The sequence below is a fragment of the Dendrobates tinctorius genome, unplaced genomic scaffold (assembly GCF_039654945.1).
Source record: "Dendrobates tinctorius isolate UK_male_01 unplaced genomic scaffold, ASM3965494v1 ptg000151l, whole genome shotgun sequence".
NCBI lineage: Eukaryota > Metazoa > Chordata > Amphibia > Anura > Dendrobatidae > Dendrobates > Dendrobates tinctorius.
The window spans coordinates 26,999,132-27,143,310 of NW_027361818.1; the positions used below are offsets into that span (position 1 = coordinate 26,999,132).

Sequence of the window (144,179 nt, forward strand, 5' to 3'; positions counted from 1 at the left end):
TCAGATATCAGTGGGCCTCACACAATCCAAAAGTGTCCAGTGTCCAAAAGTGTGTGCAGAGATTCAAATTCTCCCTTATCCTCTAGTCACTTTTGGTCACAGCTGTGCCATCGAGCCTGTCACATAGCGCTCAGATATCAGTGGGCCTCACACAATCCAAAAGTGTCCATCCAGTGTCCAAAAGTGTGTGCAGAGATTCAAAATCTCCCTTATTGTCTAGTCACTTTGGTTACAGCTGTGCCATCGAGCCTGTCACATAGCGCTCAGATATCAGTGGGCCTCACACAATCCAAAAGTGTCCAGTGTCCACAAATGTCTGCAGAAATTCAAAATCTCCCCTGTCCTATAGACACCTTGTGCCTTGTTTTACATTACTATATAGTTTTGTTGGATTTTGTCTACATTTCTACCAAAAATGAGGAAGGCTGGTGGAAGAGGCCGTGGAATTGGGCGGGGGTTGGCAGCTGGTAATGATGGTGTTGGTGGTGGATCTGATGGTAGTGGCAAGAGCAAAATAGGACCGAATGCAGGAGGTGCTGACCCTGCGTCATCGTCTGGCTACATAAGGCCTCGAACGCTTAGTTTTCTAGGAGTTGGCAAACCGCTTTTAAAGCCAGAGCATCAGGAAAAAGTTTTGTCTTACATTGCTGACTCAGCCTCCAGCTCTATCGCCTCCTCTTCTTCAGTTGTAAAAAGTAAAAGCACTGAGTCGTCATTGGAGGCTCATGTTCATGAACCACACCTTTCCTTGTGTCCTTCACCCCAACCAAGATTGAAGGATGACGCAGGCCATACTACTGAGCTGTTTTCACATACCATGCCTGGATTATCAAGTGAAATGGTGAATTACCCAGGCCAAGATGAATCTGACATGGAGTGCACTGATGCACAGCCGCTGATGGATGATTCTGCTGGTACATTCACTCAGAGCACTACATTGTCCTCGCAGCGTACAGAGCCAGATTCTGACCCTGATGAGACTCAGGTGCCCCTTCCCGCACACTATACCACCATACACGGTGACACAGAGGAAGGTGCACATGACATAGAAGAGGAGGTGATGGATGACCCAGTTGTTGACCCAGATTGGCATCCATTGGGGGAAGAGGGTGCTGCTTCCAATAGCTCAGATGAGGAGCATCCACAGCAGACATCGACATCGCAACAGCTGTTATCTGGCAGGCCCGGAGCACTCCAAAGACAGGTTCCAAACATCAAAAGAGTTGCTGGACAGCTTGTCCAGAGGGTCAAAAGATCACAGCGTGCTAGGTCACAAAATGTCTGCCAAAGTAGGAAGAGTGCAGTGTGGCACTTTTTTGAACAAAATCCTCATGATCAGGCCAAGGTTATCTGTAAGAAGTGCGCAAAGACCTTTAGCCGAGGGAAAAATCTGAAAAATTTGAATACCAGTTGCATGCTTAGACATTTAACCAGCATGCACTTGCAAGCGTGGACACAACACCAAACCTCAAGTGCCACATGTGCAATTGATCACAACGAAGGTAGTCAGCAACGCTACATTGTTTCCCCCACTGTAAGCCCACCGTTTAGCACAGCAGCAAATGTTGAGGTGTCATTGCAAGACCACAGCAGTCAGGGAATCCCACTGTTATATCAACGAAAGACTGATTCTAGGCCATCAGAAAGAACACCAACTCCATCACCATCATCAACCCTCTCTCAGTCCGCCCTGTCCACCGCTACTTCCACCATATGCAGCTCTCAAGTCCAGCTCACCCTCCCAGACACTATGAGTAGGTCAAGAAAGTACTCAGTCTCTCATCCGCGTACACTGGGTTTGAACGCCCACATTGCCAAACTAATCTCGTTTGATATGATGCCCTTTCGGTTGGTGGAAAGCACAGCTTTCCGCGAACTCATGGCCTATGCAGTACCACGCTATGACCTACCCAGTCGCCACTTCTTCTCTCGCAAAGCCATCCCAGCCCTCCACCATCATGTGAAAGACCGCATTGTCCATGCACTCAAGCAGTCAGTGAGCGGAAAGGTGCACCTCACAACTGATGCATGGTCCAGTCGGCATGGCCAGGGCCGTTACGTGTCCATCACTGCGCACTGGGTTAATGTGGTGGATGCAGGGTCCACAGGGGACAGCGGTGGTGGGACAGTGCTGCCTAGACCACGGTATAGGAAACAGTTGGCTGTAGGCGTTCGGCCCTCCTCCTCCTCCTCCTCCAGAAGCGAAAGCTCGTCCACAGAGCGCAGTCGTACGAGCACACCATCTGCAGCTGCCACTGTTGCACACGATGTGTCCCCCTATCGAGCAGCTAGTGGAAAGCGTCAGCAGGCTGTGTTGCAGATGATGTGTTTGGCGACAGACACACCGCCGAGGTGCTGGCCGAGTAATTGAAGCGACAAACTGAGTCATGGCTGGGCAGTGTACATCTTGAGGCAGGCAAGGTAGTTAGTGATAACGGCCGTAATTTTGTGGCAGCCATAGCCCTTTCAAAACTCAGCCACATACCTTGCTTGGCTCACACCTTGAACCTGGTGGTGCAGTGCTTCCTCAAAAATTATCCGGAGTTAACAGCCCTGCTCCAGAAGGTGCGAAGTCTGTGCGCGCACATCCGCCGGTCGCCTGTACACTCCGTTCGTATGCAGAAGCTGCAGCGATTGCTCCACCTTCCCAACCACCACCTCATTATCGACATTGCAACAAGGTGGAACTCCACCCTGCACATGGTGGAGCGGCTGTGCGAGCAGAGGCAGGCCATAATGCATTTGTGGGAGGATACACGGCCAAGCACTTTGAGAGCAGACATGGAGTTGACAGGTGTGCAGTGGTCGAAGCTGAAAGACCTTTGTAAAGTCCTTCAGTGTTTTGAGGAATGCACACGGCTGGTAAGCGCAGACGACGCCATCCTAAGCATGAGCATCCCACGTATGCGTCTGCTCATGCAAACTTTGACGCACCTTAAGGAGCAGGCGTCTGCAGCCAATGTTGATGAGGAGGAAGAGGAGGAGGGAATCCTTGATGACATTCAGCCATTGTCTGCTCAGGGACCTCTCCTGGACGAGGTGGAGGAAGAAGAGGAGGAGGAGGATGATGATGGGGATGATTACTTAGGGGAGGAGGATGCATCTCGTGGGGCAAGTGAAAATGTTGGCGTGGCAAGGTCTGGTACAGGGTTTGTGCGTGACTGGAGGGATGTGGATTTGCCAGAAAGTGCCCCTCCACCCAGCACTCGCAGTGCATCATTGACATCGGGAACATTGGCCCACATGTCAGATTATGCCTTGCGGATCCTAAAAAGGGACCCCCGCATTGCCAAAATGATGAACAATGACGACTACTGGTTGGCCAGCATCCTGGATCCACGCTATAAAGGCAAATTACAAAACATCATGCCACAGGAGAACCTTGACCTAATATTGGCTAATAAACAAGCAACTCTGGTAAATCGGTTGCTTGAGGCATTCCCAGCACACAGCAGCGGTGATGGTTCTCACACGAGCCGTACGGGCCGGGGGCAGCTTGGCAGAGGTGTTCGTAGTGCACACAGCAGAAGTGGCGTTGGAGACAGGGGTTTCATGACAATGTTGTGGACTGATTTTTCAAATACCGCTCACACAACTGGTAATACTGCATCGATGGAAAGTGACAGGAGACAGCAGTTGTCAACTATGGTTACAAACTACTTTTCCTCCCATATCGATGTTCTCCCACACAAGTCATTCCCCTTTGACTATTGGGCCGCTAAACTGGACACCTGGCCTGAATTGGCCCAATATGCCTTACAGGAGCTCGCTTGCCCAGCTGCAAGTGTGCTATCGGAAAGAGTCTTCAGTGAAGCTGGATCAATCCTGACAGAAAAAAGGACCCGTCTGTCAACCCAAAATGTGGATGATCTAACCTTCATTAAAATGAACCACGCATGGGTTTCCAAGGATTTTGTCCCACCTTCCCCTGATGACACATAGGGTGACAGAAAAATGGCTTGCTTTGGTCCACCTCTTCCTGGTACTTCAGCTATTTCGCCTTTTGCATCAGCTGAATGTCCAACATCAACACATGCCACTTTCTAAAACTCCCTAACTGTGCTGCCTCCCCCCCATGGCTGGGGTCACCACCTAGCGCACGACACCGTGCGAGTGCCGTTGCCCTGGACAGGTGGGTAGGCCGACTCTTGGGCGCGGGCACTGGCACAGGGTCCCTCATAGTGCAATCAAGTGTCTCTGACGGTGGTGGTGCACACCCGCCGTCAGACACACCGCTGTACTATGAGGGGCCCAGTGCCAGTACCGACGCCCACGAGTGGGCCCCCCTTGCTTGGGCAGGGCCCCAGCATTTGCAATCTTTACCTCTCCCTGCTCCTCCGCTGTGTAATCTGGGCCGTCAAATCCATACTGTGCCTGACACCGTCTGAGCCTGCCTCCTGATGTATAGACATATATTTTGAATGTGTACGCTATCCATACATGTTATCCGGGGATACGGTACCCTTTCTAACCTTTGTGCAATCACGTGCAATCCATACTGGGCCTAACACCGTCTGAGCCTGCCTCCTGAGACATATATTTTGAATGTGTACGCTATCCATACATGTTATCCGGGGATACGGTACCCTTTCTAACCTTTGTGCAATCACGTGCAATCCATACTGGGCCTAACACCGTCTGAGCCTGCCTCCTGAGACATATATTTTGAATGTGTACGCTATCCATACATGTTATCTGGGGATACGGTACCCTTTCTAACCTTTGTGCAATCACGTGCAATCCATACTGGGCCTAACACCGTCTGAGCCTGCCTCCTGAGACATATATTTTGAATGTGTACGCTATCCATACATGTTATCTGGGGATACGGTACCCTTTCTAACCTTTGTGCAATCACATGCAATCCATACTGGGCCTAACACAGTCTGAGCCTGCCTCCTGAGACATATATTTTGAATGTGTACGCTATCCATACATGTTATCTGGGGATACGGTACCCTTTCTAACCTTTGTGCAATCACGTGCAATCCATACTGGGCCTAACACCGTCTGAGCCTGCCTCCTGAGACATATATTTTGAATGTGTACGCTATCCATACATGTTATCTGGGGATACGGTACCCTTTCTAACCTTTGTGCAATCACGTGCAATCCATACTGGGCCTAACACCGTCTGAGCCTGCCTCCTGAGACATATATTTTGAATGTGTACGCTATCCATACATGTTATCCGGGGATACGGTACCCTTTCTAACCTTTGTGCAATCACGTGCAATCCATACTGGGCCTAACACCGTCTGAGCCTGCCTCCTGAGACATATATTTTGAATGTGTACGCTATCCATACATGTTATCTGGGGATACGGTACCCTTTCTAACCTTTGTGCAATCACGTGCAATCCATACTGGGCCTAACACCGTCTGAGCCTGCCTCCTGAGACATATATTTTGAATGTGTACGCTATCCATACATGTTATCTGGGGATACGGTACCCTTTCTAACCTTCGTGCAATCACGTGCAATCCATACTGGGCCTAACACCGTCTGAGCCTGCCTCCTGATGTATAGACATATATTTTGAATGTGTACACTATCCATACATGTTATCTGGGGATACGGTACCCTTTCTCACCTTTGTGCAATCACGTGCAATCCATACTGGGCCTAACACTGTCTGAGAATGATAGATGGGGCGCACCATACACTGGAACATTCCAAAGGTGGACATCAGACACTGGAGCAGCATTTACAGGGCCCATTATACACTAGAGCATTAGAAATGGGGCCCATTATGTTTGGAGCATTATTTGGGCCCATAAGACAGTAGAGCTTCATCCATGGGGACCAACATATACTGTAGCATTGTGGAGCTCATCATATACTGTTTCAAACATTATATGGGACCAATGATTCTGTATGGAGAAATAGATGGGCCTCGTCATGAGATGTAAAAAGTGAGGTATTTTTCATTGTACTATACCGCTATTTCTCTGCCGTATCGGAGCATGATGAGTTGTGGTATGTGTTAAAGGGGCGCTCTTTCGCCCAGGGCACATGAAAACCTGGAGCCAGCCCTCCCCCCCCACAGTCTGTAGCCAAATAACCCCCATTTTTCAGTGCGTAACTTGTATTATGAATTTAATTAAGGTTGACAAGCTTAAGTAATAAGAATTGATGCTTTTGGCATTCAAATGGGCACTGTAGGTGTGTTTCCTGTCCTCCTCTCACTGCCGACTTTTATTCCCCATTGACTTACATTGGGTTTCGTGTATCGGGACGACCCCGACTTTTCCCTATAATCGGACGATCTTGCTCGACCCGACTTTTAGAAAAGTCGGGTTTCACGAAACGAAACGTGACCCTAAAAAACCAAAAGTCGCTCAACTCTAGTTGAAAGCAAAGCTTTCCGTGAGCTCATGGCCTAAGCAGTACCACGCTATGACCTACCAAGTCGGCACTTCTTTTCACTTAAAGCCATCCCAGCCCTCCACGTGCATGTGAAAGACCGCATTGTCCATGCACTCAAGCAATCAGTGAGTGGAAATGTGCACCTTACAACAGATGCATGGTCCAGTAGGCATGGCCAGGGCTGTTACGTGTCCATCACTGTGCACTGGGTTAATGTGGTGGATGCAGGGTACACAGGAGACAGCGGCGGTGGGACAATGCTGCCTAGCCCACGGTATAGGAAACAGTTGGCTGTAGGTGTTCAACCCTCCTCCTCCTCCAGAATTGAAAGTTCGTCCACAGAGCGCAGTCGCACGAGAACTCCATGCGCAGCTGCCATTGTTGCACACGAGGTGTCCCACTATCGAACAGCTAGTGGTAAGCGTCCACAGGCTGTGTTGAAGATGATGTGTTTGGGCGACAACAGACACATCGCGGAGGTACTGGCCGACTACTTACAGCGACAAACTGAGTCATGGCTGGACAGTCTACATCTTGAGGCAGGCATGGTAGTTAGTAATAACGGCCGGAATTTTGTGGCAGCCATAGCCCTTTCAAAACTCAGACACATACCTTGCTTGGCTCACACCTTGAACCTGGTGGTGCAGTGCTTCCTCAATAATTATCCGGAGTTAACACCCCTGATCCATAAAGTGCGAAGACTGTGCTCGCACATCCGCCGGTCGCCCATACACTCCAGTCATATGCAGAAGCTGCAGCGATTGCTCCACCTTCCCAAGCACCACCTAATTATCGACGTTGCAACAAGGTGGAACTCCACCCTGCACATGGTTCAGAGGCTGTGCGAACAGATGCAGGCTGTAATTCATTTGTGGGAGAATACATGGGCAGGCAGTTTGCAGGCAGACATGGAGTTGTCTGGTGTGCAGTGGTCGAAGCTGAAAGACCTCTGTAAAGTCCTTCAGTGTTTTGAGGAATGCACATGGTTGGTAAGCGCAAACGACGCCATTATAAGCATGAACATCCCACTTATGCATCTGATTATGCAAACTTTGATGCACATTAAGGTGCGGCATCTGCAGCCGAGGAGGAAGAGGAGGAGGGAAGCCTTGATGACAGTCAGCCATTGTCTGCTCAGGGAAGTCTCGTGGATGAGTTCGGAGGAAGAAGAGGAAGAGGAGGAGGAGGATAATGGGGATGATTATTTTGGGGAGGAGGATGCTTCTCAGGGGGCAAGAAAAAATGTTGGCGTGGCAAGGTCAGGTACAGGGCTTGTGCGTGACTGGAGGGATGTGGATTTGCCAGAAAGTGCTCCTCCACACAGCAATCGCAGTGCATCATTGACACCTGGAACATTGGCCCACATGTCTGATTATGCCTTTCAGATCCTAAAAAGGGACTCCCGCATTGCCAAAATGATGAACGATGATGACTACTGGTTGGCCAGCATCCTGGATCCACGCTATATAGGCAAATTCCAAAACATCATGCCACAGGAGAGCCTAGAGCTAATATTGGCTAACAAACAAGCATCTCTGGTAAACCGTTTGTTTGAGGCATTCCCAGCACACAGCGGAGGTGAAGTTTTTCCAACAAGCCGTAGGTGGCAACATGAAAGAGGTGTTTGTGGTGCACACAGTCGAAGTGGGGTTGGACACAGGGGTTTCATGACCATGTTGTGGACTGATTTTTCAAGTACCGCTCACACGACTGGTAATACTTCATCGATCGAAAGTGACAGGAGACAGCAGTTGTCAACTATGGTAACAAACTACTTCTCCTCCCATATCGATGTTCTCCCTCACCGGTCATTCCCCTTTAACTATTGGGCCAGTAAACTTGACACCTGGCCTGAATTGGCACAATAATGCCTTACAGGAGCTCGCTTGCCCTGTTGCTAGTGTGTTATCTGAATGAGTCTTCAGTGCTGCTGGATCAATCCTAACAGAAAAAGGACCCGTCTGTTGACCCAAAATGTGGATGATCTAACCTTCATTAAAATGAACCATGCATGGTTTCAAAGGATTTTGTCCCACCTTCCCCTGCTGACACTAGGTTGCCAGAAAAATGGCTTACTTTTGTCCTCCTCTTCTGTGGACTTCTCCAATTACTCCATTTGCAGCTGCTGAATGTCCAACATCCACATATGCCAATTTTTCCACATCCCTAACTGGGCTGCCTCCCCCCACAAGGTCGGGGTCACCACCTGGCGCACGCACCCGTGCAAGTGCCGTTGCCCTGGACAGGTGGATGGGCACACTCTTGGGCAACGGCACTGGCACAAGGTCCCTCATAGTAGAATCAAGTGTCTCTGATGGTGGGGGTGCACACCCACCGTCAGACACACCGGCGTACTATGAGGGGCCCTGTGTCAGTGCCGTCGCCAATGAGTGGGCCCCCCCTGCTTGCTCAGGATCACAGCACTTGCAAAGTTGAAATACCTCTCCCTGATCCACCGCCGTGACGTCTTCCGCGTTTCCTGACAGTGACATTCTGGTCAGAGAGCGCGATGACATCACGTATGTACGCCCTCTGCCTAAACAGTCCAAGTGCAGTGAGATGGAAGATGGGGACGATGAGGAGTCCAGACTAGTACAGGGATTCCCTAGCGAGGAGACTTATTTAATTGTTTTCAATGTCGGGACAGCTATTTTTGGGGAGCACTATACTCTGGAGAATGATATATGGGGCCCACAATACACTAGAGCATTCGAAAGGTGGACATCAGACACTGGAGCAGCATTTACAGGGCCCATTATGCACTGGAGCATTAGAAATAACACAGTGGAGCTTCATCCATGGGGACCAACATATGCTGTAGCATTATGTGGAGCTCATCATATACTGTTTCAAACATTATATAGGACCAATGATTCTGTATGGAGAAATATATGGGCCTCATTACTCTGTATGGCGCACTATGCGGTGCCCATAATACTGTATGGAGTAATATACTGTCCGTTTTGATGCCAGTTGCAAAAGGAAGGGGGAGAAGTAGTGATGCTGAGGGTAATGGACGCTGTCCCGGCCAGAGACAGACGTCCTGTCTGCAGTGCGACCGCCCTGGCTGGTGAGCAGTGAAGGCGCCGCACACAGACTGTAGCCGGCAAGGTGCAAAGGACCTTGCGTAACGTCACGATCACTGGCTATGGAAAGCGAGGAAGCTCAAAAAAACCATCCAATGCGAATCTGCCGATTCTGAAACGCGTTGGATAGTTTTTTGAGCTTCCTCGCTTTCCATAGCCAGTCACGTGAGTAATCACGTGACCGTGACGTCACGCAAGGTCCTTTGCAATTTGCCGGCTACAGTCTGCGTGCGGCCCCTTCACCGCTCACCAGCCAGGGCAGTCGCACTGCAGACAGGACGTCTGTCTCCGGCCGGGACAGCGTCCATTACCCTCAGCATCACTACTTCTCCCCCTTCCTTTTGCAACTGGCATCTACATCCATGGATTATCTACAGGACATCGCCTTCTTTTGACTATACCTCCTCCTCCACAGGACCTGTGCTGGAAAGCACTCCATCATATCTGCATTTAAGCTGTAAATTTCAAGGTAATTTGTTACAATTTTTTGGACTGATTTTGTACCTATTTTAGAGGGAATTTTCTATACACCACGTATGCATTTAGATGTGCTTTCATTTTTGGACGTTTGATCTTTTTATGTCAATTAGCCAAGGGGGCGGATCTTGAATGTTCCCTTGCCTTGTTCTGAGCTCCTCTTTTCTTCCTCCCTTTCTCCCCTGGTGGAGTTCATTATATATACAGATCCTATTCTAAGCGCAAATATTAAATATTCTACATTTTTATTTTTCATTGTACTGTACCGCTATTTCTCTGCCATATCAGAGGATCATGAATTGTGGTGTGTGTTAAAGGAGCCCAGTGACACTCTTTGGCCCTGGGCCACGAAAACCTGGAGCCAGCCCTACCCCCCCAACTTTAGCCAAATAACCCCCAGTTTTCAATGCCTAACTATAAAGTAAATTAAGGTTGACAAGCTTAAGTAATAAGAATTGATGTTTTTGGAAATAAAATGGGCACTGTAGGTGTGTTTCCTGTCCTCCACTCACTGCCGACTTTTCTTCCCCATTGATTTGCATTGGGTTTCGTGTTTCATTCGGCCTTCGACTTTTCGTGATAATCGGCCGATTTCGTTCGACCCAACTTTTGAGAAAGTCGGGTTTCATGAAACCCGACTCGACCTGAAAAAAGGCAAAGTCGCTCATCTCTAGACAATACTATTAAGTTTGTTTCTTTCATGGATTGTGTACGGCTGTATTGATGTCCTACCATTCATAGCTGCCCAAGGGAGCTTCTGAGAGCAACAGTCAGGAGTGGATATGGAGCATTGCAGCAGATCATTTGCATGTTCCTCCTATTGGAGGTATGTATCTCTGGATGGGGACTTGACAAGGGGTTTTTGCCATTTGAGATGAGGAGTTGTGGTGTAATGGAAGGTTGTTCTGACCTGGACAAATCGGAAGCTGGAACCAATCTACTTTAAACACTTCACGCCGCAGCCCATTTTCGTCTTTGCGTTACTGTTTTTCACTACCCTTCTTCTCTGAGCAATATCTTTTTTTTTTTTAGTCAATATGGCCATGTCAGGTCTTGTGTTTTGCAGGACAAGTTGTACTTTTTAAAGACACCATTGGTTTTACCATATCATGTACTCAGAAACAGGGAAAAAAAAACTTCAAATGCAGCAAAAATGCAAAAAAGTGCAGGTCCACAATTTTTTTTTATTTTTTTTTTACTGTGTTCACCAAATGCTAAAACTGTCCTGCCATTATGATTCTCCAGGTCATTACAAGTTCATAAACACCAAACATGTCTAGGTTCTTTTTTATTTAAGTGGTGAAAAAAAAATCCAAACTTTGTTAAAAAAAAAAATAAAAAATTGTGATATTTTCGTAGCGTCTACATTTTTCATGATCTTGGGTAGGCTGACGGCTCATTTTTTGTACGCCGATATTTTGCTGCAGATACAATGGTTTCATGGCCCATTATTGCATTTTAATTTAATGTTGCGGCAACAAAAAAAAAATGTAATTCTGGCATTTTGACTTTTTTTCTCGCTACGCCATTTAGTGATCAGGTTAATCCTTTTTTTTTTATAGACTGAGCGAATCTGAATGCGGCGATACCAAATGCTGTATATACTCGTGTATAAACCAATATTTTCAGTAAATTTTTTTATGCTGAAAATGCCCCCCCCTCGGCTTATACACGAGTTATTGTCCTAGGGGTTGGCGGGAAGGCGGAGCTGCAGGAACCAGCAGCTGTCACATCAGACTCACCCACTCCTCGCACGATCGCTGCAAGTCCTTCCTGCATCTCTCTGTTGTCCCAGCCAGGCAGCTTCTTCCTGTGTTCAGCGGTCACGTGGTACCGCTCACTAAAGTAATGAATATGCATGTGTCTCCACTCCCATAGGCTTGGAGCGCATATTCATTACTTTAATGAGCGGTACCACGTGACCGCTGAACGAAGGAAGAAGCTGCCTGGCTTGGACAACAGAGAGATGCAGGAAGGACTAGCAGGGACTGTGCCAGGAGTGGGTGAGTATGACAGAGGGACGGGGAGAGGATGGGGGGAGCCAAGCTGAACCATGCATACAACAGTGGGAAGAAAAGAAAAAGGACGCTGCAGCAATATGTAATTAATCAATAATATACAACAAAATGTAGTTTAATAAGTAACCGATGTGTTCCTTTTAAAATTGGATGGCAGACCATCAGGTATCAATAAAGAAGAAAAACTAACTCGTCATGTAAGAGAAAAGCCAGGATTGATGAATATGTGTATATAAAGAGCTTAATAAAAACTAAAATATGTATAATAAAATAAGCCTTTATTATGAATTTTGGCCAGACAACAAACAACATCAATTGAAAAAATAATATATAAAAACATATAAAAATATTATTTGTAAAAAAAAAACGCACAATATATTAATAATCTAGTATCATACTTATGATAATTAAACCACTGTACAAAAGATTGTACAAATTGAGCATATATAATAATCCCCAAGTAAAGCAGCAAAAAACATAAATATACGAGTGCAAAAAAATGGTGAAGTGATCAAAAAATAAAATAATGAAATTATCAGATGCAAATCACTACACCAAAAAATGTGAAAAATATAATAATCATAAATAAAGTGTAAAAGAATGTGTATGTATAACACATGTGTATGTGAAAGATTCAATAAACACTGTGAAAAAATGTATATATATATAATAATAATAATAATATAATAATAAAAACTAAAGTGAAATCACTCAAAATTGTGAAAAAATGGCTGCTAAAAAAATGAGGCAAAAAATAATAAATACTAAGCTCACATAGGAAATACTAAAGCATGAAATTGTGATAGCGCTGCATTGGATTACAAAGCAAGCAATAAAAATACACTATATGGAAAATATCCTTTAAATAAAGATGCACTTGTATAGTTAATAACCAATGTGCACCATATAATCGCTATGTAAAAAGCCACTAGAAAGGTGCCATATAGAGCGCTATGTAGCAAAATTGGGCCAAAACCAGGGATAAAACTACCCGCATACTATATAATGATATGTAAATCACATGGGCCACATTGAGCACAGAAATACCATGTGTAGCGCTGTGCAATGAACAAGATGTCTAGTGCTTATACAGCAAGAAAAGCATGCAACATAATACAGCGTGGTACATTACCTAGTAAGCCAGAAGAAAAGACAGTGGGAAAAGCGGATTGTCAAATAATGCACCCCAACGCGCGTTTCGGAAAAGCTCCTTCATCAGGGGGATAGTACTGACTGAGTTAGAAGGTCTATTTATAGCGCACAAATTCCGGTGCATAAAGCAGAACGGCGCGTGCGTTGTCACCGTCAACCCGAGACATACAAGGCTAATGGACGTCATGCAATTAATCACCGCACAGCAGTGCATGTTAACAAGTGCATAGAGACGCCAATGCCTTGAGGTCTGCCAGGACATCAGACAGCGACGCGCACAGCTATATACAAAACCTGAATGTATGATTGAACCTATATATCCCATATATGGCATATGTATAATTTATGCAAAGAATAATATCAAATTGCTGTGTGACATATAACAAAATATATCTTTATGTGTACATGCATCCCATATATGGCATATTACTGATGGAATATATGTATAATCAATATATTGACTATATAACATGGTATATAAATACCGCTCACAGCAAAATGGTAATAAGCTGTGTATATCCAATAATACATAAAAAAATACACATAAAAACTTTTTGACATCATATATATAGCAGAATAGTAATAAACTGTATATAGACAATAATGCATAGAAACTTTGTAACATCACATATATAGAAGGACATCATTTGTAATATGATAAAATAAAGACCAGACAATCAACACCATAAATATATGCACAAATACATACATTTTAAATAGACATGTATATAAGAATGAATAATGATAATAAAAAATATAATATATAAGTAATAAAATATAGTACCAATATTTATACAATGTAATGAACAGACATATAATATATGCTTCTTGTCCAGTGTATGGAGAAAATGCCTTTATTATTTTTTGCCCCATTTTTTTTAGCAGCCATTTTTACACAATTTTGAGTGATCTCACTTTAGTTTTTATTATTATATTATTATTATTATTATTATTATTATATATATACATTTTTTCACAGTGTTTATTGAATCTTTCACATACACATGTGTTATACATACACATTCTTTTACACTTTATTTATGATTATTATATTTTTCACATTTTTTGGTGTAGTGATTTGCATCTGATAATTTCATTATTTTATTTTTTGATCACTTCACCATTTTTTTGCACTCGTATATTTATGTTTTTTGCTGCTTTACTTGGGGATTATTATATATGCTCAATTTGTACAATCTTTTGTACAGTGGTTTAATTATCATAAGAATGATACTAGATTATTAATATATTGTGCATTTTTTTGACAAATAATATTTTTTTATATATTATTTTTTCAATTGATGTTGTTGTTTGTTGTCTGGACAAAATTCATAATAAAGGCTTATTTTATCATACATATTTTGGTTTTTATTAAGCTCTTTATATACACATATTCATCAATCCTGGCTTTTCTCTTACATCACGGATTAGTTTTTCTTCTTTATACAACAGTGGGAGGACGGAGCAGCCATGCATACAAAAGTGGGAGGATGAAAGAGCCATCCATACAACCGGAGGAGAACAGACGAGCCATGTATACAGCAGGGGGAGTATGGAGAAGCCATGCATAAAGCAGGGGAGAACGGAGGAGTCATGCATAAAGCAGGGGAGTATGGAGAAGCCATGCATACAGCAGGGGGAGTATGGTGAAGCCATGCATAAAGCAGGGGGAGCCACACATAGCAGGATTGTTATGAGGGGACAATGCATACCAGACTTATACTCGAGTCAATAAGCTTACCCAGTTTTCCATGGCAAAAATATGTGCCTCGGCTTATATTCAGGTCGGCTTATATTCGAGTATATAAGGTATGTGCATGTGCATTAACCACAAAAGACATCTGCAGGAGACTTCTAGTTGCTATCCCAACCCATTGGTGATCTGTGATCATGTGAAAGAGGTAACCGATGGGCGGATTTCTGGCGTGATTGCCGGAAGCGCATGTTAAATGCCACTGTGAGAGTTTGACAGCCGCATTTATTGGGTTAATATCCGTGGGTGGATCAAGATTCCACCCGCAGCTGTTCCAGGCACTTGTCAGCTGTTCAAAATAGCTGATATGTGCTGGTAAAGATGTGGGCTCTGCGCCAGAGCCCATATCAAAGGGGGAGACATGACATGCACAGTACTAGTATGGCACATGTGGTGAAGGGGTTATAAATCTTTAACCCCTTTCTGACATCCGACGTACTATCCCGTCCATGGGACCCAGGCCCCTATGCCCATGGACGGGATAGTACGTCTACCGCGATCAGCGGCGCCCACGTGGTGAGCGCCACTGATCGCGGCCGGGTGTCAGCTGATTATCACAGCTGACACCCGGCACTATGTGTCAGGGGCGGTCACCGACCGCCTCCGACACGTTAACCCCTTGCACACCGCGATCAAACACGATCGCGGTGTACCGGGGGTTAAAGGGAAGCATCGGCAGGGAGGGGGCTCCCTCCGTGCTTCCCTGAGCCCCCCACGGCAGCGCAATGTGCAGCGCTGCTGCGGGGGGCTCCTTTCCTGCAAAGCGCAGGCATGAGGAAGCCTTCTGCACTGCGATCTGTCACAGGACAGTGATGTCCCACCTGGGACTATTTAATAAAGTTAAAAAAAATAAAAAAAAGTGTAAAAATAAATTTAAAAAAATCGCCAAATAAATTTGAAAAAAAAAATATTCCCCCAAATAAATCCATTTTTTGGAAATAAAAAAAAAAAAACAATAAAAGTACACATATTAGGTATCGCCGCGTCCGTAACGACCCGCCCTATAAAACTATCCCATTAGTTAACCCCTTAAAAAATAAAAATAAAAAACGAAGCAAAAAATAATGATTTATTATCATACCGCCAAACAAAAAGTGTAATAACGCGCGATCAAAAAAACGCATATAAATATCCATGGTACCGCTGAAAACGTCATCTTGTCCCGCAAAAAACGAGCCACCACACAGCATCATCAGCGAAAAAATAAAAAAGTTATAGCTCGCAGAATAAAGCGATGCAAAAATAATTATTTTTTATATAAAATAGTTTTCATTGCATAAAACCGACAAAACATAAAAAAACGACCTAAATGAGGTATCGCTGTAACCGTACTGACCCAAAAAATAAAAACGCTTTATCAATTTCACCGCACTCGGAACGGTGTAAACGCACCCCCCCAAAAGAAATTCATGAAACGCTGGTTTTTGTTCATTCTGCGTCCCAAAAATCGGAATAAAAAGCGATCAAAAAGTGTAACGTGCCCGAAAATGGTACCAATAAAAACGTCAACTCGTCCCGCAAAAAATAAGACCTCACATGACTCGGTGGGTCAAAATACGGAAAAATTATAGCTCTCAATATGTGGTGATGCAAAAACTATTTTTACAATAAAAAGCGTATTTTAGCGTGCGAGAGCTGCCAAATATAAAAACCGCCATAAATAGTAAATCAAACCCCCCGTTATCACCCCCTTAGTTAGGGAAAAATAATCAAATAAAAAAATGTATTTATTTCCATTTTTCCATTAGGGTTAGGGTTAGGGCTAGGGCTAGGGTTAGGGTTAGGGTTAGGGCTAGGGTTAGGGCTAGGGTTAGGGTTAGGGCTTGGGTTAGGGTTAGGGCTAAGGTTAGGGTTAGGGCTGAGATTAGGGTTAGGGGTGTGTTGGGGTTCGGGTTGGAGTTAGAATTGGGGGTTTCCACTGTTTGGGCACATCAGGGGCTCTCCAAATGCAACATGGCGTCTGATCTCAATTCCAGCCAATTCTGAGTTGAAAAAGTCAAATGGTGCTCCTTCCCTTCCAAGCTCTGCCATGCGCCCAAACAGTGTTTTACCCCCACATGTAGGGTATCAGCCTACTCAAGACAAATTGCAAAACGATTTTTGGGGTCCAATTTCTCCTGTTACGCTTAGGAAAATAAAAAAATTGGGGGCAAAAATATCCTTTTTGTGGAAAAAATGATTTTTTTATTTTCACGTCCGAGCGTTATAAGCTTCTGTGAAGCACTTGGGGGTTCAAAGTGCTCACCACACATCTAGATAAGTTCCGTGGGGGGTCTAGTGTCCAAAATGGGGTCACTTGTGGGGAGTTTCAATAGTTTAGGTACATCAGGGGCTCTCCAAACGCACATGACACCCGCAGACCATTCCATCAATGTCTGCATTCCAAAACGTCACTACTTCCCTTCCGAGCCCTGACGTGTGTCCATACAGTAGTTTTCTCCCACATATGGGGTGTCAGCGTACTCATGACAAATTGGACAACAACTTTTGGGGTCCAATTTCTCCTGTTACCCTTGGGAAAATGAAAAAATTGGGGACTAATTGATCATGTTTGTGGAAAAAATACGATTTTTTTATTTTCATGCCCTGGCATTATAAACTTCTGTGAAGCCTTTGGGGGTTCAAAGTGTTCACCACACATCTATATAAGTTCCTTAGGGGGTCTAGTTTTCAAAATGGGGTCATTTGTGGGGGGTTTCCACTGTTTAGGTACATTGGGGGCTCTCCAAAGGCAACATGACACCCGCAGACCATTCCATCAAAGTCTGCATTCCAAAACATCACTACTTCCCTTCCGAGCCCTTACGTGTGCCCATACAGTAGTTTTCTCCCACATATGGGGTGTCAGCATACTCAGGACAAATTGGAAAACAACTTTTGTGGTTCAATTTCTCCTGTTACCCTTGGGAAAATAAAAAAATTGGGGACTAATTGATCATGTTTGTGGAAAAAATACGATTTTTTTATTTTCATGCCCTGGCATTATAAACTTCTGTGAAGCCTTTGGGGGTTCAAAGTGCTCACCACACATCTAGATAAGTTCCTTAGGGGGTCTCGTTTCCAAAATGGGGTCATTTGTGGGGGGTTTCCACTGTTTAGGTACATTAGGGGCTCTCCAAAGGCAACATGACACCCGCAGACCATTCCATCAAAGTCTGCATTCCAAAACGTCACTACTTCCCTTCCGAGCCCCGACGTGTGCCCATACAGTAGTTTTCTCCCACATATGGGGTATCAGCATACTCAAGACAAATTGGACAATAACTTTTGGGGTCCAATTTCTCCTGGTACCCTTGGGAAAATAAAAAAATGGTGAGTAAAAGATCATGTTTGTGGAAAAAATACAAATTTTTTATTTTCACGCCCAGGCGTTATAAACGTCTGTGAAGCACTGGGGGGTTCAAAGTGCTCACCACACATCTAGATAAGTTCCTTGGGGGGTCTAGTTTACAAAATGGTGTCATTTGTGGGGGGTTTCCACTGTTTAGGTACATCAGGGGTTTTCCAATCGCGACATGGTGTACGATCTCAATTCCAGCCAAAAACGTCAAATGGCGCTGCTTCCCTTCCGAGCTCTGCCATGCGCCCAAATAGTGGTTTACCCCCACATGTAGGGTATCAGCATACTCAGGACAAATTGCACAATAACTTTTAGGGTCCTGTTACCCTTGGAAAAATAAGAATTGAGGGTGAAAAGATCATTTTTGTGGAAAAAATATGATTTTTAATTGTACGGCTTTATGTTATAAACTTCTGTGAAGCCCTTGGGGGTTCAAAGTTCTCACCACACATCTAGATAAGTTCCTTAGGGGGTCTAGTTTCCAAAATGGTGTCATTTGTGGAGGGTTTCCACTGTTTTGGTACATCAGGGGTTTTCCAATCGCGACATGGTGTCCGATCTCAATTCCAGCCAAAAACGTCAAATGGCCCTGCTTCCCTTCCGAGCTCTGCCATGCGCCCAAATAGTGGTTTACCCCCACATGTGGGGTATCAGCGTACTCAGGACAAATTGCACAATAACTTTTAGGGTCCTGTTACCCTTGGGAAAATAAGAATTGAGGGTGAAAAGATCATTTTTGTGGAAAAAATATGATTTTTTAATTGTTTGGCTGTATGTTATAAACTTCTGTGAAGCCCTTGGGGGTTCAAAGTTCTCACCACACATCTAGATAAGTTCCTTAGGGGGTCTAGTTTCCAAAATGGTGTCATTTGTGGGGGGTTTCCACTGTTTTGATACATCAGGGGTTTTCCAATCGCGACATGATGTCCGATCTCAATTCCAGCCAAAAACGTCAAATGGCGCTGCTTCCCTTCCGAGCTCTGCCATGCGCCCAAATAGTGTTTTACCCCCACATGTGGGGTATCAGCGTACTCAGGACAAATTGCACAATAACTTTTAGGGTCCTGCTACCCTTGGGAAAATAAAAATTGGGGTGAAAAGATCATTTTTGTGGAAAAAATATGATTTTTTAATTGTACCGCTGTACGTTATAAACTTCTGTAAAGCCCTTGTGGGTTCAAAGTTCTCACCACATATCTAGATAAGTTCCTTGGGGGGTCTAGTTTCCAAAATGGGGTCACTTGTAGGGGGTTTCCACTGTTTAGGTACATCAGGGACTCTCCAAACGTGACATGGCGTCCGATCTGAATTCCAGCCAATTTTGCATTGAAAAAGTCAAACGGCGCTCCTTCCATTCTGAGCTCTGCCATGCGCCGAAACAGTCGTTCCCCCCCACATATAAGGTATCAGCGTACTCAGGACAAATTGTACAATAACTTTTGCAGTCCAATTTCTCCTGTTACCCTTGGTAAAATAAAAAAAATTGAACCTGAAGTATTTTTTTGGTGAAAAAAAGTTAGATGTTCATTTTTTTTTAAATATTCAAAAAAATTCCTGTGACGCACCTAAAGGGTTAATAAACTTCTTGAATGTGGTTTTGAGCACCTTAAGGGGTGCAGTTTTTAGAATGGTGTCACTTTTGGGTATTTTCTATCATATAGACCCCTCAAAGTGGCTTCAAATGTGATGTGGTCCTAAAAATAAATTGGTGTTGTAAAAATGAGAAATCACTGGAAAAATTTTAACCCTTATAACTTCCTAACATAAAAAAAATTTTGGTTACAAAATTGTGCTGATGTAAAGTAAACATGTGGGAAATGTTAGTTATCAAGTTTTTTGTGTGCAATATCTCTGTGATTTAAGGGAATAAAAATTCAAAGTTGGAAAATTGCAAAATATTTAAAATTTTCGCCAAGTTTCCGTTTTTCTCACAAATAAACGCAAGTTATTTGAATGAAATTTTACCACTAACATGAAGTACAATATGTCACGAGAAAACAATGTCAGAATCACCGTGATCCATGGAAGCGTTTCAGAGTTATGACCTCATAAAGGTACAGTGGTCAGAATTGTAAAAATTGTCCCGGTCATGAACGTGCAAACCACCCTTGGGGGTGAAGGGGTTAATTGGTAATTTACCAGGCTGCATGCTTTAGAATGGCTTTCCTAATGTCTTGGTTTCTGAGACTGTACACAATGGGATTGATAAAAGGAGTAAACACGGTATATAGCAGTGATAGGATCTTACTCATCGTGAGCGTTCGGCCTTTTGTTGGGAAGACATAAACACTAAACATAGTCCAGTAAAATGTAGAGACCACAATGAGGTGGGAGCTACAGGTGGAGAAGGCTTTCTGTCTGCTACCACTAGATTTAATCTTTAAGACTGCTGACACAATAAAACTATAAGACAATACAATGATAATAGTTGGAATCATTAAGATCGGAATGCCCATAACATAAATCTCCAAGTGAACAATGAAGGTGTCAGAGCAGGAAAGTTCTAGTAAGGGAAGAGTGTCACAGAATAAATGGTCAATGATATTTGGACCACAAAAGTTTATTTTTGATATTTTTATAATGAAAATAAAACCAATAGAAAATCCAGACGTCCAACATGTAATTGATAATTTGACACAATGTGCTATAGTCATGATGGTGGAGTAACGGAGAGGATTACAGATGGCCACGTATCGGTCATAAGACATCATTGCTAGAAGGAAACATTCAAACCCTTCTAGGGCACATAAAAAATACAACTGGGTGATGCAGTGAATAAAAGATATGGATCCTCCATTATTGAGTAGAATTTGGAGCAAAATAGGGACAATATTTGTAATCACCAGAATGTCACTGATGGACAGTTGTGAGATGAAGAAGTACATTGGAGAATTAAGTTTTTTTGTCGTGGACACCAGGGTGATGATCAGGGGATTTCCGTATATTGTCCCACAAAAAATCACCAGGAGAAAACAGAACAATGAAATTTGTAAATTTTGTCTGTTTTGAAATCCTAAAAGAATAAACTCCGCGACAACGGTCCCATTGATCTCCTACATACAAAGTAAATTTTAGTTATATTGTAGTAAACTGTAACCAGCAACATATACAGTAATAGCGTGATGGTTACAAGATTCCTGCCCTAGATATGTCAAAAGTAAAAGAAAAGTCAAAGATGCTATAGGATTTTTACAGGATGAAAATGATGAAATGGTAAGACAGGATATTGAGAAGGCCAAACTTTTAAATTCCTATTTTGCATCTGTTTTCTCTCAGAAAGGAAATGTAACATCAACTGTTCTTCACTGTCCTATTAAGGGAATAGAATAATCCAGGATATCTATAAACAGAAAGATAGTGAGGAAACACTTAGCTAACCTAAATGAATTCAAGTCTCCAGGTCCAGATGAATTACACCCCAGAGTACTGAAGGAGATAGCAGAAGAAATTTTTTAACCCCTCTCCATAATCTTTGAAAATTCTTGGAGAACAGAAGTCCCAGGAGACTGGAGAAGAGCAAATGATGTTCCTATCTTCAAAAAGGGGAAGAAGGTGGACCCAGGAAACTATAGGCCAGTGAGTCTGACTTCTATACCAGGAAAGATCTTTGAACAAATTATTAAACAACATGTATGTCAGTACCTGGATAAGAATGAAGTGATTAAACAGTCAGCATGGGTTTGTAACTAATAAGTCATGTCAGACTAACTTAATTTCCTTCTATGACGGAATCACTGATTGGGTGGATCAAGGAAATGCAGTAGATATAGTATATCTTGACTTCAGCAAAGCATTTGACAATGTATTTCATACAATCCTTATTGAAAAAATGACTAAGTGTGGAATGGACAAGGCAACTGTTAGGTGGATTCATAACTGGCTTAGTGATCGGACCCAAAGAGTGGTCGTAAATTGCTGCACATCCAGTTGGAAGAATGTCTCAAGTGGGGTACCACAGGGCTCTGTCCTGGGCCCTGTATTGTTCAACATCTTTATCAACGATTTAGATAAAGGAATTGAGGGTAAACTGATTAAATTTGCTGATGACACAAAGCTGGGAGGGATAGCTAATACTAGAGAAGAGAGAGAGAGGATTCAAAAAGATATAAGTAAACTGGAGCAGTGGGCAGCAACTAACAGAATGGTCTTTAACAGGGAAAAATGCAAAGTACTACATCTGGGCAATAAACATGAAAAAAGCATATACAGAATGGGAGGAACAGGGCTAAGCAACAGCACATGTGAAAAAGACTTGGGTATACTAATAGATCACAGACTGAATATGAGTCAACAGTATGATGCAGCAGCAAAAAAGGCAAATGCAATTCTAAGATGTATTAACAGAAGCATACAGTCTAGATCACGTGAAGTCATTATTTCCCTCTACTCCTCTTTGGTCAGACCTCATCTGGAATACTGTGTCCAGTTTTGGGCAACACATTTTAAAAAAGACATCAACAAACTGGAGCAAGTTCAGAAAAGAGTGACCAGAATGGTGACCCTGTCTTATGAGGAAAGGTTGCAGGATTTGGGAATGTTTAGTCTGCAAAAGAGAAGACTGAGAGGAGACTTAATAGCTGTCTACAAATATCTAAAGGGCTGTCACATTGTAGAAGGATCATCTTTATTCTCATTTGCACAAGGAAAGACTAGAAGCAATGGGATGAAACTGAATGGGAGGAGACACAGATTAGATATTAGAAAAAACTTTTTGACAGTTAGAGTGATCAATGAGTGGAACAGGCGGCCACGAGAGGTGGTGAGTTCTCCTTCAATGGAAGTCTTCAAACAGAGGCTGGATAGACATCTGACTTGGATGATTTAGCGAATCCTGCTTTGAGCAGGGGGTTGGACCAGATGGCCCAGTAGGTCCCTTCCAACTCTACGATTCTATGATTCTATGATAGTTAAAAAAAGGTGACACAATCCCTTGTTATCGGTGAAACAAAGAAATGGGACAAGCTCCATAGTCTGTCTATTCAGTCCATCACTGGAGATTTAAAAGAGCAGAGCTCAGCAAAGCACTGCAGGACCTTCATGGTATCAATTAGGGGAGAGAGTTTCTAATAACCAGACGTCCATCAATCAAAACTGACTCTGTGACAGCTTTTTATATATCGCATAGAAATATTGACAATTATCTAAAATACAGTGATAAGGTTGGAAAAATTGATTCTAAGCTAAATGAATCTATTCAAATTTCCCAGTTTCCCAATCTGAATTTTCAGCAATTGATTTGTATAAATCCAGCAAGTTTGTGGCCAGTCAGCTATGGTAATGGTTACTAAATATGGACTGGCACGGTGTTGAAAATACAGCAGCAAAGCAAATTCACCAAGCCCATCACCTGTCTCTGCTGAAGAAGCTTCCTGGTGGTCTTCAGCTGACATGATCACACAATTGCTCCACTCATGTGCCCTTTTCCTTCATCACCGCTGCTTTTTTTCCACCAGCTAGGTCTCGACAACTGCTCTGATGTTATGACCCAGTGACATCATGACATGGACCAGTCCATAGTATTGCAGAGGCCAGACGTGCTGGAGAAGAGGGAAGGGGATATGGGCAATGGAGCAGGAACTCGAAGTACAGATCAAGTAGGGAGCTATGATGGCAGTGAGCTGTGGTGGCAGAGACAGGTGAGGGGCAAGATGGGCATAATGGGCTTTTTTGGGGCGAGAGGGAGCTAACCCTTTTCATCCATCATTTTGTCCCACTTTGGGGTTGGGAAACTTCAGGGCTTCCTAAAGATGTTGGAGCCCATTTTAATTGCATTGAATTCATTTGATGCAAATTGAATTTCTTGGCTGAATTTCTGAGAATTTTCCGAATTTGAAGTTTGGCAGATTTACTTATCTAGATCAATTTATCCTCCATGCTCAATAATGAACTCCATCCTTTGGAAGGTCAAATTCCAAATTAGACAATAGTAATACTTTTCCCTGTGTTTAAGGTGATAATTTGGAGGTATCATAAGCCGACTCCATTAGGTTTTATTACAGATATTTACTGCCAATACTTACATCAACTGTTTCTTTATTATTCATGATATAAATTTTCAAATTCATGGATTATTATTGACAAGACTCAGTTCTTTTGTAATAAGAAGAATTTCCCCAGGGTCAATAGAAAAATCATAGTGCATAGTCACCAAGAACATGAATATGAGCCTTAATGGCTGTAAGTCTGGATATTTATATATGAAATAGAAGGCTCGGCACCTGGAGACACAAATCATGGGGGACATTTCCGTTGTCCCACAAGTCGCCTTCATTTCAGACAATTGTCATAAAAATAAATCATTAATAACTGTTTTTAGTTTATTCAAATCTAAAGATTGTGATTAAAATGTGTCAGTGTTTAGTGGAGTTCAAGGAATATTATTAATATAAGTGGATATTTTAGATAAAAAAAGAAAAAACATCTTTCCAATGCAGTAACCATTTAAATTTGTTCTATTTTTCATGTATGGCCCCTTTTGTCTTTTATTTCTTATAGCTCATAGCCATTGGGACCAGCTGTTAGAATCTGTTCAGTTTGTGACTATCCGCCATTTTCTTGTAGTGTTCTGGCTGCTGGTGTTTTTCCTCTGGTGCTGGGTTTGTCTTGGGTCAGGTGATTGTATCATTCTTTATTAACCTGCACCTGCCTCCCAGTCCTTGGTGGACAACAGTGTTAATCCGCTTGAAGTCTGGCTTGGAGCCTTGCTTTGCCTTCTGTGTGTGTAATTAGTGCCGTGCTGGGACCTCTGGTTCTGCTAGTCTTTGTTTCTGTATTCCGTTGGTTTCTGCAGCCTTCTCTTCATTTTCTATTAGGAGGTGACCCATTTTTGTGCCCAGTCCTTAGATCTTTCAGGGACCCCCCCTTCCCCCTAGCTATAGGTCTTCACTTGAGATTAACCTAGGATCGTCGGTGGGTCTATTCACAAGGAATGGGTCGCCCACTCCATCGTAGAATCTAGTCATAGTGCAGGGTTCCTTACACTTGCCAGTCCTACTCTAACATGAAAACCTCAAAAAGAGGAAAAAATCCTCCAAAAAATTCAGATACAAACCAGACAGGCCTAAATGCATCTGCACTAATCCAGGGTGCAGCGGACCCAAGTAAAATGGCAGCTGCACAGGTGCATAGGCCGTGTGGTGCACCAGTGCAGAAGAAATAATCCGCATGTGGCAGTGTTCACACAGGTATTGGTTGATATTAAGGCCTTAATACGGAAGCTGGCAAACTGCGTCAAAGTTCCTTACACTTGCCAGTCCTACTCTAACATGAAAACCTCAAAGGGGAAAAAATGCTCCAAAAAATTCAGATAAAACCAGACAGGCCTAAATACATCTGCAATAATCCAGGGTGCAGCGGACCCAAGTAAAATGGCAGCTGCACAGGTGCATAAATACCAAATGAACCAGCCAGCCTACAATCAGGGATTGGCCGTGTGGCCCACCAGCGCAGAAGAAAGGCCTTAATATCAACCAATACCTTACATATATTGATATGTTTTTTGTGCACTTTTTATATTCTTTCCAGGGTGTAGTTGGGCCCAAATGGTTCTGCAGACTTGTGTCCTCTGTTCACACGGGATGCATTCTAGTTAGCACTGGGCAGCCCCCCTATATGGTGTTACTGAGAGGCTGTGAGCCAGAAGCCCTGTATTCCCTGTGTGAACACTGCCACATGCGGATTATTTCTTCTGCACTGGTGTACCACACGGCCTATGCACCTGTGCAGCTGCCATTTTACTTGGGTCCGCTGCGCCCTGGATTAGTGCAGATGCATTTAGGCCTGTCTGGTTTGTATCTGAATTTTTTGGAGGATTTTTTCCTCTTTTTGTAGTCATAGTGCAGGGTCAGCTTTCCCATTTCTACCCTAGTCCTGTGTTGCTGATCCGTAGCAGTTTGTCCAGCCCGAAAAAAGTATATAAAAAAAAAAAAACCTTCCCGGATATCTGCAATAAGAACAGCGTTCAACATCTTGCTCAACGCCTGCAAGGGTTAACGTTGGAAGTTGCCAGCTTACAGCAGCAAATGAGTAATTGCCTTGGAATCCGATCTGAAGAACCTAAGGTGGGTTTGCCTGAGGCTCTGTGCCCACGTCAGTGTTTTTAAACGCTCAGGAAACTGATCTCCTTCCCAGAAAACGCGCGTTTTATTTCCGCGCGTTTCTTGCGGTTTTTTTGCACAAAAATCGCGTGTCTTCTGGGAACATTGGAAAAGGCTAAAAACGCTCAGCTATGCGGAAATTAATCAGCATGCTGTGTTTTTAGCCGCTAAGCGCTTCCTGAGCATTTAAAAACGCATGCATTGGCACAAAAAGCCAAAAACGCATTAAATTGAATAGGAAGCTTCTTTTAAGTGTTTCTGCAGTGTCTGATCCGGCTCAAACGCTGCGGAAATGCTTAAAGAAGCGCAACGTGCGCACACAGCCTGAATGTTTTTCTGGTAAACTGAAGGAATTTTTTTCATTTAAAAATTCATGTTTATTTTCGGCTTAGACCCAGGTCTTCAGGGGTTGAATTACAGCGTGTCGGGATTATTACGACCTTATTGCGAGGGGAGCCGCAAGTTTGGGCATTTTCATTGCGTCCGGATGACCCTTTTTTGATGTCAGTAGATGCGTTTTTTTCTGCTATGGGGTATTATATGACGATCCTGATCAGGTCACTACAGCCGAGGCAGAATTCGGCTGAAACAGGGTTCTGGTGACGCTGAGAGATATTGTACCCAGTTCAGACGATGGTCTGCAGAAGTCAACTGGAATGATCCAGCACTCAAGAGTCAGATTTTAGCAGGTTTGAATGACAGGGTTAAAGATTTACTCGTTGCATACCCTGCACCTGCTACGATGGAAGCTGCTATGCAGTTAGCCATCAGGGTGGATAGAAGATTGAGAGGAAGGCAGAATGAGGAGAAGGCTTTCATTTTGCTGGATCCTGTCTCTCAAGAGAGCCCCGTTGACTGTGGGGAAGCGATGCAACTTGGTGCAATGTCTTCTCGTTCCCAGGAAAGGGAGAGGAGGTTCTCTGAGGGTTTATGCCTTTATTGTGGTAAGGCTGGCCATTTTATTAAGCAATGTGAAGGATGCATAAATAAGGAAAAGAAAAAAAATCAATCAGAGAAAAAGCCCCTCCCATTCGTATTGTATTTTTACGGTCCGCAGGAGTTTCTTTTTCTGGTAGTTCTACCTTTCGTGGCCATTCTATTGATTTTCAAGTGATGGTGGACTGTGGTTCTGCACTTGATCTAATCTAATCTAAAGTGGTCTAATCATCAGGCGGCAGAGCTGGAGGAAGCGGAGGCATATCTTTAGGAGTCCGTGTCCGAGATTCACTTTTCTTGCTCAGTATATATGTGTTTTTTAATTTTCCTTATTTTTTTCCTTTTGTTCAACAAGCTGTGAAATTAAAATAGACATGTCAATATGAGAACAGCTGCTAACTATTACTATGAATTTTTATACTGCCTGCTAACTATGGACTTTGACATGTGTCATCTGACTGGAGCTCATTTTTTTTAAATCTATGTGTACATAATGCACCACCTATGTATGCTTCATGTGGTATTTCCTGAAGAATAGGTTGCAAAAAACCTTGAAACGCGTAGAATAAACCACTGTCAAACTTTATTAACCTTCTGGAATTTCATCATTTGGGCAGCGCGGACGTATTCCTTTGCAGAGCTCTGTTTCATATAGTCGGTGACCGACTTGTGGATCTGCAGCAGCCCTTATCTATACATGATTTGAACACCTACCACCAGGGGAGCAGTGTTTTGCCAAACCACTTACTTTATTTGTGGGATAAGACCCTATATTGCACTTGTGTCTCCCTCTTTCCTCACAATACCAGTTTTGATTCAGACAGATGAGACTGCGCCCTTCCTAGGTGGGCATTGTTTTTTGCCTGATTCCATTTGTCTGTGACATATATCCCCGGGACAAAGAATGTTAAAGCTGATGCTTTGTCTTGAAGTTTCTCCCCAGCGGTTAATATTGAAAAGGAGGATTCTATTCTGCTGATAGGGGTGGTGGTGGCAGCTTTAGGTTCTGAGTTGGAAAATAGCATTCTTAAAGCCCAGGATGTGGCACCAACTCACACTCCGTATGGGAAATTATTTGTGCCTAAAGCCCTGAGGAAAGCTTTGTTTACGGAATGTCATGAGTCTTGTTTGGCGGGTCATCCAGGGATTGCCGAAACTAGAAAATCAATCAGTCGGAGTTTCTGGTGGCCGGGGTGGCTAAGAGAAATCGTCAAGTGGGCGCGCCAGTTTACCATGTGTGTTAGGTCTAAGGCTTCTCATGCTCCGGCAGCAGGGTTGTTTTGCCCATTAGAGGTTCCTAGTTCTCCATGGGCGAATCTTGCAATGGATTTTATCACCGACCTGCCGGTCTCTGAGGATTTTTCTGTCATCTGGGTTGTAGTGGACCGGTTTAGTTAGATGTGTCATCTGGTCCCATTCAATAAATTACCCTTTGCTAAGACACTTGCCAGGGCATTTGTGAAAGAGATTGTAATACCAGCTACTGCAGCTGTCTATGAACAGTAGCTGAAGATTCAAAGTGCTTACAAGCTGGTTTCAAGACGGGCTGGAGTCCCTAAAGGGTGTGGTAAATTTATGACCTCGACCACCTCTACCATGTCCCACTGTGCTTCAGATGCTGCAAGGGCATGGCTGCCTCATATAGGCAAATGTCAAAATGTTATTTGCCTTTCTCAGTAAATTGATTTTTTTTAACTTTATTCCATACTGGCTGACGAGCCAAGCATTGCCCGGGCATTGTAACTAACAATGGTTAGTTATAACAAATTATAATGATTATATCTATATTCATAAAGCTGAGTGCATAGCCCCGCCCACTCCACATCATCCTGTTAGCCAAAGCCACTGCACTACTTCCCCTAATATCCCACATCATCCCGTCAGCCAGAGCCACCAGACAACGACCCTTAATATCCTACATCAACCCCTCAGTCAGAGCCACCAGACTACTACCCCTAATATCCTACATCATCCCATCAGTCAGAGCCACTGGACTACTACCCCTAATATCCCACATCATCCCGTCAGCCAGAGCCACAGGACTACTTCCCCTAATATCCCACATCATCCCGTCAGCCAGAGCCACCAGACAACGACCCTTAATATCCTACATCAACCCATCAGTCAGAGCCACCAGACTACTACCCCTAATATCCTACATCATCCCATCAGTCAGAGCCACTGGACTACTACCCCTAATATCCCACATCATCCCGTCAGCCAGAGCCACAGGACTACTTCCCCTAATATCCCACATCATCCCGTCAGCCAGAGCCACCAGACAACGACCCTTAATATCCTACATCAACCCATCAGTCAGAGCCACCAGACTACTACCCCTAATATCCTACATCATTCCATCAGTCAGAGCCACTGGACTACTACCCCTAATATCCTACATCATTCCATCAGTCAGAGCCACTGGACTACTACCCCTAATATCCCACATCATCCCATCAGCCAGAGCCACAGGACTACTTCCCCTAATATCCCACATCATCCCGTCAGCCAGAGCCACCAGACAACGACCCTTAATATCCCACATCAACCCATCAGTCAGAGCCACCAGACTACTACCCCTAATATCCTACATCATCCCATCAGTCAGAGCCACTGGACTACTACCCCTAATATCCCACATCATCCCATCAGTCAGAGCCACTGGACTACTACCCCTAATATCCCACATCATCCCGTCAGCCAGAGCCACCGGACTACTACCCCTAATATCCCACATCATCATGGCAGTCAGAGCTTCCAGACTACTACCCCTAATATCCCACATCATCCTGTCAGTCAGAGCCACCGGACTAGTAACACTAATATCACACATCATTCCATCATCCGGAGCCACCAGACTACTACCTATATCCAACATCATCCCATCAGAGGCAACATTGTCAGGTTGGTGCTGTTACACGGATAAAAATGATACCTGGGTTGGAGAAATCTGTCTTGTTTCTTTTTTTAATCTGTGTTTGAATTTTTAAGTTAATGAGATGCTTCATGCCAGACAAAGAGAAGTTCCTGATTCTGGCCTCACCCTGCAGTCTGTGTCAGAGGGTGGTCTGTGTTGGCACGGTAATAAATTGTGTTATTTCCAGCTTTACAGAAGCACGATAGCACCATAGAAATTATAAGAATAATAGGCCTCAGTTACCACAACTGTCTACAAGGAAAACTGTTGCTCATAGCTTAGCTTTCATCTTTAAACAGCTCTGGTGAAATGAAAGATGCTTAGTTATTTGTTGCTATGGGCAACACAGGCAGTGTACCTGTTGTTGTCAAGAAGATATGCCTATGAAATATACATATTTATATTCATATATACAGTCATGGCCAAAAGTATTGACACCCCTGCCATTCTGTCAGATAATACTCAGTTTCTTCCTGAAAATGATTGCAAACACAAATTCTTTGTTATTATTATCTTCATTTAATTTGTCTTAAATGAAAAAACACAAAAAGAATTGTCCTAAAGCCAAATTGGATATAATTCCACACCAAACATAAAAAAGAGGGTGGACAAAAGTATTGGCACTGTTCGAAAAATCATGTGATACTTCTCTAATTTGTGTAATTAACAGCACCTGTAACCTACCTGTGGCACCTAACAGGTGTTGGCAATAATTAAATCACACTTGCAGCCAGTTGACATGGATTAAAGTTGACTCAACCTCTGTCCTGTGTCCTTGTGTGTACCACATTGAGCATGGAGAAAAGAAAGAAGACCAAAGAACTGTCTGAGGACTTGAGAAACCAAACTGTGAGGAAGCATGAGCAATCTCCAGGCTACAAGTCCATCTCCAAAGACCAGAATGTTCCTGTGTCTACCGTGTGCAGTGTCATCAAGAATTTAAAGCCCATGGCACTGTGGCTAACCTCCCCTCCCTAGATGTGGACGGAAAAGAAAAATTTACAAGAGATTTCAACTCAAGATTGTGCGGATGTTGGATAAAGAACCTCGACTAACATCCGAACAAGTTCAAGCTGCCCTGCAGTCCGAGAGTACAACAGTGTCAACCCGTACTATCCGTCGGTGTCTGAATGAAAAGGGACTGTATGGTAGGAGACCCAGGAAGATCCCACTTCTTACCCCGAGACATAAAAAAGCCAGGCTGGAGTTTGCCAAAACTTACCTGAAAAAGCCTAAAACATTTTGGAAGAATGTTCTCTGGTCAGATGAGACAAAAGTAGAGCTTTTTGGGCAAAGGCATCAACATAGAGTTTACAGGAGAAAAAAAGAGGCATTCAAAGAAAAGAACACGGTCCCTAAAGTCAAACATGGCGGAGGTTCCCTGATGTTTTGGGGTTGCTTTGCTGCCTCTGACACTGGACTGCTTGACCGTGTGCATGGCATAATGAAGTCTGAAGACTACCAACAAATTTTGCAGCATAATGTAGGGCCCAGTGTGAGAAAGCTGGGTCTCCCTCAGAGGTCATGGGTCTTCCAGCAGGACAATGATCCAAAATACACTTCAAAAAGCACTAGAAAATGGTTTGAGAGAAAGCACTGGAGACTTCTAAGGTGGCCAGCAATGAGTCCAGACCTGAATCCCATAGAACACCTGTGGAGAGATCTAAAAATTGCAGTCTGGAGAAGGCACCCTTCAAATATCAGGGACCTTGAGCAGTTTGCCAAAGAAGAATGGTCTAAAATTCCAGCAGAGCATTGTAAGAAACTCATTGATGGTTACCGGAAGCGGTTGGTCGCAGTTATTCTGGCTAAAGGTTGTGCAACCAAGTATTAGGCTGAGGGTGCCAATATTTTTGTCCGGCCCATTTTTGGAGTTTTGTGTGAAATGATCAATGTTTTGCTTTTTGCTTCATTCTCTTTTGTGTTTTTTCATTTAAGACAAATTAAATGAAGATAATAATACCAAAGAATTTGTGTTTGCAATCATTTTCAGGAAGAAACTGAATATCATCTGACAGAATTGCAAGGGTGTCAATACTTTTGGCCATGACTGTATATATATATACTAGATATTATATGTATATTAGATGTTTATTATACGGGGCTTTGTGTGTGGAGTGAGTGTGGCTATGCGGAGTGGGCAGGGCTATGTGGAGTGGGCATGGCTTGATACACATACATACATACACTCAGTTTTATATGTACAGATATTCAGCAGCTGTCTCTGTAGTCTGTAGCCTAAGCCAAGGTCCATTTATTTACCAGTACGCATTTTAGCGTCTCCAGACTAGGAATCTCATCAGGTGAGCAATCTCTCTTTGTGAACATCTGTAAATTGGCTGATTTCCGTATCCTGCATGGAATATTGGTTACTTTGGACATTCTTCCACTCATTTCTTCTGAAACATTAGCAGAGTGTGAGTTCCAGCCGACCTCTTTTCTAAAAGATCCCCTACTGGGCCTGCTATGAAGGAATGTCACAAAAGACCCTTTTATCCCGAGGTAATATGGAACATTACAAGAGCTTTTTCCTACTTAAAGGTAAGCTCTGCAAAATTGTCTTTTAACTGTCCCTAACTTATCCCTTCATGCCACAGCCTGTTCTATCTTTCCAAACCAGGCCAAATTTTTCAATTTTGACCAGTGTCACTTAACATGCTAATAACTCTGGAATGCATTATCATATTCCAGTGATTCTGAGATTGTTATTTCATATTTCGCTGTTTTTTGTGATAGTAGTAAATTTAACTCATATGATTTGTGTTTTTTATGAAAATATTAACAATTTAAAAAGAAATGTTGAAAAATGTTTAATTTTTGAACTTTTAATATTTATGACCTAAAAAAATTGGACATAATAGTAATTCCACAGAAATAATTTCATAAATAACATTTACCACATGGGTCCTTCATGGCAGCAACATTTTCGAAACATATTCATCTTTTTTGTTTTGACATAAGAAGGTTTGAAAATTTTGCAATACTCTCATTTTTTTTATATAAACTCTTTATTTAAGAATGTTGTTACAGAATTATTATCAAAATACAAGTCAGTATAATCAACATTCAAATATTCTTAATGAAGAAATTCAGGAAGGGAATGGGAGAAGAGGTGGGAAGGGGAAACGTGGATTCAGGTAAAGTTGGGAAGGAATGGAAGGGGTGGGGATGGTAGTCCCATTGGATGAAAGCCTCTATCTTTAGACTCACAGTTGTAGAAAGCAAAGTATATATATTCATATAAAGCATAAATAGTACACTGCATCAAAATTCCTTCCGTTACAGCTTAATATTGATAAATAAACCATTGGTGCCATCTTCCATTTAAAGTGTCTTGTTTGCAGTGAGCCAGTCGAATTTTTTCAAGGGAATATATATTGTTAGCCTAGTTTACCCATTCTGATAAGGAAGGTGGATCAGTATCCTTCCAATGTCTAGCGATGAGGATTTTAGCTGCGTTAAGTACGTGAGAACTCACAATGTAGTCACTTACACATTTGAGCCCAGGATGGACATTCAAGAGGACCTGTTTAGATGTCAGAGGGGGCATTGTTCGAAAGACCTTCTTTATGTGACTATATATCATTTCCTAGAAGGGTATAATTTTGGTACATTCATATAGAAATCATGGGGCCCCATAGCAAAGGTCTGAATGGGCCCCTCCCCCCCGCCAAAAAGAAAAAAAAAAAATCAACAGGTGCTCTTAACTCCAGGCATGCATGTTATAGGTCAAACAATTAATTTTATAGCTAGTCTTTGATTTTTTTCTCATTTGAGTTAAAGAAAAAGTAAAACACTTACATCCAATTTGATATATTCCTTATAAAAGTCAAAATGGAAGATTAAGCAGGACAACCTGAAAGAGCAAAACAGATATATAATAATTACTTTACATAACAAGTGAACCTTCCAAAAAACTGCCTAAATCAATAGTATAAGTGAATGTAAGAGACTTTGTAATATCTTCTCAGGAATATAATATATAGGTTCATTCTATTCTTATGAGTCAATTTTTCCCCTCCCCGTCTCAAACTCATTTACTCTTAATACACTGTTCAAGTCAGTCTTGATCAGCACAATGATTTCACAAATTAGGAGGAAGAGGAGGAGCAAAGCCAGGAGGAAGCACAAAAAACATTCTCCTGCAGGTTTATTAGCTTATTCCAAAGCTGAATTCCCAGCTGCAATGCTCAGTACTGCTATATCATTTCCTTCATACCTCTGTTCTACCCAAGGAAGAGCTAAAATAATATTTGTATGGGAGACACTAGTTCAAAGCCAATTGCAAATAGTGCCTGTAGGGTGAAAATTAACAGTGTAACAACCTTAAAATAAAAAATAGATCTTTTTTTTTATTTTTAAACAGGAAATGTATGTTATATTAAACTCAGAATACTTACAGTAATAGCTGGTGAATTCCCCAAAGCAAATGAGACTTTGTATCCAAAACTCAAACTTTAAACTTAAACAAGAAATCACACAAGCGCTTACCAAGCAATCAACTCTAGTGATTCCCCAGCTGCTAGGTCTAGTGCAGGTCGGTGTCAGCCCACAAATGCAAAATAAACAGGAAGACCTGCGCTAAAAGGGTTAAATTGAGGCTGCAAAAGTAAACAAATGATAGTCAAAGGCACCCCCCAAGTAAACATATACCAGTTCAACAAAAGTGCAAGCTCCAAATGCAATAGATAGTTGCACATAAAACAGTAATCATTAAATACTCGTCCTCAAGTTAACAGGCATGCACTCACCAGAGAAAACGATGATGATGATGATGATAATGAAAGCTGCAAAAGGTGAATCCCACAGATATAATATCAGTGCTGATATGTACAAGCACCGCCGCTGTGGAAAAAAAGGCTGAGCATGTCCCGGAAGGAACAGGGACATAAATTACAAAAACAGCAGGAGTTGCATACCAGCAGAGGTGACGGGAGCACAATGCAGGGTGATAATGTGCTAGGAAGTCCGTGCACAAACGGCGTGCTGCCAAAATAAGAAGCGTTGGTTCATTCCAGGACATTCCGGGACATGCTCAGCCTTTTTTTCCACTCCAACAGTGGAGCAGGACCAAGCAACTTCCCCAGATCAGTCGGCTACAGGACCTGCGCCTCCCGGGGCTTCCGCAATGGTCTCAAGGCAGGAGATTTTGATGAGTCACTGCCTGCATTACTCCTCCCCTGGCTTCCAGGAGCTGTATATTCATTAATATCCATCAGAAATCTTCAAAAAGGGTCTCAAAGTGATCCTGGTGGTGGCAGCAATCCAGTTCAAAGGGTCTTCTGACAAAAGTCACTCTTTAAAGCTTTATCTGTCGCTGTTTCCAAACAGCTTCATGGGAGCTCAGAGCTCACACGTCCTCCTGCATTGAGCTCCAGGCCACGCCCCCCCTTCTTTCAGTTTTTGAATAAAATTAACAAAATCATTTTTTAAGGGACCACTTCAATTTTCAAGTGACTTTGAGGGTCGAATATGTCGGAAAGCCCGCAATAAAACTTCATTGTAAAAACGGTACCCCTCATGGTATTCAGAACCGCATTCAAGAAGTTTCTTAACAGGAGGAATTATAGCAAACTGAAAGAAAATAAAGAAAACTGATGTGTTGTTCACTTAAATGTTGCTTTAGCTCCATATCTTTAATTTTCAGAAAGGTAGCAGGAGAAAAGTTACCACCCAATTTGCTGTGCAATTTCTCATGATGAGTGTGCAGAAACCCCAAATGTGGAGGAAAACTACGGTTTGGATGCACAGCAGAACTCTGAAGGGAATGAGCGTTATTTGACTTTTCAAGTTCAAATTTGTCCGAAATAGATTGCAGACACGTACCTCACTTGTACTATGGTACAAAAACAGCAGAAAACCTACAAAATTGAAAAGATTTTGGAAACCCCTCTTAGAAATTAACTAGGGGTGTGTTGCACATTTTGAACCCACAGGTGCTTCACTGGATTTGAAAATTTTAAAACATTAAAACATAAAAATGAAAAATGGACTATGCAATTTGTGATACAATTTCTCTTGAGTACTGCTGATCCCGCATACCTGGAAGGGAAAAATTGAAATTTGACTTTTCAAGCGTAGATTTTACAGGAGTTCACCATGTCGCATTTGAAGAGCCACTGAAAAGACAAAATAGCAGGAATCTGCCACATATGATCCCATTTTGAAAATTAAACCTCTTGAGGATATTGTCTGGTGATGCAATGAGCATTTTAATCCCACAGCTCATTCACAGAATAGAGCGGCATTGGACTCTGAAAATGAAAAATTATTTTTTTCCACTACACTGTTTTAATTTTCAAAAGTGTTATTAGGAGAAAAATGGAGCACATCATTTGTTATGCGGTTTCTCCTGTGTTTGCAAATACCTAATTTGTGTTTGGAAACTAGTTTTCAGCTGCAATGCAAAAGGGAAGGGGCGCCATATCCATTCATTGGCTCTGCAGTGCACATATAAAGGAGAAATTCCATAATGAGCATGTGCCTTCAAAACCCCCTATCCTTAACCCAAAACTATATTGGACTATATGTCCATGGTGTGCCTACCGAAGGAGGGTCACATTGCAGAGATCTGCATTCCCTCATACTCGAAGGGTGCAGTTTCTTCCGGGGCGTGCCAGGTTGGGGGTGGTTGTGCATGTTAAGTACCCTGTATGCGCTGTGTATATGGCCCTTATTGGCTGTAACAGGGATGTCAATTGTTAGTGTATGGTACTAGGGATCGGCACCCTACGGCCAAAGGGACTTCCTGAATCTCACTCCGGTGGACCATAGTGGAACGCACAGCGGTCATGAAATGGGACACTTCTGGGAGTCAGTGGCGGTCAGAGCTGGAGCATGCGCTGTGACATCATGGTAAGTTCTAAAGTAACCAGAGGGGAGGGTGTCATGATTGTGGACAAGGTTCCTTCCCTGTTCTCACAGGGTTAATTTTGTATGGCCTCCTTTTGGTTTGGGGAGGGCTATATTTACCCGCCTTCGTCTGGGGATCCTTGTCAGTGATACATCTGTCTTGGTTGTGTGTCTGACCCCCTGGTGTGCTTGCATACTGTGTAGTCCGCTTGCCTTCTTGTGTAGGGTCCGGTCCGTTTTCTGCATTGCTTTGTGATTCTGTGCTTACTGTCTGTTTCAGGCTCTGACCTTCGGCTTGATGCTCTTACTAATCTCCTGTCTGCCTCATTTGTACTGCACCGCTATCTTCGGCTACCTGACCTTCTGCCACATCCTGACCACTCTCAGCGTCTTACTCTTTGGCACTTCATCGACCTCCTGGCTTAAACGTCGGAACGTTCAGACTACTCTCCGGTTTAATGAAAAGAGGAACCAGCGCTCTGCACTATATAAGAATGTAGTAACACAGTAGTAAAAGGATAGAGATGAACAAAAAAGAAACAAAAAAGAAAAGAAAGCACTACAAAAATAAACAACAATTTTATTGGTACACAAATACAATTAAACCACAATTAAAAAAAACATGAAACTGTATCCACTCAGAGAAAATAACAATAGTAAAAGAGTAATACATCGGTAATTGTCAAAAAAACCCTCCTGATGGCCCCCTCATATATATATATAGGGGTTACTATTGTGTTATTTTCTCTGAGTGGATACAGTTTCATGGGTTTTTTTATTGTATTTGTGTACCAATAAAATTGTTGTTTCTTTTTGTATATTGTTGTGGTGTGCATATTTTCCAGCAGTGCTTTATTTTCTTTATTGTTCATTACTCTCCAATTTCTCCAGTCACCACCACTACTCGGCATCTGACTCTGCCTCCTGTCACTCGCCCGGTGGTCACGTGTTTCAGGCCCTGCGCTCCGGCAGGTAAGCTCACCGCAGCGCTCCCCTCTCACCCCCTGTCCTTCTATATCCCATGCACAGACCCCTGCTGTAAGTCTGCAGCAGGGTTCTTGATAGAGGGTTACAGCACGGTGAGCCTGTCATTCTCAGGTGAACGGAGGGAGACAAAAAAAAGACTCGAGGCAGGAGAGCACTGGTGGACAGGAGAGATTTGTGGTGCTAAATATAAATACAAAAAAATAAAAATAAATAAAATACTTGCAGCTGATAATTCTTGTTGTAAGACATGCTGCTTATGCATTCAAAATGTACAGTATGTACAGGCACACTAGATAAGATAGTGAAAATAAATATAAAAAATAAAATTAAAAAAGCAAAAAATAAATAAGTTTGAAAATTAAGTAAGTAAAGAAAATTAAGAAGGTAGTGTGAAGCGTGAAGTGGACAGGAGGTTGGGAGAAGAGAGGAAACTGGGGGGTAGTAGGCTGCATGGGGAGGGAGGGGAAATGCCTGAGGATGTTCCGTGGATCCAGGGGGAACATGAGGGAACGCAAAGTGAGTCCATAGTCCAAGAAGGTGGCCATCATATACGATGCTCCAGAGAAAAATGATATGGTAAGTGTCTGGGAGGGATGAAAGACTGTAGTCCTAATGAAAGTGTGGCTGAGGTGTTGGATTGGGTGGGTGGAGCATTGGAGGAATGTGGGGCGACCAAGGGTGATATATCTTGTCCTCCAAATGATAAGAGCTGGGTCCAAGCTGGAAATGTTCACCATGCATCCCATAAATTCTTTATCTGATGTTATCAGTGTTCTTCCCCTGATTTTACATTTGTTAATCGCAGTTTGAATGCTGCTGACTGTCATTAGCAATTCCTTTGATATCGTTTTGTATCCCTTTCCTGTTTTATAGAGTTCAACTACCTTTTCCAGTAGATCCATTGACAGTTCTTTTGCTTTCCCCATTACTCACAATCTGGAAACGTCAGTGGCTGGATGAAAGCTGCAAGGTCTGTCTGGATCCCAGAAACTCACTTAGCTTTTATGCACACGCACTGATTACAAGCAAACAGGTCACAGGTGAGGATGTTACCTTTAGTAGCCATTCAAACCCATTTTTGTCAACTTCTGTGCATGTTACCAGGCCAAAATCATCAGTGTATGTGAACTTTTGATCAGGGTCATTTGGATGTTTTGGGTGGTCATTATGATTTATAAAGAGAAAACACAGTAGTCTGACAATAAGTGGCTTCACCCAACCACTAACCTTGAGTGGAGAAAAAGTTTTGGTGTTATCACTCATATTCTCTGAAAAAAGGCCAAGAAAGCAAAAGTTCTGCCGGAGTGTGTAAACTTTAGAGCACAACTGTAGATACAGTCAAAAACATAGCTCAAAATAGTCATAGCTTATAACTCATAGATATATAGGTTCAAATTAATATATTTTGACTTGAGCATGAGTAGAGCATCCATAAAATGCATGAACATGATCATGTATAAAATTAATTAATATGAATCGTAAATATTTGGAAAGAAGCATAATTCATGAACTCTCGAATAGACATCTCAAAATAATAAAAGAACAAATAAATATGAGTAAAGATTTCTTCACGCATTTGCTTTTTATGTCCATATGTGGTCTATTTTTTAAGGACTGCAAATACAGATATAAGCATAGCACACCCATTGTATTAAATGATTGTGCACACATCAGGTTTTTCACACGGACGGTGTGTCCAAATTAAAAACTTGCATACATGTCTATTTTTTAACGGACCGCAGACAAAAGGTATGCTGCACACGTGAGCACTAATGACACATGGATGACATCCGTGTGTTATCAATGTGAAATGTACCGGCGCCTGGGAAAAAGCAGTAGAGTTCACGCTTTTCCCAGATGTCAGGTGCTGACTTCAATGGTCATCATTGTCATCTGATCTCCCTGCAATCAGTAAGACTAGGGGAGTCAGATTACATCTGTAGTCAGCGGCCGCCTTCTGAGTCTAGCATTGACAACAACTATCATCAGTGTTGCCTGATCTCCCTGCAACCAGCAAGATCAGGCAAGTCTGATGATATAGTAAGGCGCCGCGGTCACCATCTTTGTCTAGCACATATTAAGTACAGAATTTTTAACTTAAAATGGTGTGGGGTCCCCCGTAGTTTTAATATTAATATTATTATTATTATTTATTTATTTATTTAGCACCATTGGTTCCATGGTGCTGTACATGAGAAGGGGTTACATACAAATTACAGATATCACTTACAGTAAACAAACTAACAATCACCGACTGACACAGAGGAGAGAGAGGACCCTGCCCTTTTGGGCTTACATTCTACAGGATGGTGGGGAAGGAGACAGTAGGTTGGGGGGTTGCAGCTGCTCCAGTGATGGTGAGGCAGAAGCTCCAGTAGAGGTGAGGAGACAGCGGGGATCATTGCAGGCTGTAAGCTTTCCTGAAGAGATGGATTTTCAAGCTCCGTCTGAAGGATCCGATTGTGGTTGATAGTCGGATGTTTTGGGGCAAAGAATTCCAAAGGATGGGGGAGAAGTCTTAGAGGTGGTTGGGTGAGGAGCGAATAAGTGTGGAGGAGAGAAGGAGGTCATGGGATGACCGGAGATTACATGAGGGAAGGTATCGGGAGATTAGTTTAGAGACATATGGGGGGACAGGTTATAGATGGCCTTGTAGGTCAGTATTAGTGATTTGAATTGGATACGCTGAGGGAATGGAAGCCAGTGAAGAGATTTGCAGAGGGGAGAAGCGGAGGAGTAATGAGGAGAGAGATGAATTAGTCGGGCGGCAGAGTTAAGGATGGACTGGAGAGGTGAGAGGGTGCTAACAGGGAGGTCACAGAAAAGGATGTTGCAATAGTCGAGGCGGGAGATGATGATGGCATGTACAAGCATTTTAGTAGAATGAGGGTTGAGGAAGGGACGGCTTCTGGAAATATTTTTGAGCTGGAGGCGACAGGAGGTGGAGAGAGCTTGGATGTGCGGTTTGAAGGACAGGGCAGAGTCAAGGGTCACTCCGAGGCAGCGTATCTCTGGTATGGGGGAAAGCGTGATGTCGTCAATGGTTATAGATAAGTCGGGTAAGGAAGATCTGTGAGATGGGGGAAAGATGATCAGTTCAGATTTGTCTACATTGAATTTGAGGAAGTGAGAGGAGAAGAAGGAGGATATGGCTGATAGACACTCTGGGATTCTGGACAGCAGAGAGGTGACGTCTGGGCCAGAGAGGTAGATCTGAGTGTCATCGGCATAAAGGTGGTACATGAATCCATGGGACTTTATGAGTTGCCCCAGGCCAAGTGTATAGATTGAGAAGAGTAGGGGTCCTAGAACAGAGCCTTGGGGGACTCCAACAGAGAGAGGGTAGGATGAGGAGGTAGTGTGGGAGTGGGAGATGCTGAATGTGCGGTTGGAAAGGTATGAGGAGATCCAGGATAGGGCAAGGTCTTTGATGCCAAAGGAGGAGAAGATCAGTAGTTGGAGGCAGTGGTCAACTGTGTCAAAAGCAGACGACAGGTCTAGAAGGAGGAGTATAGAGTATTGTCCATTTGCTTTGGCTGTAAGTAGGTCATTGGTAATTTTGGTCAGGGCTGTCTCAGTGGAATGATGGGGACGGAAACCAGATTGTAGATTGTCAAAGAGCAAGTTAGATGAGAGGTGGGAGGAAAGGTCAGCGTGGACATGCTGTTCCAGGAGTTTAGAAGTGAATGGGAGCAGGGATATTGGGCGATAGCTGGACGTGGATGTTGGGTCAAGAGTTGTCTTTTTAAGGATAGGCGTGATTGTGGCATGTTTGAAAGCAGAAGGGAAGATACCACAAGTAAGTGATTGTTTGAAGAGGTGGGTTAGGGATGGGATAAGAGTGGTGGCGAGGTTTGGGAGGAGGTGGGATGGGATGGGGTCAAGTGCACAAGTGGGGAGGTGTGATTTGGAGAGAAGATGAGCAAGCTTAATAACCAGCTAAGAGAAAGCCGACAGCTGGGGGCTTGCATTAATAATCTGGGAAGGGGCCAATAGCCATAAAAGTTCCCTAGCTATTAATATAAAGCTGTTTGCTTAACCTTTATTGGTTATTATTGGGGAGACCCCCAAAAATGACATGGGATCACCCCTATATGTACTAACCAGCAAAGGCTATGTAGACAGCTGCGGGCTATTATTCATAACCTAGGATGCGGCCATGGATATTGGCCCCCTTCCAGATTAAGAGCAACAGGCCTCATCTGCCCTTGAAATGACACATTCATTAGATTTTCCCGCTTGCCCTAGTGTGGTGGCAAGTGGGGTAATAGTTGTTGGGTTGGTGTCAACTTTTTTATGGCCACAGACATCAAGCTCAGGGGTTAATTGCATCACTGCCCCTATAGGCCCAGTGGGAATGCAGCTTCAGTGATCTGTGTTAACTTCGATGACATCACCGCTAGTCACTGAAGCTGCACTCACAGCACATCATTCTCCCATTGTTTTCAGACAGGACCGTTGCATTATGGCACCATCCAGGTTTCTAAACCATATATTGATTATGGCATGGGATAGTATGGTTTATCTTCACTTAGGACAGGTGAAGGATATGGTTGTTTACTGTTTTCTGTTTTTTTAAAGGTGACAACGGATTTAATTGGATAGGGGTAATTGTGAGAATAACTGCTTTTTTATCTTAAATAAAGGAGTCAGTTTCTATCCTTCAAATAAAAGATTTTGTTCTGGCCGTATCTTTTTTATAAATTAACTTTGGTGTTAGTAATGGTGAGACATCGTATAGACGCCTTTCAATTACTAACCTGTGGGCTTGATGTCAGCGGCTATAAAACAACTGACGTCAACCCCTCAAATATTACCTCTGCAAATATTTCCACTGCTCCAGGGAAAGTGTAAAGAGCTGGGCCTATCGCCACAATTTGCGCATCTAATAGATGCACCTTTTCTGTGGTGGCTGTGAGCCGCTATTTTTAGGCTGGCGGGGCCAATATTCATGGCCTTGTACCATCCTGAGAATACCAGCCTCCAGCTCTCTGCTTTAGCTTGGCTGGTAGTCAAAAATGAGGGGGAATCCAAGCCATTTTTTAAAATTATTTGTTTACATTTTAAAAAATGCAAAGGGTATCCCTCTAGTCTTAATAACCAGCCATGATAAAGCTGAAAGCTGAGGATTGCTGAAGCAGTTGTTAGTTTTGCCTGCACTGATTATCAAAAATAAAAGAGACCCTACATCATTTTTTTTTAAATGTATTTATTTATCAGCACCACCTCCTCTCACTGTTATCAATGATGTTATCAGCGAAAGAAGGCATAGGCTGATGGCAGTAGTAGTCTCTCATCAGTTGACTCCTGTGACAGGTGGTAAATGTTTTACTGCTGGTCACAGGTTCTGGCTTACGCTGTCATCTGACAGCACAAGAACTGCAGCTGTCTGACCAATGGTAATAATCTTGTTGCCAGTATTTCATCTGCATGAAAGCATGGAAAACACCCGTTGTTTAGGGTGCTGAACCAGAACAGTAATACATACTTCATAGAGAAGTCCGTGATCGGGGTACATGCCCAAACTGTAAGTGCTCGATGCAGACCTTGAAGTTTACTGTTTGAGTTCTCCCATCGCTAATCCTTTTTGAAAAAATGACCAAGTATGTCAATTCTATGGTTAGGTGGATTCATAACTGGCTCAGTGTTCATACTCACAAAGTGGTAATAGGTGGTTGAACATCCATTTGGAAAAGTCTTTCAAGTGGAGTACCACAAAGCTCCGTCCTGGCCACAGTGTTTTTCAACTAGATAAGAGAACTGAAAGTTACCTAGCTAAATTTGCAGAAGATGCAAAGCTAGAAGGGATAGCTGACACTAGAGAAGACAGAGAAAGGATTTAGAATGATCTAGATAATCTAGAACAATGGGCTGCCACTAATATAATGGTATTTAACAGGGACAAATGCAATATTCTTCATCTGGGCAGGAAAAATGAAACTTGCATCTACAGAATGGGAGGGATAGAACTAAGCAACAGCAAGTACGAAAAATACTTGAGTATACTAATGGATCACAAACTGCTCATGAGTTTATGTAGCATGTATTAAGAGAAGCATAGAGTCTAGATTAGAGTTTTAGAGTTGAGTGAATTTGTTCGCATTCGGCTGACGAATCTGAATTTGCCATATTGGTGCCATATTGGTACCCAATTCGTGACTAATGTATGTTTGACGATCAGTTCCGAACATATTCAGAAATTTATACTCTCATTGACTCTAATGACATTCGGCTGTGTTCAACGAATATTCTCTGCTGATCGTATTCGGAACTGAATTTCAAACATATTCGCACTTCTCTAGTCTAGATCATGTGAATTAATTATTCCATTCGACTTCTCCTTGGTCAGACCTCATCTGGAATACTTTCCACTGCCTCTGGGCACCTAATTTAAAAAAAGACACGGATAAACAAACAAGTTCAGTGAGGAGCTACCAGGATGATGAGCAGACTGCAAAGTATTTCCTAAGAGGAACAATTAAAGGATCTGGGAGTGTTTAGCTTGCAAAAAAGAAAGCTAACAGGAGACTTAATAGCTGTCTACATGTATCTGAAGGGATGTCATAGTGTAGAGGGATCAACATTATTCTAATTTGCACATGGAAACATGAGATGCAATAGAGTGAAACTGAAAGGGAAAAGATACAGATTAGACATTAGAAAAACTTATTGACAGTGAGGTCGATCATTGAGTGGAGCAGGCTGCCACAAGAGATGGTGAGTTCTCCTTCAATGGAAGTCTTCAAACAGAAGATGCACAGACATCTGTCTGAGATGGTTCAGTGAATCTTGCATTGAGCAGGTGGCTGGACACTATGGCCCAGAAGGTTCCTTCCAACTCTAATAGTCTAAGATTCCTTGACAAGACTTTGTTTCAGAAAGCTATTTTTTGTTATCATGCCTGTGTCTATTCATACTTGTCCTCAATATTTGTGTTGTACAGCCCACGTATTGTAAGCCACAAATGACTGTGAAAATAACAACCAGATTTACATGATAGACTCTGGGTGATATTAAACATTTCTTCAACAATATGTGATTTGATCTGTTTCGCTCCATGATCAATAATTCTGCAGCAACAACAGTTTTTTATCCCACTTTTACTAACTCCTCTGCTTGTACCTAATGATGTATTAATTTTTGTCATATGTCCCTTTAATTCGCTCTTACTTAGTTTCCTGGGCAATATTATATTTTTATTAGTTGTCCCACTACGAAATGTGATTTGTGCTTCTGTTGAGATCAACCCTTTAAATTGAGGTTATTTTTTTAAAAGGTACCAATATTTTTTGAAGATGTTCACAATATATTGAATGATTACCCTTCTTATAAGTTAAAATTAAATTACACGTCCAACGGTTTTTAACATTAATTTCTTAAAACATTTGTTTTGTGATAATTCTAGATTTTTTTGAAACTTTTTATTATTCCTTTGGGAAATCTTTTGTCTCTAAACCTTTTTTAAAAATATTTCAGAGAGAATCACAATCTTCCGTTGTGTTTTAATATTTTTTTTAAATAAAAAATCCTTTTGGAGACAAGTTGCATTGCTACTCCTATTTGACTTATCACGGTGGAAGCACCATTTACCTGGTTTCTCTTTTATTACTGTTTTCCATTAGAACTCCATTGGAAGAATGTCCTACAGCCCACCAGGCTGGCTGCAGTTCATTGCATATGGAACCAATCATTCCTAGTGTTGTCCATCAGTTAGAACAACCAAATCAGGCGAGTGTTGCCGATTATTCTCACCGGTCTTTGCAATTCCCACGTACTGTGCTTAGGCTGGTTTCACACTTGCGTTTTTTTTAGTGGTATTTTAGCGCTAAATAGCGCATGCGTTTTTTTTCCCTATACTTTGCATGGGATGCGCTTATGTGCGCATACACATGCGTTTGTACGCGTTTTTCCGCGCATGCGTTTTTTTGCAGTATGCGCTCGGGCGCACAAAATGCAACCTGTTGCATTTTTTGGGCGTCCGACTTGCCTAAAAAAAACGCATGCGCGCGCAATGCGTTTTTTTACAGCAAGACACCCATTATAAGTCTATGGTGAGCATATGTGCGCATTGGCATGCTTATGTATGCGTTTTTTTGCACATGCGTTTTTTTTTTTACCATTAGTTTAGACAATGGAATTTAGGGGTTTGGGTTAGAGTTAGGGTTAGTTAAGGGGGTTTAGGGTTAGGGTTAGGGTTAGGGTCAGGGTTAGGGTTAGGATCAGGGTATGGTTTGGTTAAGGGTTAGGGTTAGGGTTAGGGTTAGGGTCAGGGTTAGGGTTAGGGTTAGGATCAGGGTATGGTTTGGTTAAGGGTTAGGGTTAGGGTTAGGGTCAGGGTTAGGGTTAGGGTCAGGGTTAGGGTTAGGGTTAGGATCAGGGTATGGTTTGGTTAAGGGTTAGGGTTAGGGTCAGGGTTAGGGTCAGGGTTAGGGTTAGGGTTAGGGTTAGGATCAGGGTATGGTTTGGTTAAGGGTCAGGGTTAGGGTTAGGGTCAGGGTTAGGGTTAGGGTTAGGGTTAGTAAAATCATGGTTTGGGTTAGTGTGAGGGGCCACCTAATGTTTGGAAAAAACGCAAAAACGCGGTAAAAACGCACTAAAAACGCATACAAATGCATAAAAACGCTGCGTTTTTTTCATGCATGCTCATAAAAATGCTTGAAAAACTGCAGCAGTTGTATGCTTTTGTATGCGTTTTTTCAATGCGTTTTTTTTGCGGGAAAAACTCGCTGCAAAAAAAAGCAAGTGTGAAACTAGCCTTAGATAGCTCTACACTTTTTTTCTCCATTTCGAAGGGAAATCTATTTTCTCCACTGGGCTGTGATTCGGCAAGGGGTCTGTGTTATCTAAGATGAGTAGTTGTGGCATAATGGTAGGTCATGTTGACCTGTACAATTGGGAGCAGTGTGAAATCATATATAAAAGTCTCTAGTTCAAAATGAACCAAGTTGCATGTTTAAGAATGGCTTTCCTAATGTCTTGGTTTCTCAGACTGTATATAATGGGGTTGATGAAAGGAGTAAACACGGTATATAGCAGTGATAGAATCTTACTCAAAGTGAGTGTTCGGCCTTTTGTTGGGAAAATATAAACACCAAACATGGTCCAGTAAAATATGGAGACTACAGTCAGGTGGGAGCTACAGGTGGAGAAGGCTTTCTGTCTGCTAACACTAGATTTAATCTTTAATACTGCTGACACAATAAAACTATAAGACAATACGATGATAATAGTTGGAATCATGAAGATCGGAATGCCCATAACATAAATCTCCAAGTGAACAATGAAGGTGTCAGAGCAGGAAAGTTCTATTAAGGGAAGAGGATCACAAAATTAATGGTCAATGATATTTGGACCACAAAAGTTTAGTTTTGCCATTTTTATAATGTAAATCAAAACAATGGAAAATCCAAACATCCAAGAGGTAATTGACAATTTGACACAATGTGCTATAGTCATGATGGTGGAGTAACGGAGAGGATTACAGATGGCCACATATCGGTCATAAGACATCACTGCTAGAAGGAAACATTCAAACACTTCTGGGGCACATAAAAAATACATCTGAGTAATGCAATCAACAAAATCAATGGATCCCCCATTATTGAGCAAAATGTTGAGCAAATTGGGGACAATATTCATAATCACCAAAATGTCACTGATGGACAGTTGTGAGATGAAGATGTACATTGGCTTTTGAAGTGTTTTTCTCATTAATACCAGGGTGATGATCAGGAGATTTCCCCATATTGTCCCACAGAAAACCACCAGGAGAAAACAAAACAGAGAAATCCTTAAACTTTGATTGATTTGAAAGCCTAAAAGGAAAAACTCAGTGACCACTGTCAGATTGTCCTCCTAAATATGAGAGAAACTTCAGTTATACTGCAGCAAACCGACAACAGCAATATAAAATGCGAGTAGTGTGATGGTTACAAGATTCCTGCCCTAGATTGCTATAGAACTCCAGGTCATAAAATTCCTCCTAAACGCTAAAACAAAGGATTTAATTGAGGGCGGCCTCTTCAGACACTGAAGACAAGCTCCATAGACTGTCTATTCAGACCATTGTTAGAGTTGGAAAAGACCAGAGCTCGGCAAAGCACCGCGGGACCTTCATTTCATCAATTAAAGGGAGAGAATCTCATAGTAATCAGAATTCCAGCAATCAGAACTGTCTCTCTAACAGGTCAGTAAGGTTTTGAAGTTAACGTAAGCAAATTATGAAGCCGTGTTTGCCCTGGAACTTTTTTATATTTGATTTCGAGTTATTTAGAAGTATCACAGTACAGTAATAAGGATGAACAATTTTATTCTAAACTAATTGAATTTATTCAAATTTTTCAATTTTCCCAATCTGAGTTTTCATCAGTTTGATTTGTGTAATTTCAAGAAAATTGTCATCAGTCAATTTCTGCTATGATGGTTAAATATGTTCTGTGAAAAGGTAAAAAAACCTAACTAACCATAGTCACCTAGCCCTTCACCCATCCCTGCTGCATCAGCTTCCTGATGGTCCACTGCTAACTTCCTCAGGTTCCAACTCCAGTGAGGTGCATTTGTCATCTTCATCGGCTCTTTTGGCATCAGTTAGGACTTGGCGACTGTTCTGATATTATGACCTAATAACATCGTGACATGCTCCAGTCCATATAACGGGAGAGGAAAGAAGTGCTGGAAAAGAGTGAAGAGGAGACTGAAACAGAGACACAGAAATCCAAAACTAGCAGGGAGCTATGGTAGCAAGGACCGGTGATGGACAAGGTGAGAATGATGTTTAGTTTGGTTTTTAACTCTTTGCCACTCATCCAATAATTATAATTTGAGGTTGGAGACATCAAAGCTTCCAAAAGCAATTGAGCTTCACTGTAATAGCATTGAATAATTTTTATGCAAATTTAATTTCTTGGCTGAATTTCTGAGAATTTGTCTAATTTTACTTTTGTCAGATTTACTCATCTATGTAAAACAGTCAAATGCAATTTATTCTAACCTCCATGGTCAATAATCAGACTATTCCTTTTAAGGCTCAAATTCCAAATTAAACAATAGTAATAATTTTGAGAGGAGTCATAAGGAGACTCCATTAGGTATTAAAGCAGAGATATGTGATGCCAATACTTACATGAGATGTTTCTGTATTATTCATGATATTAATTTTCAAATTCATATATTATTTTTTTCGTTTCATTTCTTTTGTGGTGTGAAGAATTTCCCCAGGGTCAATAGACAAAATCAGACTCAGTACATAGTCGCCAAAAACACGAATATGAGCCTTAATGGCTGTAAGTCTGGATATTTATATAGGAAATAGAAGGCCCTGTACCTGGTAACACAAATCATAAGAGACTTTTCAATTGTCCCACAAGTCACCTTCATTTCAGGCAATTAAAGGTAAAAATACATTTTTCAACAAAAGCTTTTTTTATATACAGTATTGACTTCTAAGAATTTGTTTGGAATGTATCAATGTTTAGGAGAATCAAAGGAATAATTTTTAAATTATAAATAGATATTTTAGGCAGATGATAAATAAAATTATCTTTTCAAAGCACTTTTCATTTACATTTTCCCTATTTTCCAGATATCTCTCCTTTTGTCTTTTATTATTTATACATTGTGACCAATGGGAATAGCTACCGCAGCTGTCTATGAGCAGTAGCTGAAGATCAAAGTTTTGGCAAGCTGGCTTCGACTGAACTCATAAGTAGAGATAAGCAAACCGCAACTGTAAAGTTCGGGGTTCGCACCTAACACCAGTGCTGAACTCCGAACACTGAATTTTTGTGGGAGTCTGTTGGATTGTTTGAGTTAGGATGCTGAATAAAGTTTGTTGAAAGTCTGCAGCACACCCAATCAACAAGCTTTTAGTCTGTTGGCATTTCCACAGCCTCCACGGCCATCGAGTACTCCACCAACATTGGCAGTGCTGATGAATCTATCACCAGTGTTACTAACAAACTTCTATGCCTCTTTTAAATATAGCTTCAGGTGATGATAGTTGAGGTGATGGCAAAGGAGGCACAGAGGGAAGAGGAGAAGGAACAAGGAACATTCACAATAATACCAGGTCAGTCGCCCCTATACATGGCTTATAGGGTGGTTTACTGTACCACCAGAGGCCAGGTACACAGCTATCCATCCAGGGGACATAATGGAGAATGAGAATGGAGAAGAGGAACAACAGTGTTCACAGAATGGTGAAACTCAAAACATCCCACGGACATCACCGGAACGTAGCTGGGGTGACGCAGAGAACCCAGATGATTGTACTGTGAATATAAAAATGGATATTTTGAGTCCATATTGAAATATACGGAATACATTCAGACCATGACAGCAGCATTGCTGGTCATACAACTACAGACAGACAATGCTCAAAGTGACACAATCTTGAGAACTGTTTACTCATTGCCGGAAAGCTTTTAACTCACAAATAGTTCTGTGTTTTTCTATGTATGTTGTTTGTTACACAGTGTAAATCATTATATGAGGCCAGAGAAACATGACTAAGACAGAAGAAGAAAGTTTGGTACCTCTACTTATGCGTGGACAGTGTTGTGATACCTGCATTATGCAAACCAAGAGTAGGGGCACCACAATCAATAGATAACAAGGTGGGATCCAACCCCAGCCCATTCAACAAGACTGTATAAACAAAACAAAGGAGCAGGGATGGGCTATACACGGGTGGATCACCACAGACAATTGGTTAGCATTTTAGATTGACAGCTTTTATTGAACATGTATAAACCACACACAGATTAAAAACATTAAAAAGTCACACATGTGACTTGGCAATCACATATACTGGCTCACAATAGAACCTATACCCTGCAAATGCACTCCACAGGAGACCCGCCTTTATAAACAGCATACCAACTGATGGCTTAGGCTAATTTCACACTTGCTTTTTTTTGCAGCGCGTTTTTCCCGCAAAAAAACGCATTGAAAAAACGCATACAAAAGCATACAACTGCTGCGTTTTTTTCAAGCATTTTTATGAGCATGCATGAAAAAAACGCAGCGTTTTTATGCGTTTGTATGCGTTTTTAGTGCGTTTTTACCGCGTTTGCGTTTTTTTCAAACATTAGGTGGCCCCTCACACTAACCCAAACCATGACTTTACTAACCCTAACCCTGACCCTAACCCTAACCCTGACCCTAACCCTTAACCAAACCATACTTAACCCTAATCCAAACCCTAAACCCTAACTAACCCTAACCCTAACCCTGACCCTAACCCTAACCCTGACCCTAACCCTAACCCTGACCCTAACCCTTAACCAAACCATACTTGACCCTAACCCAAACCCTAAACCATAACTAACCCTAACCCTGACCCTAATCCTAACCCTAACCCTAACCCTAACCCTAACCCTGACCCTAACCCTGACCCTAACCCTGACCCTAACCCTTAACCAAACCATACTTAACCCTAACCCAAACCCTAAACCCTAACTAACCCTAACCCTGACCCTAAACCTAACCCTAACCCTGACCCTAACCCTGACCCTAACCCTAACCCTAACCCTGACCCTAACCCTAACCCTGACCCTGACCCTAACCCTGACCCTAACCCTTAACCAAACCATACTTAACCCTAACCCAAACCCTAAACCCTAACTAACCCTGACCCTGACCCTAACCCTAACCCTGACCCTGCCCTAACCCTAACCCTAAACCCCCTTAACTAACCCTAACTCTAACCCAAACCCCTAAATTCCATGGTTAACAAAAAAAAACGCATGTGCAAAAAAACGCATACATAAGCATGCCAATGCGCACATATGCGCACCCATAGACTTATAATGGGTGTCTTGCTGTAAAAAAACGCATTGCGCGCGCATGCGTTTTTTTGAGGCAAGTCGGACGCCCAAAAAAGCAACAGGATGCATTTTGTGCGCCCGAGCGCATACCGCAAAAAAACGCATGCGCGGAAAAACGCGTACAAACGCATGTGTATGCGCACATAAGCGCATCCCATGCAAAGTATAGGAAAAAAAAACGCATGCGCTATTTAGCGCTAAAATACCGCGAAAAAAACGCAAGTGTGAAACCAGCCTAAGTGTAGGAAATGAAATAGGGGATATGAATATACATGAGCATGAAATAACACCCACCAACCATGAAACATATAAAAAGATGGAAACCAATGGTGTTCAATGGTGTTATATCCCCTAAATGAGATCATAAATATCACACCTAATCACCATCGCCCACAGTGCCCGTCATGAGAGTCATGCATACACATAACCATACACAAATAAATGTATACTCAAGCCCAGAAATAAGGAAGACAAGAACTCATGACCACTAATGGACAAGATCAATAACCCATAAGTATTGGTATAAATGGCATCAAGGCACGGGGCCCATGTGGAGCGAGATCAGGGAGGACAGATGCCCGATGTGTGTCGCCACCCGCAGTGGCTTCGTCAGGGGTAGTGAGTGCAGTAACAACATGTCCTTATATAGATGGAGTTGATAAAACATAGCGCGCAGCTGCGCCGCTCACCAGACCAGCATGGGGATTAATTAATGTCCCATAGACACAAACGCCGGTTACCAGCCGTACTCAGAGACATTGCGCATGCGCCGGCGTGTGATACCAGGAAATGCGTCACAACTCACAGTTGCCATGTAAGCCCATACACAGGGTTACTGCGCATGTCTTGTGGCGCCGGTGACTAGCCGTACTCAGAGACACTGCGCATGCGCCGGCGTGTAATACCAGGAAATGTATCACAACTCACAGTTGCCATGTGAACCCATACACAGGGTTACTGCGCATGTCTTGTGGCGCATAGTTAGATCAATTACCCGGCCAAAGATAGTGATGAAACGCTATACACAGTCACTGGCTCCGGTGATTGACAATAGTCAGCAACCATGCACATGTGTCGGTGTATAATACACGAAGTATAACCAGACTCGAATCTACCAATGATTACTACACATGTGCATGGGCCCAATCATGTCAATTAGCCCAGCCAGAAGAACGGAAGATATTCCCATAATACCGGTAATCAGCCGCAGACGTAATCACTGCGCATGCGCCAACGCGTGATGACAAATATAACATGGCTCCAAGCGGCCATATGAACCAATGCAACTAAGCGCTGCGCGTATAAATAGCGCACGGTTTTGTTTGCCAGCCTGGCTAGGAAAACTTTAATTATAAGAGTGCACTCGCCGATAAGTCGTTATGGTCACAAGACACTGCGCATATGTCGACATGCACTGTCAAAATGTACACAGAGGTTCAAGAATGTAATAAAGACCAACGCACATAGTTTCTGCGCATATTTATGATGTGCAATTGCGCCGCTTATCAAGCGTAAATAGCAATAAATACATGCACATGCGCTAGTGACTCGCATTGAATCCAAAAACGGACACGTGCGCCAACAAAGGATGACAGAGAGCGGATCCTGGCTCAGAAACTGTCATGAGAACCTGGACCCATAAGTATTGCACATACTTCTTATACACTGATGTAGAGATGTGGAACAAAAGTAGCAATGGCCACAGACACAAATATACATATCGATACTCGACCATACTTATGGATAATACCCAAACACCAGTATGTGGTGATAGTGAATCCGTAAATGGTTTGAAAAACCCCAAGGGTAAGCAAGTGCATAGCACCCAGAAATTGAGAGGTGTGCTATACATACATTAAGAGCCACAGGCATTGTTAGGCCGAGCACCAGTCAAACCCAGACCAAAATCAAAGTGTAATGGAAAAAATTAATCCCAAAGAACATGTCCCTAGGGACTCTTAGTGCTATACAAATTGGTAAATAAAGATTTTTAAAAAGGGCACGAAGTTTATTCAAAAATAACAATAATGTCATTTGAGGACAAACCTAGGCATCATATACAGGTGGATGGACAAAAGTTGACATAAGGACAAAAAATTTCTTCAGAAAAGCCATGATGTCGTTTTGGAAAAACCCTAGGCATCATGCTTGTGCTACGACACCTGCCAGATAATAGAGGTCTCTGATAGACCAAAAATTAGTCCATAAGTGAAAATGTGGACCTCACTAATCCAATACAGTGTGAACAACCGTGCATGGTACACCATTAGGACTAAAGACCAAAAATGGCAGTTACATGGTGTCGAAGCGAGCGAAAAGCATGTTCAGATTAACAAGTGCCACTAAACTTAGGCATAAAAAATAATAAATGCAAAAAAGCTGGTATGCTGTTTATATAAAGATAAAGAAGGCACCTAAAGAACACACCAAACAACTTCCAAAATAGAGCAGTCACCAATGATCCCAGGGGGTAAGAGGGTCCTCAGATTTGCAATCTTAAAGAGAGAGTCAGTTCTGTTTATAGAACCCTGTAAATAACAAATCCTTGTTGAGGCAAACAGGAGCTAGGGAATTGAGGTTGAAAATCCATTTGGATTCCCTTCTGAGGAGCTCCAATGTTATATCACCCCCCCTAATGTCCGGTTGCACAGACTCCAGTCCCAAAATCCTTGTTCCATGCCACTGTGAGTTGTGTGCCGCAAGGTAATGCGAGGCAACAGACGTGAGCGTATTGCCCTTTTCCTTATCCTTTTTAGCCGTGGTGATGTTAGAGAAGTGTTGCTGCATCCGCCTTCTCAACTCCTGAGTAGTCTGTCCCACGTATACCTTCGGACAAGGGCATACAAGAGCATAGATGACAAAACGTGTTTTACAGTTGAAATAAGATGCCGTCTTAATCTGAAAAGGAGAGAAGGGGAGAGTCACAGAATTATCATTGACCATATATGGACAGATGTTACAGTTCCCACATGCAAAAGTACCTCTCAGTCGTATGCCCCTATTGAGCCTGGTGACAGGGCGTTTGAAGTGACTGTGACTCAAACAGTCTTTAAGATTTCTAGCCCTCCTTGCCACCAAACTTGGTAGTGTGGAAATGTGGGGCTTTAATCTTGGCTCGCTAAGGAGAATTCCCCAATGCCTAGAAAGGATACCCCTGATGTCATGCCACTGGTTGCTATAGGTGGTTATTATACCCAGTGGTTTGGGGGGGCCCTTGGTACGTGGTTGTAACAACCTATTCCTATCTGAGTCACTGGCCGTCCTATAAGCATTGGAGATTACCTTTTTGGGGTAACCCCTATCCTTGAACCGGCAAGTCAAATCACGTGCTTGGATCAAAAAATCATCTCTATTGCTGCAATTTCTTTTGGCCCGAAAGAATTGGCCTTTAGGAATGCCCTTTTTAAGATGTTGAGGATGAAAACTTGTAAAGTGCAATAAGCTGTTTGTAGACGTGGGTTTCCGATAAAGAGTTGTGGTAACCCGAGATCCATTAAGAGAAAGCTTGAGGTCCAGAAATTCCACCTCACTTTGCGAGAAGTGTGAAGTCAATCGGATGTTCCAAGGGTTGACATTCAAAGAGTCCACAAATAGCCGGCAGTCATCCAGGGTGCCTGTCCAAAAGAATAGTATATCATCAATATAGCGATACCAGTTGGTAATGTATCTGGAGAAAGCCTCCATGCAGAACACCCTGGTGAACTCCCACCAACCTAGAAACAGATTTGCATACGAGGGCGCGCAACGCGCGCCCATCGCAGTGCCAGTGACCTATCTATAATGGACCCGATCAAAAATAAAATGATTTTTGTCTAGGATGAAAAAAAGCAGGTCCAATAGAAACGAGTCATGTTTTCTATCTCCTGTGGAGTGCTGATCTAGAAAGAAAGACACCGCTTGAATGCCAAGATCATGCCGTATACATGTGTATAGCGATTCCACATCTAATGTTACGAGCCACACACCAGGTGTGGCGGTGAAATCCTGTAACTGTTGGATTAGATAGGTGGAATCTCTCACAAAAGATTTGAGAGAAGTTACCAATGGATGTAAGAAAAAGTCAATGTAAATGCAGGGGCGTTCCAACAAGCCACCAATCCCGGACACGATAGGCCTACCTGGGGGAGCCTGGAGGGACTTATGGACCTTGGGAAGCATGTAGAAAGTCGGGATCCTCGGATGATGATTCATCATGAAATCCCTTTCCCGTTTGGTTATGATATGGCAACCCAAGGCGGAATCCAACAGTCTGTCCAGTTTAGCCTTAAATGCAGAGGAAGGATCTGAAGGCAGCACCTGGTAGCAGTTAGAGTTTGTTAATTGGCGTTTCGCCTCATTTAGATACAGATCTACCGGCCAGATAACCAGGTTGCCACCCTTATCCGCCTCACGGATCACAAAGCGCATGTATTTATTGCTATTTACGCTTGATAAGCGGCGCAATTGCACATCATAAATATGCGCAGAAACTATGTGCGTTGGTCTTTATTACATTCTTGAACCTCTGTGTACATTTTGACAGTGCATGTCGACATATGCGCAGTGTCTTGTGACCATAACGACTTATCGGCGAGTGCACTCTTATAATTAATGTTTTCCTAGCCAGGCTGGCAAACAAAACCGTGCGCTATTTATACGCGCAGCGCTTAGTTGCATTGGTTCATATGGCCGCTTGGAGCCATGTTATATTTGTCATCACGCGTTGGCGCATGCGCAGTGATTACGTCTGCGGCTGATTACCGGTATTATGGGAATATCTTCCGTTCTTCTGGCTGGGCTAATTGACATGATTGGGCCCATGCACATGTGTAGTAATCATTGGTAGATTCGAGTCTGGTTATACTTCGTGTATTATACACCGACACATGTGCATGGTTGCTGACTATTGTCAATCACCTGAGCCAGTGACTGTGTATAGCGTTTCATCGCTATCTTTGGCCTGGCCGGGCTATTGATCTAACTATGCGCCACAAGACATGCGCAGTAACCCTGTGTATGGGTTCACATGGCAACTGTGAGTTGTGATACATTTCCTGGTATTACACGCCGGCGCATGCGCAGTGTCTCTGAGTACGGCTATTCACCGGCGCCACAAGACATGCGCAGTAACCCTGTGTATGGGCTTACATGGCAACTGTGAGTTGTGACGCATTTCCTGGTATCACACGCCGACGCATGCGCAGTGTCTCTGAGTACGGCTGGTCACCGGCATTTGTGTCTATGGGACATTAATCAATCCCCATGCTGGTCTGCTGCGCGCTATGTTTTATCAACTCCATCTATATAAGGACATGTTGTTACTGCACTCACTACCCCTGACGAAGCCACTGCAGGTAGCGACACGCGTCGGGCATCTGTCCTCCCTGATCTCGCTCCACATGGGCCCCGTGCCTTGATGCCATTTATACCAATACTTATGGGTTATTGATCCTGTCCATTAGTGGTCATGAGTTCTTGTCTTCCTTATTTCTGGGCTTGAGTATACATTTATTTGTGTATTTGTGTATGTGTATGCATGACTCTCATGACGGGCACTGTGGGCGATGGTGATTAGGTGTGATATTTATGATCTCATTTAGGGGATATAACACCATTGAACACCATTGGTTTCCATCTTTTTATATGTTTCATGGTTGGTGGGTGTTATTTCATGCTCATGTATATTCATATCCCCTATTTCATTTCCTACACTTAGCCATCAGTTGGTATGCTGTTTATATAGGTGGGTCTCCTGTGGAGTGCATTTGCAGGGTGTAGGTTCTATTGTGAGCCAGTATATGCGATTGCCAAGTCACATGTGTGACTTTTTAATGTTTTTAATCTGTGTGTGGTTTATACATGTTCAATAAAAGCTGTCAATCTAAAATGCTAACCAATTGTCTGTGGTGATCCCCCGTGTATAGCCCATCCCTGCTCCTTTGTTTTGTTTATACAGTGATACCTGCATTACTGGGGATGCCCATGCAGTGTTGTGAATTTCCCTGTGGTTCTCTGTCATGGTGCATGCTTCTCTGAGATTCCAGACATATGATGTTTAAAAATTGTCACGCCGCACTCACCCGGGGCGGGGACTCCGTGCCCGACGTCACCTCTTCCGGTGCCGCGGCCACTCAGTGGATGCCATCGGGTACGCACGTGCACCTCTTACACTTGATCCTGTCCCTGTACAGCTATGCCTGGTGCACATGCGCGCCCTTATGTGCTCTGACTGCAGTCACGCCATCTCTATGGTCCTGGAGAACCTAACCCAGAAGGTCCAGTGCTCTTGCCCTTTATCAAGCTACCTTTTCTTATGGGAGTTGCCTGATTATTGTTGTGCTTCCCTGCTAGGCCTGCTTGGTCCCTGCTCAGTTGCTCTCTGTATTCAGATCCCTTGCCTTGTGCTCTGCCGTGCTTCTTAGCACACGCTCTGCTCCTGCACTGTGTTCTGTCATGCTCCTTAGCACACACTGCCTTGTGCTCTGCCGTGCTTCCTAGCACACACTTTGCTGTGTGCTCTGTTGTGCTCCTTAGCACCTGCTCTGCTTTGTGCTCTGTCGTGCTCCTTAGCACCCGCTCTGCTCTGTGCTCTGTCGTGCGCCTTATCACAGCTCAGCTCCTGCCTTGTGTCCTGACGTGCTTCTTAGCACACCTTCTGCCTTGCCATGCATTCAGGCATGCTTCCTAGTGTGCGCTCCGTCTGACCCTGCACTCAGGCGTGCTTCGCAGCATGTGCTCTACCTAACCTTGCACTTAGGCGTGCTACCTTGCACACGCCCTGCTTTGCTCGCACCCGGGCGTGCTTGTCAGTGTGCGCCATACGTGCTCCCATTTACTTGCCTTGCACTATCCAGTACTCAGCGCACCCCCGTGTACATGCCATGTATAGTCCTGAACCCTGCATACTCTCGTGTACATACCCTGTATGATTCTATACCCAGCGTGCCCATGTCCACGCTTTGCACACTCTTGTACTCAGCACGTTCCCTGTTGCACCTTGCTAGACACACTCACTAGTGTATTCTGTGAGCCGGCCACCTGGTTCCAGCAGTCATGGTACTAAGCCCCCCTTTGGTCTGTCCCTGACACTCCCTGTATAGGGGGTGGTCCTCACTAGGTCAGCTTGCACTGGGGGTGCTGGTATCGCGACCCAGAGGGTCCACTCCAGGAGTCGTCATCAGGCTATGGACCCAGCTGGTACCACGGCCTCCGCCCAAAGGAACTAGTGTTCCTACGGGAGAATCAAACTAGGATTATGTCCTTTTTTAAATCCATGGAGTCCTGTTTGTCGGGCTTACAGTCCCCTGACCCTTGGAATGCTTCTCAGTTGGCCAGTCTCCAACAGGAGCTCACTCAGCAATATGACACCCAGGCCCACATTCTCAACTATATGGCGTCAGTAGAAAACCATCTCCTTTCCCTAAAATCTGTTGCCTCCATTTCTGCCCAAGCCTCGAACCCTCACCCACTGGCATGCTTATGCAAACCACCCCGATATAGTGGTGACCCCAAGTTGTGTCGCGGTTTTTTGAATCAATGCCAATTGGATTTTAAGCTCCTGCCGTAGCAGTATCCCAACCATCTCGCTAAAATAGCCTTTATAGTTTCCAACTTAGAGGGGGAGGCATTAGCGTGGGTGAATTCCCTCTGGGACCATGATGATCCACTCATCTCCCAGCTCTCCACCTTTTTGAACACCTTCCACAAGGTGTTTGATGAGCCGGGTCATCTGGCTTCCACCACCGAGTCACTATTCAGCCTCCATCAGGGTACTCTAGCTGTAGGACAATATGCCATCTGTTTTCGCACTTTGTCCTCCGAACTCGGTTGGAACAATGAGGTGCTCATAGGGGCCTTCTGGCAAGGCCTGCTCATAGGGGCCTTCTGGCAAGGCCTGTCATGTCGGATCAAAGACGAACTGGCGGACTGGTATACTTGCATTTTCAAGAGCGTGCCCATGAGGCAGCCAGAGAAAGAAGACCTCCTCGTCTCTCCTTGACCACCCGTAGTCCTCTCCACTCATGTCCCGTGCCTTCTTCTGCGGGCCTCGAATCTGAGCCTATGCAGGTGGACCGTTTCAAGATGGCTGAACGGCGTTGCAATGAGAGGCTTGCACAATGACTGTTTTGCTGAATTTTGGTTTTAAGCATTGTTCTGAAGAGGCTTATATAGATTCAGACACGGCAGGGAACTTTATCAGACTTGAGGCGGTTAAAAATACTGGATTCCTGTCAGATCCCTGGAGACTCCCAGGTTGTTAGCTTCAGTCGATGGTAAAACTTTGCAGGAGACCGTTACCTAGGTCACTAAAGAAATTGAGCTGCAGATTGGAGCTCTGTACCGACAGATCTCCTTCCACGTCTTGTCGACTATGTCTCATGCGCTTCTTCTTGGTCTCCCTTGGTTATGGACTCATGAGCAGACTCTGGACTGGCAATCCAGCAATGTATTCCTTTGGGGACCATCCTGTCAGAAGAAGTGCCAACTGCCCCTCGGCACCTACAGGTCTGCCGTTGGCTTACTTGTCTTTCGCAGATGTCTTCGACAAAAAGAAGGCTGAGACTCTGCCTCCTCACTGACCATATGACTGTCTGATTGACCTAGTTCCTGGCTCTACTCCACCCAGGGGTAGAATATATCCGCTATCTCCTGATGAAACCCAAGACATGTCAGAGTATATCCTGGAGAACCTTGCCAGAGATTTCATCCGTAAGTCCTCCTCACTCGCAGGAGCGGGATTTTTCTTTGTCTAAAAGAAGGATGGCTCCCTTCATCCCTACATAGACTACCGAGGGCTGAACAATATTACGGTCAAGAACAAGTACCCACTGTCATTAATCCCGGAGCTCTTTGACCAGCTTAGAGGAGCTCAAATTTTCACCAAACTGGATCTTCGTGGGGCCTACAACTTGATTCATATTCATTCCGGTGATAAGTGGAAGACTGCCTTTAACACTCGAGATGGTCACTACGAGTACTTGGTCATGCCCTTCGGCCTCTGGGATGCACCGGCAGTATTCCAGGAATTCGTGAACGACGTCTTCCGGGATATGCTGTACTCCTGCGTGGTAGTCTACTTGAATGATATCCTTGTTTTCTTCTCCAGATCAGTCTGCCCACAGAAAGAACGTGCGCCAAGTACTTCTGCATTTGAGGGAGAACCACCTTTATGACAAGATCGAGAAATGTGTATTCGAACAGATGTCCTTGCCATTCTTGGGGTACATTATCTCGGACTCTGGTCTACTCATGGATCCGGTGAAAGTGTCCGCCGTTCTCGATTGGCCATGACCCCATGGGGTGAAGGCAATCCAACACTTCCTTGACTTTGTGAACTACTATAGGCAGTTTGTTCCTCATTTCTCCTCGTTAGCTTGCCCTATCTCTTCCCTTATCCGCAAAGGAGCAAACTGAAATGCTTGGCCCCCTGAGGTAGAGGACATTTTCCAATCCTTGAAGTAAGCCTTCGGCTCTGCTCATGCAGTTCATCGTCCTGAGGTTAGTAAACCTTTCACTCTCGAGGTGGACGCATCCTCTACTGGGGCCGAAGCAGTCCTTTTGCAGAAGTCTTCTTCAGGAAGCCTAGTCACCTGTGGTTTCTTTTCCAAAGTATTCTCCCCGACTGAGCGAAATTACTCCATTGGCGACAAAGAGCTATTGGCCATTAAGTTGACCTTGGAGGAATGGAGATACTTACTAGAAGGTGCCATACATCCGTTCAAGATCTTCACGGACCATAAGAAACTGGCGTACATCTAGTCTGCACAAAGGCTCAATCCCCGGCAAGCCAGGTGGTCTTTATTTTTCACCCATTTTGTCTTTGAACTCCATTTTTGGCCTGGCGATAAAAACATTAAAGCTGATGCGTTATCGAGATCTTTCCAGTCGACTGATACTCAAGAGGAACCTTCTCATATCACGACCTGTTCAAGATAATTACCGTGGCTCCTGTGAAGTTGACCAAGTTACCTCTGGGAAGAACCTTTTTGGCTGAGAACAACCGAAAGCGAGTGTTAGACTGGGGACATTAATCCAAGTTTGCCAGCCACGTTGGTGTCAAGAAGACTCTTTCCCTGATTTCCCGCTACTATTGGTGGCCATCTCTTTCCCAGGATATCAAAGACTTTTTGGCCTCTTGTCCATCCTGTGCCTAGAACAAGGTTCCCAGACAACCACCCTCCGGCCTTCTCCTTCCTTTCCCAGTACCTTTGGCTCCTTGGCAGCACATAGCCATGGATTTTATTACTGATTTGCCTCGTTCCTCTGGTTGTACTGTGGTCCTAGTGGTTATGGATCGACTCTCGAAAATGGCTCAATTTGTTCCTCTCCCCAGTCTACCTTCTGCTCCTGAATTGGCGAAGATTTTCATAACCCACATCTTCAGAATTGACGGCTTCCCTCTGAACATCGTGTCAGACAGAGGGGTCCAATTCACCTCCCGGTTCTGGTGAGCTCTTTGCAGTCTCATGAAAGTGACACTGGACTTTTCTTCTGCCTTTCACCCCCAAACCAAAGGGCAGGTGGAAAGAGCAAATCGAATTCTTACATCTTACCGCACTTTTCAAATGCTCATTAGAACGTCTGCGTCAGTTTACTTCATTGGGTTGAGCTTGCATATAATAACCACACCAGCGAATCTTCATCCAAGTCTCCCTTCTTCATTGTTTTCGGACAACATCCCAGTGTCCCTTTACCGGTTCTTCCTGTCTCAGGAGTGCCTGCGGATGACTCACTGTCCGCGGAGTTTTCCAGGGTATGGCATGAGACCAAAACTGCTCTTGAGAAAGCACGGGACAGAATGAAATTACATGCCGACAAGAGGCACCTAGGCTCTCCTCCTTTTCTCCCTGGTGACAAAGTATGGCTTTCCTCCAAATATATTCACCTCAAGCTACCTTCATACAAACTTGGTCCTCGATATATTGGTCCTTTTGAGGTTCTCAGGCACATTAATGACGTGGCGTACAAATTGAAGTTACCCGCCTCGCTCTGCATTCCCAATTCCTTCCATGCATCCGTCTTCAAGCCTGTGGTACTCAACAGGTTTCATCCTTCTCTGGGCCATACACCCCTGCCCATTGGCATGGGGGTTGAACTTGAGGTGAATGACATCCTGGCCATGAAGAAGGTAAGAGGGAAGACTCTCTTCCTAATTGATTGAAAGGGCTTTGGCCTGAAGAGAGGTCTTGGGAGCGCTGGGAGAATATCTATGAACTCCAGATTTTGACTAAGTTTCTTTCCAGCCTTAGAAATAGGGGGCGTAAAGGGGGGGTACTGTCACGCCGCGCTCACCCACGGTGGCCGCGGCACAGTGCTCTTGCCCTATATCAAGCTACCTCTTCCTATGGGAGGTGCCTGATTATTGTTGTGCTTCCCTGCTAGGCCTGCTTGGTCCCTGCTCGGTCGCTCTCTGTATTCAGGTCCCTTGCCTTGGGCTCTGCCGTGCTTCTTAGCACACGCTCTACTCCTGCACTGTGTTCTGTCGTGCCCCATAGCACGTGCTCTGCCTCTGCCTTGTACTCTGCTATACTTCCTAGCACACATTCTGCCTTGCCTTGCACTCAGGCTTGCTTCCCAGTGCATGTTCCGTCTAACCCTGCACCTAGGTGTGCTTCCCAGCATGTGCTCTACTTAACCTTGTACTTAGGTGTAAACACATGGGAAAAGTTAGGTTACGATTAGTGTTGAGCATTCCGATACCGCAAGTATCGGGTATTGGCCGATATTCGCGGTATCGGAATTCCGATACTGAGTTCCGATACTTTTAGCATATCGAATACCGGAATCGGAAGTTCCCATAATGCTATGAGCCAGTTTGATTTGATTCAGCCAATGACAATCCTCAGAAGTGTGGGCACATCCTGTTAGGCATGTAGGCATGTTAACGAATGGCATGGCTGTGATTGGCTGCTGAAATGATGTCATGATGCACTATAAAAGCCGCTGCCACCGCCATTTAGGGTTCACTCTGTTGTGAATTCAGTTAGGGACAGGCTGCTGTTGAAGACTCTGAGGGACAGTTAGAGATAGCGATTTTCCAAAAAATATTGTGCTTTACCCAGGCTACATTCTCAATAAGTGTAGCTTTCTTTTGCCTTGCAGCAGCACTGTTCACAGCTGTCTGCAAGGTCTGTGTGAGTGCAGCTCACACTGTAGTGTGTCCTGCAGGCACGTCTGCTTGTAGACCGCTCAGTGTGTCACTGCCTCATACATATTTTTCTTTTATTGCTGCTCATTTTTCATTCTCCTATTAGTGTGCATCCATCCGTATCCATAAACGTTGGTTGCAAACACTATAGAAGTAGACAGCGGAGCCTTTCTGCAGCCTTTCAGTGCTAGTGCCCACTTATCTGCACTGTTCACGGTTGTCTGAGAGGTCTCTGTGTGAGTGCAGCTCACGCTGTAGTGTGTCCTACAGCTACGTCTGGTTGTAGGCTGCTCAGCGTGCGTCACTGCCTCATACATATTTTTCTTTTATTGCAGCTCATTTTTCATTATTTCTCCTATTAGTGTCCATCCATCCGTGTCCATCTACATTGGTTGGTTGCAAACACTATATAGGCCACTCTACAGCCATCGGTAGCACAGGCATGGGAGAAAAGGTGGCCATACTCGGCAAACCATCCCCCGAGCACAGGCTCTGAATGCTGGCATTGCAAAATTACTGGCCCTTGAAATGCTCTCATTCAGGCTGGTGGAGACTGACACCTTCCGGAACTTCATGGCATTGGCAGTCCCACAATACACCGTGCCCAGCCGCTTTTATTTCAGCAGGCAAGCCGTCCCTGGAGGCAAAAATTAAACATGCGCTACTAAACGCCGTCAGTAGCAAGGTCCACCTGACCACTGATGCGTGGACCAGTACCCATGGACAGGGACGATACCTTTCCCTCACTGCCCATTGGGTCAATGTTGTGGAGCCGGGTACAGATCTTGAGAGAGACGCTGTACGTGTTCTGCCAACTCCCAGGATTGCAGGAATCCAGTCTGTACACATTGACTCCTCCTCATACTCCAGTTCCTCGGAATCAGCGCTGCAGGAGCCTGTTACGACCGACATGAGCAAAGCCGTGGCCAAACGTCAACAGGCCATACTGAAATTAATTTCTTTGGGGAATCGAAGCCACACAGTGCAGGAGCTCTGGAATGCCATCAAGCAGGAGAGCGACGTGTGGTTTGTGCCAGCGAATATCCAGCCAGGCTTGGTAGTGTGTGACAATGGCCGAAATCTGGTGGCAGCTCTGGGCCTAGGCAACCTCACTCACATCCCATGTCTGGCACATGTGCTCAACTTGGTCGTGCAGAGCTTTCTGAGGGACTATCCGGATCTTGATGCACTGCTGCACAAGGTCCGCCTAGAGTGCGCTCACTTGCGGCGTTCCAGTATGGCAAGATCGCGCATAGCAGTTCTGCAGCTCCAATTCCACCTTCCGGAACATCGCATCATATGTGACCTACCCACCAGGTGGAATTCAATGTTACATATGTTGGAGCGGTTGTGTGAGCAGCAGGCAGCAGTAATGGAGTACCAGCTGCATCAGGCGCAAATAAGTCGCACTGTGCGCCGGTCACACTTCAGCACCATTGAGTGGGCCTCTATGAAGGACATCTGCCACGTTTTGCGTGCCTTCGATGATTCCACGCGGATGGCGAGTGCAGATGATGCACTAGTCAGCATGACTGTCCCCCTTATCTGCCTGCTTCAAAAAACACTGCAAGCACTAAGGGTGGAGGTTTTGGAAGAGGTGGAGGATGATGAGTCCCAAATGCCATCTGCTTCTGGACAATCTGCGCTACGTGCTTCCTCACTAAGGCCTAGGCAGGGGACACTTTGTGAGGAGGATGAGGAGGAGTCAATGGAGGAGGAAGACATCTCTCCAGAGGAGGGAGGTACACAATGTTCTAGTCAGTATGTACAGCGAGAGTGGGGTGATGCAGAGCAGGCAGAGATGATGCCTCAAGCAGGGGACCAAGTTTCTTGGGCAATTGGGAGTCTGCAGCACATGGTTGATTTCATGCTGCAGTGCCTGAGAAACGACCGCCATATCGCCCACATTCTCAACACGCCTGACTATTGGGTGTACACCCTCCTAGATCCTCGCTACCGGGACAACTTACAAAGCCTCATAACACCATTGAACCGAGAGCGTAAAATGCGGGAGTACCAAGAGACACTGGTGCATTCCATCATGTTCTCCATTCCACCCGAGAGCAGTGCTGCTAGTGCTTTATAAAGCAGCTCTGTGCGTCTAAGCAGTGGAGGAAGCTCTGCACAAAGAGGGAGCAGAGGCAGCGCCTCAGCACAAGGCAAGACCACTATGGCCCAAATGTGGCAAAGTTTTGTGTTCCCACCACAAATGTCTACACCATCACAGACTGCTCCAGTCAGCAGGAGGCAACGTTTCCGTCACATGGTGACAGACTACATGTCTTGCTCTGTCAGTGTACTCCCAGACGGCTCTTCCCCCTTCAAGTTTTCGGTCTCTAAGCTGGATACATGGCCAGAGCTTAGCCAGTATGCATTGGAGGTACTGGCTTGCCCTACTGCCAGTGTATTATCGGAACGTGTCTTTAGTGCCGCAGGTGGTGTACTAACAGACCGTCGCACGCGACTATCCTCCGATAACGTTGACCGGCTTACTTTTCTGAAAATGAACAAGGCCTGAATCTCGCCAGAATTTGCCAGTCCTCTTCCAGACTAAATAATTGTTTGGCAACAGTATCCAGGTCTCCTGTTGTGTTCATGTTTCTACCACCTGAACTGTAATCCCTGGGCTTCAACACCGCCAGTTGTTGCTCAGAAGTGCCGTCTGCACAGAGACAAACACTATCTTCTGTGTAAGTGGGGTTCAGTAACGCCAGCTGCTCCCCTGCTGTGTGGACGGCAATGTCTACTGCTGCCTCCACATTCACACTAATAGTAGTGGGAATGTGGACAGAGCAGGAGACATTGCCGGACACACATCAGGGGATCAGCTGACGTTACTGAACCCCAGTAACACAGGAACAAGTGTTGATTGTGCAGGCGCCACTTCTTAGCAGCAACTGGCGGTGTTGGAGGCCTGGGGAAATACAAGAGACAGATTGGAGCCAGAGGCCTAATTTGAGCACGTATAAAATCAGTAGTAGTCTACAACACATATTAAACTTGATGAATTTAGGCCTCAGCCTGCTCCATGATTGATCCTGGGCTCCAAAATCGCCAGTTGTTGCTCGGAAGTGCCGTCCGCACAGAGAAAAACACTAGCCCCTGTGTTAGTGGGGCTCAGTAACGTCAGCTGCTCCCCTGCTGTGTGGACGGCAATATCTCTTGCTGCCTCCACATGCAAACTAAATCATATTTTCAACTTGCTCCAAGTAGGCCTCAGCCTGCTCCATGATTGATCCTGGGCTCCAACATCGCCAGTTGTTGCTCGGAAGTGCGGTCTGCACAGAGAAAAACACTAGCTCCTGTGTTAGTGGGGTGCAGTAACGCCTGCTGCTCCCCTGCTGCGTGAACAGCAATATCTCCTGCTCCCTCCATATGCAAACTAGATCATATTTTCAACTTGCTCCAAGTAGGCCTCAGCATGCTCCATGATTGATCCTGGGCTCCAACATCACCAGTTATTGCTCGGAAGTGCCGTCTGCAAACAATAGCTCCTGTGTTAGTGGGGTTCAGTAACGCCAGCTGCTCCCCTGCTGTGTGGACGGCAATATCTCCTGCTGCCTCCACATGCAAACTAGATCATATTTTCAACTTGCTCCAAGTAGGCCTCAGCCTGCTCCATGATTCATCCTCCAGACCACACTACATCATGACCTGTACACACACACAGTCCAGACCACACTACATCATGACTTGTACACACAGTCCAGACCACACTACATCATAACCTGTAAATACACACAGTCCAGACCACACTACATCATGACTTGTACACACAGTCCTGACCACACTACATCATAACCTGTACACACACAAAGTCCAGACCACACTACATCATGACCTGCACACACACTGTCCAGACCGCACTACATCATGACCTGTACATAGACAGTCCAGACCCCGCTACACCGTGACCTGTACATGCACACAGTCCAGACCACACTACATGATGACCTGTACATGCACACAGTCCAGACCCCACTACACCGTGACCTGTATATACACACAGTCCAGACCACACTACATGATGACCTGTACATGCACACAGTCCAGACCCCGCTACACCGTGACCTGTATATACACACAGTCCAGACCCCGCTACACCGTGACCTGTATATACACACAGTCCAGAACGCACTACATCATGACCTGTACACACACACAGTCCAGACCCCGCTACACCATGACCTGTGCATGCACACAGTCCAAACCCCGCTACACCGTAACCTGTACATACACACAGTCCAGACCACACTACATCATGACCTGTACATACACACAGACCAGACCTCGCTACACTGTGACCTGTACATACACACAGTCCAGACCACACTACATCATGATCTGTACATACACACAGTCCAGACCCTGCTACACCGTGACCTGTATATACACACAGTCCAGACCACACTACATCATGACCTGTACACACACAGTCCAGACCCCGCTACACCGTGACCTGTACATGCACACAACCCAGACCCCACTACACCGTGACCTGTACATACACACAGCCCAGACCACACTACATCATGACCTGTACATACACATAGTCCAGACCCCGCTACACTGTGACCTGTACATACACACAGTCCAGACCACACTACATCATGACCTGTACATACACACAGTCCAGACCATGCTACACTGCGACCTGTACATACACACAGTCCAGACCCCGCTACACCGTAACCTGTACATACACACAGCCCAGACCACACTACATCATGACCTGTACATACACACAGTCCAGACCCCGCTACACCGTGACCTGTACATGCACACAGTCCAGACCCCGCTACACCGTGACCTGTACATGCACACAGTCCAGACACCGCTACACCGTGACCTGTACACACACAGTCCAGACCACACTACATCATGACCTGTACATACACACAGTCCAGACCACACTACATCATGACCTGTATATACACACAGTCCAGACCCCGCTACACCGTGACCTGTATATACACACAGTCCAGAACGCACTACATCATGACCTGTACACACACACAGTCCAGACCCCGCTACACCGTGACCTGTACATGCACACAGTCCAGAACCCGCTACACCGTAACCTGTACATACACACATTCCAGACCACACTACATCATGACCTGTACATACACGCAGACCAGACCTCGATACACTGTGACCTGTACATACACACAGTCCAGACCACACTAAATCATGACCTGTACATACACACAGTCCAGACCACACTACATCATGACCTGTACATACACACAGTCCAGACCCTGCTACACCGTGACCTGTATATACACACAGTCCAGAACACACTACATCATGACCAGTACACACACACAGTCCAGACCCCGCTACACCGTGACCTGTACATACACACAGCCCAGACCACACTACATCATGACCTGTAAATACACATAGTCCAGACCCCGCTACACTGTGACCTGTACATACACACAGTCCAGACCACACTACATCATGACCTGTACATACACACAGTCCAGACCACGCTACACTGCGACCTGTACATATACACAGTCCAGACCCCGCTACACCGTAACCTGTACATACACACAGCCCAGACCACACTACATCATGACCTGTACATACACACTGTCCAGACCCCGCTACACCGTGACCTGTACATGCACACAGTCCAGACCCCGCTACACCGTGACCTGTTCATGCACACAGTCCAGACCCCGCTACACCGTGACCTGTACACACACAGTCCAGACCACACTACATCATGACCTGTACATACACAGCCCAGACCCTGCTACACCGTGACCTGTACATGCTCACAGTCCAGACAACACTACATCATGACCTGTACATACATACAGTCCAGACCCCGCTACACCGTAACCTGTACATACACACAGCCCAGACCACACTACATCATGACCTGTACATACACAGTCCAGACCCCGCTACACCCTGACCTGTACATACTCACAGTCCAGACCCCACTACACCCTGACCTGTACACACACAGTCCAGACCACACTACATCATGACCTGTACATATACACAGACCAGACCTCGCTACACTGTGACCTGTACATACACACAGTCCAGACCACACTAAATCATGACCTGTACATACACACAGTCCAGACCACACTACATCATGACCTGTACATACACACAGTCCAGACTCTGCTACACCGTGACCTGTATATACACACAGTCCAGACCACACTACATCATGACCTGTACACACACACAGTCCAGACCCCGCTACAACGTGACCTGTACATGCACACAACCCAGACCCCGCTACACCGTGACCTGTACATACACACAGCCCAGACCACACTACATCATGACCTGTACATACACATAGTCCAGACCCCGCTACACTGTGACCTGTACATACACACAGTCCAGACCACACTACATCATGACCTGTACATACACACAGTCCAGACCACGCTACACTGCGACCTGTACATACACATAGTCCAGACCCCGCTACACCGTAACCTGTACATACACACAGCCCAGACCACACTACATCATGACCTGTACATACACACAGTCCAGACCCCGCTACACCGTGACCTGTACATGCACACAGTCCAGACCCCGCTACACCGTGACCTGTACATGGACACAGTCCAGACCCCGCTACACCGTGACCTGTACACACACAGTCCAGACCACACTACATCATGACCTGTACATACACAGCCCAGACCCTGCTACACCGTGACCTGTACATGCTCACAGTCCAGACAACACTACATCATGACCTGTACATACACACAGTCCAGACCCCGCTACACCGTAACCTGTACATACACGCAGCCCAGACCACACTGCATCATGACCTGTACATACACACAGTCCAGACCCCGCTACACCGTGACCTGTACATACACACAGTCCAGACTCCGCTACACCGTGACCTGTACATACTCACAGTCCAGACCCCACTACACCCTGACCTGTACACACACAGTCCAGACCACACTACATCATGACCTGTACATACACAGCCCAGACCCCGCTACCCCGTGACCTGTACATGCTCACAGTCCAGACCACACTACATCAGCAACTGGCGGTGTTGAAGGCCTGGGGAAATACTAGAGACAGAGTGGAGCCAGAGGCTTAACCTGATTGGAGCACGTTTAAAATCAGTAGTAGTCTTCAACAGATATTAAACTTGATGAATTTAGGCCTCAGCCTACTCCATGATTGATCCTGGGCTTCAACACAGCCAGTTGTTGCTAAGAAGTGCCGTGTATACAGAGAAAAACACATGCTCCAGTGTTAGTGGGGTGCATTAACGCCAGCTGCTCCCCTGATGTGTGTACGGCAAAGTCTCCTGCTCCCTCCAAAATCACACTACATCAGCTTTTCAACTTGCTGCAAGTAGGCCTCAGCCTACACCATGATTCACCCTGGGCTTCAACACAGTCAGTTGTTGCTCAGAAGTGCTGTGTACACAGAGAAAAACACATGCTCCAGTGTTAGTGGGGTGCATTAACGCCAGCTGCTCCCCTGATGTGTGTACGGCAAAGTCTCCTGCTCCCTCCAAAATCACACTACATCTGCTTTTCAACTTGCTGCAAGTAGGCCTCAGCCTACACCATGATTCACCCTGGGCTTCAACACAGTCAGTTGTTGCTCAGAAGTGCTGTGTACACAGAGAAAAACACATGCTCCAGTGTTTGTGGGGTGCATTAACGCCAACTGCTCCCCTGATGTGTGTACGGCAAAGTCTCCTGCTCCCTCCAAAATCACACTACATCAGCTTTTCAACTTGCTGCACGTAGGCCTCAGCCTACACCATGATTCACCCTGGGCTTCAACTCAGCCAGTTGTTGCTCAGAAGAGCTGTGTACACAGAGAAAAACACATGCTCCAGTGTTAGTGGGGTGCAGTAACGCCAGCTGCTCCCCAGCTGTGTGTACGGCAAAGTCTCCTGCTCCCTCCACATTCAGACTACTACTGATTTTTAACCGTGCTCCAATTAGGCCTCTGGCCCCAGTGTCTCTAGTATTTACCCTGGCCTCCAACACGGCCAGTTGCTGCTCAAAAGTGTGGTCTGCACAATCAACACTTGTTCCTGTGTTACTGGTGCTCAGTAACGTCAGTTGATCCCCTGATGTGTGTCCGGCAATGTCTCCTGCTCTGTCCACATTCCCACTACTAGGACTGTGGGTTTCGGTAACTGCGGCCGGCTCGCGGCCTTGCAACTTTGTTTTTCATGGGTACCTTCTACTACCCATCCGGGTTCCTGCACCGTCAGCTGGTTCTCGGCAGTGCCTTTGGCTGAGGTGTCTCCTTCTCGGTATCCAAGTTCCTGCAACGTCTGCTGGTCGTTGGTAGTGCTTTCTAGCACAGGTACCTCCTGCTTAGTAACCGTGTTCCAGCACCGTCAGCTGGTCCTCGGTAGTGCCATTGGCTCTTGTTCCTTCTGCTACCCATCCAGGTTCCAGCACCATCAGCTGGTTCTCGCTATTTCCATTTGCTCTTGAAGCTTGTGCTACCCATCCGGGTTCCAGCACCGTCAGCTGGTTCCATGCACAGTCTTTGGCCTAGGTGCCTCCTTCTCGGTATCCGAGTTCCAGCAACGTCTGCTGGTCCTTGGTAGTGCTTTCTAGCACAGGTACCTCCTGCTTATTAACTGTGTTCCAGCACCATCAACTGGTCCTCGGTAGTGCCATTGGCTCTTGTTCCTTCTGCTGCCCTTCCGGGTTCCAGCACCATCAGCTGGTCCTTGCTAGTTCCATTGGCTCTTGCAGCTTTGGCTACCCATCCGGTTTCCAGCACCGTCAGCTGGTTATCGGCAGTTCCTCAGCCATCTTGTGCCTTCTGCTACATTTCCAAGTTCAAGCTTTTGCAAATGTTTTTGTTTATAATCACTCTGGATCTCCCTGAAGACGATGACCTGGAAGACCACCCCGAAGAAGACCAAAAAGATGTCCCTGAAGAAGATGACCAAGAGGACAAAGAACATGAAGACAACCACCAAGATACAGAACAACAAGAGACAGAAGACCAAGAAGCAGAAGACCAAGAAGTAGAAGAACAAAAAGCAGAAGAGCAAAAAGCAGAAGAACATTACGCATAAGACTAAAAATCAGAGCAAAATATATTATCTAAATTATAAGTAGAAGAAGACTAAGCAGTGTATGGGGGTGAGTCCGTTCCTCCTCGTGGTGCCCTGGAAAATGCCTGCTGCTGCAGGCCAAACTGAACGCGGACAAATCCTGTTGTAAATCTTTTGTGACAGGCAGAACGGAAGGTGTAATCTTCACACTTTTATAGATAACAATTACAGGAATGCCTGTCACAAATAAAAATATGATGAAGAAGAAGAATAGGAAGAAGATGAAGAAGAAGAATATGAAGAAGAATAATCGTTGAATAAGAAGAATATGAAGAATGTAAAAAAAAAGAATAATAGGAAGAAGGTGAAGAAGAAGAAGATGAATAAGGTGAAGAAGTTGATGAAAAAGATGCTGCTGAGGATGATGAAGGAGAAAGTGTGGGAGAAGTAAAAAAGAAGGTGAAGAGCATGAAAGTAGTGAAACATACATATCTGACAAAATATAAAAAAGGTTAACATAGTCAATATCTTTGTAACTCCGAACGTCTTAAAAAAAAATTAATTCCAGCCTCAGAAATCGCAGGTTAACAGCAGCTCAGATTAGAGACCAGGTCAATGCCACACAGCGTTCTAGCAGCAGGCACATCTCTACAACAACTGTTAAGAGGAGACTTTGTGCAGCAGGCCTTCATGGTAAAATAGCTGCTAGGAAACCACTGCTAAGGACAGGCAACAAGCAGAAGTGACTTGTTTGGGCTAAAGAACACAAAGAATGGACATTAGACCTCTGTGCTTTGGTCTGATGAGTCCAAATTTGAGATCTTTGGCTCCAACCACCGTGTCTTTCTGCGATGCAGAAAAGGTGAACGCATGGACTCTAAATGCCTAGTTCCCACCGTGAAGCATAGAGGAGGAGGTGTGATGTGTGATGGTGTAGGGGTGCTTTGCTGGTGACACTGTTGTGGATTTATTAAAAATTCAAGGCATACTGAACCAGCATGGCTACCACAGCATCTTGCAGCGGCATGCTATTCCGTCCGGTTTGCGCTTAGTTGGAACATCATTTATTTTTCAACAGGACAATGACCCCAAACACACCTCCAGGCTGTGTAAGGGCTATTTGACCAAGAAGGAGAGTGATGGGGTGCTACTCCAGATGACCTGGCCTCCACAGTCACCAGACCTGAACCTAATCAAGATGGTTTGGGGTGAGCTGGACCACAGAGTGAAGGCAAAAGGGCCAACAAGTGCTAAGCATCTCTGGGAACTCCTTCAAGACTGTTGGAACACCATTTCCGGTGACTACCTCTTGAAGCTCATCAAGAGAATGCCAAGAGTGTGCAAAGCAGTAATCAAAGCAAAAGGTGTCTACTTTGAAGAACCTAGACTATAAGACATATATTCAGTTGTTTCACACTTTTTTGTTAATTATATAATTCCACATGTGTAATTCATAGTTTTGATGCCTTCAGAGTGAATCTACAATTTTCATAGTCATGAGAATAAAGAAAACTCTTTGAATGAGAAGGTGTGTCCAAACTTTTGACCTGTACTGTACATGTTCCACCTTTTAGGACACTCTCAAAATATACTATAAAAAACATAGAGCAGCAGAGAGTTTTTTTTTATCCTATTATAGTAATAGGGATTATAGTAATGATTATAGTAATTAAGGTTGAAGGGAAACTTTAAGTCCATCTAGTTCAACCCATATCCTATCCTAACTTGCCCTAACATGTTGATCCAGAGGAAGGCAAAAAAAAACCCCATGTGGCAAAAAGTAAGCTTCACATTGGGGAAAAAAATTCCTTCCCGACTCCACATACGGCAATCAGACTAGCTCCCTGGATCAACGCAATATCCAGGGAGCAAGTCTAATTGCCGTATGTGGAGTCAGGAAGGAATTTTTTTCCCCAATGTGAAGCTTACTTGTTGCCACATGGGTTTTTTTTGCCTTCCTCTGGATCAACATGTTAGGGCAGGTTAGGATAGGATATGGGTTGAACTAGATGGACTTAAAGTCTCCCTTCAACCTTAATAACTATGTTACTATGTTACTATGTTAGTGTATATACCCTGTAATATTATACTTTTCAAGAAAGGCATCCAGTCCCTTTTTAAATTTTAGTAGGGAATTACTCATTACAACATCATATGGCAGAGTGTTCCATAGTCTCACTGCTCGTACAGTAAAGAATCCGCGTCTGTTATTATGCTTAAACCTTCTTTCCTCCAGACGTAGAGGATGCCCTCTTGTCCCCGTCACAGGTCTAAAAGTAAAAAGATCATTAGAAAGGTCTTGGTATTGTCCCCGCATATATTTATACATTGTAATAAGAACACCCCTAAGCCTTCGATTCTCCAAACTAAATAACCCCAAGTGTAATAACCTGTCTTGGTATTGCAGACCCCCTAGTTCCCTAATAACCTTGGTCGCTCTTCTATGCACCCGCTCCAGTTCAGCTATGTCTTTCTTATACACTGGAGACCAGAACTGTACACAGTATTCTAAGTGTGGTCGCACTAGTGACTTATATAGAGGTAAAATTATGTTCTCCTCCTGAGCATCTATGCCTCTTTTAATGCATCCCATTATTTTATTTGCCTTTGCAGCAGCTGCCTGACACTGGCCACTAAATGTGAGTTTGTCGTCCACCCATACACCCAGGTCTTTTTCAGTGACAGTTTTGCCCAGTGTTTTACAATTAAGCACATAATTATACATCTTGTTCGTTCTACCCAAGTGCATGACCTTACATTTATCCCCATTAAAGCTCATTTGCCATTTATCAGCCCAAGCTTCTAGTTTACATAAATCCTCCTGTAATATAAAATTGTCCTCCTCTGAATTGATTACCCTGCAGAGTTTAGTGTCATCTGCAAATATTGAAATTCTACTCTCTATGCCCCTTACAAGGTCATTAATAAATATGTTAAAAAGAAGCGGGCCCAAAACTGACCCCTGTGGTACCCCACTTCTAACCGTGACCCAGTCCGAGTGTGCTCCATTAATAACCACCCTTTGTTTCCTATCCCTGAGCCAAGTCTTAACCCACCTACACATATTTTCCCCTATCCCCATTGTTCTCATTTTATGTATCAACCTTTTGTGTGGCACCGTATCAAAAGCTTTTGAAAAGTCCATGTACACCACGTCCACTGCATTCCCTTGGTCCAGTCCGGAACTTACCTCTTCATAAAAGCTTATCAGATTAGTCAGACAGGAGCGGTCCCTTGTAAACCCATGTTGATATTGGGTCATAAGGTTATTCTTCTCCAGATACTCCAGTATAGTATCTCTTAGAAAACCCTCCAGGATTTTACCCACAGTTGAAGTTAAACTCACTGGCCTATAATTTCCAAGTTCAGTTTTTGTCCCCTTTTTGAATATTGGCACCACATTTGCTATACGCCAGTCCTGTGGTACAGACCCTGTTATTATGGAATCTTTAAAGATTAAAAATAATGGTCTATCTATGACTGTGCTTAATTCCTGCAGTACTCGGGGGTGTATCCCATCCGGGCCCGGGGATTTGTCAATTTTAGTGATTTTTAGACGCCGCCGTACTTCCTGCTGGGTTAAGCAGGTGACATTTAATGGACAATTTTTATCCCTGATCATGTTATCCATCATGGGATTTTCTTGTGTAAACACTGTCGAAAAAAAGTCATTTAGCATATTGGCTTTTTCCTCATCCTCCTCCACCATTTCACCCAGACTATTTTTAAGGGGGCCAACATTATCATTTTTTAGCTTCTTACTATTTATGTAGTTAAAGAATATTTTGGGATTATTTTTACTTTCTCTGGCAATGAGTCTCTCTGTCTCAATCTTTGCTGTTTTGATTTGCTTTTTACAGAATTTATTTAATCTTCTGTATTTAGTTAAAGCCTCATCACTACCTACTTGCTTTAATTCTCTAAATGCTTTATTTTTATCTCTTATTGCGCCCCTTACAGCTCTATTTAGCCATAGTGGTTTCCTCCTATTTCTCGCAGGTTTATTCCCATACGGTATATATTGTGCACAGGTCCTATTCAGGAGGATAATAAACATCTCCCATTTTCTTTGTGTATTTTTATGTCTCAGGATATCGTCCCAGTTAATTGCACCAAGATCATCTCTCATCCGTTGGAAATTTGCTTTCCTGAAGTTTAGTGTCCTTGTAACCCCTCTACTACACATCTTATTACAGGACACATGAACACTTATTAATTTGTGATCACTATTACCCAAGTGACCCCCAACCCTTACATTTGATATGCGGTCTGGCCTGTTGGTTAATATTAGGTCTAGCAGTGCCCCCCCTCTTGTTGGTTCCTGAACCAGTTGTGAAAGGTGATTGTCTCTCATAGTGGTCAGACACCTATCACCTTTGCTGGAACTGCAGGTTTCAGTTCCCCAATGTATTTCAGGGTAGTTGAAGTCCCCCATAATAATGACTTCTCCTTGAGTCGCTGCTTCATCTATTTGCTTTATGAGGATATTCTCTGTTACTTCCATTATTTTTGGAGACTTACAACAAACCCCTATCAGTAATTTATTATTTTTCCCCCCTCCCCTTATCTCTACCCACAGGGACTCTACATTTTCATTAGATTCATATATATTATCACGCAGGATGGGTTGTAAGGATGATTTTACATATAAACACACGCCTCCCCCTCGCTTATTTGTTCGGTCATTCCTGAACAGACTATAGCCCTGTAAATTAACTGCCCAGTCACGGCTCTCGTCCGGCCATGTCTCAGATATCCCCAACATTAACTCCAATTCCTCCATCTTGTTGGCGAGGCTTCTGGCATTAGTATACATGCACTTTATGTATCTCTCTGCACCTCTATTCTTTCTTAAATTATTAACTGTTCTAACCCCACCCCCCATGCCACCCCCACCCCCAATGTCATTATTTGTGCCCAGGTCTCTATCTGCACTGTCTTCCCCTCCTATAAAAGGAATACCCTCCCCCCCGTCCCTAGTTTAAACACTCCTCCAACCTTCTAGCCATTTTCTCCCCCAGCACAGCTGCACCCTCCCCATTGAGGTGCAGCCCGTCCCTAGCGTAGAACCTGTAGCCAACTGAGAAGTCGGCCCAGTTCTGCAGGAACCCAAACCCCTCCTTCCTACACCAATTCCTGAGCCACTTATTAACCTCCCTAATCTCCCGTTGCCTCTCTGGCCTGGCACGTGGTACAGGAAGTATTTCCGAAAATACCACCTTGGAGGTCCTTGCTTTAAGCTTGAAGCCTAATTCCCTGAAATCATCTTTAAGGACCTTCCACCTACCTCTAACTTTGTCATTTGTGCCAATGTGCACCTTGACCGCTGGATCCTCACCAGCCCCTCCCAGTAATCTGTCAACAATGTGCTCAAAATACAAAAAATATTCAAAAGGCAAACTTTGATAAGAAGTGCAAATTCTCTTTATTAAGTGTAACAATCATATAACTATTCATACCAAAAAATTGGTGCTAAAAACTAGCATGTTAAGGAACAAGCGGGCAATAATACAACCATAAAGCTATGGAGGGCATCATAATAAATACCTACAGGCGTGCAGCTGGATAATTATTAAATGCTAAAGTGCACAGTGCAATACATAACAGCATAGTACATTATTTTGCACAACCCAAAAAGTTTCAGAATAAAATACAGGCAGAAGTGGGGAGAATAGGAGGCGAGAGAATATATCTCATATTGTAGCATAGCATGCCACACTGATCAAAACATACCAATACATTCACATACATTGATTTCCTGATGAATAACGATCAGTGTGCAACTGATCCATTTCTAAATTCTTTCCCCATTCCATCCTTACCCATGCCTGAGCCAAATCCAAAGCACAAGTGCCCCGGCGCGCATTTCGCTGTGGCTTCCTCGGGGGGCAGTGACAGCACACACTCTACCGAACCTTATACTTAGGCGTGCTCCCTTGCACGCGCCCTGCTTTGCTCACACCCGGGTGTGCTTGTCAGTGCGCCATAGTAATTCCCGTGTACTTGCCTTGCACTATCCAGTACTCAGTACACCCCCATGTACATGCCCTGTATAGTCCTGAACCCTGCATATTCCCGGGTACACACCCTGTATGATTCTATACCCAGCGTGCCCCTGTGTCCATGCTTTGCACATTTTTGTACTCTGCATGTTCCCTGTTGCACCTTGCTTGACACACTCACTTGTGTCTTCTGTGATCTGACCACCTGGTTCTAGCAGTCGTGGTTACTAAGCCCCTCTGGGTCTGCTCCTGACACTCCCTATATAGAGGGTGATCCTCACTAGGTCAGCTCACCCTGGGTGGGCTGGTATCACTACCCAGAGGGTCCACTCTAGGAGTCGTCACAGAAAGCTCCTTGGTGATGATGTGAGTATGTGTACTTAATCTTTATATGTATTTAATCTTTATGTGTACTTAACCTTTGTATGTTAAAATATATAAAAGTGTATGCAATCTTAATATTTCTTAAATTTTGTACTTTGAAATAAAATTACGTCATATCGCAAGTAGTAGCCTTCTCTAAAGCCATATCCGAACCTTATTGTTACAACTTGGCAATACATACACTACCGTTCAAAAGTTTAGGGTCACTTAGAAATTTCCTTATTTTTGAAAGAAAAGCACAGTTTTTTCCAATGAAGCTAACTTTAAATGATTCATAAATACACTATATACATTGTTAATGTGGTAAATAACTATTCTAGCTGCAAACGTCCGGTTTGTAATGCAATATCTTCATCATAGGTGTATAGAGGCCCATTTCCAACAACCATCACCAGTGTTCTTATGGTACTTTGTGCTTGCTAACTGTGTAAGAAGACTAATGCATGGTTAGAATACCCTTGAAAACCCTTGTGCAAGTATGTTAGCACAGCTGAAAACAGTTTGGCTGATTACAGAAGCTATAAACCTGACCTTCCTTTGAGCTAGTTGAGAATCTGGAGCATTACATTTGTTGGTTCCATTAAACTCTCAAAATGGCCTGAAAAAAAGAACTTTCATGTGAAACTCGACAGTCTATTCTTGTTCTTAGAAATGAAGGCTATTCCATGTGAGAAATTGCCAAGAAACTGAAGATTTCCTACAACAGTGTGTACTACTCCCTTCAGAGAAAAGGCTCTAACCAGAGTGGAAAGAGAAGTGGGAGGCCCCGCTGCACAAAGGAGCAACAAGACAAGTATATTAGAGTCTGTAGTTTGAGAAATCAACGCTTCACAGGTCCTCAACTGGCAGCTTCATTAAATAGTGCACGCAAAATGCCAGTGTCAGCTTCTACAGTGAAGAGGCGACTCCGGGATGCTGGCCTTCAGGGCAGAGTGGCAAAGACAAAGCCATATCTGAGACTGGCTAATAAAAGGAAAAGATTAATATGGGCAAAAGAACACAGACACTGGACAGAGGAAGATTGGAAAAAAATGTTATGGACAGACAAATCCAAGTTTGAGGTATTTGGATCACACAGAAGAACGTTTATAAAACTAAGGAAAAAAGAAAGCGCAATAGGGTCTTATCTGGGTGGAAAATGGAATAAATTCTGATGGAATCTACTCACCTTTTCCAAGAAAGATATAAGCATGTAAATCAATGTCAGCCTGCTGCACGCCCGAAGGTCCACAACGTGACCGCCAAATAAAACTCCTTTTGGATAAAATTTTCTGACTCAGGCTTACTGTGCGCTGCTAGACCAGGATAAAATCACCATATGAGAAGTTTAACCATTTATTCACAGGGAATAAATGGTTAAACTTCTCATATGGTGATTTTATCCTGGTCTAGCAGCGCACAGTAAGCCTGAGTCAGAACATTTTATCCAAAAGGAGTTTTACAGAAGAACGTTTGTGAGACGCAGAACAACCGAAAAGATGCTGGAAGAGTGCCTGATGCCATCTGTCAAGCATGGTGGAGGTAATGTGATGGTCTGGGGTTGCTTTGGTGCTGGTAAAGTGGGAGATTTGTATAAGGTAAAAGGGATTTTGAATAAGGAAGGCTAATAGGCTATCACTCCATTTTGCAATGCAATGCCATACCCTGTGAACAGCGCTTGATTGGAACCAATTTCATCCTACAATAGGAGAATGACCCAAAGCACACCTCCAAATTATACAAGAACTATTTAGGGAAGAAGCAGGCAGCTGGTATTCTATCTGTAATGGAGCGGCCAGCGCAGTCGCCAGATCTCAACCCCATTGAGCTGTTGTGGGAACAGCTTGAATGTATGGTACGCAAAAAGTGCCCATCAAGCCAAACCAACTGGTGGGAGGGGCTTCTGGAAGCATGAGGTGAAATTTTTCGAGATTACGTCAGCAAATTAACTGCTAGAATGCCAAAGGTCTGCAATGCTGGAATTGTTGCAAAGGAACATTATTTGATGAAAGCAAAGTTTGAAGGAGAAAATTATTATTTCAAATAAAAATCTTTTTTTTCCAACCTTGTCAATGTCTGGACTAGATTTTAAATTAATTTGTCAACTCATTTGATTGACAAAATTATGAGCTTTCATGGAAAACCCAACATTGTCTGGGTGATCCGAAACTTTTGAATGGTAGCGTAATTTGTCATAGTCTGCAGGATACGCAGAAGGCCCAGTAGTTTTTTTATTATCAGGACTCTGTGTGATAGTGTGATATTGTGTAGAATATGCCTCTCTTTAAGAAAAAGGTAGCTGTGAGTGAGTCTATTGAGTTTCAAGGTTGGGAAAAGGCTGCCTATCATTTATTGACAACCATGTGGTCGCACAGTGCTGGTTTGGGTGAAGCATGGGACAAATCTTTGAAGGATGCTGAACCTGCTGATTGTTAGGCATCGGGTTTCTGTAGCTGCACAGCAGAGATCCCAAGCCTTGCATTCGGCAGTCTCCCATTCCTCTCTGACTGCAGAGGAGGCTGCTCAGCAGACTCATCGATCCAGGCTCTCTCCTCAGACCAGCTCTGTAGGCTTGGTTGCTGCTGCAACCTCTGGCCCAGCTATAGCAACGCATGCTGGTCAGCAGCGAGATACTTCTGGGACTAAGTCCTCCTTTTGCTCCACTGAGCATGCCCTGGGGACGGTCTGTCATCGGAGATCGGAGGTCACATGCTCAGGTCCTTCCCCAGCTCGGATCGGACCATCAGGTGGTTTAGGAAGGTCCCGGAAGGACGCTGCTATAAAAGAGGCGCATGGCCGCGTGTTGTGAATTCACTTTCTGGCCTACCTCTGGTTGCTAGTGAAGGTAGTGGAGCTGGTTGTATTGACAGAGGAGTCGTGAGTTCTCTTTCTGGGCTCCCTCTGGTGGTTACAGGAGGTAATGGAGCTGATCTAATTGACAAAGGCCTGCCCACTGATAATGAGGACGACGATTGGACATCTGGAGTCTCTGACTGGACTTAAGACAGCCGACTCCCTCTAACCACACATTCGCCAGAAGACTTGTCACACTCATCAGGAGGGCTTTAAACTAGATGAAGAGGGGATGGGAGGAAAAACAGCAGACAAGAACATGCAGCAGAAGGACAAACTAATTAAGGATACTAGATGTGGTAAAGAGGTCCCAAGACAGGGTACTCAGAAGGAAGTTAAGAAAAAGGAAGCAAAACTTCTTTCCTGCATGCTGACCAATGCAAGGAGCCTGACCAATAAGATTGAAGATCTGGAGTTGGTAATGTATGAGGAAAAATACGACATAGTAGGAATAACTGAGACATGGTTAGACGACAGCTATGACTGGGCAGCTAACTGGCAAGGATATGATTTGTTTAGGAGGGATCGTAAAAAAGGAAAGGGGGTGGAGTCTGTCTATATATATATAAAGTCCACTTTAAAGCCCACACTAAGAGAAGATAAACAAGAGGGAAATGAAGAGGTGGAGTCTCTATGGGTGGAGATACAAGGAGGGAAAAGTAATAAAATCCTCATAGGGGTTTGTTATAAGCCACCAAATATAACAGAAACCACTGAGAATGTATTATTGAAACAGACAAAGCAGCAAATCACAATGAGGTGATTATTATGGGGGACTTCAACTACCCCGACATAGACTGGGAAACTGAAACCTGCGGATCTCAGAAAGGAAACCAATTTCTGTCAGTGACCAAGGATAATTCTCTGTCACCACTTGTGCAGGGCCCAACTAGAGGGACAGCCCTTCTGGACTTAATGTTAAGCAACAGGCCAGATAGAATAACAGAAGTCCGAGTCGATGGCACCGAGGGAACAGTGACCACAATATAATACAACTCCACTTGTCCTTCAGTAAGGTGCCCTGGAAGGGGGTTCCAAAAACGCTGAATTTCAGGAAAGCAAAGTTTGATCAGCTTAGAGAGGACCTTCGCCGAAACTGATTGGGACAATGTCCTCAAGAATAGGAGCACAGAAAATAAATGGGAAATATTTAAATCAGTTTTACACCCCCACTGCGAGCTAGCCATACCGTACAGAAATAAAAGGGCTAGGAACAGGAGAACACCAATGTGGCCAAATAAGGATGTAAAAAGGGCAATAAATAACAAGAACAAGGCATTTAGGAAGCTAAAACAAGAAGGCAATGAAGAAGCATTAAAAAGTTATAGAGAAAAAAATAAAATGTGTAAAAAACAAATACATTTAGCAAAAGTGGAAACTGAGAGACTCATTGCTAAGGAAAGTAAAACAAACCCAAAACTATTATTTAATTATATAAACAGTAGAAAGATTAAAATTGATGGTGTCGGCCCTTTAAAGAACAATGAGGGTGAAATCATAGAGAGCGATGTGGGAAAAGCAAATGTTTTAAATACTTTTTTCTCAACAGTGTTCACATAGGAAAAGGATTTGCCAGAGGAAATGCAGAGTGATAATGTAAACTCCCCATTAAGTATTACCTGCCTAACCCAGGAAGAAGTGCAGGACCGCCTCAGTAAGATTAAAACTGACAAATCACCAGGCCCTGATGGCATTCACCCTCGGGTATTAAGGGAGTTAAGTAATGTGATAGACAGGCCTCTATTCCTTATATTTAAAGACTCTATAGAAACAGGGTCTGTTCCTTTTGATTGGCGGCAAGCAAATGTGGTACCAATATTCAAAAAGGGGTGTAAAAGGGAACCTGGAAACTATAGGCCGGTAAGCTTAACATCTGTTGTGGGTACAATTTTTGAAGGGTTTCTAAGGGATACCATTATGGAATATCTCAATGTTAATAAATGTTTAACTCCATATCAACATGGATTTATGAAGGATCGCTCCTGTCAGACTAACCTGATCAGCTTCTATGAGGATGTAAGCTCTCAAATGGACCCAGGAGAATCATTGGATGTCATTTATCTCGACTTCTCTAAAGCATTTGACACTGTCCCACATAAAAGATTGGTAAGTAAGATGAGAAAGCTTGGGCTAGGGGAAAATGTGTGTAGATGGGTAGGTAGCTGGCTTAGTGATAGAAAACAAAGAGTGGTTATTAATGGGGCATCCTCAGATTGGGCCAGGGTTACTAGTGGGGGACCACAGGGGTCTGTATTGGGCCCCCTACTATGTAATATCTTTATTAATGATCTAGTGGATGGCTTACACAGTAAAATATCAGTATTTGCAGATGATACAAAACTATGTAAGGTAGTTAACATTAAGGAGGACAGTTTGCAACTACAGACAGATTTGAGTAAATTGGAGAATTGGGCTGAAAAATGGCAAATGAGGTTTAACACAGATAAGTGTAAGGTTATGCACATGGGAAGGAGAAACAGATGCTACAATTACTTACTAAATGGGAAACTGCTGGGGAAATCAGACATGGAAAAAGACTTAGGCATCTTAGTCAATAAGAAGCTCAATTGGAGTGCCCAGTGTCAGGCAGCTGCCACCAAAGCAAATAGGGTCATGGGATGCATTAGAAGAGGTCTGGGGACACGAGATAAAAACATAATTCTCCCTCTGTACAAATCACTCGTCGGACCACACTTGGAGTATTGTATGCAATTTTGGACGCCGGTGCTCAAGAAAGACATTACTGAACTTGAAAGGGTTCAAAGGCGGGCTACTAAAATGATAAATGGAGTTGGTTCACAACAATACCCAGAAAGGTTATCAAAATTAGGTCTATTTACTCTAGAAAAGAGAAGACTTAGGGAAGACTTGATATATATTTACAAGTATATCAGAAGGCAATACAGAGATCTCTCCAAAGAACTGTTTGTACCAAGGACTGTGAAAAGAACAAGGGGGCATTCTCTTCGTTTGGAGGAAAGACAATTTCTGCACCAGCATTGAAGAGGGTTCTTCATGGTAAGAGCAGTGAGGCTCTGGAATTCTCTTCCTGAGGAAGTGGTGATGGCCAACTCCCTGAGTGATTTTAAGAAAGGAATGGAGGCTTTTCTTGTGAGTAACAGTATAGAAGGTTACGAATAACAGAATATTATAGGTAGATGGTTGACCAGCTTAGCGGAAGGAATTTTTTTCCCTATGGAGAAAATTGGCTTCTACTCTGTGGGTTTTTTGCCTTCCCCAGGATCAACAATGCAGAACAGCTGCACTAAAAATAGGCTGAACTAGATGGACACAAGGTCTTCCTTCAGCCTTCAAAACTATGTTACTATGTTACCAAAATGCTTGTGCATGGCCTAATCATCTCCCTCCTCGATTACTGCAACATCCTCCTCTGTGGCCTACCTTCTAACACTCTCACACCCCTCCAATCTGTCCTTAACTCTGCTGCCCGACTAATTAATCTCTCTCCTGGCCACACTCCTACTTCCACTCTTTGCAAATCCCTTCACTGGTTCCCAATTTCCCAGCGTATCCAGTTTAAACTACTAACACTGACCTACAAAGCCATCCATAACCTTTCTCTTCCACATATTTCTGAACTAATCTCTTAATATCTCTCACGTAATCTCCGGTTCTCCCAAGACCTTCTTCTCTCCTCCATGCTTATTCACTTCTCACCCAATCGCCTCTTGACTTCTCCCAAATATCCCCTACCATCTGGAATTCTGTGCCCCATCAAGTTTGGTTATCCACCACATTTGGATCTTTCAAACGGAAACTGAAAACCCATCTTTTCAAAAAAGCTTACAACCTGCAATGACCACACAGCTACCTCAACACCTTCGGAACTACTGCAACCCCTGACCTACTGTCTCGTTCTCCATAATTCTGTAGAATGTATGCCCACAAAAGCAGGGTCCTCTTCCCTCTGTATCAGTCTGTCATTGTTAGTTTTGTTTACTGTAAGTGATATTTGTATTTTGATGTAACCCAATCTAATGTACAGCACCATGGAATTAACAGTGCTATATAAATACATACTAATAATAATAATAATAATAATAATAATAGCCTCAGTCTCCGGGAGTTATAACGGGAAGACACGGCCCTGAGGAAGCTCTGCCCCTGGAATGAGATCTATAGGACAATCATAGGGGCAATGGGGAGGAAGAGTCTCTGAGGCCTTCTTTGAGAACATATCTGCATATTGCCAGTAGTGCCTAGGAAGAGAGGTTAGATCTGATGTGTTCTCAGATGACCCAAATTGAACTTGAATCCTAAGACACTGTCCCTCACATGACCTACTCCATCCCAGTATGCTCCCAGTTGCCCAATCTATATTAGGTGAATAGCGGCGTGCTCCAGGCAGCCACTGAGGCTGCCTGCCGTGTGTCCAATGCCATCCCTGTCCCGACTTTGTCCCACCTCCCGCTGCCTGATAAGTTCTCGGGCAATAGTGCGTCATGTCTGGGTTTCGTGAGCCAGTGCTCTATACAGCTAGAGTTGTTGGCTGCATGATTCCCCTCCGAGCGGACTAAGGTGGGATTTATCATTTCCCTCTTGTCGGGCAGGGCTTTGGAGTGGGCCACACCGCTGTGGGAGCGTGGTGATCTTGTGGTGCAGAGTGCCACTCTGTTCTTGGCCACTCTGAAGCAGATCTTCTTAGGACTGCAAATCACCCATGACATCGTGCTCCGGCTGCTGGCATTATTGCAGGGCTCGTCCTCGGTCAGCCACTTCACCATCGGTTCAGGACGCTGGCTTCTGAGTTAGAGTGGCCAGATAAGGTCCTCATACCGGAGTTCTGGAGAGGTTTTGCTGACCATGTGAAGGGCGCCCTAGCCACCAGGGAGGTTCCCGCCATACTGGAGGAGCTCATCATTGTCTCCACCCGTATTGACCTTTACTTTACTGAACGAAGGTTAGAGTGGTCCCAGTGTAGGCAGAGGTTTAGGCTGACACCTAGTTTTCCTAAATGTGTGGTATCTTCCGATCGGGCGTCTGAGCCTCAGGAGGCCATGGGGTTTTCTCGTGCATTATCCAGGCTCCGGTCCGCTCCAGTACCTGTGGTCTGTCCTGCTTACAGTCTGGTCACTTTGCCAACCGGTGCCCACAGCGATCGGGAAAATGCTCACCTCTAGTGGTCATAGGAGGGGGCTCACTAGAATCAGCTGCGTTTTCCTCCAAGCTGACCTTTAAAGGAATGTTTGAGGCTGGTTCCTCCACTCTGGCGGTGGAGGTTTGCATGGAATATGGAGCGGAAGGCAATTTCATGTCTTCAGTCTTCGCCCAATGGCACGCAATACCCCTGGTTTTGATGGCCAAGCCAGTCCCCGTCAGGGTTGTGGACGGTGCGACTCTATCCTCTCAAATTACCCACCAGACCGCCCCGTTGATACTCTCGGTGTCTCTGTCTCATCAGGAGACGATATCCCTCCTTGTCATGCCTTAGGGTATCAATCAGGTCCTCTTAGGGGTTCCCTAGTTGCAATTCCACTCTCCACATAAAGCGTGGTCCTCGGGGAGGTTCGCATGGCCGTGAGCTAGTATAGTTCATGTGGAGTGAGAGTTGTATGCATGTATGAATGTCTCTGGTGAATGACTCATTAAGAAACCCCTACCCTTCGTATGCATGTGTTGTGTAGCCTTGCCTGTCAGCGCCCAGGCTGAGGCGTAGGTAGGAGGATGAGTCAGAGACCGGCTGCAGCACCAAGTAGTGGCTTGTCTATATGCCATGGCTCACTTGGTCAGCACTCCACGATAGGCCAAAAGCTCTGCCGAGAACCAGCTGACGGTGCTGGAACCCGGATGGGTAGCAGAAGCTACAATAATCTATGGCACTACCGAGAACCAGCTGACGGTACTGGAACCCAGAGTGGCAGCAGAAGGAACAAGAGCCAATGGCACAACCGTGGACCAGCTGACGGTGCTGGAACACGGCTTCTAAGCAGGAGGTACCTGTGCTAAAAAGCACTACCAAGGACCAGCAGGTGTTGCTGGATCTCGGATACCGAGAAGGAGGCACCTAGGCCAAAGGCACTGCCGAGAACCAGCTGACGGTGCTGGAACCCGGATGGGTAGCGGAAGGTACCCATGAAAAAAACAAAGTTGCAAGGCCGTGAGCCGGCCGCAGTTACCGAAACCCACAGTCCTACAGGGGGTGCTTGTCCTATTGGCACTATGGAACCAGCCTTTATTACCAGAACCCACAGCCCACATAGGAAGCACCAAAACTGCAGGCACCATAGACTCGGCTAACCCGACCGCAACACGACAGGACAACGTATCGGTGGCAAAGTGACGTTGACACTACCCGGAAACAGCAGGCAGGCTGGAACCAGGCTGGGCAGGAGGGAGTACCCATGCCAAAGACACTGCCGAGAACCAGCTGACCGTGCTGGAACCCGGAAGGGTAGCAGATGCTACAATACTCTATGGCACTACCGAGAACCAGCTGACGGTGCTGGAACCCAGAGTGGCAGCAGAAGGAACAAGAGCCAATGGCACAACCATGGACCAGCTGACGGTGCTGGAACACGGTTTCTAAGCAGGAGGTACCTGTGCTAAAAAGGACTACCAAGGACCAGCAGACGTTGCTGGAACTCGGATACCGAGAAGGAGGCACCTAGGCCAAAGGCTCTGCCGAGAACCAGCTGACGGTGCTGGAACCCGGATAGATAGCAGAAGCTACAATACTCTATGGCACTAACGAGAACCAGCTGACGGTGCTGGAACCCAGGGTGGCAGCAGAAGGAACAAGAGCCAATGGCACAACCGTGGACCAGCTGACGGTGATGGAACACAGTTTCTAAGCAGGAGGTACCTGTGTTAAAAAGCACTACCAAGGACCAGCAGACGTTGCTGGAACTCAGATACCGAGAAGGAGACACCTAGGCAAAAGGCTCTGCCGAGAACCAGCTGACGGTGCTGGAACCCGGATGGGTAGCAGAAGGTACCCATGATCAACAAAGTAGCAAGGCCGCGAGCAACATGCAGTTTCCGAAACCCACAGACCAACAGGGGGTGCTTGTACTATTGGCACTACGGAACCTGCCTTTATTACCAGAACCCGCAGCCCACATAGGAAGCACCAAAACTGCAGGCACCATAGACTCGGCTAACCCGACCGCAACACGACAGGACAACGCAACACGACAGGACAACGTTGACACTACCCGGAAACAGCAGGCGGGCTGGAACCAGGCTGGGCAGGAGGGAGTACCCGTGCCAAAGACACTTCTGAGCTGCAACTGGCGATGTTGGAGCCCAGGGGTCAATCATGCAGCAGGCTGAGGCCTACTTGGAGCGAGTTTTATATTGGTTGTACACAACTACTGATTTTAACCGGGCTCCACTTAGGCCTCTGGCTCTACTGTCTCTAGTATTTCCCCTGGCCTCCAACCCCGCCAGTCGCTGCTCTGAAGTGGCGTGTGCAGAATCCACACTTGTTCCTGTGTGACTGGGGCTCATTTACGTCAGTTGATCCACTGATGTGTGTCCGGCAAGGTTTCCTGCTCTGTCCACATTCCCACTACTAGTAATGGGAATGGGGACAGAGCGGGAGATATTGCCGGACACACATCAGTGGATCAACTGACGTGCCTGAGCCACAGTAACACAGGAACAAGAGTGGATTGTACAGACACCACTTCAGAGCAGCGACTGGCGGGGTTGGAGGCCAGGGGAAATACTAGAGACAGTAGAGCCAGAGGCCTAAATTGAGCACGGTTAAAAATCAGTAGTAGTGTGACTGTGTAGGCAGCAGGAGACTTTGCCATCCACACAGCAGGGGAACAGCTGGCGTTCCTGAACCCCACAGACACCGGAGCGAGTGTTTCAATCTGTGCAGATTGCACTTCCAGGCTGCAACTGGCTGTGTTGTAGCCCAGGATCAAGGCTCCAAGCAGGATGAGGCCTACTTGGAGCGAGGAGAAAATACGATGTAGTGTGAGTTTGGAAGCAGCATGAGACTTTGCCATCCACACAGCAGGGGAACAGCTGGCGTTACTGAACCCCACAGACACCGGAGCGAGTGTTTCAATCTGTGCGGACGGCACTTCCAGGTTACAACTGGCTGTGTTGTAGCCCAGGATGAAGCATGCAGCAGGCGGAGGCCAACTTGCAGCTGGTTTTATAGAGGTTATAGACTACAACTGATTGTAACCGTGCTCCACTATGGCCTCCGGCTCCACTGTCTCTAGTATTTCCCCTGGCCTCCAACCCCGCCAGTTCCTGCTCTGAAGTGGCGTCTGCACAATCCACACTTGTTCCTGTGTAACTGTGGCTCAGTCAAGTCAGTTGATCCCCTGATGTGTGTCTGGCAAGGTCTCCTGCTCAGTCCTCATTCACACTACTATTAATGGGAATGTGGACAGAGCAGGAGACCTTGCCAGACACACATCAGGAAATCAACTGACGTGACTGAGCCACAGTAACTCAGGAACAAGTGTGGATTGTGCAGATGCCACTTCAGAGCAGGAACTGGCGGGGTTGGAGGCCAGGGGAAAAACTAGAGACAGTGGAGCCAGAGGCCTAAGTGGAGCACATTTACAAATCTGTAGTAGTTTGCATGTGGATGGAGCAGGAGACTTTGCTGTCTAGACAGCAGGGGAACAGCTGGCATTACTGAACCCCACAGACACAGTAGCGAGTGTGTTTTTCTCTGCGAAGACGGCACTTCTGAACACCAACTGGCGTTGTTGGAGCCCAGGATGAGGCATGGAGCAGGCTGAGGCCTGATGGTGTTGGCATGTGGATGGAGCAGGAGACTTTGCCATCTAGACAGCAGGGGAACAGCTGGCATTACTGAACCCCACAGACACAGTAGCGAGTGGGTTTTTCTCTGCGAAGACAGCACTTCTGAACACCAATTGGCATTGTTGGAGCCCAGGATGAGGCATGGAGCAGGCTGAGGCCTGATGTTGTTGGCATGTGGAGGCAGCACTAGACTTTGCCGTCTACACAGCAGGGGAACAGCTGGCATTACTGAACCCCACTAACACAGGAGCTAGTGTGTGTTTCTCTGCAAAGATGGCACTTCTGAACACCAACTGGCCTTGTTGGAGCCCAGGATGAGGCATGGAGCAGGCTCAGGCCTGATGGTGTTGGCATGTGGATGGAGCAGGAGACTTTGCCGTCTACACAGCAGGGGAACAGCTGGCATTACTGAACCCCACTAACACAGGAGCTAGTGTTTTTCTCTGTGAAGATGGCACTTCTGATCACCAACTGGCGTTGTTGGAGCCCAGGATCAAGCATGGAGAAAACAGAGGCCTGATGGTTTTTGAATGTGGAGGCAGCAGGAGACTTTGTCATCCACACAGCAGGGGAACAGCTGACGTTACTGAACCCCACTAACACAGGAGCTAGTGTGTTTTTCTCTGTGAAGACTGCACTTCTGAATACCAACTGGCGTTGTTGGAGCCCAGGATCAAGCATGGAGCAGGCTGATGCCTGATGGTTTTTGAATGTGGAGGCAGCAGGAGACTTTGTCGTCCACACAGCAGGGGAACAGCTGACGTTACTGAACCCCACTAACACAGGAGCTAGTGTGTTTTTCTCTGTGAAGGCGGCACTTCTGAACACCAACTGGCGTTGTTGGAGCCCAGGATCAAGAATGGAGCAGGCTGAGGCCTGATGGTTTTTGAATGTGGAGGCAGCAGGAGACTTTGTCGTCCACACAGCAGGGGAACAGCAGACGTTACTGAACCCCACTAACCCAGAAGCTAGTGTTTTTCTCTGTGCGGACAGCACTTCCGAGCGACAACTGGCTGTGTTGAAGCTCAGGATCAATCATGCAGCAGGCGGAGGCCAGCTTGCAGCAAGTTTGATATAGGTTGTAGACTACTACTGATTGTAACCGTGCTCCACTATGGCCTCTGGCTCCACTGTCTCTAGTATTTCCCCTGGCCTCCAACCCTGCCAATTGCTGCTCTGAAGTGGCGTCTGCACAATCCACACTTGTTCCTGTGTTACTGGGGCTCAGTCACGTCAGTTGATCCCCTGATGTGTGTCCGGCAAGGTCTCCTGCTCTGTCCACATTCCCTCTACTAGTCCCTCATAAAGCTCTGCACATCCAAGTTCAGCACATGTGCCAGACATGGGATGTGAGTGAGGTTGCCAAGGCCCAGAGCTGCTACCAGATTTCGGCCATTGTCACACACTACCAAGCCCGGCTGGAGATTCGCTGGCACAAACCACACGTCGCTCTCCTGCTTGATGGCATTCCAGAGCTCCTGCGCTGTGTGGCTTTGATTCCCTAAAGAAATTAATTTGAGTACGGCCTGTTGACGTTTGGTCACGGCTGTGCTCATATCGGTCGTAACAGGCTCCTGCAGCGCTGTTTCTGAGGAACTTGAGTAGGAGGAGGAGTCAATGTGTAGAGACTGGATTCCTGCAATCCGTGGAGTTGGCAGAACACGTACAGCTCCACTCTCCAGATCTGTACCTGGCTCCACAACATTGACCCAATGGGCAGTGAGGGAAAGGTGTCGTCCCTGTCCATATTTACTGGTCCACGCATCGGTGGTTAGTTGGACCTTGCTACTGATGGTGTTTAGTAGCGAATGTTTTATTTTTTCCTCCACATGTTTTTGCAGGGCAGGGACGGCTTGCCTGCTGAAATAAAAGCGGCTGGGCACGGTGTATTGTGGGACTGCCAATGCCATGAAGTTCCGGAAGGTGTCAGTCTCCACCAGCCTGAATGAGAGCATTTCAAGGGCCAGTAGTTTGGCAATGCAAGCATTCAGAGCCTGTGCTCGGGGAATGGTTTGCCGAGTATGGCCTCCTTTTATCCCATGCCTGTGCTAACGATTGCTGTAGAGTGGCCTGGGAGTGTGAGGATGACTGGGAACGTGGTGCTGTGGGTGGAATGTCACTGGGTCTCCGGACAACAGTGCCAGAGGTTCTTCCTTGGCGTTCCTGTGAGGAAGCCGAACCAGCTGTGTGTGAGCTGAAGGAAGAGGCCCCAACACGAGCTGAAGAGGTGGTAGGTGGTGCTGTAGGTTGGCCTACGTCTTCAGTGTGTCTGTGTAACTCCACCTCGTGCTTGGTCCGCACATGTTTCCACATATTTGTGGTACTGAGGTTGCTGACATTTTTACCTCTTTTGACTTTCTGATAACACAGCTTGCATTTGACAAAGCAAATGTCATCTGCAACTGTGTCAAAAAAGGACCATGCACTGCAAGTCTTGGGAGCGCCCGTTTTGGCTTTTGAAAGAGGAATGCTCCTAACGGGTGCTGAAGAGGAGGCTACAGGCAACCAAGTCTGCCCCCTCTCTCTCCCTCCTGTTTTGGCCGTTCGGGGAATCTCTTCCTCAGAGCTGCTCCCACCACCTTCCTGTTCCTCATGCCATGATGGGTCAAGGACCCCATCATCTACACTCCCCTCTTCAAACACCTGCTTCTCCTGGTTTGTCTCGCCAGCACCGTACGCACCAGAAAGTGGCACCTGAGTTTCGTCATCATCTGATGCGTACTGAGGTGTGCTGACCACAGGCACTGGCCCACCCGCCTCTTCAGATTCAGAGGGACAAAGAAGTTGCGTATCACTGCATACTCCCTCTTCTTCACATTCTTGAATGCTGCTTGGCTGTCCCCCTCTTTCCAAGCCAACAGATTCAGAGAACAGAAGTAGAGACTGCGATTGCTCCTGTCCAGGGCTCTCTGACTGCCTGAGCACTTTGGCAGGTGGTGAAGAGACAGATGGTTGCTCTGGCCCTGAGAGGACGTGGAAGTCATTGAAGTCGATGCGTTAGCTGCCATCCATCCGACAATGGCTTCAATTTGTTCCTCCCGCAGCAGTGGGTACGGTGAGGTCCTACAAAGCTGCGCATAAAGGACTGTTGCCTGCTAAAACTGGGGGATGCTGACTCACTGGTGCCCGCAGCAGGCACAGAATCCCCGCGTCCTCTCCCTGCAGAATCCCTACGTCCTCTCCCTGCAGAATCCCCACGTCCTCTCCCTGCTGAAACTCCACGCCCACGTGCCTTACTCCCTGCCTTCTTCATCTTGGTAGACTGATAAAGATAGGTAGAAAAGTACAAAGGGGGGGCTTAGTGTGCTTATTCCTGAACAGCTGGTAACAGGTATAAGAAACACTAATTTTATGAAGTGTGTGTGTGGACTACACTTTAATAGGAGCTAATGTGGCCTACACAACTGTCAAATGGAGTGTTTGGTGAACTTTATTTTGTTTTTTGCTTTTAAAAAAAAGCTAAAAGGATGTGACCACAGATTTGAATGCGATAGTATCACTAACTTTTTGGAGCTATTACAATGCAGGAAGGTAAACTACAATGCAAAAGATGAGGCTCCAAAAAATAGGATAATACTAATCTGGCTGCAGCTGAAGGGCACAAGCCAGAAAAAAGGCTCCTCTATCTACTCCTATATAGTGTTTGCAACCAACCAATGTAGATGGATATGGATGGATGCACACTAATAGGAGAATAAAAAATGAGCTGCAATAAAAGAAAAATATGTGTGAGGCAGTGACGCACGCTGAGCGGCCTACAACCAGACATAGCTGAAGGACACACTACTCAGCGTGAGCTGCACTCACACACAGAGACCTCTCAGACGTGAACAGTGCAGCAAACTGGGCACTAGCACTGAAAGGCTGCAGAGAGGCTCCGCTGTCTACTCCTATAGTGTTTGCAACCAACGTATATGGATACGGATGGATGCACAGTGCACACTAATAGGAGAATGAAAAATGAGCAGCAAAAAAATAAAAATATGTATGAGGCAGAGACATGCTGAGTGTCCTACAACCAGATGTGGCTGCAGGATACACTACTCAGCGTGAGCTGCACTCACACAGACCTTGCAGACAGCTGTGAACGCTGCTGCAAGGCAAAAGAAAGCTACAGTGGTGGATTATGTAGCCTGGGTAAAGCACACTATGATTGTGAAAATTGCTATTTCTAACTGTCCCTCACAGTCTTGAACAGCAGCCTGTCCCTAACTGAATTCACAGCAGAGTGACCAGAAATGGTGGCGGCGGTGGCTTTTATAGTGCATCATGACATCATTTCAGCAGCCAATCACAGCCATGCCATTAGTTAACATGCCTACATGCCTAACAGGATGTGCCCACACTTCTGAGGATTCCCATTGGCTGAATCAAATCAAACTGGCTCATAGCATTATGGGAACTTCCGATTCCAGTATTCGATATGCTAAAAGTATCGGAACTCAGTATCGGAATTCCGATACAGTGAATATCGGCCGATACCCGATACTTGCGGTATCGGAATGCTCAGCAATAGTCATGACAGAAAGCAGTCCGATAATCAGTGGTATCCATTGAATGGTTCCAGAGGATTTACCTTATAACGTGACACTGGTCAGAACTGTAAAATTTGGCCTGGTCGTGAAGGTGAAAACTGGCTTGGGGCTGAAGAAAAAAACTTATTTTTTCCATCATAGATCTAAAATATTTAGTTATAATAATAGGAATATACCTTTAAATCTTGTAAATACTGCTTCACTTTAAATAATTTTTTAGAAGTGAATACAATAGGGCAAGCTATTAAAGACAGCTTTATTTCTAACACATTTAATTGCCTGAAATGAAGGTGACTTGTGGGACAATGGAAAAGTCTCCCATGATTTGTGTTACCAGGTACCGGGCCTTCTACTTCATATATAAATATCCAGACTTACAGCCATTAAGGCTCATAGTCATGTGTCTAGTGACCATGTACCTAAGCACAGCCGTGATGATGTCTCCTGACTCTGGGGAAAAGTCTTCACACAAGAATTGAAATTTGTAGAAAAAGAATATGTCCATCTGATACAGAGTAATAATGAATAATAAAGAATCCGCTCCTGTAAGTATGGCATCTCTGTGATAATACCTAGTGCCGTTTGTTTAAAATTCTTTTCCAAATTATTGATTTATTGGAAAAAAAAAAAAAACAGGAAAAAGTAGTTTTATTGTTTAATTTGAAATGTGACTGTCGAAAGAAATTCTGATTGTTGACAATTAAAGATAGATTAAAACTTGATTGCTTTGGACTATTTTATACAGGTGAGTGAATCTGCCAAAATTAAAATTTGGCAAATTCTAAAAAAATTCAGCCAGGAAATTCAGTTTGCATCAGATTGATTTAACGCTATTCAAGTATGCCCCAGCTGCATTTGGAAGTCTTCCAACACCAAAGTATATTAAATTGATGGGTGGAAAAGGTTAAAAAAAGCCATACTCACCTTGCTCCTCACATGTACTTACTATCACGTCTCCCTGCTAGTTCTGGATTTCGGTTCCATTGCTCCAGTGCTGGACTCGTCTTCAGTATTTTCCAGCACCTCTGTCCACTGCGGTAATGAGGGCTGATGTATTGTATGTCATGATGTCTCTTAAGTCATAATATCAGAACACTTGCCTAGACCTAGCTAGTGCCAAAAGCATCGGAGAAGAGATCAAGGGCACTTGGGTGGAGCTGGGGCCTGAGGAAGTTAGCAGACAACTGTCAGGGTTTGGTGAGTAGGACTTGATACGATTTTTTTTTTAGACCATTCCTGTTCTGTATATATCCAGTCAACAGCAGCGCACTCACCAGAATTTTACTGCATTTGCACAAATCAAATTGCCGAAAACTCACATAAGAAAATGTAAACTAATTAATTAGTTTACTATACAAATGTTCATCAATATTACTTTACTTTAGATGCTTTTCAGTATTTCTAAGCAATATATAAAAGAGCTCCAAGGTAAATAATATTTACATTTTTTTTTCCTTCAAAGCACCACTCCAGCATTTTTTTGTAATTGCACCATTGGAGTGTTGCTTTAAATGGGATTCACCTGCCCAATGTCTCATACTCACCTGCAGCTGACTTCATCACTTCCCACTGTTGCTACTGTCAGTCTCCAGCAAAAATTGACCTCCTAGCTTCTCCAGTGTTTCATGGAACTGCGTGAAGGTCACATAAAAATACAAATCTAAGACAGCCTCGTTCAGGCTTTCATAGGCTTGCACTGAGAGCCTGTGATGCAGCTTCTGACTTACATCCAAGATGGGGTTGCGGGACCAGAGCGGTGACTAAAAATGGTGAAGACACTGGAGAGTGAGTATTTGACAAAAGGCAAGGGGCTTATGTTTAAAGTGTCACTACAGCGCTGAAAAACTAAAAGTGGTGCTTTCTATGCAAAAAAATGTTTACAAGATATAGAAACAGTGTTAATTGATGGAATTCTTGTTACCATGAAACGCTTTGCTGATATAATGAAGGTATTGCAGTGCTTTGCTGAGTTCTGCTGTATTCCATCTTTAAAGGTGGCCTCAGGAGACAGTGTATGGAGCTTGGCTTCAGTGCCTAAACAGTGCCACCTTCATCTGAGGTCTTATGTTCCTTTGTTTTAGCGATTAGGACGGATTGCATTACCTGAAATTTTGTAAATATCCAGAGCAAAAATCTTGTCACTATCAAGATATTATATGTTTCTGTTTTCACTTTACTACAGTATATCCAAAATTTCCTCCATTTTTAGAACAATCTGACAGTGGTCGCTGAGTTTTTCCTTTTAGGATTTCAAATCAGACAAAGTTTAAGAATTTCACTATTCTGTCTTCTCCTGGTGGTTTACTTTGGGACAATATGTGGGAACCTCCTGATCATCACCCTGGTGTCCACCAGCAAGAACCTCCACACTCCAATGTACTTCTTCATCTCACAACTGTCCATCAGTGACATCCTGGTGATTACAAATATTGTCCCCAATTTGCTCCAAATTCTACTCAATAATCACGGATCCATTTCTTTCACTGATTGCTTTACTCAGTTGTATTTTGTATGTGCCCCAGAAGTGTTTGAATGTTTCCTTCTCGCTGTGATGTCTTATGACCGATATGTGGCCATCTGTAATCCTCTCCGTTACTCCACCATCATGACTATAGCACATTGTGTCACATTATCAATTACCTGTTGGATATTTGGATTTTCTATTGTTTTGATTTACATTATAAAAATGACAAAACTAAACTTTTGTGGTCCAAATATCATTGACCATTTATTCTGTGATATTGTTCCCCTATTAGATCTTTCCTGCTCTGATACCTTCATTGTTCACTTGGAAATTGATGTTATGGTCATTCCAATTGTAATAATTCCAACTATTATCATTGTATTGTCTTACACTTATATTATGACAGCAGTCTTAAAGATTAAATCTAGTGTTAGTAGACAGAAAGTCTTCTCCACCTGTAGCTCCCACCTCATTGTGGTCTCCATATTCTACTGGACAATGTTTGGTGTTTATGTTTTCCCAACAAAAGGCCGAACACTCACTTTGAGTAAGATCCTCTCACTGCTATATACCGTGTTTACTCCCTTTATGAATCCCATTATATACAGTCTGAGAAATAAAGACATTAAGAAAGCCATTTTTAGGCATGCAGCCTGGTAAATTACCAACTAGACATTTTTCAGACCTGATTTGTTACTTCTCACGATTGTCCAGGTCATTGCAACCTCCTATTACACCACAACTTCTCATCTCAGATGGCAGATGCCCCATGCCAAATCACAACCCAGGGCATACGCACCTCCAATAGGTGCAAAATGCAAATGATCTGCTGCACTGCCCTAAATTCACTCCTGACTGTTACTCTCAGAAGCTCCATTGTGACAGCTTTGAAGGATAGGACTTCAACAAAACCATACGCACCATGAAAAAAAACATAGTATTGATGTGTGCAATATTGCCCAATCTAATAAAATGTAAAAAATATGTATCTCATACAATGAACACTAAAACAGGAAAAACTGGTCAAAATGTTGTATGTACTCCAAACAATGTCAATAAAAATCTCAGGTTTACAGGCAAAAGCAAAAAAATCCCTTATTCAAGCCTATTGAGGGGAAGCTGAGAAAAATTGTGCATCTATAAAATGTACTTGTATCCCATAAAATATTTTTACAGAAATATTTTCATTTTTCCCAATTTTTTTTCATCAACAAACTTTCTTACTTTAACAACACCATGAGCACCCAGTTTGCATATCTGTTGCCATTTTAAAACATTTTTAAACCCCGTCCTGTTCCTTTTTTGCTTTATTGTGGTTACATCTTCAGAAAGACTGCAGTTGGGTTGACAAATAAACGGCTTCATCCTTTTTACGAGAACTAAGTTTGGAGATTTATTTAGGTCTGGAATGCAGCTTCTATCCATTATTTTAATTTATCCACGTCAATGTTCTGCTGAGAATTGTTGGAATAATGCATATTAATTTGTATGTATTGCAACAACTACTACTGTACTGTTTTATATATTGTGCATATTGTGAGATTGTTAACAAAGTTCAGTGACAAAAAAAAACAGACAGGAAGCCCCCTCCTTCTCTTCCTTTCTTGTTGTTGTAATGCTGCCATGCTGCAAGCCACAGCAGATACCAGACTGATCACATTTCATGCTGTAAGCTGTTCAACCTGGATATGAATAAATCTACGTTCTGTGTTGCTGACTCTGGATGTTACGCTGATTAATCCGCTGCTAACAGGTTATGGGCCCGGAGTCTTAGAGTCCCAGATCCCCAGAGCACAGAGAAAAGAAAAGAATGAAGACAGCAAAGATGGCCACCGGCAGCAGCAACTCCATGAAGTTTACAGTACCAAGTCTCACTAACCAGAATTATCAATCCTGGAAATTCAAAGTGAAAATGCTGCTAAGAGAAGGTACATGGAAATACACACAGGAGCCTAAACCTGACCCAGTATCACAGGAGTGGATAGAGATGGGTCAGAAAGCACAAAGTACCATATCACTCAGTATAGATGATGATCAGATTGTGCATGTGTGTAAAAGTGAAACTGCAAGAGAAATGTGGGAGCAGCTGCAAAAGGTTTTAAGCAATAAACTTTATCTCATGAGAAAATTGTACCAGTCTAAACTACAGAATGGCCAGGATATGCAGGACTCCATAACAAGCATTCTAGAGATTGTAGAACGCCTGAGAGGCATTGGGGAAGATTTGAAGGACTTTCATGTAGCTGCATTACTGCTTAGTGGCCTTCAAGAAAACTATGACACGTGTAACCGCACTAGATGCGCGCCCAGATGATGAGCTTACATTGGAGTATGTCAGAGGGAAGCTCATAGATGAATATAAGCGGAAAGCGGAAGGTGTAAACAGCAGGACATGCGATGCAGAATCTGCTTTGCAAACACAAAATCTAAATGATAACAGAAAGCACCTAAAAGAAACACGTGAATGTTTTGTTTGCAAGAAATCAGGACATTTGAAAGCCGACTGCAGAGTCTGGAAAGCTAGAATGAATCAGCTGAAAAAGCAAAGCAGTCTTCAAAGGGTTATAAGTGCTATGTCTGCAGAAAATGATTCTGTGAATACTGAAACTGCATTTACTGTCAGTGTAAATACATCAAAGCATGCATGGTGTATAGACTCTGGAGCAACTAGTCACATGACTAATAACAGAGACTTATTTTCTAAACTTAACCAAAGTAAGTCAGAGAAAGTGATTATGGCTAATGGACAGTAGATGACTTCACAAGGTATAGGAGATGGTTATATTGATTGTCAAATCTCACCAACACAAAGCAAGAAGATCCCAGTAAAAGATGTGCTCTATGTGCCTAGTCTTGAGAGTAATTTACTATCTGTGAAGAAACTCACAAAACAAGGAAATGAAGTTACATTTAAGCATGATAGCTGCATCATCTCAAAAGAGGGCCACACACTAGCAGAAGGAAAAATCACAAATGAACCATACCAGCTTAAATGCAAATACACTGCTCAGGAAGAAAGGCACAATAACTGCATTCATGTATGGCATAGGCGCCTAGCACACAGAGACCCAGAAGCAATAAGGAAGTTAGTTCAAAAACAATTAGCTGAGGACATTACAATTGATCTATGTAACCAGATAATGAAATATACTAGCTGCATCAAAGGGAAAATGTCTAGAAAAGCTTTTCCTAAGAGAAGTACTACAAGAACAGACACTAGATTTAATACATACAGATTTCTGTGGTCCAATGAGCACTCAGACTCCTGGGAAGAAGAGATATTTTCTCACATTTATTGATGATCATTCAAGATATATAGTTGTCCATCTGCTTCACAGCAAGAAAGAAGTTCCAGAGAAACTTGAAGTATATCTAGCTGAGGTATATAATAAATTTGGGAGAATGCCAAAGATTCTACGTGCAGATAATGGGACTGAACACACAACTAATGAGACACAGAGCATTTTGAAGAAAAATGGAATCCTATTTCAGACCACTGTACCGTACAATCCTGAGCAAAATGGTGTCGCGGAAAGAAGGAACCGAACACTCTGTGAAAGTGGAAGAAGTATGTTGTTTGATGCAAAGCTGCCCACAGCATATTGGGGTGAAGCAATCATGACAGCTTGCTATCTTCAGAACAGACTACCAGGTAAAGCTACAGAGAAAACTCCGTTTGAGCAATGGAACAGCAGAAAGCCAAAACTACATCATATAAGAATATTCGGAAGTAAAGCGCTTGTTCATGTTCCCAAAGAAAGGCGAACTAAGTGGGAATCTCACGCTAAGGAAGGGATCCTGGTAGGCTACAGTGAAACCCAGAAAGGTTATAGGATTCTACACCCAGAAACAAACAAGGTCACATTAAGTAGAGATGTAGTGATTGATGAGAACTTTGTGTCCTCCAAGTTTTGTGACATCACGCCTGTAGTCCAGCTGAAGTCACAATTACAAGACAATAACAAGGAGGATGTAGAGGTCTGGCTGGATTCTTCAACCACTGAAGGAACAACAGAAAAATCAGGTGAATCTGAAATCTGGAGATCTTCAAGATCAAACAGAGGCGTACCAGCTAAACGTCTATCCTACATAGTCAAGACACTACCTGAATCAGAGCCGCAGTCATGGGATGAAATGCAAGAACTACCTGTCCATGAAAGAACAAAGTGGATCAATGCTGCTAATGAGGAAATTAAATCGCTTCATCAACTTCAAACTTGGAAACTCACCAAGCTGCCACAGGGCAAAAAGGCAATCAAGTGCAAGTGGGTCTTCAAAACCAAATATTACTCTGAAGGTAAAGTCCACAGATTTAAAGCAAGGTTGGTGGCAAAAGGATATTCTCAAAAGTATGGCGAAGATTACGATGCTACGTTTGCTCCAGTTGCTAAACAGACCACGTTCAGAGCTTTGTTAGCTGTAGCTGCTGTACAAAAGATGAATGTCAAACATTTGGATATAAAAACTGCCTTTTTAAATGGTGACATTGAGGAGGACTTATACATGACTCAACCTGAAGGTTATGTAAAAGGGGGTGAAGAGAATCTTGTTTGCAAACTACAAAAATCCCTTTATGGTCTTAAGCAATCAGCAAGAGCTTGGAATACCAAGATGAATAAGGTCTTGTTGGAAGAAAGTTTTAAAAGAGGTCAAGCGGATCCATGCTTATACACAAAATATACAGATGGAAAGTGGATGTATATTCTCTTATATGTGGACGATGTGATTGTAGTTCATCAGGAAGACGCAGAAATTGGAAAAATGGCTGAAATTTCTGAACCAGCATTTTGAAACGAAAGACCTTGGAAATGTGACATATTATCTAGGAATCCAAATCCAGAGAGAGGAAGATGGAAGTTTTCTTCTAAACCAAAGTGCAAAAATTAATTCGATTCTGAATCAGTTTGGAATGTCAGAAGCCAAAGGTATATCAACCCCAATGGGACCATCCTACCTACTGAGGTGGAAAAAATATGTGACTGGTGTAAAGCCAATAATCTTGTACTCAACACTAAAAAAACTGCTGAGATGGTTGTGGATTTTAGGAAAGATCAACATGAGATACTTCCAATCTACATCCATGACGAAGTGGTTCTTAGGGTCACAGAGACCAAATTCCTTGGTGTTATCATCTCTCATGATCTTAAATGTGGTAAAAACGTGGATGCTGTTATAAGAAAAGCACAACAGAGGATGTTCTTCCTGCGTCAGCTGAATAGATATGGTTTGTCTAAGAATCTGCTGATCTTATTCTTTAATGCTGTCATCAGATCTGTGATTTGTTCCTCTCTGATAGTCTGGTATGGGGGAGCCACTGCGCATGACAAACTCCGCTTACAAAGGACTTTCAGAACAGCAGAGAGAATTATAGGTTCCCCCCTGCCTAAAATCCAGGATCTTTATGATAAGAGTATTCGATCCCACGCATTGAAAATTTCATCAGATCCCTCTCACCCGGGACACTCCTCATTCCAACTACTCCCTTAATGACGTCACTTCAGAGTCCCCAAATGCAGCACCAACCGCCATATGAACAGCTTCTATCCACTCTCTGTTCAACAATTAAATCGTCATGTGTAGACTATATACTGTATGTCTTGTTAGATGTTACTTGTTGTATCTGTTGTTATATATTATGTTGCCTCTTTGCCACAAAGAATTCCTTGTATATATGTAATATGTACTTGGCGATAATAAATTTGATTTGATTGATTTGATTGACCTGAAGCTTGAAGGAGAAGATGACCTGTTGACCGGATATCACAACAACAGTTGGAATCCTTTGCAGATATGTGGAAAAACCACGCCAAAGAGACTGGAATGCTGTTAAGAGACTTCTCCGATATTTAAAAGAAGCGCAAGATGTAAATTTAAAGCTGTCTGCAACGGGAGATGTAGAACTCACCGGCTATGTAGATGCAGATTGGGCAGGTGATTCGCATGATCGTAAATCCACAAGCGGATACTTGTTTAAAGTTGGAGAAAGTTTAATCTCCTGGTCTAGTAGGAAACAAGTGTCTGTTGCCTTGTCATCTACAGAAGCGGAGTATGTGTCCGCAGCCTATGCAAGCCAGGAGGACATTTGGCTAAGACAATTGATGGATGATCTTGGCACACCGTCAACTCAGCCGATGGTGATTTATGAGGACAACCAAGGATGCATTAAACTTGCATGCAGTGAAAAGATCAGTGCTAGAACCAAGCACATTGACGTCAGACATCATCATTTACGTGATTTGATAGATCGTGGCATAATTCAGTTTGTCTATTGTGAAACTGATAAGTTGGCAGCTGACATTATGACAAAGCCATTGCCACGAGCCAGGTTCCAAGAATTTAGGACCACACTGGGACTGAGGATAAGTAGTTGTTGAGTGGGGGTCTTGGAATAATGCATATTGATCTTTATGTATTGCAACAACTACTACTGTACTGTTTTATATATTGTGCATATTGTGAGATTGTTAACAAAGTTCAGTGACAAAAAAAACCAGACAGGAAGCCCCCTCCTTCTCTTCCCTTCTTGCTGTTGTAATGCTCCCATGCTGCAAGCCACAGCAGATACCAGACTGATCACATTTCATGCTGTAAGCTGTTCAACCTGGATATGAATAAATCTACATTCTGTGTTGCTGACTCTGGATGTTACGCTGATTAATCCGCTGCTAACAAGAATACTCTTCAACACATGGATCAGCCACAGTAGCTGGTATTTCCAGACTAGTATAGGAAGTGTGCCTGTCACAACTCCCAAAGGTCAGCAGAACCCTACCGTGAATGGCTTGAATTGTTGGGTATCACCCTAGTGCCCATTTGTTACCCTTCTAACAGTATTCTAGGGAGATATAATAAGCTTTTATTAGGGATCTCCATGTTTACACCTCGGAACTTATTAATTATTGTCATTAAATCTTTGACATGTTATATTGGGGTTTGGGGTTAGACATCAAAAGACGACAAATAATGATCAGGTTAAACTGGATTTTGTCTTTTTACCAGAGATACAGTATAAGTGTTTTCTTTAGCAAATTTGCATAGGGAGAAATAATTACACAAGTGGAGATTACTATGGGCTTTCAAGATGGTTTATACTGTATAATTTTATTTTATTATTTTTAAATAATATATCTAGTGTGGAAATCATGAGGTGATTTTCTGTAAGTATTTTACAAATCTCACCAGTGTCAATTCATGTGGTAATAACTCTAGAACACTTAAAGGGGTTGTCCGGGCTTTTCACATAATCTCAGTGCATATCTGGGCTGCAGAATGCTGACAATAAGTAATTTACCTTCTGTGGCCAGTTTGCATGGTTTCCAAGAAATGATCTCTTGCTTGTAAGAAAAACGTCCAGGGGGGTGTGTTCTGGCATTGAAATGAGAACTGGTCGTTTCCTCCTACTCTACTAAAAACATGCCCTCTATAGCAACAACCCCACCCTCCATAGCAACAGGCCCTCCCCGACCACATGAACAAGCCCTCCTTATACAGTAACAAATCCTCCCCCTCTAGCAGCCTCAGTGCGGAGAGCAGGACCACCCTGCTGCTCCCCCCCAGACACACACTGAACAGTGATCTATGGAAAGTGAAACTATTGAGGCGGAAACGACCAGTTCTCATTTCAATGCCAGAACACCCCCCCTGGACATTTTTCTTACAAGCAAGAGATGATATCTAGCAAACCCTGCAAACTGGCCACGGAAGGTAAATTACTTATTGTCAGCATTCTGCAGCCCAGATATGCACTGAGATTATGTGAAAAGCCCAGACAACCCCTTTAAACAGGTCCCAATAATTATGAATCTGTTTTTTCGTGACACATTGTACTTTTTGTTAGTGATAAATTTAAGTCAATTTTTTTGCGTTCATTTGTGAAAATATTAGAAAATGTAGCAATTTGCAATTTTTATATCTTTAAATTAGTTAATTATGCTGTACAAAATAGCATAAAAATACATTGCCCACATGTCTACTTTATATACAGCAAGGCATCATTTTTTGAAACATCATTTTTGTTATTAAGTCATATGGGTTAAAAATGTATATGCAATTTTTACTTTTTCCACCAAAATTTACAAAATAGTTTTTTTTAGGGGTCACATCACGTTTGAAGTGACTTTGACGGGTCTAGATGATGAAAAATACCCAAATTGACACCATTTTAAAAACTGCACCCATATAAGTGCTCAAAACCACATTCAAGAACTTTATTGACCCTTTAGGTACTTCAAAGGAATAAAAGCAATGTGGAAGGAAAAAATGAACATTTTAATTTTGCCCACAAAAATGTTTATTTAGCCCCAAATGACCATGTTTACAAGGGTAACAGGGGAAAATAAACCATACAATGTGTTGTGATTAGTGTTGAGCATTCCGATACCGCAAGTATCGGGTATCGGCCGATATTCGCTGTATCGGAAATCCGATACTTAGTTCCGATACTTTTTTCATATCGAATACCGGAATCGGAAGTTCCCATAATGCTAGGAGCCCGCACGATTTGATTCAGCCAATGGGGATCATAAGAAGTGTGGGCACATCCTGTTAGGCATGTAGGCATGTCAACTACTGGCATGGCTGTGATTGGCTGCTGAAATGATGTCATGATGCACTATAAAAACCGCAGCAGCCGCCATTTCGGGTTCACTCTGCTGTGAATTCAGTTAGGGACAGGCTGCTGTTGAAGATTGTGAGGGACAGTTAGAAATAGCGATCATCAAACATATCTATTGCTCTACCCAGGCTACATAATCCACCACTGTAGCATTTTTGTAGCCCAGCAGCGCTGTTTTAATAGCTGTCTGCAAGGGCTGTGTGAGTGCAGACCCACGCTGTGTAGTGTGTCCTACAGGCACGTCTGCTTGTAGGCCACCCAGCGTGTGTCTCTGCCTCATACACATTTTTCTTTTATTGCTGCTTTTTTTTCCTCCTGTATAGTGTGCTTCCATACGTATCCATATACGTTGGTTGCAAACACTAAAGGAGTGGACAGCGGAGCCTTTCAGCAGCCTTTCAGTGCTATAGCCCATTTCTCTGCACTGTTTTTGGCTGTCTGATAGGTCTCTCTGTGTGTGAGTGCAGCTCACGTTGCAGTGTGTTCTACAGCCACCGCTGGTTGTAGTCCGCTCAGCGTGCGTCACTGCCTCATGCATAGTCCTTTTTTTGCAGCTAATTTGTCCAGATTTTTACTCCTATATTAGTGTGCTTCAAACCGCATCCATTGTCATTGGTTGGTTGCAAACACTATATAGGATTAGATAGAGGAGCCTTTTTGCTGGCTTGTGCCCTTCAGGGCCAGCCAGACTAGTATCACCCTATTTTTTGGAGCCTCATCAATTGCATTGTAGGTTAGCTTCCTGCATTGTAATCGCTCCAAAAAGTTTGTGATACTATAGCTTTCAAACTTTGGTCACATCCTTTTCTTTTCCCCCCCCAAAAAAGGAAATAAAGTACACCAAACACTCCACTTTAGAGTTGTGTAGGCCACATTAGATCATATTAAAGTGTAGTACACACACTCTTAGCAAAGTTAGTGTTTCTTATACTGGTTAGCAGGTGTTCAGGAATAAGAACACTAAGCCACCCCTTTTTTACTTTTCTGCCTATCTTTATCAGTCTACCAAAAAGAAGGCAGGGAGTAAGGCACGTGGTCATGGCCATGGAGTTTCAGCAGGGAGAGGACGGGGGGATTCAGCAGGAAGAGGACGTGGGGATTCGGTGTCTGCTGCGGCCACCAGTGACCCGGCATCCCCCACTTTTACCAGGCAACAGTCCTTCATGCGCAGCTTTGTAGGACCTTGCCGTACCCCACTGCTGCGTGATGAACAAATTGAAGCCGTTGTCGGATGGATGGCAGCTAACGCATCCACTTCAATGACTTCCGCATCCTCCCAGGGCCAGAGCACTGAAGAGCAACCATCTGTCTCTTCACCACCTGCCAAATTGCCCAGGCAGTCTGAGAGCCCTGGACAGGAGCCATCTCAATCTTTACTTCTGTTCTCAGAATCTCTTGGCTTGGAAAGAGGTGGCCAGCCAAGCAGCATTCTAGAGTGTGAAGAAGAGGGAGTATGCAGTAATGCGCACCTGCTTTGTCTCTCTGAATCTGAAGAGGTGGGTGGCCCAATGCCTATTGTGAGCACACCTCAGTGCTCATCTGATGATGATGAGAATCAGTTGCCAATTTCAGGTGCGTACGGTGCTGGCGAGACAACCCAGGACCAGCCGGTGCTTGAAGAGGGGAGTGGAGATGATGAGGTCCTTGACCCATCATGGCGTCAGCCACAGGAAGGTGGTGGGAGCAGCTCTGAGGAAGAGATTCCCAGAACGGCCAAAAGAAGAGGGAGAGGGCGGGGGCAGACTTGGTTGCCTGCAGCCTCCACTTTGGCACCCGTGAGGAGCAATCCTCTTCCAAAACACAAAACGGGCGCTCCCAGGACTTGCAGCGCGTGGTCTTTTTTTGACACAGTTGCAGATGACATTTGCTTTGTCAAATGCAAGCTGTGTCATCAGAAAGTTAAACGAGGGAAAAATGTGAGCAACCTCAATACCACAAATATGTGGAAACATGTGCGTACCAAGCACGAGGAGACACACTGAAGATGTAGGCCAACCTTCAGCAGCACCTACCACCTCTTCAGCTCGTGTTGGGGCATCTTCCTCCAGCTCACACACAGCTGGCTCGGCTTCCTCACTGGAACGCCATGGAAGAACCACTGCCACTGTTGTCCAGAGACCCAGTGAAATTCCACCCACTGAACCACGTCGTCAGTCATCAGCACACTCCCAGGCCACTCACCAGCAATCGGTAGCACAGGCATGGGAGAAAAAGCGGCCATACTCGGCAAACCATCCCCGAGCACTGGCTCTGAATGGCGGCATTGCCAAACTACTGGCCCTTGAGATGCTGTCATTCAGGCTGGTGGAGACTGACACCTTCCGGAACTTTATGTCATTGGCAGTTCCACAATACAATGTGCCCAGCCGCTTTTATTTCAGCAGGCAAGCCGTCCCTGCCCTGCAAAAGCATGTGGAGGGAAAAATTAAAAATGCGCTACTAAATGCCGTCAGTAGCAAGGTCCACCTGACCACCGATGCGTGGACCAGTAGCCATGGACAGGGACGATACCTTTCCCTCACTGCCCATTGGGTCAATGTTGTGGAGCCGGGTACAGATCTGGAGAGTGGCTCTGTACGTATTCTGCCAACTCCAAGGATTGCAGGAATGCAGTCTGTACATATTGAGTCCTCCTCATACTCTAGTTCCTCGGAATCAGCACTGCATGAGACTGTTAGGTCAGATATGAGCACAGGTGTGGCCAAACGTCAACAGGCCGTCCTTAAATTAATTTCTTTGGGGAATCGGAGCCACACAGCACAGGAGCTCTGGAATGCCATCAAGCAGGAGAGCGATGTGTGGTTTGTGCCAGCGAATCTCCAGCCAGGTTTGGTAGTGAGTAACAATGGCCGAAATCTAGTGGCAGCTCTGGGCCTAGGCAACCTCACTCACATACCATGTCTGGCACACGTGCTCAATTTGGTCGTGCAGAGCTTTCTGAGGGACTATCCGGATCTTGATGCACTGCTGCACAAGGTTCGCCTAGAGTGTGCTCACTTGCGGCGTTCCAGCATGGCAAGATCGCGCATTGCATCTCTGCAACGCCGATTCTGCCTGCCAGAACATCGCATCATATGTGACCTCCCCACCAGGTGGAATTCAACGTTACATATGTTGGAGCGGTTGTGTGAGCAGCAGGCAGCAGTAATGGAGTACCAGCTGCATCAGGTGCAAACAAGTCGCACTGTGCGCCCGACACACTTCACCACCACTGAGTGGGCCACTATGAGGGACATCTGCCAAGTTTTGCGTGCCTTCGATGACTCCACGCGGATGGCCAATGCAGATGATGCACTAGTCAGCATGACTGTCCCCCTTATCTGTCTGCTTCTAAAAACCTTACAAGCACTAAGTGAGGAGGCTTTTGAAGAGGTCGAGGATGAGGAGTCAGAAATGCCATCTGCTTCTGGCAAGTCTGCGCAACGTGCTTCCACACAAAGACCCAGGCAGGGGACACTTAGTGAGGAGGATGACGAGGAGTCAATGGAGGAGGAGGAACACATCTCTCCAGAGGAGGGAGGTACACAAGGCTCTAGTAGTCAGTGTGTGCAGCGAGGGTGGGGTGATGCTGAGCAGGCTGAGATGCTGCCTCAAGCTGGGGACAGTGTTTCCGGTCCAGTTGGCAGTCTGCAGCACATGGTTGATTTCATGCTGCAGTGCTTGTTAAATGACCGCCGCATCGCCAACATTCTCCACACGGCTGATTATTGGGTGTACTCCCTCCTAGATCCTCGCTACCGGGACAACTTACAAAGCCTCATACCACAGTTGAACTGGGAACGTAAAATGCGGGAGTACCAAGAAACACTTCTGCAGGCAATCATGTTCTCCATTCCCCCCGCAAGTGTTGCTGGTAGTGCTTTTCAAAGCAGCCATGTGGGTAGAGGCAGTGGAGGAAGCTCTGCACAAAGAGGTAGCAGAGGCAGTGCCGCAGGACAAGGCAAGGCCAGTATGGCCCAAATGTGGAAAAGTTTTGTGGGACCGCCACAAACGGCTACACCATCACAGACGGCTCCAGTCAGCAGGAGGCAACGTTTCCGTCAGATGGTGACAGACTACTTGTCTTGCCCTGTTAGTGTACTCCCAGACGGCTCTTCCCCGTTCAAGTATTGGGTCTCTAAGCTGGATACATGGCCAGAGCTTAGCCAGTATGCATTGGAGGTGCTGGCTTGCCCTGCTGCCAGTGTATTATCGGAACGTGTCTTTAGTGCTGCAGGTGGTGTGGTAACAGACCGTCACACGCGACTATCCGCCGATAATGTTGACCGGCTTACTTTTCTGAAAATGAACAAGGCCTGGATCTCACCTGAATTTACCAGTCCTCTTCCAGAATAAATAATTGGCTGGCAACAGGATCCAGGTCTCCTGTTGTGTTCATGTTTCTATGACCTGAACTTTATTTCCTGGGCTACAGCAACGCCCGTTGTTGCTCAGAAGTACTGTCCACACAGACAAAACACTCGCTCATGTGTAAGTGGGGTTCGGTAATGTCAGCTGATCCCCTGCTGTGTGTACGGCAAACTCTCCTGCTGCCTACAACTTCTGACTACCTCTGATTTAATATGTTCTCTGATTTGCCCTCTGTCTCGAGTATTTCCTCCGGCCTACAACACCGCCTGTTTCTGCTCTCAAGTGCCGTCTGCACAATCAACACTTGTTCCTGTGTTACCTGGGTCCTGTAACATCTGCTCAACTCCAGAGGTGAGTCCGACAATGTCTCCTGCTTTGTCTACATTCCCACTACTTGTAGTGGAAAAGTGGACAGAGCAGGAGACATTGCCTGACTCACCTCTAGGGAGAAGCTGCTGTTACAGAACCCCAGTAACACAGGAACAAGTGTGGGTTGTGCAGACAGCATTTCAGAGCAGCAACTGGCGTGGTTGGAAGCCAGAGGAAATACTCGAAACAGAGTGAAGACAGAGGCCTAATTGGAGTATGTTGACAGTTAGTAGTAGTCTAGAAACAATCGAAAACTGCCACCAAGTAGGCCTCAGCCTACTACCTGATTTTCCCTGGGCTCCGACACCGCCAGTTGGTGCTCAGAAGTGCTGTACGCACAGACAAATCACTCGCTCATGTGTAAGTGGGGTTCAGTAACGTCAGCTGATCCCCTGCTGTGTGTATGGCAAAGTGTCCTGCTCCCTCCACAGTCAAACAACCTCAGATTTACACCTGGCTCCAAGTAGGCCTCGGCCTACTACCTGATTTTCCCTGGGCTCCGACACCGACAGTTGGTGCTCAGAAGTGCTGTACGCACAGACAAAACACTCGCTCATGTGTAAGTGGGGTTCGGTAACGTCAGCTGATCCCTGCTGTGTGTATGGCAAAGTGTCCTGCTCCCTCCACAGTCAAACAACCTCAGATTTACACCTGGCTCCAAGTAGGCCTCGGCCTACTACCTGATTTTCCCTGGGCTCCGACACCGCCAGTTGGTGCTCAGAAGTGCTGTACGCACAGACAAAACCCTCGCTCATGTGTAAGTGGGGTTCGGTAACGTCTGCTGATCCCCTGCTGTGTGTACGGCAAACTCTCCTGCTGCCTCCAAATTCTAACAACGTCTTATCTTAAACTGCCTCCAAGTAGGCCTCAGCCTACAAAATGACTATCCCTGGGCTCCAACATCGTCATTTGTTGCTCGGAAGTGCTGTCCACACAGAAAAAAACACTCGTTCATGTGAAAGTGGGGGTCAGTAACGTCAGCTGATCCCCTGCTGTGTGGAGGGAAAACTGCTGCTGCCTCCAAATTGTAACTACTTCAGATTTAAACATTGTCTGATTTGGCCTCTGTCTCCACTCTGTCTCTAGTATTTCCCCTGACCTCCAACACTGCCATTTCCTGCTCACAGTTGCCGTCCACGCATTCCACACTTGTTCCTGTGTTCCTGTTGTTCTGTTACGTGAGCAGATCCCCCAATGTGTGTCCGGCACTGTCTCCTGCACTGTCCACCTTCCCACTGCAAGTGGTGGGAATGTGGACAGAGCAGGAGACATTGCCAGACACACATCAGCGGATCTGCTGACATTACAGAACCCCAGTAACACAGGAACACGTGTGGATTGGGCAGACGGCTGCTGTACGCATAAACTGGCGGTGTTGGTGGTCACGTGAAATCCTGGAAACAGAGTGGAGACAGATGCCTAATTAGAGCACGTTGACAGTCTGTTGTAGTCTACAAACAATCTAAAACTGCCACTAAGTAGGCCTCGGCCTACACCATAATTGTCCCTGGGCTCCAACATCGCCAGTTGGTGCTCGGAAGTGCTGTCCACACAGAAAAACACACTTGTTCATGTGAAAGTGGGGTTCGGTAACGTCTGCTGATCCCCTGCTGTGTGTACGGTAAACTCTCCTGCTGCTTCCAAAGTCAAAATACCTCCGATTTACACCTGGCTCCTAGTAGGCCTTGACCTGCACCATGATTGTCCCTGGGCTCCATCAACGCCAGTTGGTGCTCAGAAGTGCTGTCCACACAGAAAAAAACACTCGTTCATGTGAAAGTGGGGTTCGGTAAAGTCAGCTGATCCCCTGCTGTGTGGAGGGCAAACTGCTGCTGCCTCCAAATTGTAACTACTTCAGATTTAAACATTGTCTGATTTGGCCTCTGTCTCCACTCTGTCTCTAGTATTTTCCCTGTCCTCCAACACTGCCAGTTCCTGCTCACAGTTGCCGTCCACGCATTCCACACTTGTTCCTGTGTTCCTGGTGTTCTGTTACGTGAGCTGATCCCCCAATGTGTGTCCGGCACTGTCTCCTGCGCTGTCCACCTTCCCACTGCAAGCGGTGGGAAAGTGGACAGAGCAGGAGACATTGGCAGACATACACATCAGGGGATCTGCTGACATTACAGAACCTCAGTAACACAGGAACACGTGTGGATTGGGCAGACGGCTACTGTACGCATAAACTGGCGGTGTTGGTAGTCACGTGAAATCCTGGAAACAGAGTGGAGACAGATGCCTAATTGGAGCACGTTGACAGTCTGTTGTAGCCTACAAGCAATCTAAAACTACCACCAAGTAGGCCTCGTCCTTCACCATGATTGTCCCTGGGTTCCAACAACGCCAGTTGGTGCTCGGCCGTGTCTTTGGCACGGGTACTCCCTGTTGCCCAGCCTGGTTCCAGCACGCCAGCTGTTTCCGGGTAGTGTCAAGGTCACTATGCCACCAATCCATTGCCCTGTCGTCTTGCGGCCGGGTTAGCCGACTCTATGGTGCCTGCAGTTTAGGTGACTCCTATGTGGGCTGTGGGAACTGGCACTGAAGGCTGGATCCTTAATGCCAATGGGAGATGGACCCCCTGTAGGACTGTGGGTTTCGGTAACTGCAGCCGGCTTGCGGCCTGGCTCCTTTGCTTTGGATGGGTACCTTCTGCTACCCACCCGGGTTCCAGCACTGTCAGCTGGTTCTCGCCAGAGCCTTTGGCCTAGGTGCCTCCATCTCGGTATCTGAAGGTCCAGCACCGTCAGCTGGTCCTTGGTAGTGCTTTCTAGCACAGGTACCTCCTGCCTAGTAACCGTGGTCCAGCAACATCAGCTGTTCCTCGGTAGTGCCATTGGCTCTTGTAGCTTTTGCTACTCTTCTGGGTTCCAGCACCGTCAGCTGGTTCTCGGCAGTGTCTTTGGCACGGGTACTCCCTGTTGCCCAGCCTGGTTCCAGCACGCCAGCTGTTTCCGGGTAGTGTCAAGGTCACTATGCCACCAATCCGTTGTCCTGTCGTCTTGCGGCCGGGTTAGCCGACTCTACGGTGCCTGCAGTTTAGGTGACTCCTATGTGGGCTGCGGGAACTGGCACTGAAGGCTGGATCCGTAGTGCCAATGGGACATGGACCCCCTGTAGGACTGTGGGTTTCGGTAACTGCGGCCAGCTTGCGGCCTGGCTACTTTGCTTTGGATGGGTACCTTCTGCTACCCACCCGGGTTCCAGCACTGTCAGTTGGTTCTAGCCAGAGCCTTTGGCCTAGGTGCCTCCATCTCGGTATCCGAGGTCCAGCACCGTCAGCTGGTCCTTGGTAGTGCTTTTTAGCACAGGTACCTTCTGCTTAGTAACCGTGGTCCAGCACCGTCAGTTGGTCCTTGGTAGTGCCATTGGCTCTTGTTCCTTCTGCTACCCATCCGGGTGCCAGCACTGTCAGCTGGTTCTCGCCAGAGCCTTTGGCCTAGGTGCCTCCATCTCGGTATCCGAGGTCCAGCACCGTCAGCTGGTCCTTGGTAGTGCTTTTTAGCACAGGTACCTTCTGCTTAGTAACCGTGGTCCAGCATCGTCAGTTGGTCCTTGGTAGTGCCATTGGCTGTTGTTCCTTCTGCTACCCATCCGGGTGCCAGCACTGTCAGCTGGTTCTCGCCAGAGCCTTTGGCCTAGGTGCCTCCATCTCGGTATCCGAAGTCCAGCACTGTCAGCTGGTCCTTGGTAGAGCTTTTTAGCATAGGTACCTTCTGCTTTTTAACCGTGGTCCATCACCGTCAGTTGGTCCTCGGTAGTGCCATTGGCTCTTGTTCCTTCTGCTACCCATCCGGGTTCCAGCACTGTCTGCTGGTTCTCGCCAGAGCCTTTGGCCTAGGTGACTCCATCTCGGTATCCGAGGTCCAGCAACGTCAGCTGGTCCTTGGTAGTGGTTTCTAGCACAGGTACCTCCTGCATAGTAACCGGGGTCCAGCACCGTCAGCTGTTCCTCAGTAGTGCCATTGGCTATTGTTCCTTCTGCTGCCACTAGGGGTTCCAGTACTGTCAGCTGGTTCTCGCCAGTTTCTCAGCCTTCTTGTACCTTCTGCTACATTTCCAAGATCAACCTTTTTTAAATTGTCTTTGATAATCCTTATTGATCTCCAAGATGACGACCCTGATGACGACGACCCTGAAGACCAAACCAAAGAAGACCAGAAATATGACCCTAAATAATAAGACCAAGAGGACAAAGAACATGAAGACAACCACCAAGATACAGAGCAAAAGACAGAAGAACAAGAAGCAGAAGAAGCAAAAGCAGAAGAACAGAAAGCAGAAGAACATTAAGCATAAGACTAAAAATCAGCATAGAAGAAATCAAAATTATAAGCAGAAGAAGACTAAGCAGTAAATGGGGGTGAGTCCGTTCCTCCTCGTGGTGCCCATGGAAAATGCCTGCGGCTGCAGGCCAAACTGAACGCGGACAAATCCTGTTGTAAGTCTTTTGTGACAAGCAGAACGTAAGGTGTAATCTTATAACTTTTATAGATAAGTACTACAGGAATGCCTGTCACCATAAGAAAATGAAGAAAAAGAAGAATAGGAAGAAGATGAAGAAATAGCATATGAAAATTAATAATAGCTGAATAAGAATAATATGAAGAATGGAAAAAAAAATAATGGGAAGAAGGTGAAGAAGATGAATAAGGTGAAGAAAAAGTTGATGAAAAAAATGCTACTGCTGCGGATCATGGAGGAGAAAGTGTGGGAGAAGTACAAAAGAAGGTGAAGAGCATGGAAGTTGTGAAACATACATATCTGACAAAATATAAAAAAGTTAACATAGTCAATATCTTTTTAACTCCGAACGGCTTGAAAAAAAAAATTGGAATTAATGCTATGCCATGTGATTTGAATAAACCACTATGCCTTTAATGTCTCCTCCACCTCCCACAATACATTCTACATGACTCTTATTTGTTTTCAATTACGTAGAATTAGCCAACAAGGAAATAAAGGGCTTTTTTAAATTCCGATACCGGAAGTCCCATTGACTTGAATGGGACTTCCGGTATCGGAATCGGCGATACCCGATATTTTTTTTGTATCGGGCGATACCATCCGATACGATATTTTTGGGTATCGAACGGTATCGCTCAACACTAGTCCCATCGGACGATGCCTGCACACACACACAAAACCCCTGGCAGGTCCGCACAGACACCCGCCAGCCCGCACAGACCCCCGGCAGGCCCGTACAACACCCGGCAGGCCCGCACAGACCTCCGGCAGCCCACACAGACCCCCGGCAGGCTCGCACAGACCCCTGGCAGGCCCGCACAGACCCCCAGCAGGCCAGTTCAGACCCCGGCAGGCCCGCACAGACCCCAGGCAGCCCGCACAGGCCTCCGTCAGGCCCGCACAGACCCCCGGCAGGCCCGCACAGACCCCCGGCAGCCTGCACAGACCCCCGTCAGGCCCACACAGACCCCCGGCAGGCCCGCACAGACCCCAAGAGGCCCGTACAGACCCCGCCCGCACACACACGCACAGTCTCTGTCCACACACCGCCCACACTCTTCCCCCCTCCCAAACAGGATGTGCAAGGAAAAAAAAGGGTTTATTTTCATTCTGATATTTGTGCTCCTTTGACTTGCATGGGTTTCCGGTATCGGAATCGGCGATACCCGATATTTTTGGCGTATCGGTCCGATCCAATCTGATCCGATATTTCCCGATATCGGAAGGTATCGCTCAACACTAATCACTACCAATTACTGTCTATACTAGCGCATGGCCGAGCGGCCATGTGAGCCTTTTATAGCAGCGTCCTTCCGGGACCTTCCTGATGGTCCAATCTGAGCTGGAGAAGGACCTGAGCATGTGACCTCCGATCTCCAATGATAGATCGTCCCATGGTCATGATCAGTAGACCGAAAGGAGAACTTAGTCCCTGGAGTAGCTCATTGCTGACCAGCATGCGTTGCTATAGCTGGACCAAAGGTGGCAGCAGCAACCAAACCCACAGTGCTAGTCTGTGCAGAGCGCCGGGATCAACGAGTCTGCTGAGCAGCCTCCTCTGCGGCTGGAGAGGAATGGGAGACTGCCAAAGGCAAGGGTCGGGATTCCTGCTGTGCAGCGACAGGAACCCGATGCCTAACATTACCCCCTCCTAGGGCTCCCTCCTCTCTGATCCTCGCTACGCTCAAATGCCGCAACAAGAAGCGGAGTGTGGATGTTCTCCACTGGCTCCCAGGTCCGAGCCTCTGGACCGTGACTGTTCCAATCCACCTAATTAAACTTTTTTATACGTACCTGCCTGCATCCCACAATGGCAATTACCTCAAACTCATCCGATGACAGGTCTGTTATCCCTGCAGATGACTCGGAGAGCCGGGACATGTGGACAGGCTTAAGGAGGAACACGTGGAAGATTTCAGTGCTAGCCAAGTGTGGTGGAAGGGCCAGACGGTAGACCACCGGGTTGATCTGCTCAAGGACCTTGAAGGGGCCAATGTAATGAAGTTCGAATTTAGTGGACTCGACCCGCAGCCTGATGTTACGAACGGAGAGCCACACTAAGTCGCCAGGAACAACGGTCAGAGCGGGGCGCCCGTGCTTGTCGGCAGAGGCCCTCATTCTCTCCTTGGAGGCCCGGATGGCATCCTGAGTGCGATCCCAAATGTCACATGCCTCCACCGCCCAGTCTGCTACCCTGGAATCGGTGGACGACACGGGCATAGGGAAAGGGATGCGTGGATGCTGGCCGGAGTTACGGAGGAATGGGGTCTGACCGGTGAAATTGGCCACAGCATTGTTCAAAGCAAAATCCGCCCATGGCAGCAAGGATGCCCAGTCATCCTACCTGGATGAGACAAAATGTCATAGATATATGACCAGGGTCTGGTTGACTCTCTCCACCAACCCGTTCATCTCGGGATGATAGGCCGAGGAGAGATTTAGCTCAATGCTGAGCAGGCTACAGAAACCTCTTCAGAACCGAGATGCAAACTGGGGACCCCGGTCACTGACAATCTTGTCCGGCACACCGTGCAGGCGGAAAACGTGCTTAATGAACAACGCTGCCAGGCCCCGTGCAAAACGTAACCGGGATAAAGGTACCAGGTGAGCCATCTTAGAGAAATGATCGGTGACAACCCAAATGACCGTGCTGCCACTGGACTTGGGCAGTCCCACCACAAAGTCCATACCGACCATCTCCCAGGGCCTGTCCGCTACCGGCAGGGGGTAAAGCAGCCCAGCGGGCCGCTGCCAAGGTGACTTATTTTGGGCGCAAGAGACGCAGACCTGAATATAGTCCCTCACATCACGGGCCATATGCGGCCACCAGTACGTCCTCGCCAGAAGCTCAGAGGTCCTTTTTGTCCCAAAATGTCCACCCACCCTGGATGAGTGAGCCCAAGAGATGACCTCTGGTCGCCGACGGGCAGGGTCAAAAGCCTTGCCCGGAGGAACTGACTCAAGGGAGACTGGAGCCACGGTCCTCATGCTCTCGGATGGGACAATCAGCTGAAGCTCCTCCTCCGATGACACCACAGAGCGAGAAAGAGCATCTAAGCGGACGTTCTTCTCCATCTGGCTTGGTGAGAGTTCAGCCGCTGGGCCGTTAGCAAATACACCAAGTTCTTGTGGTTGGTGAACACCTGGAAAGGGTGGCGAGCACCCTCCAGGAGGTGTCTCTACTCCGAAAAGGCCAACTTCATCACTAGCAACTCCCTGTCTCCAATGAAATAATTCCTCTCCGCCGGTGTGAAGGTCTTGGTTAAAAAGAAGCATGGCTGCTTCCGACCTTGCATGCCCTTTTGGAAAAGGACCGCTCCAGCACCGATGGAATAGGCATCCACCTCCAGTATGAAGGGCTTATCTACATCGGGGCGATGTTGAATGGGAGCACTAGTGAAATGGGACTTAATGGAGGAGAAGGCCATGGAGACAGACACCGACCACAACTTGGGAATTGCGTCCTTCTTGGTGAGGGCCACCAAGGGGGCTACCAAAGTTGAGAAGTGGGGGATGAATTGGTGATAGTAGTTATTGAACCCCATAAAGCGCTGCACCGCTTTGAGAGAATGGGGTTCCTGCCAGTCCATCACTGCCTGTAGCTTGGCAGGATCTATAGCAAACCCCTGGGCACAGATGATATAGCCCTCGAAAGGCAAGGACTCCTGCTCAAACACACACTTCTCCAACTTGGCATAGAGGGAGTTTGTTCGTAGGAGGTCGAAGACTCTGCAAACATCTCTCCGGTGGGAGTCAATATCTGGAGAGAAGATGAGAATATCATCCAGATAGACTACAACCGAGGTGGAGAGCATATCCAGGAAGATATATTTCACAAAGTCTTGGAAAATAGCTGGGGAATTGCAGAGCCCGAAGGGCATCACCAGGTATTCATAGTACCCGCCACTGGTGTTAAAAGCCATCTTCCATTCGTCCCCCTCACGAATGTGAATCAGATTGTAAGCACCCCACAGATCAAGCTTAGTAAATACCCTCACTCCCCACAACCTATCGAAGAGCTCGGATATCAGGGGCAGAGGATACTTGCTCTTAATGGTAATGGCGTTAAGACCCCTGTAATCTATGCATGGGCGTAGCTCTCCATTCTTCTTCTGCACGAAGAAGAACCCTGCCCCTGCAGGTGACACTGACCTCCTTATGAATCCTCTTGCCAGATTCTCCTGGATGTATTGGGTCATTGTCTCTGTCTCCGGGAGAGACAAGGGATAGGCTCGACCCCGAGGAGGCTCTGCACCAGGCAAGAGGTCAATAGGACAGTCATAGGGGAGGTGAGGCGGAAGGGTCTCCGCAGCCTTCTTGGAGAACACGTCTGCATAAGGCCAATAGTGCTTGGGTAGAGAGGAAAGATCTGCGGGTAACTCTGTTGTGGCAACCTGAATGCACTCTCTCAGACATCTAACCACACAAGATTCACTCCATCCCAGAATTCTCCCTGTGGACTACTCAATATGAGGGGAGTGATACCGTAACCAAGTTATCCCCAGCAGGACCTCATCAATTCCCTCAGGAATAACTAGCAGAGACATAATCTCCCAATGGGACGGAGGCATGGACAGAGTAAATGGGATGGTCTGACGGGTTATCTGTGTGGGCAGAGTCGACACATTCACAACTCGTACGGTCACTGGTTTGGTGAGCATCACCTGGGGTATTGCATGCCGTTGGGCAAAGATTGACAATATGAAATTGCCCTCCGCCCTGGAATCCACGCAGATCTCGACCGTGTGAGTGGATGGGCCAATGGTAATTGTCCCCTTGAAGGACAATTTGGGAGAAAATGTCGCCGTGTCAAGTGTACCTCCTGCTACTACCACTAGATGCTGACGTCTCCCTGATGGCTGGGGACATTTCCTGGCATAATGTCCCAGCTGCCTACACTGGGCTCGCTCCAACCCTCGCTCGTGAAAACGAAGGTCGATGCGAGTGGAGACCGCTATTAGCTCCTCCAGTGTGGTGGGAATCTCCCTAGTGGCCAAAGCGTCCTTCACATGGTCAGCCAGCCCCCTCCAAAATACAGGGATAAGAGCTTTATCCGGCCACTCCAACTCAGATGCTAATGTCCGGAAGTGGACGGAAAAATGACTGACCATGGGTGAACCCTGAGACAGTGCCAGCAGTTGGAGCGCCGTATCATGGGTGACTTGAGGTCTCAAAAAGATCTGTTTCAGAGTGCTCAGGAAGCGTGAGGCACTCTGCATCACATGAACGTCACGCTCCCAAAGCGGCGTAGCCCACTCCAACTCCCTGTCCGACAAGAGAGATATTATGAATCCCACTTTAGCCTGCTCTGAGGGGAAACGTGCAGCCAGGAGCTCCAGGTGTATTTCACAATGACTCACAAATCCCCTACATGACTTCCTATCACCAGAGTACTTATCTGGGAGCGGGAGGTGGAATAAGGCCGGAACAGAGGTGGCCGTGGACAAACTTGCGGCATCTGCGCTGGCAGCCTGAACAGCTACTGCGGTAACATCCACAGCTGTGGTTGTGCGCTCAAGAGCCGCCAACCTGCCCTCCAGCTGCTGGATGTACCGCTGCAGCCGCTGTTCATGCGCCATTACTAGCCAAACCCTGGCGCTAGTATAATGTTAGGCCGGCCGAACGCACCAAATAATAAAGAAATGATAATGAGGTGCATTCGCATCATGGGGTCCACCATGCAGAGATGGTAACCTGCTGCTCGGTAATGGCAAATGTTATCGGACGGTATAAAAAAAGAACACACTTGGATTAACATCACCCGGTGTGTACAGGGGCAGACTGGTCCACGGTTGTCCCATTGGCTCTTGTTCCTTCTGTTGCCCATCCGGGTTCCAGCACCGTCAGCTGGTTCTCGGCAGTGCCTTTGGCCTAGGTGCCTCCTTCTTGGTATCCGAGTTCCAGCAATGTCTGCTGGTCCTTGGTAGTGCTTTCTAGCACAGGTACCTCCTGCTTAGTAACCGTGCTCCAGCACCGTCAGCTGGTCCACCGTTGTGCCATTGGCTCTTGTTCATTCTGCTGCCCCTCAGGTTTCCAGTACCGTCAGCTGGTTCTCGGCAGTTCATCAGCCTTCTTGTACCTTCTGCTACTTTTCCAAGTTCAAGCTTGTGGAAATAGTTTTTGATTCTCACTCTGGATCTCCCTGACAATGACCCTGAAGACGACGACCCTGAAGACCACACAGAAGAATACCTAAAAGATGACCCTGAAGAAGATGACAAAGAGGACAAAGAACAGGAAGACAACCACCAAGATGCAGAACAACAAGAGAGAGAAGACAAAGAAGCATAAAAAACAAAAGCAGAAGAACATTAAGCATAAGACTAATACTCTGAGCAAATGATATTATCTTATTTATAAGCAGAAGAAGACTAAGCAGTGTATGGGGGTGAGTCCGTTCCTCCTCGTGGTGCCTCTGGAAAATACCTGCTGCTGCAGGGCAAACTGAACGCGGACAAATCCTGTTGTAAATCTTTTGTGACAGGCTGAACGGAAGGTGTAATCTTCAAACTTTTATAGATTACAACTACAGGAATGCCTAACACAAATAAGAATATGATGAAGAAGAAGAATAGGAAGAAGATGAAGAAGTAGAATATGAAGAAGAATAATAGTTGAATAAGATGAATGTAAAAAAATAGGAAGAAGGTGAAGAAGAAGAAGAAGAAGAAGAAGAAGAAGAAGAAGAAGAAGAAGAAGAAGAAGAAGAAGAAGAAGATGATGAATAAGGTGAAGAAGAAGTTGATGAAAAAGATGATGATGATGAAGGATAAAATGTGGGAGAAGTAAAAAAGAAGATGAAGAGCATGGAAGTAGTGAAACATACATATCTGACAAAATATAAAAGACTTTAACATTGTCAATATCTTTGTAACTCCAAACGTCTTTAAAAAAAAAAAATTAATTCCTGCTATTCCGTTTGATTGGGCTAAACCTCTATGGCTTTAATGTCTCCTCCACCTCCCACAATACATTCTACATTATTATTAGTTGTGTTTCTTCATGTAGAATTAACCTACAGGGAAAGAAAGGGTTTTTTTAATTCCGATATTTCAGTTCCATTGACTTGAATGAGACTTCCGGGATCGGAATCGGCGATACCCGATACATTTTTTAGATCAGCCGATCCATTCCGATCCTATATTTTTCAGTATCGGGTGGTATCACTCAAGACTAGTGATGAGGCATTAACTAAATACTGAAGATTAAATAAATTCTGTAAAAAGCAAATCAAGACAGCAAAGATTGAGACAGAGAGACTCATTACCAGAGAAAGTAAAAATAATCCCAAAATATTCTTTAACTACATAAATAGTAAGAAACTAAAAAGTGATAGTGTTGGCCCCCTTGTAAATAGTCTGGGTGAAATGGTGGATGAGGATGAGGAAAAAGCCAATATGTTAAATGACTTTTTTTTAACAGTATTTACACAAGATAATGCCATGACGGATAACATGATCCTGCTTAACCCAGCAGGAAGTACGGCGGCGCCTGTAGATCACTAAATTTGACTGTTAGGGTTGTGGATCGCACTAAATATAAAATATGAGAAAGTGCGATCGCAACCCGGGGTCCACCATGCAGAGGTGGTATACTGCTGCTAGGTAATGGCGGACGCTATATGGCGGTATAAAGCATGAACACACGCTCGTTAACGTCACCCGGTGTGTAGAGGGTGAACTCTGTTAACTCACAGAGTCGCACTACAGTAAAACATAAATGCCGAAGCCTGTTTAGCTCACAGAGCTCGGCAATGGAGCGCACAGAATGCGGTCACAGAACTCTGCCCCAAGGACACGGGGTCTGAGTCCTTCTAGACCATCTGAACACGCGGCATCACACATGCGGATGCCACTATAGACTCTGACTATGGTGGAGTGTCGAGCACGTGCACCGTGGCATGCAGAGCCACTGGTGGACACTAATGCCAGTCTCGGACTCTGCCTCTACCTACACCTAAGCCTGGGCGCTTAACAGGCTAGGCTGCACAACACATGCGTACCAAGGGTAGGGGTTTCATAATGAGTAGAGATGAGCAACTTTGCAATTTTTAGGGTCGAGTCGGGTTTCATGAAACCCGACTATCTCAAAAGTCGAGTCGAACGAGATCGGCCGACTATCGGGAAAAGTCGAAGGTCCGACTGAAACATGAAACCCAGTGCAAGTCAATGGGGAAGCAAAGCCGGCAGGGAGTGGAGGACAGTAAACACACCTACAGTGACCTTTTCAATGCCAACGACATCAGTTCTTATTACTTAAGCTTGATAACCTTAATTTACTTTATAATAATAGTTACGCATTCAAAACTGGGGGTTATTTTGCTAAAGTTGCGGGGGGTAGGGCTGGCTCCAGGTTTTCTTGTGCCCCGGGCAAAAGAGTGTCAGTGCGCCCCTTTAACACATACCACAATTCATGATGCTACGATACGGCAGAGAAATATAGGTATAGTACAATGACAAATACTTCACTGCTTACATTATATGACTGATATCTATTTTAAATTCTACAATAGCTCAAAAACCGGACAGTATATTCCTCCATACAGTAGAATGGCCACCACATTGTGCACCATACAGAATAATGAGCCCCATATATTGCTCTATACAGAAAAATTGGTCCCATATAATGTTCCATACAGTATATGATGAGCTCCCCATAATGCTACAGTATATGATGGTCCCCATATAATAGATCCCATATGTGCTCCATATAATACTCCATACCCTATATGATGCCCCATAAATAATGAACCCCAGATGATGCTCCAGTATATGATGGACCCATTAGATGACGCTCCATTGTATGATGGGCTTATATAATGCTCCATATATAATGGGCCCCATATGATGCTCTAGTATATGATGGGCCCCATATGATGCTCCAGTATATGATGGGCCCCATGGATGATGCTCCATTGTATGATGGGCCCCATGGATGATGCTCCATTGTATGATGGGCCTATATAATGCTCCATATATAATGGGCCCCATATGATGCTGCAGTATATGATGGGCCCCATGGATGATGCTCCAGTGAATGATGGGCCTATACACTGTGTGTAGAATTATAAGGCAAATGAGTATTTTGATCACATCATTCTTTTTATACATGTTGTCCTACTCCAAGCTGTATAGGCTTGAAAGCCAGCTGCCAATTATGTAAATCAGGTGATTTGCATCTCTTTAATGAGGAGGGGTATGGCCTAATGACATCAACACCCTATATAAGGTGTGTCCTTTGCTTTGGCAAAATGAGTCAGAAGAGAGATTTGACGGACTCTGAAAAGTCAAAAATTGTGAGAAGTCTTGCAGAGGGATGCAGCAGTCTTGAAACTGGCAAACTTTTGAAACGTGATCACTGAACAATCAAGCGTTTCATGGCAAATAGCCAACAGGGTCGCAAGAAGCGTGTTGATAAAAAAGGCTCAAAATAACTGCCCTTGAATTGAGGAAAATCAAGCGTGAAGCTGCCAAGATGCCATTTAACACCAGTTTTGCCATATTTCAGAGCTGCAACGTTAATGGAGTAACAAAAAGCACAAGGTGTGCCACACTCAGGGACATGGCCAAGGTAAGTAAGGCTGGAAAACGACCACCTTTGAACAAGAAACATAAGATAAAACATCAAGACTAGGCCAATAAATATGTTAAGACAGATTTTTGTAAGGTTTTATGGACTGATGAAATGAGAATGACTGTTGATGGGCCAGATAGATGGGCCCGAGGCTGCATCAATAAAGGCCAGAGAGCTCCACTCTGACTAAGACGCCAGCAAGGTGGAGGTGGGGAACAGGTATGGGCTGGTATCATCAAAGATGAACTTGTGGGACCTTTTCGGGTTGAGGATGGAGTGAAGCTCAACTCCCTACTGCCAGTTTCTGGAAGACAGCTTCCTCCAGCAGTGGTACAGGAAGAAGCGGTATCGTTCAAGAAAAACATGATTTTCATGCAGGAAAATGGTCCATCACATGCATCCAAATACTCCACAGCGTGGCTGCCCAGTAAAGGTCTAAAAGAAGAAAAAATAATGACATGGCCCCCTTGTTCACCTGATCTGAACCCCCATAGAGAACCTGTGGTCCCTCAAAAAATGTGAGATCTACAGGGAGTGAAAACATAACACCTGTCGGAACAGTGTCAGGAAGGCTGTGGTGGCTGCTGAACGCAATGTTGATCATAAACAGATCAAGCAACTGACAGAATCTATGGATGGAAGGCTTTTGAGTGTTATCGTAAAGAAAAGCGGCTCTGATGGTCCCTTTTTTTTAGGTTTTGAATGTCAGAAATGTTTATTTCTAAATTTTGTGTTGTTATATTGGTTTACCTGGTGAAAATAAACAAGTGAGATGGGTATATATTTGGTTTTTATTAAGTTGCCTAATAATTCTGCACAGTAATAGTTACCTGCACAAACAGATATCCTCCTAAGATAGCCAAATCTAAAAAACCCACTCCAACTTCGATAAATATTAAGCTTTGATATTTATGAGTAGTGTTGAGCGATACCATCCGATATTGTGAAATATCAGATCGGATTGGTTCGGACCGATACCAAAAAAGTATCGGGTATCTCCGATTCCGATACCGGAAACCAATGCAAGACAATGGGACAGAAATATCGGAATTACAAAAAAACCCTTTGTTTCCTTGAAGGTTAATTCCACATGAAGAAATACAACTAAGAATAATGTAGAATGTATTGGGGGAGGTGGAGGAGACATTAAAGCCATAGAGGTTTAGCCCAATCAAATGGAATAGCAGGAATATTTTTTTTTTTTTTTTAAAGACGTTCGGAGTTACAAAGATATTGACAATGTTAACCTTTTTTATATTTTGTCAGATATGTATGTTTCACTTCTTCCATGCTCTTCACCTTCTTTTTTACTTCTCCCACACTTTCTCCTTCATGATCCTCAGCAGCAGCATCTTTTTCATCAACTTCTTCACCTTATTCATCTTCTTCTTATTCACCTTCTTCCTATTATTCTTTTTTTTTACATTCTTCATATTCTTCTCATTCAACTATTATTTTTCTTCAAATTCTACTTCTTCATCTTCTTCTTATTCTTCTTCTTCATCATATTCTTATTTGTGACAGGCATTCCTGTAGTTGTTATCTATAAAATTTTGAAGATTGCACCTTCCGTTCTGCCTGTCACAAAAGATTTACAACAGGATTTGTCCGCATTCAGTTTGGCCTGCAGCAGCAGGCATTTTCCTGGGGCACCACGAGGAGGAACGGACTCACCCCCATACACTGCTTAGTCTTCTTCTGCTTATAATTTAGATAATATCTTTTGCTCTGATTTTTAGTCTTATGCTTAAAGTTCTTCTGCTTTCTGTTCTTCTACTTCTTGGTCTTCTGCTTCTTGGTCTTCTGTCTCTTGTTGTTCTGTATCTTGGTGGCTGCCTTCATGTTCTTTGTCCTCTTGGTCATCTTCTTCAGGGTCATCTTTTTGGTCTTCTTCGGGATAGTCTTCCGGGTTGTCTTCGGGGTCATCGTTTTCGTGGTGGTCGTCTTCTTCGGGGTGGTCTTCAGGGTCGTCATCTTCAGGGTCGTCGTCAGGGAGATCCAGAGTGATAACCAAAAACCATAACCAAAAGCTTGAACTTGGAAATATAGCAGAAGGTACAAGAAGGCTGAGGAACTGCTGAGAACCAGCTGATGGTACTGGAACCCGGATGGGTAGCAGAAGCTACAAGAGCCAATGGAACTACCGAGGACCAGCTGACAGTGCTGGAACCCAAAGGGGCAGCAGAAGGAACAAGAGCCAATGTCACTACCGAGGACCAGCTGACGATGCTGGAACCCGGTAACTAAGCAGGAGGTACCTGTGCTAGAAAGCACTACCAAGGACCAGCAGACATTGCTGGAACTCGGATACCGAGAAGGAGGCACCTAAGCCAAAGGCACTGCAGAAAACCAGCTGACGGTGCTGGAACCCGGATGGGTAGCAAAAGCTGCAAGAGCCAATGGAACTAGCGAGGACCAGCTGACGGTGCTGGAACCCAGAGGGGCAGCAGAAGGAACAAGAGCCAAAGGCACTACCGAGGACCAGTTGACGGTGCAGGATCCCGGTTGCTAAGCAGGAGGTACCTGTGCTAGAAAGCACTACCAAGGACCAGCAGACGTTGCTGGACCTCGGATACCGAGAAGGAGGCACCTAAGCCAAAGGCACTGCCGAGAACCAGCTGACGGTACTGGAACCTGGATGGGTAGCAGAAGGTACCCATGAAAAACAAAGTTGCAAGGCCGCGAGCCGGCCAACAGCCTTTATGGCCAGATCCTGCAGCCCACATAGGAAGCACCTAAACTGCAGGCACCATAGAGTCGGCTAACCCGACCGCAACACGGCAGGACAACGTATTGGTGCCAAAGTGACGTTGACACTTCCCAGAAACAGCTGGCGTGCTGGAACCAGGCTGGGCAGGAGGGAGTACCCGTGCCAAAGACATTGCCGAGAACCAGCTGACGGTGCTGGAACCCGGATGGGTAGCAGAAGCTACAAGAGACAATGAAACTACCGAGGACCAGCTGACGGTGCTGGAACCCGGTTACTAAGCAGGAGGTACCTGTGCTAGAAAGCACTACCAAGGACCAGCAGACGTTGCTGGAACTCGGATATCGAGAAGGAGGCACCTAAGCCAAAGGCACTGCCGAGAACCAGCTGACGGTGCTGGAACCCGGATGGGTAGCAGAAGCTACAAGAGCCAATGGAACTACCGAGGACCAGCTGATGGTGCTGGAATCCAGAGGGGCAGCAGAAGGAACAAGAGCCAATGGCACTACCGAGGACCAGCTGACGGTGCTGGAACCCGGTTACTAAGCAGAAGGTACCTGTGTTAGAAAACAATACCAAGGACCAGCAGACATTGCTGGAACTCAGATACCGAGAAGGAGGCACCTAAGCCAAAGGCACTGTCAAGAACCAGCTGACGGTGCTGGAACCCGGATAGGTAGCGGAAGGTACCCATGAAAAACAAAGTTGCAAGGCCGCAAGCCGGCCGCAGTTACCGAAACCCACAGTCCTACAGGGGGTGCTTGTCCTATTGGCACTATGGAACCAGCCTTTGTTGCTAGATCCTACAGCCCACATAGAGCCCATAAACTGCAGGCACCAAAGACTCGGCTAACCTGACCGCAACACAACAGGACAACGTATTGCTGGCAAAGTGACGTTGACATTACCCGGAAACAGCAGGCGTGCTGGAACCAGGCTGGGCAGGAGGGAGTACCCCTGCCAAAAACAATGCCGGGAAACAGCTGGCGGTGCAGGAACCCAGGGAATATACTACAAACAGAGTGGAGACAGAGGCCTAATTGGAGCTAGTCTAAAATCTGTAGTTGTGTGCATGTGGACAGAACAGGAGAAATTGCCGGACACACAGCTGGGGATCAGATGACATTTCTGAACCCCAATAGCACTGGAGCATATGTTGACTGTGCAGACGGCACTTCTGAGCAGCAACTGGCGATGTTGGAGCCCAGGGTCAATCAGGGTGTAGGCTGAGGCCTAATTTCATCAAGTTTAATATCGGTTGTAGACTACTACTGATTTTAAACGTGCTCCAATTAGGCCTCTGGCTCCACGCTGTCTCTAGTATTTACCCTGGCCTCCAACACCGCCAGTTGCTGCTCAGAAGTGCCATCTGCACAATTACCACTTGTTTCTGTGTTACTGGAGTTCCATAACGTCAGCTGATCCCCTGATGTGTGTCTGGCAATGTCTCCTGCTCTGTCCACATTCCCACAGTGCGACTTGTTTGCGCCTGATGCAGCTGGTACTCCATTACTGCTGCCTGCTGCTCACACAACCGCTCCAACATATGTAACGTTGAATTCCACCTGGTGGGTAGGTCACATATGATGCAATGTTCCGGAAGGCGGAATCGGCGCTGCAGAGCTGCAATGCACGATCTTGCCATGCTGGAACACTGCAAGTGAGCACACTCTATGCGGACCTTGTGCAGCAGTGCATCAAGATCCAGAGTGTCCCTCAGAAAACTCTGCATGACCAAGTTGAGCACATGTGCCAGACATGGGATGTGAGTGAGGTTGCCTAGGCCCAGAGCTGCCACCAGATTTTGGCCATTGTCACACACTACCAAGCCTGGCTGGAGATTCGCTGGCACAAACCACACGTCGCTCTCCTGCTTGATGGCATTCCAGAGCTCCTGCGCTGCGTGGCTTCGATTCCCCAAAGAAATTAATTTGAGTATGGCCTGTTGACGTTTGGGCACGGCTGTGCTCATATCGGTTGTAACAGGCTCCTGCAGCGCTGATTCTGAGGAACTGGAGTATGAGGAGGAGTTAATGTGTACAGACTGGATTCCTGCAATCCTTGGAGTTGGCAGAACATGTACAGCGCCACTCTCAAGATCTGTACCCAGCTCCACAACTTTGACCCAATGGGCAGTGAGGGAAAGGTATCGCCCCTGTCCATGGTTACTGGTCCACGCATCGGTGGTCAGGTGGACCTTGCTACTGACGGCGTTTAGTAGCGCATGTTTAATTTTTCCCTCCACATGCTTTTGCAGCGCAGGGACGGCTTGCCTGCTGAAATAAAAGTGGCTGGGCACGATGTATTGTGGGACTGCCAATGCCATGAAGTGACGGAAGGTGTCAGTCTCCACCAGCCTGAATGAGAGCATTTCAAGGGCCAGTAGTTTGGCAATGCCAGCATTCAGAGCCTGTGCTCGGGGATGGTTTGCTGAGTATGGCCGCCTTTTCTCCCTTGCCTGTGCTACTGATGGCTGTAGATTGGCCTGGGAGTGTGAGGATGACAGGGAAGGTGGTGCTGTGGGTGGAATGTCACTGGGTCTCTGGACAAAGGTGCCAGAGGTTCTTCCATGGCGATCCTGTGAGGAAGCTGAACCAGCTGTGTGTGAGCTGGAGGAAGAGGCTACAACACGAGCTGAAGAGGTGGTAGGTGGTGCTATAGGTTGGCCTACGTCTTCAGTGTGTCTTTGTAACCCCACCACGTGCTTGGTTCGCACATGTTTCCACATATTTGAGGTTACTGACACTTTTCCCTCTTTTGACTTTCTGATTAAACAGTTTGCATTTGACAAAGCAAATGTCATCTGCAACTGTGTCAAAAAAGGACCACGCACTACAAGTCCTGGGAGCACCCGTTTTGGGTTTTGGAAGAGGAATGCTCCTAACGGGTGCCGAAGTGGAGGCTAGAGGCAACCATGTCTGCCCCCTCCCTCTCCCTCCTGTTTTGGCCATTTGGGGAATCTCTTACTCAGAGCTGCTCCCACCACCTTCCTGTTCCTCACGCCATGATGGGTCAAGGACCTCATCATCTACACTCCCCTCTTCAAACACCTGCTACTCCTGGGTAGTCTCACCAGCACAGTACACACCAGAAAGTGGCACCTGAGTCTCATCATCTGATACGTACTGAGGTGTGCTGACCATAGGCACTGGCCCACCCGCCTCTTCAGATTCAGAGGGACAAAGCAGTTGCGCATCACTGCATACTCCCTCTTCTTCACATTCTAGAATGCTGCTTGGCTGGCCCCCTGTTTCCAAGCCAAGAGATTCAGAGAACAGAAGTAGAGATGGCTCCTGTCCAGGGCTCTCTGACTGCCTGGGCAATTTGGCAGGTGGTGAAGAGACAGATGGTTGCTCTTCAGTGCTCTGGCCCTGAGAGGATATGGAAGTCATTGAAGTCGATGTGTTAGCTGCCATCCATCCGACAACGGCTTCAATTTGTTCATCCCGCAGCAGTGGGGTACGGCGAGGTCCTACAAAGCTGCGCATAAAGGACTGTTGCCTGGTAAAATTGGGGGATGCTGAGTCACTGGTGCCTACAGCAGGCACAGAATCCCCACGTCCTCTCCCTGCTGAAACTCCACGCCCACGACCACGTGCCTTCCTCCCTGCCTTCTTCATCTTGGTAGACTGATAAAGATAGGCAGAAAAGTACAAAGGGGGGCTTAGTGTGCTTATTCCTGAACAGCTGCTAACACGTATAAGGAACACTAATTTTATAAAGTGTGTGGACTACACTTTAATATGAGCTAATGTGGCCTACACAAGTGTCAAGTGGAGTGTTTGGTGAACTTTATTTACATGTTTTTTTAAAAAAAACAAAAAGGATGTGACCAAAGATGTGAAAGCAATAGTATCACAAACTTTTTGGAGCTATTACAATGCAGGAAGGTAACCTACAATGCAATAGATGGGGCTCCAAAAAATAGGCTAATACTAATCTGGCTGCGCCTGCAGGGCACAAGCCAGCAAAAAGGCTCCTCTATCTACTCCTATATAGTGTTTGCAACCAACCAAAGTAGATGGATACGGATGGAAGCACACTAATAGGAGAAAAAAATCTGGAAAAATGAGCTGCAATAAAACAAAAAAGGACTATGTATGAGGCAGTGACGCACGCTGAGCGGACTACAACCAGAAGTGGCTGCAGAACACACTACAACGTGAGCTGCACTCACACACAGTAATCTCTCAGACAGCCGTGAACATTGCAGAGAACTGGGCACCAGCACTGAAAGGCTCCGCTGTCTACTCCTATAGTGTTTGCAACCAATGTATATGGATACGGATGGATGCACACTAATAGGAGAATTAATGAAAAATGAGCAGCAATAAAAAAAAATTGTATGCGGCAGTGATGCACGCTGAGCGGCTTACAACCAGAGGTGGCTGCAGGACACACTACACAGCATGAGCTGCACTCACAAAGACCTTGCAGACAGCTGTGAACAGCGCTGCAAGGCAAAGAAAGCTACAGTGATTGATAATGTAGCCTGGGTAAAACACAATATTATTTTGGAAATCGCTATCTCTAACTGTCCCTCAGAGTCTTGAACAGCAGCCTGTCCCTAACTGAATTCACAGCAGAGTGAACCCTAAATGGCGGTGGCGGCTTTTATAGTGCATCATGACATCATTTCAGCAGCCAATCACAGCCATGCCATTAGTTAACATGCCTACATGCCTAACAGGATGTGCCCACACTTCTGAGGATTCCTCTCTGGCTGAATCAAATCAAACTGGCTCATAGCATTATGGGAACTTCGTATTCCGGTATTCGATATGCTAAAAGTATCGGAACTCAGTATCGGAATTCCGATACCGAGAATATCGGCCGATATCCGATATTTGCGGTATCGGAATGCTCAACACTATTTATGAGACTTTTTGGTTGATTGAGAACATAGTTGTTGTTCAATAATAAAAAGAATCCTCTCAAATACAACTTGCCTAATAATAATTATGCAATCAGTGTATAATGCTTCATGTATAATGGGTGCCATTTATAATGCTCGAGTGTATAATGGGCCCTGTATATGATGCTCCAGTGTATAATCGGCCACATTTATAATGCTCGAGTGTATGATGGGCCCCATTTATAATGCGCAGGTGTATGATGAGCCCCATGGATGATGCTCCAGTGTATGATGGGCCCCATTTATAATGCGCAGGTGTATGATGGGCTCCATGGATGATGCTCCAGTGTATGATGGGCCCCTTTATAATGCTCCAGTGTATGATGGGCCCATATAATGCTCTATATGTAATGGGCCCCATATGATGCTCCAGTGTATAATGGGCCCTATCTATGATGCTCAAGTATATGATGGGCCTCATATATAATTCTACAGTGTATAATGCTCCCCATATATTGCTCCAAACATTAATAAAAGGAAATATCTCTCCTCGCTGAGCACTGCTCTACTCTAGACTCCTCAGTGTCGACATCTTCCTGCTCTCTGCACTTGGACTGTTCAAGCAGAGGGCGTACAGACGTGACGTCATCGCGCTCTCTGACCTGAATGTCACTGTCAGGAAACGTGGAAGAGGTCACATCGGTGGAGCAGGGAGAGGTAAGTATTGCAAGTGCTGGTGCCCTGAGCAAGCAGGGAGGTGGAAAAACTGGCATATGTTGAGGTGTAGGCTGGACGTTGAGCAGCTGCAAATGGAGGAATTGAAGAAGTCGGAGGAAGAGGAGGACAAAGCGAGCCATTTTGCTGGCAACCTATGTGTCATTAGGGGAAGGTGGGACAAAATCCTTTGAAACCTATGCATGGTTCATTTTAATGAAGGTGAGATCATCAACAGTTTGCGTCGACAGCTGGGTCCTTCTTTCTGTCAGGATTGATCCAGCAGCACTGAAGACTCTTTCTGATAGCACACTACCAGCAGGGCAAGTGAGCTCCTGTAAGGAATATTGTGCCAATTCAGGCCAGGTGTCCAGATTCCAGGCCCAGTAGTCAAAGGGGAATGAACTGTGAGGGAGAACATCGATAGGGGAGGAGAGGTAATTTTGAACCATAGTTGACAACTGCTGTCTCCTGTCTGTTGCAATCAATTCAGTATTAACAGTCGTGTGAACGGTCCTCGAGACATCAGTTCACAACATGGTCATGAAACCACTGACTCCAACGCCAGTTTGGCTGTGTGCACCACGAACACCTCTTCCATTTTACCCAATACGGCTCGTGGAAGAACCTGCACCACTACTGTGTGCTGGGAACGGTTTACCAGAGTTGCTTGTTTGTTCGCCAATATTAGCTCTAGGTTCTCCTGTGGCATGAAGTTCTGTAATTTGACTTTATAGCGTGGATAGAGGATGCTGGCCAACCAGTAGTCATCATCCTTCATAATTTTGACAATGTGGGGGTCCCTTTTTAGGATCCGCAAGAGATAATCACACAAGTGGGCCAATGTTCCAGGTGTCAATGATGCACTGACAGTGGTGGGTGAAGGAGCACTTTCTGCCAAATCCACATCCCTCCAGTCACACACAAACCCTGTACCTGACCTTGGCAAGCCAAGATTTTCTCTTGCCCCCCGAGAAGCATCCTCCTCCCAAAAATAATCATCCCCCTCATCCTCCTCCTCATCTTCCTCTTCTTCCTCCACCTCGTCCATGACTGTTCCCTGACCAGACAATGGCTGACTGTCATCAAGGCTTCTCTCCTCATCCTCATTATACCACTAAGTAAACATCATGTGGTAAGGGTAAATAATTAACAATACTACAATAACCTCATATTGACACAGTGTTGTGCCTTTACATATACATCATCAAGTGCATTTGTGAAAGAGGAAATATTAAGGAATAATTACCCATAACGGTGTGTATAAAGTCCCGTCCGGACCCAGGTCATATACCCTGATGCACGTTTCACTACGCAGGATGTCGCTTCCTCACACTGTGTCAATATGAGGTTATTGTAGTATTGTTAATTATTTACCCTTACCACATGATATTTACTTAGCGGTATAATGATTGGCATGTATTAGATGACTTCAGCACTATGTATTTTTATTGATATATCTGTTCTCTCTATACTGCTAAGCACATGTATTGGAATGATTTAAACCTCAATGGTGACATTTTTATTGATACATGTGTTGTTATGCAGTCTGGTCCCATATTTTCTGGTCATATCATTGACCCATGGAGTTAGTCACATGATTTTTATATATGCTCATGCATTTTTGTGATTAATATATTACATAACTTTTGTACAATCTTTTGATAAATTATTAAAATAATTTCTGATATATGAATTTTTTTAATGTTTGGCAATATATGCTTGTTGTTTCTCCTTGTTTGAAATTTCTTGATGGTAGCATGCTTAGCGGTGGCCTTACAGTGGGGAAGCGATGGAGCGTTGCCGGCTACCTTCAGTCGGAGCAGGTGCACATGTGCTACCTGAGTTTTTGTAGTCCGTCCACGCTTGCAAGTGCATGTTGGTTAAATGTCTAAGCATGCAACTGGTATTCAAATTTCTCAGATTTTTCCCTCTGCTAAAGGTCCTGCGGCACTTCTTACAGATAACCTTTGCGTCATCAGTAGGATTTTGCTCAAAAAAGTGCCACACTGCACTCTTCCTACTATGGTACAAATTTTCAGGGCTTTCACGCTGTGGTAATTTGACCGTCTGGCCAAGCTGTCCTGCAACTCTTTTAATTTTTTTACCAAGTTTTTTGACAGCTATGGGCCTGCCGGATAACTGCTGCTGCGATGACAATGCCTGCTGCGGATCCTTCTCCTGTTCTGACCTTTTTTCACTAGCACCCTCTTCTCCCAATGGATGCCAATCCGGGTCAACAACTGGGTCATCCATGACCTCGTCTTCAATGTCATCTGCACCTTCCTCTGTACCTTCCTCTGTGTCACCGTGTAAGGTGGTATAGTATGCGGGAAGGGGCACCTGAGTTTCATCAGGGTCTGATTCGGGCTCAGTAGACTGCGATGGCAATGTAGTGCTGTGGGTGAATGTACCAGCATAATCATTTAGCAGTGGCTGTGCATCAGTGCACTCCATGTCAGATTCATCTTGGACTGGGGAATTCAGGATTTGACTTGATAACCCAGGCATGGTATGTGAAAAGAGCTCCATGGAGTAATCTGAAGTGTGTGCTGTGGCATCCTTCACTTTTGATGTGGGTGAAGGACACAAGGAAAGGTGTTGTTCCAGACCAGAAGCCTGCACTGACGAGTCTGTGCTTGCAGTTTTTGTAACTTCAGAAGAGGAGGCAATAGGGCTGGAGGCTGTTTCGGCAATGCAAGCCAAAACCTGCTACTGATGCTCCGGCTTTAAAAGCGGTTTACCTACTCCAAGAAAAGGAAAAGTTAAAGGCCTTCTTGTGCCAGATGATGACGCAGGCTCAACACCTCCTGCCTTAGCTGCTATTGTGGTTTTCCCAGAACCAGCCGATACACCACCACCACCACCAGCAGTACCAGCTGCGCCCCCCCGCCCATGTCCACGGCCCCTTCAACTATACTTCCTCATGTTTGGGAAAATGTACCAAAAATACCAGCAGAGAAATGGTACTGTATGAGGAGCGTACAGCTGTGCAAGGTGTATGTAAAAAGTGAAATCTACATATATATTTTGTGAGTCACACACGCTCACCCAGTATGCATTTCACCGTAATCAAACAAGCAGATATACGGTACTGTATCAGAAGTGTACAGCTGTATACGTTGTTGGTGAAAATGTCAATCTCCGTATATGTATTTACGGAGTGTCACACACACACGCTGACTCTGTGTAGATGTGACCGTAATAAGAACTGTTATGAGCGGGTCGCAGAAGAGGAAATAAAAAACAACACAAGATAAGTCTCAGAAAACCAAAGAGGTTGGTAACTATGTAGACTGCAGACCCCTGATCTTAACACGCAACTAGCAGCAGTCGTGGAGCGTTCCTACGGTGGTCCTAGACGCCTCATCACAACCAGAGAGCTAAATAAGCCTAAAGCAGGAAAAGAGGAAAACTAACTGCCCCAGAGCAGACCCCAAAGGAAAGACAGCCCCCCACATGTATTGATGGGGAAACAAGATGAAAACACAAACAAAGGCAGGAAAATAGGCTGAGCAAACGATGGGGCCAAACTAACTAGAAAGGACAGGAAAGGAAAGACACTGTCTGAAATCTGCCAAAAACCCTACCAAAATGTCCAACACAACTAATAGCAAAATTAACCCTGAAGTCACTAGACTTCTCCCACTATATCAGCACTCTGAAATATTCTGAGACAGAGCAAAAAGAGGCCAATTTAATAAGGGACAAAAAAAGGCAATTTGGCAAATACAGATAAATAAGAGTGGAAATTCAGCACAGCCCAGCCGGGCTGGCTGACCACACAAAAAACTGAATTGACCAACAAGAGCAAGTGTGAACATTAGCAAAAACAAACTTAACTTGAGAAGACTGGAACAGAGCTGGGTCCAAGACCTGAAAAGCTGAATGAATCACCAGCACCAGGATAGGGCGTCGGCTGTCTTATATCCAGTCCGATACTCCAGAGATCCAATCATTATCTTCCTCACCAGGTGGCATATCACTACCAATTAAACGAACCTCACTACCTCCTGTCACCACCAGAGGGAGAACGGAAGGAGAACTCTCAACAGGTGGAGCAGAAAATGAGCTCATAACAGTACCCCCCCTTGTGGAGGGGTCACCGAACCCTCATCCATGCCACCAGGCCGATCAGGATGGGCCCGGTGAAAAGCACGAACCAATCTATTGGCATGGATATCAGAGGCAGAGACCCAAGAATTATCCTCCTGGTTATAACCCTTCCATTTGACGAAATACTGGAGTCTCCGTCTAACCAAACGAGAATCCAATATTTTCTCTACCTCATATTCCATATTGCCTTTAACCAACACAGGGTCAGGAGGTGCCGCCACAGGAACTACTGGCTCAACAAACCTCTTCAACAGTGATTTGTAAAATACGTTATAGATTTTGAACGTAACTGAAAAAGCCAATCGAAAAGAAACAGGATTAAGAATCTCCAAAATCCTATAAGGTCCAATAAATCTTGGCTTAAATTTTGGAGATGCAACCTTCATAGGAATATTCTTAGATGACAACCAAACCATATCACCCACTTTAAACCGGAGACCAATGGTCCTATGCTGGTTGGAAAAACGCTGGGCCTTTTCCTGAGAGAGTGACAATTTATCCACCACTTGGTCCCATATCTGCTGCATTCTCACAATCACAGCGTCCACACCTGGGCAGGACGAAGATTCCACTTGCCCTGAAGAGAATCGAGGATGAAACCCAAAATTACAGAAAAAGGGTGACATCAAAGTGGCAGAACTAGCTCTATTGTTCAGCGCAAATTCGGCCAAGGACAAAAATGAGACCCAATCATCTTGATCAGAAGATATAAAACATCTTAAATAAGACTCCAGGGTTTGGTTTGTTTTTTCAGTCTGCCCATTGGTCTGGGGATGAAACGCGGAGGAGAAGGATAACTGAATTCCCAGATTGGAACAAAAGGCTTTCCAAAATCTGGAAACAAACTGGACCCCTCTATCGGACACAATGTTCTCAGGAATCCCGTGTAACCGAACCACCTGTTGTAAAAACAAGGGTACCAACTCAGCGGAAGATGGCAACTTTGGGAGTGGTACAAGATGGACCATCTTCGAAAATCTATCACAAATTACCCAGATAACAGTCATTCTCTGAGAGACAGGAAGATCAGAAATAAAATCCATTGAGATATGGGTCTATGGCCTCTTGGGTACCAGCAGGGGCATCAGCAACCCACTAGAACGAGAACAGGGTTTAGACCGAGAACAAGTCCCACAGGACTGTACAAAATTCCTGACATCACGAGATAAGTCAGGCCACCAAAACGACCGACTCACCAAATCTCTGGTACCAAAAATACCTGGATGACCAGCCAATGCGGAGCAATAAACTTCAGACATCACTCTCTCCACTGGTCAGGAACATACCATCTTCCCATAGGGCAACGCTAAGGTTTATGCTCCTGAAATTCCTCCAGGGCGCGTCTCAAATCGGGCAAAATGGCAGAAAGAACTACCCCCTCACCTAGGATAGTAGTAGGCTCGGTCACATTAAGAGAATCAGCAAAGAAACTCCTAGAAAGGTCGCCTGCCTTAACATTTTTAGTGCCCGGAAGAAAAGAGACCACAAAGTTAAAACGCGTGAAAAACAAGGCCCATCTAGCCTGTCTAGGATTCAAGCGTTTGGCCGACTCCAGATAAGTCAGATTCTTGTGATCGGTGAGGACCACAAATTGATGTCTAGCTCCCTCCAACCAATGTCTCCACTCCTCAAATGCCCATTTCATGGCCAACAATTCCCGATTCCCCATGTCATAGTTGCGTTCAGATGGGGAGAACTTTTGAGAAAAGAAGGCACAGAGATTCATCTTAGAAGTCACAGGATCTTTTTGGGACAAACAGCCCCTGCACCAATCTCAGAAGCGTCTACCTCCACTTGAAATGGAAGTGAGACATCAGGTTGCCGTAAAACTCGAGCTGAAGTAAATCTCCGCTTAAGCTCTTGAAATGCTGAAACAGCCTCAGGAGACCAATTCAGCACATCAGCACCCTTCTTGGTCAGATCAGTCAGCGGTTTGACAATACTAGAAAGATGACCTATAAATTTACGATAGAAATTAGCAAAAAGCAAAAACTTCTGAAGAGCCTTCAAAGAAGTAGGCTGAACCAAATCATAAATGGCCTGTACCTTGGCCGGGTCCATTTCAATAGTCGATGGAGATAAGATAAATCCCAAAAATGAAATCCTCTGTACACCAAAGAGACATTTCGATCCCTTAATAAACAGGGAATTCTCACTCAAAATCCGGAACACAGTCCGGACATGTTCCACATGGGAATCCCAATCACTAGAAAAGATCAAAATATCATCCAGATAAATGATCAAAAACTTATCCACAAAGTCTAGGAAAATATCATTCATAAAGGACTGGAAGACAGAAGAGGCATTGGAGAGCCCAAAAGGCATCACCGGGTACTCAAAATTTCCCTCCGGAGTATTAAAAGCTGTCTTCCATTCATTCCCGTGCTTGATGCGAATAAGATTATACGCCCCCCTGAGGTCAAGCTTAGTAAACCAGCAGGCACTCTTAACTCTGGAGAATAAATCAGACATCAGAGGTAACGGGTAGTGTTGAGCGACTTTTGGTTTTTTAGGGTCGAGTTTCGTTTCATGAAACCTGACTTATCCAAAAGTCGGGTCGAGCAAAATCGGCCGACTATAGGGAAAAGTTGGGGTCGTCCCGAAACACGAAACCCAATGTAAGTCAATGGAGAATTAAAGTCGGCAGTGAGAGGAGGACAGGAAACACACCTACAGTGCCCATTTGAATGCCAAAAGCATAAATTCTTGTTACTGAAGCTTGTCAACCTTAATTAACTTCATAATACTAGTTACGCACTGAAAAATGGGGGTTATTTGGCTACAGTTGTGGGGGGGAGGGCTGGCTCCAGGTTTTCGTGGGCCCAGGGCCAAAGAGTTCCCCTTTAACACATACCATAACTCATGATGCTCCGATACGGCAGAGAAATAGCAGTATAGTACAATGAAAAATACTTCACTTCTTACATCTCATGAGTCATGACTGATATCCATTTTAAATTCTCCAATACCTCCAAAAATGGACAGTATATAACTCCATACAGTATTATGGCCAGCGCTTAGTGCGCTATACAGAGTAATGAGGCCCATATATTTCTCCATACAGAATCATTATTCCCATATAATGTTTCAAACCGTATATGATGAGCTCCACATAATGCTACAGTATATGTTGGTCCCAATGGATGAATGTTGTGAGTTCATTTTCCCCTTCACTACTGAGGCCCGAGGAACTCCCTCTTCTGGTAAAGAAAGGTAGTGAGCCTGATTATCAAACACCTGAGTCTGATGATGATGACTGACTGAGTGGAGTTACTGACTGGATATAAGGCTGCCGACGCCCTTCTGCCCTGCGGGTGATTTCTCTGTGGGATCCTTGGAGACCAGTCTGAATTCCTGCTCTTCTAAAGCTAAGTTTTCTGCTCGGCTTTTTGTATTGGTGCTTTGACTTTGTTTTGCTTTGTTTTTCTGGATTTCTGCCATTCCCTGCTGGGGTGTGCTGAATTCCTTTAGCTCTGTCTTCTGAAAATACCTGAGTGCTGATTTAGTTTTTGAAGCCTAGCTGCTTCAGGGTCTTTTTCCATATCAGCTTGTTGGCTTATGTCTTTGATAGGGTTTTGGCAGATTGCAGACAGCAACCTTCCTTTCCTGTTCTGTTTAGTTAGCTTGGGCCCCATCGTTTGCTCAGCCTATCTTTCTATCTGTGTGAGTGTTTTTTCATCTTGCTTCACCGTCATTATATGTTGGGGGCTGCCTTTTACTTTGGGGTCTGCTCTGGGGCAGTTTAGATTTCCTTTTCTGTCTTTAGGCTATTAAGCTCTCCGGCTGTGATCGAGGGGTCTGCAATCTGATAGTTGCCAATTTCTCTGGTTTTCTGGACGTACTGTAGCTTCTATTTTTGTGTTTGCCTCCTACGGTGACTCAATCATAACAGAATCACCCGCCATACCGCAGATCCTAGAGTACTCAATAGCAGGAAAGAATTGTAAAAAAAAAAAAAAGTGTATATTTTTTCCTCTATAGCTCTGTAGGGGGAATTTTTTTTTCTCTCAATGGAGATAAAGCAATTGTCTGATCGTGTGGAGCAGCTCGCTGCGGAAGTGCGGGGAATTTCCGCCTACCTTGCTCATTCACATGCTGCTGAACCAAAGATTCCTACACCTGATGTATTTTTTGGGGATCGGTCTAAATTTTTGAATATCAAAAATAATTGTAAATAATTTTTTGCCTTGAAGCCTAACTCGTCAGGGAGCTCCGCGCAGCAGGTTAAAATTGTCATCTCTTTGCTGCGTGGCGATCCCCAGGATTGGGCGTTTTCTTTGAAACCAGATGATCCTATTCTGACTAATGCGAACGCATTTTTTCAGGCCTTGGGGTTGTTGTATGACGAACCTAATGCCATTGATCAGGCTGAAAAGACCCTGCTGGCATTGAACCAGGGTCGAGATTCTGCAGAATTGTACTGTCAAAAATTCTGAAAGTGGGCAGTACTTACTACCTGGAATGATAATGCCTTGGCTGCTCTCTTTCGGAATGGGTTGTCAGAAGCCGTAAAAGATACTATGGTGGGATTTCCTGTTCCCTCTGGTCTTGATGATTCTATGTCATTAGCCATTCAGGTTGATCGGCGTTTGCGCGAACGCAAAGCTGCACGAGAGGTGTTGCCACCTGTTGAACAAATGTCTGAACCTATGCAATGTGATAGAGTTTTTTCCAGAGAGCAGCGACAGGAGTTCAGAAGGCGTAATAAGTTGTGTTTATTCTGTGGAGATGCCTCGCATGTAATTTCTGTCTGTCCTAAACGAGAGAAACGCTTTGCACACACGTTTTCTGTTGGTGGTGTTAAACCTAAGTTTCTTCTGGCTATTACTCTGATCTGCTCCCTGTCCACATTTTCCGCCAAGGCTTTTGTGGATTCGGCAGCAGCCCTGAACCTAATGGACTTGGATTTTTCTAAACGTTGTGGATTTCCGATGACACCTCTGCGGACGCCTATCCCTTTGAGGGGGATTGATGCTACTCCGTTGGCTAAAAATAAACCTCAGTTTTGGACCCAGGTGGTAATGCGGTCGCCCCAGACCATCAAGAAAATTGCAGATTTTTGGTGTTGCATAATCTGCCTGATACTATTGTTCTGGGGTTTCCCTGGTTACAAATTCATAATCCAGTTTTGGATTGGAAATCTGTGTCTGTGGTGAGTTGGGGTTGTCGGTGTGCCTTTAGTGAGGCTCCGGTGTTTTCCACCTCTCCTCAGTCGCATGATGTTCCTGATTATTTGGCGGACTTTTATGATGTATTTAGTGAGAATGAGTCTGCGTCTCTGCCTCCTCATAGGAGTTATGACTGTGCAATTGAACTGAGCCCGGGGTGTAAATTTCCCAAGGGTCGGCTCTTCAATTTACCTGTACCCGAGCACGAGGCTATGCGATCCTATATTAAGGAGGCGTTGGAGAAGGGTCATATTAGACCATCCTCGTCACCCTTAGGTGCTGTTTTTTTTTTTGTAGCCAAAAAGGATGGATCATTAAGACCTTGTATTCATTATCGTGCCCTCAACAAAATTACTGTTAAATATCAGTGTCCGTTACCCCTGATTTCTGATCTATTCTCCAGAGTTAAAGGTGCTTGCTGGTTTACCAAGCTTGACCTCAGGGGGCGTATAATCTTATTCGCATTAAGCATGGGGATGAATGGAAGACGGCGTTTAATACTCCGGAGGGACATTTTGAGTACCTGGTGATGCCTTTTGGGCTCACTAATGCCCCTTCTGTCTTCCAGTGCTTCATGAACGATATTTTCCGAGATTTTGTCGATAAATTTTTGATTATCTATCTGGATGATATTTTGATCTTCTCCAAGAATTGGGATTCTCATGTGGAACATATTCGGACTGTGTTCCGGATCTTGAGGGAGAATTCCCTGTATGTCAAAGGATCTAAATGCCTTTTTGGAGTACAGAGTATTTCTTTTTTGGGATTTCTTTTGTCCCCGTCAACTATTGAAATGGACCAGGCCAAGGTACAGGCCATTTACGATTGGGTTCAGCCCACTTCTTTGAAGGCCCTCCAGAAGTTTTTGGGTTTTGCTAATTTTTATCGGAAATTTATAGCAAAATTTTCTAGTATTGCCAAGCCATTGACTGATCTGACTAAGAAGGGGGCTGATGTGTTAAATTGGTCTCCGGAGGCTGTTTCTTCCTCTCAGGAGTTGAAGCGAAGATTCACCTCCACCCCGGTTTTGCGGCAACCTGATGTCTCACTTCCGTTCCAGGTAGAGGTGGATGCTTCTGAGATTGGTGCAGGAGCTGTTTTGTCCCAAAAGGATCCTGTAACATCTAAAAGGAATCCCTGTGCTTTCTTTTCCCGAAAGTTCTCTCCATCTGAACGTAACTATGATGTGGGGAATCGAGAACTGTTGGCCATGAAATGGGCATTTGAGGAGTGGAGACATTGGTTGGAGGGAGCTAAGCATCAAGTCGTGGTCCTCACTGACC

The 144,179-nt window shown here is 45.1% G+C and overlaps 2 protein-coding genes across 2 annotated transcripts; one reads left to right on the forward strand and one right to left on the reverse strand.

Annotated features, from left to right (window-relative positions):
• Positions 1–20,331: 20,331 nt before the first annotated feature.
• LOC141050133 (olfactory receptor 11L1-like) lies at positions 20,332–58,609 on the reverse strand. Its single transcript, XM_073546965.1, has 4 exons — positions 58,556–58,609; positions 54,533–54,708; positions 33,947–34,001; positions 20,332–21,249 (listed from the first exon to the last, which is right to left on the reverse strand). Exons 1-4 carry the CDS (start codon positions 58,607–58,609, stop codon positions 20,332–20,334), a joined length of 1,203 nt encoding a protein of 400 aa, XP_073403066.1.
• A 4,263-nt stretch (positions 58,610–62,872) lies between these two features.
• LOC141050134 (olfactory receptor 1500-like) lies at positions 62,873–98,626 on the forward strand. The gene is made up of 2 exons (XM_073546966.1): positions 62,873–62,917; positions 97,712–98,626. The coding sequence occupies exons 1-2, from the start codon at positions 62,873–62,875 to the stop codon at positions 98,624–98,626; spliced, it is 960 nt and encodes a 319-aa protein (XP_073403067.1).
• The last annotated feature ends 45,553 nt before the right edge of the window (positions 98,627–144,179 follow it).

Excerpts from the sequence above, each read along its gene's own strand:
- LOC141050133 (XM_073546965.1), bottom strand. The coding sequence starts at position 58,609 with ATGGCGCACACTGACAAGCACGCCCGGGTGCGAGCAAAGCAGGGCGTG. Across the intron at positions 34,002-54,532 it reads GAAAAGGGCAATACGCTCAC|GTTGTCCTGCTTAATCTTCC; the intron begins GTCTGTTGCCTC and ends TTGCTCTTTCAG. Across the intron at positions 21,250-33,946 it reads AGGAATATATCAAATTGGAT|GAGATCAATGGGACCGTTGT; the intron begins GTAAGTGTTTTA and ends CTTTGTATGTAG.
- LOC141050134 (XM_073546966.1), top strand. The coding sequence starts at position 62,873 with ATGGGGGTTGAACTTGAGGTGAATGACATCCTGGCCATGAAGAAG. Across the intron at positions 62,918-97,711 it reads ACATCCTGGCCATGAAGAAG|AACAATCTGACAGTGGTCGC; the intron begins GTAAGAGGGAAG and ends CTCCATTTTTAG.